General features: G+C 46.6%; 3 protein-coding genes across 6 annotated transcripts in view; 1 reads left to right on the plus strand and 2 right to left on the minus strand.

The window, feature by feature from the left end:
• The window catches only part of CAPN9 (calpain 9), an 18,994-nt gene extending 11,853 nt beyond the window's left edge, over positions 1 to 7,141 (minus strand). Inside the window, exons 1-2 of the mRNA XM_034663574.1 lie at positions 6,847 to 7,141; positions 1,020 to 1,089 (exon numbers count right to left, since the gene is read on the minus strand). Coding sequence (XP_034519465.1) covers positions 1,020 to 1,089; positions 6,847 to 7,059 — 283 coding nt within the window. The 5' untranslated portion in view covers positions 7,060 to 7,141. The remainder of the gene's footprint in view (positions 1 to 1,019; positions 1,090 to 6,846) is intronic.
• A 26,375-nt stretch (positions 7,142 to 33,516) lies between these two features.
• AGT (angiotensinogen) lies at positions 33,517 to 45,974 on the plus strand. Its single transcript, XM_019808322.2, has 5 exons — positions 33,517 to 33,629; positions 38,163 to 39,019; positions 42,416 to 42,683; positions 44,318 to 44,462; positions 45,234 to 45,974. Exons 2-5 carry the CDS (start codon positions 38,191 to 38,193, stop codon positions 45,417 to 45,419), a joined length of 1,428 nt encoding a protein of 475 aa, XP_019663881.1. The 5' UTR covers positions 33,517 to 33,629; positions 38,163 to 38,190; the 3' UTR covers positions 45,420 to 45,974.
• Positions 45,975 to 53,986: 8,012 nt separating this feature from the next.
• On the minus strand, positions 53,987 to 102,144 carry COG2 (component of oligomeric golgi complex 2). Of its 4 annotated transcripts, XM_019808321.2 has the most exons (19): positions 101,927 to 102,130; positions 97,492 to 97,679; positions 86,712 to 86,873; positions 85,497 to 85,562; positions 83,224 to 83,304; positions 81,391 to 81,494; positions 78,685 to 78,793; positions 77,701 to 77,880; positions 75,940 to 76,064; positions 71,406 to 71,532; positions 69,360 to 69,499; positions 64,570 to 64,631; positions 62,835 to 62,986; positions 60,958 to 61,155; positions 59,987 to 60,059; positions 59,558 to 59,703; positions 57,874 to 58,013; positions 56,225 to 56,408; positions 53,987 to 54,673 (listed from the first exon to the last, which is right to left on the minus strand). In XM_019808321.2, the coding sequence occupies exons 3-19, from the start codon at positions 86,766 to 86,768 to the stop codon at positions 54,572 to 54,574; spliced, it is 2,046 nt and encodes a 681-aa protein (XP_019663880.1). In that variant the 5' UTR covers positions 86,769 to 86,873; positions 97,492 to 97,679; positions 101,927 to 102,130; the 3' UTR covers positions 53,987 to 54,571. The 4 variants fall into 4 exon arrangements, with proteins under 4 accessions (XP_019663880.1, XP_011233523.1, XP_002927656.1 ...); XM_011235221.3 differs by lacking the exon at positions 97,492 to 97,679 and having other exon boundaries at positions 101,927 to 102,144; XM_002927610.4 differs by lacking the exon at positions 97,492 to 97,679 and having other exon boundaries at positions 59,558 to 59,700; positions 101,927 to 102,143.
• Between the last annotated feature and the right edge of the window lie 32,931 nt (positions 102,145 to 135,075).

Raw genomic sequence — 135,075 nt, forward strand, 5'->3', positions numbered from 1 at the left:
TAATTCGCTGTAGGCCGGGCCTTGTAAGCTTGTCGCTCCACTGGTGGTTTTTTCTTTTTTAGGAGTTTTTGTTGTTGTTTGTTCATTTTTCATAGATAGAATAAAGGTAAAGCCAGTCCAATTTTGAACTAAATCCTGAAAAGCAATTTAACAGACTTAGGGGTACTCTTAGATCAATTTTTAGGAAGGGGACTGTGAAGCTCCTTGGGGAACCCCACAAAGCCTGAGTCCCTGGGGGGCAGTGTGGCATAATGGTTAAGAGCAAGTTCAGATCCTGACTGCCTCGCCATCCCCTCTGTGAGTTACGTTGCTCAGCCTCCCTCAGCTTCAGTGTCCCATCTGTAAAAAGGGTGACTGGGAAGATGACCCAGGACCGAGTTAATGCTTGCAAGTACTAGCCGTGTCATGTGCAGGGAGTCAGACCAGCGCCGTGGCTCTCTCTGTTCCCTGTGAACTGAGCCCCACACTGGAGGCACATCCGCCCCCAGGGGCACAAGAATACGAGGAGCCTGGGGCGCCTGGGTGGCACAGCGGTTAAGCGTCTGCCTTCAGCTCAGGGCGTGATCCCAGCATTTNGGCGCCTGGGTGGCACAGCGGTTAAGTGTCTGCCTTCGGCTCAGGGCGTAATCCCGGCATTATGGGATCGAGTTCCACATCAGGCTCCTCTGCTGTGAGCCTGCTTCTTCCTCTCCCACTCCCTCTGCTTGTGTTCCCTTTCTCGCTGGCTGTCTCTATCTCTGTCGAATAAATAAATAAAATCTTTAAAAAAAAAAAAAAGAATACGAGGAGCCTGGAGTCCATGAGGCTCCATCTGGGGGAGCAGACTGGCAGACTGGGAGGAAGGAGGGGAGGAAGTAGCAGGTGGTAGCAGAGATGTTCCCCCAGACCCTGTGCCCTTCGGGTTTCCAGGGGTCCCTTGATGCTCTTGCCATGGTGGCAGCTCAGAGACCCTGTCCTGCTGGCCCCCCGGGGTGCTCGCTCCAACCCCCCTCTCTCCGTGCTCCATGCCTCACACTTACCGAGCTCCCCCTGGCAGATATCTGTCCTGGTGGCCCCTCCAAGAATGAATTCTGGGTTTTTCACTATTTCCTGGAAGAACAAAGGCATTACTGGGCCAGTGTGATTGGAGCGGGCTCAGGGTCTCTCTCCTTTCTGGGAGCAGAGGGCTTTTTCCTGTATTTGATTCTTTTCCCATGGAGGGGTGCCACAAACTTGGGCCTGTCTCTGGTAGACGGCAGCCCCTGGGGAGACAGCCTGCCTTCTGGGCAGCCCGTCAGTGCCAAACAAGCAACTCCGGCCATGCTTGGCTGCAAAGCAGGACCATGAATTGAAGATTCCCATTGCCACTCAGGCCCTGGGCTAGCAGTCGGGGCAGGGTGGGGGGGGGACACGAGTTCAAATCCTGACTCTCCACTCACGGGCATTATACCCTCTGTGGGCTTCAAACTCTTCATCTTAAAATGAGGTAATACATACACCACAGACCAGTGCCTGGGATTAAATACAAATTCATGCTCACCCACCCAACTTCTTTCTTTTTTAAAATATGCATCGTGTGTATATATTTATGTATATATATGTCTACACACATATACACTATATAGTGAGAGATACGTGCATATATCTCTCATGTGACTTTACCTCAGTGCATTACATATATTTTATTTTATATTACACATAATTGTATTATTATGTGTACATAATTACTTATATATACATATGTGTAGAAAGAGATATGTATAAAGCATTAACAAAAAGTATTTGAAAGCAGTTATATAAAGTTCATATATTCTTTGCATTTTGCTGAGGCAGTAGTCTCCATTCCTGACAGGGACCATGGCAAAGAACAAGAGAGAGAAAGGTCCTGCCCTCCTCAGCTGCTGAGTGACTGGGGACCAGTCACAAACCCGTGCATGGACATCCACGTTCTGGAGTGGCAAGGACCAGGATGGAAGGTGTTGGTGCGGGATGGGGCTGTGTGAACTGGAACAGTCAGGGAGGGCCTCTCGGGGAACAGACAGTTGAGTAGGGAGTCATGTGAGAGCCCAGGGAGAGGAAACAACAAATCCTCAGATATAGAGGAAAGCTGTGGCACACAGCAGATGCTCGGTCATTTTAACAGGATCTGAATGCAGGCTGAGGAAGGGGTTTTTCCCACCCTTTTCCAGAAACAGGACTGGAGGCAGAAGTCCTGACCAGTACGTGGGTGGATGACCCGGGGGCAGCTCTGCCCTGAACGGTCTTCCGCAAGCTTCCCAGGACCCTACTTCTCCTCTGATCTGTGTCCCTGCTCATAGCAGGAGGATGGCAATTTCTTTGTAGGAAGGGGGATTTCTTAAGACAAAGAGCCAAAGTGTAAAATGACGCACTTGTTGTGCAGCCCCCAGGACGGCCCGCCTCTGGAGGGTTGGACACCCCCAGCATCTGCCCAGAGAGCACCGCGTGGGCTTGTTTTTCCAATATTTCAGTAAACGGGTCAGGAGAATTGATGAACCCTGTGCCGTCGGCTCACCACAAACCCAGGCGTGGCAGAGGTCCCACCGACACCCCAACCCCGCCTTTAGCTCCCGCCTGTGGCCCGGAGACAGGAGACTCGTCACTGGATGACCCTTGTCTCCCGAGTGGCAGGCAGGGCCGTGGACGGGGGTGGGGGCAGCTCCTCCAGGCCAGTCTCCTGGCCCATGCAGACCTTTCACACTCGCTCTCCCTGCTCCTCTGCTCAGGTGTTTGCAGGTGGCTCTGGGCCAGGCCAGTGGGAAGGTGCAAACCAGCCTGGGAAAGCGCGCTCCCCGCCGGAGCCCGCCCCGATCAACACAGGGGCTCTGGGCACACCATCTAGCTTCTCCAGGCTTTGTCTCCCTCTGTCACGTAAGGCACAGACCACCTTCCTCCATCTTGGACGTTCGGGGCCGGGTGCACATGTGTATTGGAGCCCCTGCTCCGAAAGGCAGCCCAGGAGTTCCCATGGCAGCCAACCCCTATGAAGGGAGCAGGGCTCTAGCCAGCCTAACTCCCACCGCCAGGGCCCTCATCCCCATCGCGGATGGAAAATGGACTCTGAAGGCTGGCAGATCCCGCCCCGCAGTCTGTGGCAGACGGTAGGCCTCCCAGAGGCCAGATGGGCTGTGGGCGAGGAGCCCCACCACCTTCTTGCGACCCTCCCCTTGCCCGCCTTCGGCTGGCCCACCCGCCAACTGCGCCAACTGTGCCCGAAGCTGCCACTGCCTCTTGGCTCCATCTTGCAGCTTGTCGTTTTTGTCCAGGAGAGTTTTATCAAATTGCATCAAACTGTGGATGGATGGAGAAAAATACAAAAGGAGAAAACACAGACACTCTCACCAAGTGAACAGAAATTAGCCATCCGGTGTGAAGTGGTGAGGTCCCCAATGTCCCCAGCTGTGTGGCTGATACAGGGGTCTGTCCAGTGCTCCTGGGAGCCAGTGAATCCGCGCGCCACCCCGGGGTTCCCTGAAGGGGCGAGCCGAAGGGGCGGCCGTGCGGCCACGGGCCATGTGGCCATGTATGCTGACAGATGTGGGTCTCACGTGCAAGGCGCGTGTGGCTTGCGTCTGTATGGTCCGTGCGTCCGTCTCACATGCACATTGTTTCTGTGCGTACTCTGAGGTATTGCATTCGTGCCTGGGCAGCCCGCGTGTGTGGACGGCCCAGAGGTACATTTGTTCTTAAGAAATGCTGTTTGGGGGTTGAGGAGGAGGGTTACCTGTCATGGTCTGTGACAGGAAGATCAGAGGAGTCTCGACAAACCTGAAGTGAACCCAGCCTGAGGACCAGGTGTCCTGGAATGTTCCCTCTTGGGGCCTGATCAGTTCACTTTGTGCGTCATCAGGGGCTCAGCCACGCACACAGACGTTACTTAGTCATTAAGTTGAAAGGGGAAAAGCCGCGTTTCTAATGAATTCGGAGAGGCTGGGCCCTGTGATTGACAGCTGTGTGCTACCCAGGGCTGTGAGGGCCCGGGGGTGTCCCTGGAGGCACAGAGGGAGCGGCAGGCCCAGTGTGCAGGGCAGTCGTGGCCACGGGCCGCTGTGTACACAGGCCGCCAGGGGGCCCTCAGCCTGGGCTAGAGGGGTACAAGCATCTTCAGCAAAAGTATCCTGGGTTTAGGCTGTGAAGTTAGGGAGGGCATTGCATAGAAGAAAGCAGAAGGATGCAGACAGACAGGGAGTCAAGGAGAAAAAGGCCAAAGGAAGTGCTTGTGAGCTAAGAAAGTCAGGCTGCGGCCCAGGAAGCCAGGCCCTTGGCTGCCAGGTGGCTCTCTGTACTCCAGACACGCTCCTCCCTTCTCTCCCACACAGCCCTTTCCAAGAGGCTCACTGGAGGGGATTTCACCTTCTCTCCCAGCACAGCCTGTCGCCCCACCCCCACTGCAGGCCCCCAGGTGATCCCCCTCAGTGCTGAGCTCACGCTCTCTGGAGGGCGAGCCCGGATGGCCTCTGCCCTCTGCTGTCCCCTTGACTGCTCTGATCCAGGCTGCGCTGGTGCTCACTCCCCCGCCTGCGAGCACAGCTGTGTTTGACAAGAAGGTGGTACTGGGGAGGGCACCGCGCCCCACGGTCCCATGGGGCAGCTCTGCACTTTCTCCCCGACCACGTACCACTCATGTGCGGAGCAGACATGCAAACCGCGCCCAGGCCACAAAGACCTTCTGGAGGGACATGGGCAACGCTTAGCATTTCCTTCCTGCCACCTGCCCACCCACTTACCAGGGACCCTGGCCCTCCGTCGTGCAAGAGGAATCTCAACCCTCACCCCCACCCAGCCCCTTGCTGCTGATTTCACACTAGTCTGTAAGAAGTCTGCAAAACCCCTGGCCCCTTGGATTGCAAACAGATAGGTGTGTTTCCGGGAATGAGGACAGGAGGGACAGTCTCAGTGTCGCGCAAAGTGAATGGCAGAACAGATGCTGGGAACGAATCCATAGGAAGGACAGCAGCAGTAGACCTGAGTTAGAAATCGGTCTGCCCTTGGCTGGGGGTGGAGGGGCCCGAGGGCACAGCGGTCTCACTCATCCTTGGGGGCAACCCTGAGAGAGATCAGCAGTGAAGAAGACCACCTCCTAGAGCTGAGATCTGGGACTCGACTCCCTCGGGGGTCCCAGTGGCCCTTGCTCCATGCCACGACTGGGAACAAAGGCATCCTCCACGCTGGCCTGTGTGCATCCAGCTTTTATGTTGGAGAAATCCCAACTTCGACAAAGAGAGGGTGAGTTGTACGCGGGAGCAGAATTACACATTAAACCAGGGGGTGGCGGAGCAGACCACAAGCCAAGGCGCCGTCCTCCACTGGGGAGGGGCCGGTGTCTGGTTACAATGACATTAGAGCGACCACAGTCCCGGACACTCATTTATGGGCTCTTTTCTGCCTCCTCTACACGTTAACACGGTAATCCCTGCAACAGGCCTACAGGGCCGGCAGCGTTATGACCCCCCCTTTTGTGGAAGAGGAAAGTGAGGCTCTGTGTGGAGCACAGCTCAGACCCCCCATCAGCGGGGAAGGGTCGGCTCGTTCCCTCTGTTAGGGGTGCTGAGAAAGCTACCTCTTCCAAGGTCATGGCTTTCAAGGGTATCCGTGAGGGGCACAGACACAGGTGACACTGTCACCCCTATACAAGGCAATTCTGAGGGTCCATCCCAGCTCCAGGGTGCCCCATGCAGCTGGCTGAGGCCTTTATGGGGCCATTTATGGGGCCACATCACAGCCCAGAGGCTCGTCTGCCCACTCCTTCTCCCTGTCCTTCCGCAGGGGTTGATCCTGAGAGGGCGTGGGTGATAAACTGATAAACGTCCTGCGGGCACTGTTTGTGTGGGGTCCGGAGAGGAGGTCCTGTAGCCGTCGGTGGCAGTGCTCTGGGGGGACACCCATAATAGCAATCATGGCATCCGCTGTCACTGGCTGCAGACTGTTGGGGGACATCGGATATACACTGCCCGTTCCTGCATCACAGGTGAGGGGACTGAGGCTCGGAGATGTTAAGTGCCAGGACCACAATCGTGGGACAAATCAGTGGGAGGGTGGGACCAGCACTCAGGGTCTCACCTTTTGTCCAGCCCTCTTTGCACTCCCCTTGTCCATAGAAACCTGTCCCCACAGGAGCCGCCCCCAGGCTGGTCCCCACCGGGAAGGAATGACAGCCGGCATCCTTAGGGCGGAGGTCAAGGCCTGACTAATCCAGCACAGCAAATATTGACTCTTTGTTCGAGGCACCAGCTGGCGCCCCTGGGGACCATCCCCTCCAGACTGCTGAGGGTAGGGCAGCTCGGACACTGGCTCCCCTCTGGGAAGGGACATCCGTGGTTTGTGGAGAGAGACCCTGTTTCCCAAGTGTTCCATCCATCACATGTGTGCTGAGCACTTGCTGAGTGAGTGTCCATCCACACTGATCATCCAGGGCTGCAGCCAGAAGCTCCTGGGCACCCCACATGCCTCCCAGCAGCCTCAGCACACCGGGCCACACTGCAGCCCACCCAGCTCTCATGTTTGCCTTTGGGTTCCCATAGAACCTGTCATTTGAGACTTGTCTCCCACTCACCACTTAATGACAAGCCCCTCTCTGTCTCAGGGTCCCAGTCCCGGGCTCACTTCAGTGGGAGTCCGAGAGCTGGGGGCGGGGTGCAGCCAGACACCCTGGGCATGGCCCCGGAGCATCCCTGGCCTGCTGGTGAAGCCCCCTGCATGTCACTCCCTCTGCAAACTGCACAGCATCTCGAGGGTAGACTTGGCAGATGAGTCTGTGTGTAACCCACGTCCCCCACCCTCCTTCTCTTTGCTCGCCTCTGCCTTGCCCACACCCTGCCTGCCACCCCCACCACTTCCTCTTGCACTCACCCCGGGCCGTTTCCACACGAAGGGGATCTGGGGCCTCTCGCTATAGAAGAGAGAGGAGTTGTTGGCTGGGAAGTCTGGATCCTCAAACAGGACGCCCTTCTGTGCGCACTCCTGCCTCAGTTGCTCGAAGCTCTGGCCTGAGGAGTGGGTGACGCGGGCATCCTTGGGAACCGGGTGCTTCTGGGGCCCTGGGGCCCGATAGAGGTAAGGCATGGCCTCTCCCCTGCTGGTGGGCTCGGTCCACAAGATGAGCGTGCTGGTCAAGAAGGAGCCAGCTCAGGGAAACCAGGGCTTGGTGGCCCTTGGCCTCCTCCTGTTTGCCTGGGAACCTCCCTGCAAAGACTGATATGAGGCACACCCTGATGGCAAACTGTAGAGAGAGCTCTCTGCCCTCCCAGGGGCTCCTGCAGACCCAGAGGGAGGAGTGAGCCTGGGCCAGTTCCAGGCAGAGGCAGCAAACTCTGCTCAATGCACTGGGCAGACTCCGTGGGAGAGAGAGGATGGCTTTATGGGAAAAGAGAGCAAGAAAGCAAATCAGTCTGGGAGGTGGCAGGCAGCGTTTGCTTTGCGGGAGGAGCGCGTACTGTGTGGTCTTGAATCACATCTGAAGTCAGAGAGCTGCAGGGTTTTGTAGTTGGAAGGGAGCTTAGTGAACCGTCATGGCACCTATTACATGAACGGAGCTTACCCAGCTCGCTCTCGGACCGCCTCATTTTGATTTAGAGCAGAGGTCCACAGACTTTTTCTGTAAAGAGCCAGTTGGTCAATATTTTCGGCTTTGTGGGCCATACGGTCTGTGTTGCAACTACTCAGCTTTTTGGGTTACAGCACAAGAGTGGCCAGGGACGCTATGTGATGAATCAGCATGGCCGTGTGCCAATAAAACTTTATTTACAAAACAGATGGGGGTGGCGGATGTCGTCCAGCCAGAATTTGGTGACTGACCCCTGATACGGGTGTGCCTATAGAGGACGTCAGCTCCTGCTACAGGGTACAGGCGCCTCTGTTCTCCAACATTCCCGGCAGTAGGTGTTGGGAAACATTTGCAAAAGCAGATATCGTATTAGTAAAATTCCGTGTCCTGTAAAACTTTACAAACAGGATTTCACATTTGAGAAGAAATGAGGTCCAGAGGTTGGAGGCAGTTTAATAGAGTATTAGCCCCCATGTGAAGCCCCTGGTCTTCTAAGCACTTTACAACGATATCGCTGCGATTCTAGAACTAGTCACAGTGGCTGTTGGAGTCATGGGGTCTTTAGTTAGTGGGTGTAGTTAAAAGACATGAGTTTTTATAGGGCCTCCCAGTTCCTGGGAATGTTCTTAGTTTCACACTTCCTGTCGAGTGTATCCTGCACATGGTTTTACAGAGAATGTGTAGACATCGAGGTTGGTGACATCTGGGTTGAACTCCCAGTTTTGCCTGGGGTGACTTTGGGCAAACAGTCCGTGTGTGTTTTCTTCGTGTGAGTCAGGACAGCGGGTCTCCTAGGCCTGCAGGGGGATTATGGGATCAAAAACGCTTGTGGAGTCCAGCATATGCAGGGTCTGGAGCTGAGGACTCCTCCCATCCCTGTCCTCTCTGTCCCCCGCCCCGTCCCACAGACACAGCTCTCATGGCCTTACTGCTAAGCCTCTCTTGTTGTACCTCTTTCTTTGCACAATAAGGGATTCTGGAATGATTCTGTGCTAGAAACAGTGGAGTCCTGTGTCCTGCTGCCCTACAGACAGCTCTATTTACAAATGATTAAGGACAAGAGCCAGGGAGACAGGTGTGACAGCAGGAGGGCCATCCATTTCTGGATCATTTCAAGAAAATGATTAGCAGCCCAGGTTTCTGAGGATTTCCCCCTCAGATGCCCCAGTGAGAGGGAAATGGAACTTGAAGTGAAATTCAACACCGTGGAGAGTCATGAAGGGTCCACTTCATGCCGGACCTTCCCCAAGCTCCAGGAACGTGTGTCCTTATTCTGTTCCCATTACAAACCCCTCTCTGGGTAGGAGTCTCTCCACCTGGTCTCTCCTGTGGACTGGAAGAACTGGCCTTATTCCTGAAAGCGTAGTCTAGTTACCAGGAAATCGGAGACTGCATTGCCATTTGTGACTACTGTGAAAATTCCTCTGAGTGGGAAATGCACTGAAAGCATTCAGCAATCTGCAGCCTACTGGGGTTCACTTTGCACCCTGCTCCCCAGGCCCTGTACAGCTCCCAGGCCCTGTACAGCTCCTCCACAAAGTCCCCCTCATACACCCTAGGAAACGCTCTGAACACCTTGGAGGGGAAGGTCCATGGGTTTGCCCGCGGGAATGGGTGCATTTCTTGTAATGAGGTCTGTCTGCTTGTCACAAGCCTAGAGAGAGACATGGGTGGCTTCAAGCCCTGTGAGCCTCACGGGGACCGTGCATCATTAGAGCTGTATTTCCTTCCCCTTGACAGAACAAAGTGAATTCTAGATTAATTGATCCTTACCAGGGCCTCGTGGGGCCTGCTAGTCCTTCCCCTCCCCACCCTGGCCTGCACAGAATATGTCTTGTTTTCCTTTCTCCGCAGTAAGCCCAGGTGGGTTTGTGCGCAGGGCAGAGGGATGCGAGGATCAAGCCCGGGTGGGTCTGTGACACCTGGGGGCGAAATTCGAGAACCAACCATCTGGACCCTCACCCAGGTGCGGCCACTTTGCCCAAGGACTCCAGTGGGCTTGGATGTCACAGCAGAGCAGATGGACTCTCCCTCAGCAGGACCTGCCAAGCACATACCAGACCCAATCCTGCAAGGGGGATTGTTCTGTGTTCCGTGTCTGGCTCAGCGGTGCTGGGTGCTGCGTGGAGAACGGCTGGGGCAGCTGGAGGAAGAGCCCTGAGGGGAGGGAAGGGGAGCCAGGTCTCAAGCCCAGGTGCCCGGGGGAGAGGGGCCACGGCATACGGCAGGTGTGATAGGAGAGGGGGAGAAAAGGGGCAGATTCTCTTAGCAAAATTACTGTCAGGGCTTCTTTGTGGGGTGCTAGGATGGGGCTTCCTGCTCCCAGACCTGAGTCCAAGGACAGAGGAGGGACAGACCTGCAAGTTCAAAACTCTGGATATGTTGGGATGAAAATGCCTTCCTGGGGCGCCTGGGTGGCTCAGCCATTAAGCGGCTGCCTTCGGCTCAGGTCGTGATCCCCGAGTCCTGGGATCAAGCCCTGCATCAGACTTCCTGCTCAGGGGGAGTCTGCTTCTCTTTCTCCAGCTCCTCCCTGCTTGTGTTCCCTCTCTCACTGTGTCTCCCTGTCAAATAAATAAATAATATCTTAGAAAGAAAGAAAGGAAGGAAGAAAAAGACAATGCCCTCCTCACTGCTGGTGGGAGGACAGAGTGTAAACTCTCATAAACTTTTTGGAGAGCAGTTGATTAAAATCTATTAAAATTACAAATGCCCAGACCCCCCCTCCCAAGCCAGCTCTTTCCTCCTAGCAACTTCTCCTGCAGATAAACCTGCACCCCTGAAAAGTGAACGGTGTGCAAGCTTGTTCACTTCATTGCAACACTATTTATACTTTAGAAAAAAGTTGAGAAGCACTCAGGGCCCACTCTTAGGGGCCAAGATCAAAAATTACGGCCCAGCTAACCGTGACATGGAACACTGTGCGGCCACAGACGGGAACGAGGAGACTCCATGGTGACACGGATGTTTGGCTGAAAGGTCCCCGTGCAGCGTGGCGTGCAGAGTCGGCCACCGTTTGTGAAGTAAGGGGGGAGACGGTATGCATTTCTAGCTGCGTAAGAAGCTCTTAGAAAATACAAAAGGCATTAGCAGGAGGACCCCCTCTTCTGGGAATAGACTGCGTAAGCAGGGGCTAGGGTGTCAGGGAGATGCCTCTGTATGACTTTGATACTATTTTATCCTTGTGACCTTATAGACGGTACTCAGATGAATTTCTTTCTAAGTTTGAGATGCCTGGGAGACAGCCAAGGTTGAGGTCCAGGGGGCGGTTAGCCAGCAAGCCGGGCTGCAGACGTGGAGAATGCCCCTGTCTCCCTCTCCCAGCTACTGAGTCCTTCCGGCCGCAGGAACCTGGCGTGGTGCCTCCCATCAGCACGGGATGCTCTCCACTCTCCCCCTCCCAGCTCTCCTAGTGACTCCCCCCCCACACTTGACCCCTGGTCCCCAACACGTGACACTCACAGTGCGTGCAAAGGGGCTTCTACCGTAAGTGCTGGGGCCGGGACGGGGATCTCGGAATTCACACAGCGCATCCCACGTGTGCAGAAATGGAATTCCCTGTCCTCTGATGCCCATGCCCCCATGGCGCAGGGAGTTCCAGGCCAGTTTTAAGTATTGTTGGCTTAATCACTCTTTCGGCCAAAACCGAGTCTTCTTGAGGTAAGCACTGTCTCCAGTGTCTCTGCCCCCGTCCCCTTTTAACGCCGGGGGGCACAGGGAGATGGGCCTCCAGGGGGCCAGAACTAGACCAGAGGTCCCCAAGTCTCCTGACTTGTGGCAGATCCGTCCTCCACTCCCAGTCCCAGGGAGCTTTCTCTCTAAGGTGGGAATGACCCTTGTGTCACCGTAGACTTTACAAAGTCTAGCTTGAAGCTCAAAGATGTCTTCCTTCTAGAGGGGCTCTGTGTCTCCTCCCTTCCTCTCCCCTCCAAGAAGTCTGCGTGCTTGCAAAGGAAGCTCAGGAGTGGTGGTCACGAGTGCCACGCCCGTTTCCTAGAAGGTGGGGAGCTAGTGCTCCCTCTATCACCCCCAGGTTCACACTGGGAAGCCTGGGGCCCGGGTGTGACTCCCACTTCCTCCCCCAGGACGCGTCCTCCCCAGAACAGCCCTCATTCCACCATCCAGCTACCCTCCCCTCCTCCTCAGTGGGCCACCCACATTGGCACAGCATCACGGGGCGGGAGGTCACCTTCGGGCACCGGCCCGGATCTTCCCCAGGCGCTCTGCCCAGTCTTTGGCCTCAGTTGTCTGGCTGCAGAGAGCTGGAAGCTTGGAGACGCACACTCATCAGCTACTGATGGTTCCCCTCGGTTTCCCGGAGCTGCCCAAGCTGCCTAGGCTTCCCTTGGCTGCAGGCTCGCTTTCTGGCTCGACTGTGGGATACAGTTTCCCCCAAGGCCCAAAATAAGCACTAGGCTCCTGCCCTATGGCCCAAGGTGACAAACTGAAATTGTCTTTATTCCTGAGGGGTTTCACTCTTTAAAAATTTCAGTGTGGGGGCCCCTGGGTGGCGCATTCGGTTAATGATCTAACTTTTGGTTTTGGCTCAGGTCGTGATCTCAGGGTCGTGAGATCGAGCCCCACATGGGGCTCCATGCTCAGCATGGAGTCTGCTTAGGACTCTCTCTCCCTCTCCCTCTGGCCCTCCTCCCCACTCTCTCTCTCTCAAATAAATAAACAAATCTTAAAAAAATAAAACAAAATAAAATTTCAGCGTGGAAGAAAGACCAATATCCCTGGTTTCCTTCTGCTGACCCTCTGGGGCCTTTGTCCCTGCAGTTTGGTCTCATCCCAAGAGGACAGCTTCCCTGGGCTCCCTCGGGGGCTGCAGGTTGACGCTGTGCACAGATCCTAGGATGCCTCGAACCCCAGGCACAGCAGAATGGAAAATCACTCTCTGTGGTTTAGCCTGCAAACGTTCTAACCTGACTTTTTAAAAACTACACATCTTGTTGCCTCTTGCTCTGGAGTCCCCATTCCCACCCAGTAGTAACAATGGGATTTAAATTTTGCCATATGATACCCTCTTTCATTTTAAAATAGTCTCTTGCTCTGTCAACTAGCAGTCCCTTCAGAGCTCAAACACCCTCTGAGTCCGTCCCTCCCCACTGGGCGGTCTTCCTCTCCCTTCTTTCTGACAGTGGCACCTGGAACAGCGGCTCTGACTTATCCAGGGCATCGGGGCCTCTGGGCCTCTGGGAATTCACCTCTTTCCTCACTGTGTTTGCTGCTGAAGGCTCACAGCCAGTGTAACCTGTGTTTCAATTTCTTATGCAGTTCCCTGGGGGGCAGCATGGCTCCAACCTCTTCCCCTGATGGGAGCCCCTCTGCTGGGGTCTCTCCGGGCCCCCTCAACCTCTGGTCCTCGGTTCCCTTCACTGGCTGGGCTCTCAGCTCCGCAGCCTCCCTAGCACATCTCCTGCCTGTTCAGGGCAATGCCTGGGAAAAGTGACTCTTGCTTCTCGGCCACACCCCTGCCCCCAACAGTGGAAATTGTCGTGTTGGGGCTGCGCAGAATCATTTGAAAACCCTTCTTCCAAACTAGAGAGTTTCCCATTTCATAAATTCCATTTTCCCGGGGACGGAAGCAGACCTTATTCCCAGGTCTTCCTGGCTGCCAGGGGCTGCATGACTCAGGCTCTGCTCCTCAGATGCCCCCGTGTGAGACTGATTCAGAGCGAGAGGCAGAGAAGCAGGAGAGCAGGAAATTGGTTTGTGTGTTGTCAGTGCAAGGGGTTGTTGGCCTGCATGCCAAGCTTTTGGTGCCCGCTCGTCGGCATCCTGTGTGAGTCTCTAGCATGTTTGGCCTGNTTGATTCAGAGCGAGAGGCAGAGAAGCAGGAGAGCAGGAAATTGGTTTGTGTGTTGTCAGTGCAAGGGGTTGGCCTGCATGCCAAGCTTTTGGTGCCCGCTCGTCGGCATCCTGTGTGAGTCTCTAGCATGTTTGGCCTGAGGAACAAGATCTCGGCCAGCCAGTGACCGTGAAGATGGCCTTTCTCAAAAGCAGCCTCGGATGGCACTGAGCATCACTGCCGGCTTTGTTCTTTCCCATCCTGAGTCTCTGGCTTCCCTAGAAATGGTCATCTCCCTCCACTTTAGTAAATGTTCTCCTGCTTCAAGTAGCAACTGTGGGCTTGCAGCTAGGAATCCTGGGGCCTGTGGGCACCCTTGGCTTATTTCCAGGTAATGATCTTCATTCAGGTCCTGGGACCTGAGCGGGCTCGCAGGCCTCCCTCTACCTGCACAGCCTTGGTGCCCCTTCTTGTCCGGTACCCACACGAGACCCTGCGAGGCTGTCTGCTCGCACGGATGCACACAGAACCTGGTGCACAGCACACTGTCTTTGGAGTCTCCTGCAAACATCTGGAAGTTTTCCATTGCTCTCCCTCCGCATGTTTAACTAAGAGGAGTGTTGGGGCGGGTGGAGGCAATGACTTCAGACATGGGAGCTCCACTCTCACCTTCAACTTCTCCCCACCCTCACCAGCCTGGCCTGGGCTCCGGACACGTTGGGACTTCTGCTCTGGTCCTGAGAACCCCTCTGGCACCACCTGCATCCACGAGCCTGGCTAGTGTTCTGCTGGTGAGGGGCTGCAGGGAGAGAGGGTCCAGCCATCTCTGCCGTCCAGAGCCATCCCAGCTCCATCGTCTCCTTCTGAGCCGGCTCAGGTGCAAACATCAGAGCCCATCCAGAACAGGACATCCCAGCAGAGCCTGATGGAAAACGCCAACCACAGACTCATGAAAAACACGTGTTCTTCAAAGCCCTTAAGTTGGAGGTGGTTTGTTAAGTAGCAAAAGCTCACTGATAACCTCCCATGAGACAACAACTATGTGGGATTAATGGGACAGTCATCACAAGGCAGCTCAGAAACGAGCATGACTGGAGGTAAAAATACACTGGTTTGGGATTTAGTGTCAAAAATATATCCCTGTTACACATCATTTTCTAAATCAAATTACACTTGGTCTGAGCTTCCAGTCTTCAGAACTGATGAAAATCATCAGTTCAGTTACCTTTGGGGAAGGCTCCACCTGGGGGTGCACAAGCACTCCCCAGGTAGACCCAGGGGAGGTGTGGGGACTGGTACAGGGCCGTCACTGCCATCACTGGGGCCTCCTGGCTTGGATGAGAACGCAGCATGCGAGAGCTAGAGACGCTCCCATTGGCTCTGTGAGGGTATCCTTTGTCCTGACCCTAATTCCTCTGCAGATGATTTCCTGTCCCAGCTACTAATACACCCCTAAATCTTCCCTAGATCACCCAAAGGAACTATGGATTGGGATGAGTCTGGGAGACTCCTTCCCTCCATCCCAAAGATGCTATGGGGAGTTTGCTCTGCATCTGAAGGAACCTTCCATCCTAAGTCCAAGCACCATGTCAGGCTCCCTCTGATACACCAGAGGAATTATCCCAGAAGATACAGGCAGAACACTCAGCTGTCCTGGATCATCCCCAATCCAGAAGTCTTCACAATTACACAACCTGTCCCAGGGTCCTGGGGTGAGTCCAGCCTAGCTTCGAGGAGAGCCCTCAGATTTACTATGACATCAAGCAAGACCCCTGGACCTCGATTTTATTTTGAGCTCACATCTAGGGAGATTGGAGTAAGGGAGACCCGAAGCTCCAGGAAGCCAATTAGCGGGGAGTTTTGCCAACAAGTCACCTGGCTCTGGGTGTGAATAATGCAGAGTAATGTCCTGAAGCAGCTTCCATCATGTAGGAGGAAGGACAGTCACCAGTAGTTTGTAAAATTTTTCCATAGCAAAAAGAGATGGAATAAAAAAAAAATCCTTTCATTGTAGAGATTTTTATATTCTCCATAATGTTGCGGGGCTTATTAAAATAATTAATATATTTACAAATATCTCATTTGAGCTCTCTCCTACATCGTACGGTCCAGCTGCTTATTTAGTAATTGACATAGGCTTAATTCCCGTCTTTTTGTGGTAAAGGTTTATCTTCAGCAACTCTTCACACATCTCATTTTTTGTCACTTCTCATTTCGTCTTTTTGACACATCATTTTCAGACTCTCATAAATTGTCTTCTCCCACGTTAGGAAGGCGCCATCAGGCAGCAAACACATGCTATGTTCGTGCGGATGAATGGCTCAGGAAAAGAATTATTTGTCTCCTCTGAGCTAATGGCTTTCATAAAATCTCATAGCAATCCTTATGCTCCAGCTTTCAAAGGGATTTATTAGCTTAGGCTCCCGTGAAAAGATAATTTATAAAGTCACTGACTGTCAGTCCTAGCTGTGAGGACGTAAAGAAATGTAAGAATCACTCATTTTGGATAGGACTTTTTTTCATCCCAGGACTATGATATGAACTACTACAGTCATGGGTTCGATTACTGTAACTGATGTACAAATATAATTTCCTGTTTAATTTAGGCAATTAAAAACTGTGTGAGCTGGTGGGGATGTAAAGCCTGTAGCATTTTTGGAAAAGAGTCTAGTAGTTCCTCAAATGATTATACATAGTTACCACGTGATCCAGCAATCCCACTCCAAGGCATATCGCTTCAAAATGAGAATGCNGTGATCCAGCAATCCCACTCCAAGGCATATCGCTCCAAAATGAGAATGCGTGTCCACACAAAACCTTGTTCAGGGTCGTGTATAGCAACATTATTCATAACAGCCCAAAAGTAGAAACAACGCGAATCAAATGATGAACAGATAACCAAAATGCAGTTTATCCACGCAGTAGATATGAGCGAGTCATAACAAGGAATGACACACCGACAGATGCTACAACATGGAGGCACCATGAAAACATTACACCAAGTGAAAGAGCCAGTCACAAAAATCCATGTATTGTGTGCTGTAGACTGAATGTCTGGGTCCCCTCCTCACAGCCCCAACTCATAGGTTGTAACCTAACCTCCAGTGCGATGGTATTGGTGGTGGAGCCCTCATGAATGGGATTACTGCCCTAGAAAAGAGGCTCAAGAAAACCTCCTTGTCCCCTTCACCACTGGGGACACAGGGAAAAGACGGCCATCTATGAAGCAGGAAATGAGTTCTCACCAGACACCAGATCTGGCGGGGCTTTGATCTTGGACTTCCCAGCTTCCAGAATTGTGAGAAACAAATGTTGGTTGTTTAAGCCCCACAGTCTGTGGTATCTTTGTTACAGCAACCCAAATGGACTAAGATATTCTATGATTCCATTCAGAGGAAAGTCCAGAACAAGAAAATCTGTAGAGACAGCAACTAGATTAGTGATTGCCAGGGGCGAGGGGAGAGTGGGGGGTGGGGAAGAAGTGGGGTGATAGCTATAGGATCCGGGGTTTCTCTGATGTGATGAAAATGTGCTGAAATGCACGGTGGTGATAGTTGCATATACCTGTGAACATACTAAGTATTGTTGAATCGTATACTTAAAATAGGTGAATTGTGTAATATGTGAATTATATCTCAATAAAGCTGCTTATAAAAGAGAAACCCAGAAAATGGACAATGGATAGGAAAACTAGGAAGCGGGGATGAAGATGAGCAGGACCTGGGGGAGATCCAAGAGCTGCGAACAGGGGGGCAACTGGGTGGCTCAGCCGGTTGCACGTCTGCCTTTGGTTCAGGTCATGATCCCAGAGGGGTCCTGGGATCCAGCCCTGCATCAGGCTCACTGCTCAGCTGGGTGTCCATTTCTCCCTCTCCCTCTGCTCCTCCCCCTTGCTCCTGCTCTTTCTTGCTATCTCTCTCAAATAAAAAGAGAAAATTAAAAAAAAAGAAGAAGAAGATCTGCGAACAGAAACATTCCTGCAGCAGGGTCGGAAGCTGGGGTGACTGGGAGCCAACTGTCCCCACCGTTTATACCTCTGTGCTCTGGACTCAAATGCCAGGCACCTGCCCCTGAGCCCAAGGGGGGCAGAGCTTCTAACTAACAGCCCTTCTAGATTCTACCCGAAACCCACAGGTGCTGAAAAGTGACTCCACTGCAGTCTCCAGGGTCGCTTCTGGTTTTGTCCAGGGCAAACCTGGTGGCCCCTTCAGGAAACAGAGCTTCTGGATTTTCCAGTGTGGTCCCAAAGAGCTGCTCGAAGAATTACATTTGACAGTCTAGCAGCATGTGGCTGACTCAGGAAAAAGAAATCGGGAGTGGAGAACACATTTAATTAAACCCTGAACACCCAAGTAACAGATTTCTTCCTTGCTCAGCCCCCATTTGTTATTCAGCCCAGTGTTCATACTCCACATGTTATGAAAATCCTGGGGAAACAAGGATGTTTGAAATAATTTTTCTGATCTAGACCAAAGTGAGAAGAAATCAATCAAATTAAAAACAACAACAGCAACTTTGTGTTAAACCTTTTATGTAAAGACTGAATTTGTTTCAGGAGCTTGAAAGCAGAGTATTACTGAACAGCACGTGTTATTCTCAGTCGCACCAAAGCAAACACTTTGGATTTAAGGTATCGTCTCTCTTTGAATTTTGATACCCTTTCCCAAGCTCCCCTAAATGTACATGAGACATTTTTCTTTTAAAAAGTAAAGTCANGGTCCCCAGAGAGACTCCTATAGGAAGCTGGGGCTGCGGGAGTGGTGGGCACGATCAATAAGGATCATCTCCCCCACTGGCAGGGACCAACGGAAAGCCATGGGAGCCCTGTGGCACCATTCATGTCAATCAGCCTCCCAGGGGACAGGGCAGGGAGGTGAGGGCAGGAGGGAGCTGGAGGGTGGGAGTCTTGAGCGAGCTGTTTGCAAGGGTGCGGGGGCCAGGCAGGGTACTGGGGGCCAGCAGTGCTGAGCGGGAAGCCCCCAAACAGAGAGCACAGCCCTGAACATCGTTCCTTGAGCCAATGAGTGATCTGGTTATTACCCACCTTTTCCTCCTGCGTGCTTCCGGCTCTGGTCTTTTGTTAAGTTGATAAGCACAGCCAATTATTTAGAGAATTTATGAGTTAAATTCTTTCCTGGGTCTTTTTGTGGTAAAATATGTTAACGTAAAGTGACCATCGTAACCATTTTTAAGTGCGTGGTTCAGGGCATTAAGTACATTCACCATGTGTGTGACCATCACTCCCATCCAGGTCCCGAACTTTCTCATCTTCCCAAACCGAAGCTCTGTCCCCATTAAACAACAGCTTCCCGCTCCCCTCCGCCAGGCCCTGCCACCACCCATCCTCTTTCTGTTATTATGAATATGATCTCCTAGTAGTGGAATCATATGGGTTTGTCCTTCTGCGGGTGACTTATTTCACTCAGCATCATGTCCAGCCACGTCGTAGCCTGGGTCAGGATTCCCTTCCTTTTTGAAACTGAGTAATATTACTTTGTACGTACGTGTACATATGCTGATCCATTCACCCATCAGTGGACACCTGGGTTGCTTCCACCTCCTGGCTACTGTGAACAAAGCATGAGGGATTTAAGTGAAGCAAACATACTGCAAACACACTTGTGCAAACTCCAGTGGAGACTCTGACCTCACTGGCTGCAGGATCGTCCACACAAGAGAAATAGAAAATGCACGTGCCACCTGCAAGAGAGCGTGTGAGAAGCTTTGACAGGCCCGAGCTCAGCTCCTTATGGTATCAGAGAAGTGAAACCGGAGCCGCTGCCTGAGCCCTCCCCTTCCCCTTGCAGATGGCGGTGGTGGTCCCTGAGTGATTGGCAGAACAAGTCTCCAGAACATGGTCTCCCAGTAGAAGAGAGAGAAGAGAGGGCACAGGGGTGGCCCAGGGACAGGCCAGCCAAGGTGAAGACTCTAGTCCCCATCGCCGTGGCTCTCAAGTGGCCCCATCAAACCAGATGTCACCAGTGGGCAGAGCCTGGGGTGAAGCAGTTGTGGAAATCCACAGAATCAGATGATTTCACCCCATCTCAACTGCACTGGCAAGTTTTCCAGAGGAAAAGTCAATCCTTCAGATGCTTCCTATTTTTACACCACAGCGAAGATGCCATTTTGGCCTGCATGGGTTTATTACATTGTAGCAAATGAGACAGCTTTTTGGGTGTACGTAAGTGCAAACAGATCTATTAAGAGAAGCAGCCTTAGGCCAAAAGTGCTGGCTCGGGGTCCCCGATGGTAGTATGCATGGGTACTTGTTTTCACAAGCTTTAGCCTTTTGATTTCTTGTTTGTTGGGGCACCTGGGTGGCTCAGTTGGTTAAGCATCCGACTCTGGATCTTAGCTCAGGGCTTGAACTCAGGGTCGTGAGTTCAAGCCCCTTGTTGGGTTGCATGCTGGGCGTGGAACCTACTCAAAAAAAATAGTAGATTTTTAAATTGTTTGTTTGTTTGAAACCTGGTGAACATGTAAAAGAGTGATTGGAAACACCTAGTAAAGAGCTGAGTTTAGGAGTTGATAGAAATATTCTATCATTTCAAGCAGAAGGAATGTTCACAAAAAGGGGCTGAAGTTTAATAGACCAGCTACTAGTTTGAGCCCGCTCATGCCCAGGATGGTTTTAGGTACCTCTCCAAATTTCTTGTGCTAATTTGCTGCACCCATGGACCAGTTCACCAAGAAAGCCAGGGCCGCTCCACCTTGGTGGACACACAGATTTTTGAGACCCACCTGTGGCCAGACAGGTTCTGAGGTTCTAGATGTGGAATTATCGCCATGAACAAAATCAGCCCTCAGTGAAGCTCATCATCCAGAATTCAATACGTAAACCGTATACTTTCATGCGACGGTCCCCCGTATAAGGAAGGTGAGGAGGAGTCATGGGATAAGGTGTGGGGCAAGGTGCTCCTCTGGGGTGCTCACAGAGGCCTCTGAAGGGTGAGATTCGAACTGACGAGTAATGAGCCACTGCTCACAGATCGAGGAAGAGATCATGCTGGGTGGCGGTTTCTGTGTTCAGAGGACAGGAATGAGGTCAGAGAGGCCAGAGCCCGGAGGACAAGCAGGAGCGTATACTGGGGCTTACCGAGGAAGGCAGTGGTCAGGTTGTGTAAATGGCTCTGATTTTTCACTAACTGCAATGGGCTGCCTTTGGAGAGTCTTGGTCCTAGAAGGAAGTGATGTGATTTACACTGAAGAAAGACCTCACTGCATGCCGTGTGAACAACAGATGAGAGGGAGCTGTGGGGGCAGGAAGCAGGGAGTCTAGTAAGGCGGCCTGTGGGACATGTGGCAGAGCCATGCATGCATTAGACAAGCGGTTATGGGACACTGTTGGGGACATTTAATTAAAAAACAGAGTCTTCTCCCAACTCGGCAATTCTCTCCACAAAGCCGTAGAGAAAGAAAACACTTTTATGAGTGAATAAGCATTAAACCGCATGTGATGGGCATCACAGGGAATCCATGAAAAGATGGCAAGATACCACCATTACACGCATGTTCTCAAGACAGACGACAACTAGTCCCCAAGTAAGAGGACACGATGGCGCTCTGGTCATGCAGAGTCCGTCTAACTTTACCTGGTAATTGGAGTGACCATCTGCTAATTGAAGGAGAGACACACTTCTCACAACTTCATGACACGAGATACCTTGGCAGTGTGGTGCTGGGCCCCCACTCAGCTTAGGCTCCTATGCACGGCCTCAGGGACTGGGAGATAAGGGAGCTCTGGCCCATCCTGTTTTTATTTCAAAAAGAAGAGAATTGTATTGACAACGCAAGTTTTCTTTTCTTTTCTTTTCTTTTTTTAAAGATTTTATTTATTTATTCGACAGAGATAGAGACAGCCAGCGAGAGAGGGAACACAAGCGGGGAATGGGAGAGGAAGAAGCAGGCTCATAGCAGAAGAGCCTGATGTGGGGCTCGATCCCATAACACTGGGATCACGCCGGGAGCCGAAGGCAGACGCTTAACCGCTGTGCCACCCAGGCGCCCCTACAATGCAAGTTTTCTAAGGTAAGTGCTCTGAAAAATTGGATGGGGAAGGGGAGATCCCTTCCCCCACTCTCAACAGGGAGAACAGAACAGTCTCTCTTTTTTTTTAATTTTTAAAAATTTTTTTTATTTTAATGTTTTTTTATTATATTATGTTAGTCACCATACAGTACATCTCCCTGGTTTCTGATGTAAAGTTCGACNATGTAAAGTTCGATGATTCATTAGTTGCGTATAACACCGAGTGCACCATGCAATACGTGCCCTCCTTACTACCCATCACCAGTCTATCCCATTCCCCCACCCCTTCCCCTCTGAAGCCCTCAGTTTGTTTCTCAGAGTCCATAGTCTCTTATTATTTAATTTGAATTTGTCCTTACAGGGCCCTCTGTGTGTTGGAAACACTGCCCAGGAGTGCAGGGGAGCTGGGCTGAAGACTAGTTGGGTGCCACTGGGCTCTTGCTGGCCATGGATGAAAGCCCGGGGAGGCCAAAGGGCAGTGTGGGAGCCCAAGAAGGGAGAGGGTGGACAAAGTGCACAAGATAGTGACCTTCGGCTCCGGGTCGGGCGGAGGGTCAGATTACCATTGATTTCTGCTTGCTGTCAGCCCAACAGTTAGCTCTCTCCCCAGCCACCTGGCTGAAAACCACATCCCCCTCCGACCTTTAATGAGTGACAGCACACTGTGTGCCAAATACCCATCACAACCCTTGAGATACGAATTTTTCTCCTGGGGCTTGCAGAGACTATAACAATGAGCCCGATTTGTTCCCTGACCTTCATTCAAGAGTATATGATACAAGATCAAAAATAATGCCTGTGTCCAAAGAGCTATGGTGCATATAGTACGTTCTACCCTTTCACCACACGCTCTGTTATGGAGAAGGGAAGGGGAGTAGCAGGTGTGAAGTCTTAGAAGGGTGACCTGCACATCAGAAGTGCTTAGGAACGGGCAGCATCTTACAATTTTTGCTGTGATCTCACAGGTAACATCTTCATGTGCATACATAGTACCTCCCTAGGTTGACATAAGACTCTGGAAGGCTGGAGAACTTCCTGTGTTGTGCCTCCCAGGGCTGGGTCAAGACCTGATATAGAATATGTGCTCAGTAATTTTTTCACAAAAGATGAGAATTATCAGTCCCTCAGAAGTGGATAGAACTTGCCATTTCCCCCCTCGGGCATGGTGTCTTTCTGGAGGATAGGACTTCAGCAGAACTTTGATGCGCACTCCTCAATTACTTACTGAAGTTTTCTAGTACTTCCCAAGCTTGTATCGATGATCTGAATTTTGCTGGAGAATTGTCATTGTCACATAGGCTTTGGTATTTCCTGGCATAAGGCTGTATATGGTATTCTCTCTCAGTCTCCTAATCTCCTTTGTAACTGTAGTCTGTTTATGTGTGCTTGGTAAATATTAATTGACAGTCTGATCAATAGTTTTAGCTTATGACGTGGAATAACCCAGAGAGTGTGGTTGGGTATTTGCCTCCTGGGGAAGACCTCTGGGATTCCTAATTTCAGTGCTTGGTGTTATGTGATGGTCTCTCTGCTCTGGCCTGGGAAATCACTTAAATGGGTTCAGGTATGAGAAGCAGTCCCTGGCATAGTGGGTCACTAATGTCTGGAGCAAGGAGCTGAGGAGAACCATATTTTTCCTTTGCCTAGAATCTTTAGGAGGACAGATCATCCTTTTTGGGCAACAGGGTCATACTTGAGCACCACTGGTATGAATTTAAGGCTCTCCAATACTGAGGTGCCAATTTTCTGACCTTGCCAGAAAGTCCCACCATTCATCATCCACAGTGCCACCTTGACTCCAGAAAGTCACCATTAACATTACTACCCAGGGAAGAGGGAGAAGGGAGGACTTTCAGATCCCTTAGCCAAATTCCTTACTCCTTACTCAGATAGCCAAGGTGTCTTCTTAGAAACACTTTGGGATCCAAGGGAATGGCATGCGGTAGAAAAACAAGAACTAGGGAGACACAGCGGCTGGGTTCTCCCAGTAAGGCTCTGCTGAAGAACATACACAGATTGAATTCTTCCCCGAAATAGGGAGCAGGGATGTTTGGACAGGATGTTGGAAGAGATTCATACACCCATCAGACTCCTTACTGTTGGTAAAGTAGTGTAGTGGTCCAACCACCTCAGTGATTTTGTTTGTTTGTTTTTAAATATTGTGAGTGCAAACCAAATAGAGCCCTCTTCCACTTTGGCTCATAACATGACATCTTGGGCCAAGCCCCAATGAACAGACAGCTTGACCACTTGCCATGGAACCATTGATAAGGCAGCTGGTCCCTCTGTTGGTAAGATGGGCAAAGCAACTATGGTGGGCACTTCTCTTCATACCGAAGTTCAGACAGGGCATGTCACCTAGCTCTCTCCACAACGACCAGGGGGGGCCCCAGTGGTGACCCAGGAATCCCGGCCACCACTGTAGGGCTGGCTCTGGCTGGCAGCTTTTGCTGACACCCCTATCGTGGCTGGCCTCCCCACTGCACCCTGACTTCTCCATTCCTTCCTGTTTGAGGCAGGAAGGCACTTCCTCAGATTTCTCGTCCCAAATTTCTTTGCAATGTTTTCCATGGAAGAAGAACTGATTGTTACATAAACAGTATTTCTGGAACTCAGTTTTTGCAAGAGATAAAACTTGGGCCCAGAAGGACAGCATCTCTATCATCATCAGTATGGAGCTTTGGTGGGAAAAGGGTGACAACATTTTCCCATTGGACAGCCTTTCCTTATCTAAACTTATTAAATGGCGAGCAGTACTGTCCCTGGTAGACTTTTCCCAACTACGTGGCTGCCAGAGCAAACATGTGGAGGCTAGCCACCTTGCTGTAGTAATACAGATGCAAGACGGTCTGAGTAGAGAAAATAGATCTGGAAAACAGTATTTTCTATATCTGCTTTCATAGTAACTCCCTCTACAGACACAGAAACAGAACCCAAGGCCTGTCCAGGGCTCTCCCCCAACCAGGGAGGCACCCACAAAACAAACTGAGGACCCCTGAGAATGTGCCATCTTAAACAGGAATGCTGAATTCAAATCTGTGTGACTCCTGATGAATTTTCATTGAAAATATATTTTCTGGGATAAAACCCCTATAGCCAATTTAATTCACTAATTCACTAATTTCAATTATATGGAATAGTTAAATCATTTTTATTTTTCTAAAATTAATGAAACATTTCCATTCTTATTTCTCAAAAGTGATTTTCATCAAGGTAAATTCTTTTCCATTTAAAATTTATCGTGAAGAGCTGATTAATCAGTTAGCTTTTGTCCTCATCGAATTTTCTTGATTATAGCATCTGATGCTCAGAGTTTACTTTTATGGCCAGACCTAAAGTTTCCTCTTGTTTTTCTCCCCCTGCCCCTTTGGTCAAGTCCAATGTCTCAGGCTTAAAGTTGGCAGATCTGAATTTTACCAACAGTGTAGTTTTTTAAACCAGTTTTCTGTTGGTGATGAGTTTGTAATGTAAAATTCTAGCCATCATCTGGATAGGTTATATTAGTTATTTCTACCTGTCCTTTTCATTACAAAGGGGCTAAAATGTGTTATCTAACTTTTTTGTGTGTCACTTTGTTCAGAATTTTCTGGATAGTCATCTCTTCATGTAGGAATAAAATAATAAAATTATACATGAAATCGCTGCTGTAAATAGAGTAGATGTTTCCAAAGCTAATATTTATTTATGTTTTAAAGATTTATTTATTTATTTGAAAAAGTGTACATAGTGAGGGGGAAGCAAAGGGAGAGAGAGAATCTCAAGCAGACTCCCCGCTGAGCGTGAAGCCCAACGCAGGGCTCAACCTCATGAGATCATGACCTGAGCTAAAATCAAGAGTCAGCCAGTTAACCGACTGAGCCACCCAGGCGCCCTCCAAAGTTAATTTTTAAATAGAAGGATGCTGTACAAGTATAGGTCTGTTTTCTTTGTCACTGGCAATCTGAATTAACAGGATAGATTAGGATTCAGCACACCTTTTGTGTGAAGGGCCAGATAATAAATATTTCAGGATCATATCTTCTCAGTTGCAACCACTCAACTCTGCTGTTGTAGCCTGAAAGCAGCCAGAGAAGGTATGGAAGCTAATGAGCATGACTGTGTTCAATTAAGACTTTACTGCCTATAGATTAATATATATCTATATGTGTTATTGAAGTATAATTAAGATACAATGTACAACATATTGATTTAACAATTCTGTACATTACTCAGTGCTCCCTGTAGTGAGTGCAGCCACCATCTGTCACCGTACAATGTTATTACAATATTATTGACTGATTCCCTAGGCTGTACTTTCCATCTCCATGACTTATTTAATTTATAACTGGAAGTCTCCTCTATCTATTTCTCCCATTTCCCCACCCCTCTCTCCTCTGACAACCACCAGTTTGTTCTCTGTATTTCAGAGACTGTTTTTTGTTTGTTTTGTTTTTTACATTCCACGCATGAGTGAAATCATATGGTATTTGTCTTTCTCTGACTGACTTATTTCACTTAGTGTGATACCCTCTAGGTCCATCCGTGTTGGCTCAAATGGCATGATCTCATTCTTGTTTATGGCTGAGTAATATTCCATTATGTGTGTATATTATGTCTTCTATATCCATTCATCTATCAATGAACGCTTGAGTTGCTTCCATATCTTGGCTATTGGAAATAATGTTGCAGTAAACATAGGGGTGTCTATATCTTTTCGAAGGAGTGTTTTCCTTCTCTTTGGGTAAATATCCAGTAGTGGAATCACTGTGTCACATGGTAACTCTATTTTTAATTTTTTGAGGAATGTCCACACTGTTTTCCACAGCGTCTGCATGAATTGACATTCCCACGAACAGTGCATGAGCTTTCTCTTTTCTACATATCCTGGCCAACACTTGTTATTTTTTGCCTTTTTGGTTCTAGCCATTCTGACTGGCATGAGGTGATAGCTCGTTGTCCTCCAATACAACTTTATTTATGGAGTTGTGGTCCAGATTTGGCCTGTGTGCCATAGCTTGCCAATCCCTGGAATAGATGAATGTTATTCTGTTATTTGTTTACTTGCCAGGGTTGACCATAGAAGACTCTGGGTAGGGAGCTCCAGGAATGTACATTAGAAATGGTTCCTCTTCACCCAGCCTCTCAGGATTATAGCTGTTATTAAAGGTCCTGTCCACCAGCCATGGTATGTCAGCAGGGTCATACGTAACCAGGTTTCTTAGAGGAGCTCATCACCCTGTGGACTTAAAATCGAGAACCATGAAACATCCTGGGGAGGGATAAAGGGAAGGTAATCATATTCCCATCTTATTGAAAAAGGAGGCAGAACGTTCCTCCCAACCTTCATCACAGTGTTAATTATGGATGGAGCATATTATATGATCAAATAAAAACTAATTGTAAAGCTCGGCATGACACTAATGTTATTCATTCAGGGTTTAGAGTTTTCATGAACCTCATCGAGACATAAGATTAAGTTCTGAATTTAACTAGGAAATTGTCATACTTTATACTTTGATTACTTCCTTAAAAATCAATAACAATGACACTGTGCGTGTAACATGACATACAGAATTGTCTAATCACTATGTTGTATACCTGAAATGAATCTAACACTGTGTGTCAACTGTACTTAAACTAAAAAAAAAAGGAAAGGAAAAACCAAAAATCCAATTAAAACAAAAGTAAAAGGGAGAATCATTACGAAGAGGCTAAAATTTGACAAGAAATTTAGTGTACTCAATGGAATTGAATTTTTTAAAGATTTTATTTCTTTGGGGGAGGAGGGGCAGAGGGAGAGGAAGGAAGGGCTCTAAGCAGAGTCTGCGCTGAGTGCAGAGACTGACATGACCTGAGCCAAAACCAAGAGTCGGGTCCTTACATGACTACACCACCCACGCTCTCTGGAATTGAATTTTTGAAGATTCTTTCAGTAGTTTGTTGGCCTTTGGTCCTTATGTTTGTTGTTTCATGGTTGCAACATGGCTGCTCTGTTTCCAGGCATTACGTAACATTTGAGGGAGGAAGACGGGGTAGTAACGTCCAAGCCAATAACTCTGCTAATACAAAGAAAGCACAAAGACTCCCAGAGGCCTTCGAATTTCTGTTTATGTCTCACTGGCCAGAACCATCTTACCTGGCCATTAATGGTTACAGGGGAGGCTAGGAAAGGGAAGAGTTACTTTTCTCAATTTCTACGTGGATGTGGACAAAGGAGAAAGGTGCAGGGGGAGAGGGGAGGTCAGCATCCAACAGCATTTGGCATAAAGTTTATTACTACTTTTTACAATCACTGGGAACTGGATTCACTAATTGTATCACCCAATATTGACATTGATAGAAACAAATAATCCACTTCTTACTGATACAACTGTATGTGGTGACCAAGAAAAGCCATCTGTTTGGCTCTAACTTCTGAAATATGCTCCAATCACAAGATTTCCCAGATGACATGATGTCCAACAGGGCTCCCGGGGGAGCAGGTACCTCCTGCTGAGACAGAGGAGCTGCACGACTTTGTTTTATGGACCAGGAGTCTAAAGCCCTTGTGAGTTGAGAACTCGTTCTTTGTATTTGAGTACTCTTCATTGGAAGGAGATGGACTTCTCCCTGATGGGTCCATTTTACCAACTGGGAGAGCCCCAAGAGCTGGTCCAGTCCCCCTGGTGCAGATGAGCAGGGATGAGGACTCAGAAGTGGTGGAACGTGTCCTTGTCATAAAAAGAAAAACTTGGCTGCAGGACGGGGAGCTCCTCCCTGCTGTCTGGTTCCAGGAAATGATGTGTTCTGTACTCGTGTGTCCCAGACCAGGCATGTTCGGGGGACAAGATCCAGGCAGAAGCAAGTCCCCCATGAAATATTGAGTTTTGTCCTAGAAGCAAAAATAGAAACCCGGTACCTGTGTTCATGCCTCATTCTTTCCTTACTTCATTCTACAACCCTCAGAGTCGATTGCATCATATACGTAAACAAAGCATCGTCTACTCTCCCAGTTTGGCTTTGTTTTGCTTTGGAGTAGGAGTTTGTGTGTGTTTGTCCCGTGGATTGCTGGTTGGTCAAGAGGTGGGAAAGCGGGTTTAGTTTAGTTTAGACCAAGCCTCATCTCCATAACCACAGAGTGGACTTGACCTCCAGGAGCGTTAGCCTGAGGAGAAGCCCCCTGCCAATACATCACTGTGGCCCAGTGCTGCCTCCTACCCTTGGCTGTGTTCAAGGACCCCATTCTGAGAGATGGCTTACTCAATTTCCCCAGCCAGTGTGTGCTGTTCATTCCACAGTCTTCATTTAGCCGCAGATAAACTGTCCCTAACTTCCACTTACGGAGCGGACATAAGAAATGGTATCTATTAGAAAGAAAACTGTCCTAAATCTGAACCGGGTCAAAAATCTGTGGCCTGTTTGAGTGGCTGCTTCTTTGGGGAATAATTTACGGTCTTGATCAAATGCTCTAGCAATTTTCTGATTTATTTTAATGAGCTTAAAAGCCCAGCATCGAAAATCCACCCAGCTGATAGTCAGCCTTGGGAGCTGATTAATGGCCTTGAACCAATCTCGCAAGGAATCGAAGCCGACATCCTTTACCGTGTCCCATTTAACGATGATTGCTTCCTTATTTTTTCCCCCAATAACATGTCATTACCAAGAGAGAAATGTCTGCTTAGAGGCCTCTCTCCACCTTGTAACGAGTTTGAAATGAACTTTGACATGTGTTTTAATCCCTGAGAAGCTGCTTTCAAATATACTAAAAGCTATAATTGTGTGACTGGGACTCTCAGGGCTGAAAAAATTGGGACGGGGGGGAATCACTCAAGGGCCTTCAGGGGCATGGTTTGCAGAAGCTCACAGACGGGGTGGAGGTGGCCTGGGCCTAGGGAGTGGAGGGGCACTCAGAGGAGGGACACACTGGATGTTCCCTTGAGGCCAGGCCGCCACTAAGCTGTGTGGGGCCACAGACAAGTAACTTTGAGGGGAACTTGTGCATATGAGCAAAATAATTGTAAAATTCTGTGATAGAATTCATGGGCCCATGTGAGATACAGTGATTTTTTTTAACCGAAGATTTGGAATAGTGGTTAGAGAAGAGGTACTTAAGTCCCTACTGTCTAATCAGGTGAATGTCAAGATTCCTCCTGTTCTTTATTGTCAAATGTGCCATTTCTGGGTAGTTTCCTCTCTGCCACAGCGAATATACTGTGGCTCCTCGAGCCTGTTTGTGTTGAGACGGTACAGACCTTCCTGTCTCCACAGCTTCCTGACACTCCCGAAGCTGTGTCCTCCATTGTACCATCTGGGAATGCTGGCTTCCGATGACTCAGCAAGGTGGCCCTGCCCTGTGTTGACCACAAACCTCAAAGGCAAGTCTTACCTATAGGGAAGTCTGAATGAGACTTCTTTTTCTGGTCATGTTAAATTTACTGTTTGGATTTTTCAGAGCATTAACAGAATAACACGTCTTACGATCATATCCCTGAACTCCATAGGCTGTGCAGGCCTGGGGTGCACTCCTGGAGTGCACTCCTGGAGTATAATCTCTTCCAGTGTTGACCTACCTTCAGCACCCAGCAGGAACAGGGACGACAGGAGACCAGCCATGATCTGAGGGAAAAACTGGAGGGGGATCTCATTGTCCCAGGGAATGTCCGTCTCTCATCTGGCATGGCTGAAGCCCACCCCAGAGAGTACGATGTCACTACATTGATTTGAGGCAAGAGAAGGCATCCATCAAAGGGACCAGTTAATGAATGGCTATTGATTTTGAAAGGCCTTGGGAGGGAAAGGACAGCCACCCTTAGAGGACTTTCTGACACAGAGCCTGTGGAAGGTGTGGGATGAGCCTTCTGAGGACCAGAGGCAGGGGGTCCACAGGAAGAAGGATGCCTGCTGCCGTCCATACCCTGAGGCAGTATAGAGCAGAAAAGATACATGGGACACAGGTGGAAGAGACAGATGTGTGGGCCCACACATGGCTCAAGCCCAAGGGTTTGGCAGTGGCTCTTGGTAGCTCAGAAGTCCCAAAAGAAACACATCAGTACCATCCTGATAGCCCAATCTTATGTGATCCTGCTATTTATTATCAATGAAAGAAATGTTGCTTCAGTCTGCAAGAGTGATCTGATGAGCAGACTGCCCTCCTAAACCTAGGATACTCCATAGGCAAGAGTCCTAGAGCTACTCAGGCAACTGGTCACCCCCTGATGCAACGTGGGGAATGTGTAGAAGGTGAGGGAGTGTCTTAATGGGAGGAAACAGGAACCAGGGACCACACAGGTCATGGTCCTGCTACCCTACCATCCCAGGCACCAGAGAAATTAAAACATTGAAAAGAAGGTGTTCTAGTACCTTTGGGAGGCTCCTTCCAGTTCTGTGGTCCCATGATTCAACTCTTCATGCTTTGGTTTACCCACTGTTTGGGGCCATTTTGAGAGAATATGGTAAAACCTAGAATTATACATATTTGAAGTTCAGGACCTCTCCCCCAAACTTCACTAGTTTAAGAAAAATGTGTGTGGTATGGTTTGTCTAGATAGCAGATGTCATCCTGTCCCTTAATATTGTCATTTCTGTGAAATATTTGCTGTTCTTTGGACAGCTGGGCTCAGACTCATGATGAGACATTGAACTTCAATTCTTGGCCCATAGTAGGCTTTCGATAAATAGTTGTCGGACAAATGCCTGAATGTGCTAGGAAAAGAACAGGTGTGGGTTTCAGACAGATCTGGATTCACCACGGTCTTTCTGGGTGATGTTTAGCAAATTGCTGAACCTCTTGGGGCCTCAGTTCTCTCTCCCTGGATGGCAGCGGGTATGGTAAAATGTGCACTGCCGACATCTAAGAAGATCTACTCACTGGGCATGGAGCCCCATGTTAGAAAGGAAACCACAGGCCCAAAATGGTGTCACTTAGGCTAACTCAACAAACCAAGACTTAATACCTAAATGCAGTTTCAACCCCCCAAGAACATGACCTTTCAGCAGACAACATAGAATTTTCTGGCCGATACCAGGAGATTTACCGATAGACCCCTTCTGCTCCCTTTAGGAGGGCAACGTCGCCTAAACAATGCACTCCTTGCTCTCGCTAATAAATTCCTCTATTTGTTGTTTGCATGACCTCTCTCTGCCTTTAAAAACCTTTCTTTTGTTTTGCTCAGTGGAGCTCCCTTCTACTTGCTAGATGGGGTGCTGCCCGATTCATGAATCATTTAATAAAGCCAATCACATCTTCACATCTGCTTGATAGAATTTTGATTTTTAACAAACTGCTCATTAAATATGAATTCTTTCTTCCTTCTCTCTGGGAGTTGAGAATATGGAGTTTTCCAGTCCCTGCACCCCTACATTACCACATTTTGATAAAAAGGAGTTCACAATTCAATCTTCCATTGGTTTCTCGAATCATCTCAGCTGGACCCCTCCTTCGTCCTTTCCTGGGGCAGCTCTCCAGCTCCCTCGGGACTCCTACCCACCTCCTCATGGTCTCTGATGAGCAATAAAGAGTCAGCAAATGATCCATCAAGAATGCTCTGGGTGGAGACATCTCTGCACCAATGACTTGAAGCCATTCTGACATGTTGCCCAAAGACCTCCTTCAGGCCCTAACTCCTCACTTCTCAGAACTTCCCCCTGGCTTCTGGAACACCACCTTCTGTGTCTTGCACCCCCCACCTCTCCCATCCCCCTCTTGCACTGACTCCCTTTCCATCCCCCAACTCCCTAGGTTTCCCTCTTCTCCCCTCGCCTCATTTCTAACTCTTTTTGGGGTGGGGGGACATCTCCACCCACAGACCTCGAATTCCACCATGATGCATTAGCTCCTCACATCTATGTCTCCAGCCCAGATCTCCATCCTGATGGTGGGAATCGTCTACCCGAGTATTCTCTTCTGGGATCCAATAGAAGCTCAAAAGAAACCCATCTAAGATGAAACTCTTCCCACCGCTTCCCCAAAGCTCTTGTGCTTCCACGGTCCCTTTCTTGGTTATTTGTTTCAGCATTCTCTCTAGGCTGGAGCTTGGAAATTTTATGCCTGTCACAATTAGAGGACATTTGTAAAAGCAGAAATCAGGCTCCATGGCATTCCCCCTCTCAGACATCTTCCATGCCTCCCTCCCGTGGCATTGACGTTGACCTTGGAGCTGGTGTTCAGGCTCCAACCAGCGTCCTTTCTTTCCACATCACTTGGTCCCATGCCACAGATCTGGGGCAGCAAGTGGGTTTCGTCTCCTGTGTCAGCGTGGATCCTGGAAAGTTTGGCCTGAAGCCAAACTGCGTGTCCAGGGAACACGCAGGAAAGACGGGGGGCCGTCATCGGCCACAGGGGCAGGCACAGGGAGCAATGGCCATTTGCTGTGATCCCTGCTCTCCCTCGTAGTATCTTTAGGGGTGCTGCTGTCCCCTAAACAAGCTCCATGCTTTCCCACCCCTTCGTTACTATCCTATAAGCCTCTAAAGATCCCCTCCTCAACATCCAAGCCCCACTTATTTATGCTTCAACCTTTGACTGAAATGACATTTCTTCCTGAAACCTTCCCCAGTTTTAATGATTGTTCCTTCCCAGGATCTGAAAGCATCTTGTTGGTGCCTTTCCATCCGTCTGTACCATTGTTGGCCTCTAGCAGTCTCCCCAGCTACATCACGAGTCTCTAGAAGGTGCTTCTGCTTGGTTGTGTGTCTCTCCCCATGCCCGTCAGAGGGCCTCTCATGGAGCAGGTGCCTAAAGGTTGTTTGGACAACCACTGAGCCACTCAAGACTGCGGGGTCAGAAGTTGTCTCCAGACCGCCCTGCACTGCTTCTTCCCCTGCCCGCTGGGGACTCAAGCACATTCCTGGGGACACTCAGAAGCACGCCTCAAGAGGACTCTGTCAGAAGGCTTGGGTGGCTGGCCCTGGGCTGTCACACCTCAGGGCAGACCCATCACACACCTACACACACGTACGTGGGACATGCCCGTGTCCATCACCGCGGCCCCAGTGCAGGTGAGCTTGGGTAAATGTGTAACTTCACAGCACACTGGCTCATTCTGTTCGGCACTGAAAGTGTGTATCGATCACCCTGACTTCCTGGAAGGAGTCCCAGCCTGAGAGTTGCTCTGGCTCCTGTCTCCCAGTCAGGCCTGGCTGCCTGAGGCCCCCACCCCCATGATCAGGCCAAGTGATGTCACCTCCCTCCTCCCCAGCTTGGGCACAGAATGGTCTGGGAACGGCTCCATCCCCACCCCTCTGTTATAAATAGGGCCTCGGTGGCTCAGCCAGGGGAAGAGGCTGCTTTTGTTTTGGGAACTTGAGCAGAAGGTAAGCGGGGAGTCCCTCTCCATCCACACCCTTGCTTCACTGTTACCCCTCCGCATCTCTCTCAGGGCAGCTGAGTTATCCGTTGGGAGTAGAAGCCAAGGGGTCTCTGGGGGGAGGTGGGAAAAGCTTCTGGGAGCCAGAAGCCAGGGGTCAGGGGTGACGTGTGCTGCAGGGGGATCTCTACTGAAGACGACGCGGAAGACGTCTCTCCCCTCCCGTTCCAGCGGATGTCCTCTCACACGCTGTCCTCCCCCTTGGTCTTAGCAGAGGAACTGCCCCTCCCCATCAGTAGGGCAGGGTGGCCGGGTCCTCCCGCTGCCTCTGAGCCGGGCCGGGTCCTCAGGGGCTGGACGGGAGGAGAGCCACGGTGGCCTAGAGTCCACTGGGTCTCTTCTAGTCGGTGAGACGCACAAGGCTGTTGTGCAGGTGCTGGAGCTGGGAGGGGGGTGGGGGAGCAGACTCAGTTGCCCCGGGGCTGTGTCCCCAGAGGCTCAGGGGAGGAGTGGCCGGCCTCTGTCTCCCTCTGCCTCCCCTGACACAGTGCTGCCTCTGGTCCTGGTTTGAGGTTTGGGTCTGTGCACTCAACTCATCGCTTTGTCTCCCTGAGCCTTGGTTTGCTCATCTATAAAATGGAACAAATAGCAATGCTTAGCCTCCCTTGCTTGTGAACCATGGTATAAATTAAGAGAGCTAGTATAATGTGAAAGTGCTTTCTAAACTCAGGAGAAAATAAAAAAACAGATTCTTATTATTTTGTTCAAGAGGCACTATAGGTGGGTGCTGAAGTCTATGGACTATGGCATCAGGGGTTCTGGGTCTGAATCCTGATTCTGTCTTTCCCTCAGCTGTGTGACCTTGAGCAAGCCGTGAAACTTCTCTGTTCATCTGCAAAAAAGCATTAATTAATCAACTTAACAATTACTTATCAAGTACCGAGTATGTCTCAGGAACATTTCTGGAAATGTGAGATAGATATATATAGATATATATATATATATATATATATATCAGCAAAAAAAAGAGAACAAGGACCCCGCTCTCGTGGGGTTTGCCTTCACGTGGGAAGAGACAGGCAATAAACACTAAACATAAATAAATATATAAGAATTAATTATGTATAAGGTCAGAAGGTGGTCAGTGCCGTGGTAAAAGGAAGTAAAGCAGGGTAAGTGAGTTCAGGGTGGCAGGAGTGGTGGGGGACAGTTGCAGTGTGAAATGGGGTGTCACGGAAGCCTTAGGAGGATGAGACGAGTTGGTTCATGGAAAGCACTAGAACACTGCCTGGCAATGACAGGCATTAGAACAGTGTCGGCTGCCGATGTCACCATTTCACGAAGCCACGGAACCACGAGGGGTAGGGATACCGAGAAGCAGGGAGGTGGAGAGGGAGACTGAGCAGGGGTGGTGGAGGAGGGCAGATCCACAGGGGCCTGGAGCCCCCGTTTATTCGGAGACCCCGCTGTGTGCTGAGTTAGGACCAGCCAGCACAGCAGCCACCCATCCCGGCTGAGAGCAACAGCAGACTCTGTCCTGACAATGATCTGTGAAATTGCTTCACCTGAGTCAGTGCCTGCCCCGCGAGGGACTGACAAAGCAGGGAGGGGACTGTCCTTATCTGCAGGACCCCAACCCGGGACTGGGTGCCATTACTGCATGATTTCTCCAGCCCTCGGCTTCTCCAAGTTTCCCCTGAAAACTCAGCATGATTTGACTTTTTACATGAGCCATGAGCTGGCAACCGAGGCCTGTCTGGACAGGAAGGAGAATTTTCTGTTCCATTTTGTATGTCATGTGGCTTCTCACGAGAACAGCAGATTGAGTCAAATGCACAGGGAAGAGGGTGACGTGGTGGCTGAGGTCAGAAGTCAAAGTTCATCTGGTAGTTGATGACCAGAGCAAAACTAAACACACAATGCTTTTAAGTTGAAAGTGGGTGCAGGTTACCAGACCCAGGAGAGGAGTGCAGAGTGCCGGTAGAAGGGGACAACTGGGTGTGCATAGGTGTGCAGGAAAGACAGAGGTGTCAAGGTGACCTCGAGTTAGTGGAGACATACCTCCGCTCCAGGGATGCCTGGCCTGTGGTGGTAGGGCAGGGGGATGAGTGACGATGAGGAGGGAGTGAGAAGTGAGTTGGTAATACAGTCCACGTCTTCACCAGAAATGAGTGAGATATCGCTGAAATGATTGGAACCGAATGAACCCCTACAACGAACATGGATCTCCTAGAAATGCAAAGAGTTAGACAGTGGAATGAGTTAGCAGACCCAGCCCAAGAACCTTGTCTTCCAGGATCTCAGGCTACTCTGTGTGCTGTTGGCGAGAGCAGACTCCCAGGGCTCTAGAGAAGGGTGCTGGAGCGCCTCCCGCCAACCCCAGAGACCGCGTCAAGGGCAGAAGATTGTCCTGGCTTCGTAGAGTCACCTGGGAAGTCATTACAACAATCTATACCCGGTCCCAGCGCTGACCAGGGCCATCAAGCTGTTGGTGGGGCTGGTGTTGAGCTCCATCGGGGTTCCACCATGCAGGAAATAGCTGCCGGCTGGTTTGGGGTGCTGGGACAGGTAGAAACCCCAGGGCTTCAGGCTGAGCCTCTGGTGCTCGATGCCAGCTGCCTGTTAGGGTCACGGGGAGGCTGAAAATTCCATTCCCAGGCCACACCCCAGGGCCAGTTTGACATCTCTGGGTGTGGGATGGACTTCCACAGTCACTAAAGCTTCCCAGGTGAGACCAGTGGGAACCGGGGCTGGGACTGACCGGCGGGGATAAGCGCAGGTCTGAATTACGTCTGTTACATGCTTGCTGTGTGACCTTGGGAATTTTTCCTCATGCTTCAGAATTCCCCTTTCTGTGTCTGCAGAGAGTTGAAGCCCTTCCCTCCTCGTGTGAATAGCGCAGGGACTAGATAGGGTAATCTCTGGGCAGGGGCTTCTGGGAACTGTCATATACTACCCAGTTATAATATCTGTATTCTTTTTTTTTTAAAGATTTTATTTATTTATTCGACAGAGATAGAGACAGCCAGCGAGAGAGGGAACACAAGCAGGGGGAGTGGGAGAGGAAGAAGCAGGCTCATAGCAGAGGAGCCCGATGTGGGGCTCGATCCCATAACGCCGGGATCACTCCCTGAGCTGAAGGCAGACGCTTAACCGCTGTGCCACCCAGGCGCCCCGAAGATATCTGTATTCTTAAATTATTACCTTGTCTGGGAAATCAGGTACATTTCCTGGTTGCTACTACACGGTGCGATCTTTCTTGCCAGGCCAATTTATAACATGGGCAAAACCTCTGTGTGTGTTAGTCCTATAGTCCAAGCTTGTTTCCCACCTTCCCTGGGTCTAGGGGGCTTCCTGAAGACTTGTGGTCTGCTCCACGGTTGGTTTTCTAGGTGAAAACTCATGGCCAGAGGCCTGTGAATGCATGAGTTTGCTCAGGTGGCCTTATCAAAGTCCCACAGACTGGGTCACTTCAACGACAAAGATCTGTTCTCTCATGATTCGGGAGGCGACAAGAACTGATGTGCTCCTTCTGGGATAACCTTCCTATCACATACAGGCTCCAAGTCCAAGCTTGAGGTGTCGGCAGGGTTGGCTGCTTCTCAGGTCTCTCTCCTTGGCTTGTAGATGGCCGTCTTCTCCCTGTCTTCCCAGGGTCTTCCGTCTGTGTGCGTCTACGTCCTAATCTCCTCTTCTAAGACGGACACCAGTCAGATTGGATGAGGGCCCATCCCAATGACCTCATTGAACCTAAATTACCTCTTTAAAGACTCTATCTCCCAATATAGTACGTTTTGAGGGAGTGGGATTAAGGACATCAACATATGAAGTTGAAAACTTTAAGGCAACAAGGCAAAAAATTTTTTTTAATTTTAAAATTAAAGTTTCTTTAAAAATAAGATTAAATGTTTTCATATTACTCTTTAAAAAAAAGATTTATTTATTTGAGAGAGAGAGTGTGTGAGCACGAGCGTGGTGGGAGGTTGGCAGAGGGACAGGGAGAAGCAGACTCCGGCCAAGCAAGGAGCCCGACACGGGGTGTGATCCCAGGACTCCAGGATCATGACCCAAGCCGAAGGCAGACACTTAAGTGACTGAGCCACCCATATTATTCTTTATTAAACATATAATTGTTGACTAAAGCATAGTATCACTGATTAGCACAAGGTAAAAATAATATCAGCCATTCACATATTCTCGAAGAGAAGCACTTATAATATTTTGTGAAAACATTTGTGTATGTTTTTACTTGGTGTAATGGACAGTTTCATATTTCATAAAATCTACAACTGTCTTAATATCAAAACCGACCCCAAAATAAGCCCTGTAAAGGCACAGCTCAGCCCATAACTGTGTGTAGTGGATCACAGAGGTACTTTCCTCAGAGCTTTGAATCTATTGCTTCTCTTCGAAATGTGTGGACCGGGGTAGATTTCTCCTGGATTCAGGGACCACGGGGAATATGGGAACAGCTAGAAGTCTGGCTGGAGGGCACTTACTCACTTAGTAATCTGTCGCCCTTCATGGAATGATGTTTCAGGTACAGGCAGCGAGTGCCCCTGTCAGAGATGGCTGCTGCGGGGGTGAGCCTGGGGGCCACCGTCCTCTGTCTCCTGTCCTGGGCCGGCCTGGCCGCTGCGGACCGGGTGTACATACACCCTTTCCACCTCCTCGTCTACAGCAAGGGCAGCTGTGAGCAGCTGGAGAAATCCAATGCGGAGATGCCCAAAGCCCTGACCTTCACGCCGGTCCCCATTCAGGCCAAGACGTCCCCTGTGGACGAGGAGGCCCTTCGAGAGCAGCTGGCGCTGGCCACTGAGAAGCTGCAGGAGGACGACAGGATGCGGGCAGCGAAAGTGGGAATGATGCTCAACTTCCTGGGTTTCCACATGTACAGGATGCTGAGCGAGACCTGCAGCACGGCCAGCGGGACCGTCCTGTCCCCAACGACTCTCTTTGGCACCCTGGCCTCTCTCTACCTGGGTGCGCTGGACCCCACGGCCAGCAGACTGCAGGCGTTCCTGGGGGTCCCCGGGGAGGACCAGGGCTGCACCTCCCGGCTGGATGGCCACAAGGTCCTCTCCGCCCTGCACACCATCCAGGGCCTTCTGGTCGCCCAGGGAGGGGCTGACGGCCAGTCCACACTGCTCCTCTCCACGGTGCTGGGCCTGTTCACAGCCCCTGGCCTGCGTCTGAAGCAGCCCTTTGTGCGGGGCCTGGCTCCCTTTGCTCCCGTCACCCTCCCGCGCTCTCTGGACTTGTCCACCGACCCGGATCTTGCTGCTGAGAAGATGAACAGGTTCATGCAGGCAGTGACAGGGTGGAAAATGGACAGACCCCTGTCAGGAGTCAGCCCAGACAGCACCCTGCTTTTCAACACCTACGTCCACTTCCAAGGTAAGGCAAGCCCCGTGGGTGTCCCTGGGCTGGTGCCAGAGGGTCCCAGTTCTTCGTCTGTGGGCTTCATGTCCAGCATTCAGCTCAGCAGGTCCGGGCCTTGGAGATGGGCAGGGTGGCGGACGTGAGGAAGTACCTGGGAGCCACTCTCAAGGAGCCGGAAGTAGCTGCCCAGTGGACTCCTTGGATGAGTACCCGCCTATCTACCTGCTGCTTCTATAGTACATCCTTGCACTCTGATCACTTAACCCCCTTGTGATGTGGGGGAGAGGTCTTACTACCTCTAGAAGAAAACACAGTGACTTCCTCAAGATGGCACAGCCACAAGTGGGGGTCCTAGGATCCAAACCCACCCCTCCCGGCCCTGTGGCCCAGCTCCGCCCTCAGGAGCGAGGGATTCTTGTTTCTTGAGAAGGTCAAAGTTCATGCAAAAATAACCAAATTGTTTGCTTACAGCACTTTCATGTTGGGAGGGGTCATTACCACCCCGCCCCCAACCCCTGCAAAGATAGTTCACTCATTCAACAACTAATCGTTGACGATTTACTACGTGCATGCCCCTGAGCTGGGTGGCTCAGAGGGGCCAGGGAGGAAGGATGCACATGTCCAGACCCCAGGTTGCCTATTCAAGCTCAAGAGGGGAGATAGATCCCACAGGCAAATGCCCCCAGCTACAGAGCTCTAAGTAGAAGTGTCCTGGGGGGACCAAGCACTGAAGGAGGGAGGGTCCCTGGAGAGAGGACAGAGGCCTGGGGGCGGTGAGGGGAGCAGGGCTGCAGGAGAACAAATGCGTGAGCAAAGGCCGGGGAGTTCAGGGACAGGAACCAGAGCAAGGGCGCCTGGGGTTGGCCAGAGCTCGGAGTGGATGTGACCAGTGGAAGGCAGGGCCCTAGAGATGGGTCGGGCCGGATTTTGGAATGTGATGCTGGGAAGGGTGGTGGGTGCTGGAGCAGGCAAAATGTTCTGGTCAGAGGTCATCCGGGCGGCAGGGGCTGTGTGCATTGGAGGCAGGGAGGGTCCTGGGGAAGGTGATGCAACAGGCACACTGACCTGGGGACACGTGCTGAGGTCATGGCTCTGCACACTGATGGGTGGGCCGGGGAGGGTGCGTTCGCGAGCCAAGGGAGCCAGCAGGCCAAAGATGAAACCAGAGACAGCATGACTATTTTCTTACTCTGAAGCCATCCTGGAAGTCTGTAAACCGCCAAGGGGAAGGACCTCCAGCCCGTTTTGGGTGCAGGAGGAAGATGATAGAGACCCAGGACTGCCGACAGGTCGTGGGAGCAGAGCTCAGCACAAGCGGCCTCCAGCTGAGGGTGACCGTACCCCGGGGAGGACTGGGGACTCGTGGGCTCAGCCTGCCATTCCTAAGAGGAGCCCCAGGAGGAGAGCTCCTTGAGAAAGTTGTGCCCCAAAAGGCAAAGCGAGATAGCAAAAGAGCCACAGGTGCTTGGATGCTGGGCCAGCCCTACCATGTACCACTCTCTGATCTTGCTCCCTGACCTTTCTGTGCCTCAGTTTCCACCAGACAGAGCTGCACAGCCCCTCCCTGCCCACCACCGCGTGCCCGCTCGTGAAGCCGCAGGCTGTCTGTGGAGCTCTAAGTTGCCCTTTGGTAATGACGTTCTCGTACCACGACCTCAGCGGACAGCTGGATGTTTCCAACTGGCGAAGACTCGGGGACTGGGAGCCCCTGAGCCGCAGGGCGCCCTTTGCCCAGGCCCTGCGGTCGCCCGAGCTGGTGCTGGCTCTGGCAGCTTCCATACCACCAGTTGACTTAACCCTGAGAGATTTACTTAACCTCTGGACGAGGAGGTGTGCTGTGTTTTCAGCGGAGCGGGTGGGAAGGGGAAGCCACCTCTGTTTCAGATTCTCACATCTTTCTGTTTTGGTGAGAAAAGATTTCGTCCTTTCTTCCCCTAATTAACAAGTCCCTGGCCAGACCTGGTGGGCCAAAGCTGAGGCCCCTCCCCAGGGAGCCTGGGACAAAGGACACTGTGGCTCTGCCCGTCCCTTCTCATCAGACCAGGCCCTGGGAAGGCAGCCCGTCCGCCCCTTCCCCTCCCCTCCTGGAGGACCTGTCCCTCCAGCCCCCACCCTGCCACCTTGGAGACCTCTGCTCCAGGGAAAGGGCACCCTGGGTCTTTAACCTGCCTCTCCTCAGACACCCAGGTGGCCGGCACCCAGGGGCCGCTCTGTGACAGACTCACCCCCACCTTCTCCTCCTAGAAATAGCCCCACCATGGGTGACTAGGCTCTCAAGGTGACTGAGAAGAGCGCAGAGGGAGGGGCTGTGCCAGGGGCTGCAGTCATGGACAGACCCCCAGGGACAGGGTCTTCAGCAGGCGTCTACCCCTCCTCCCGTGACAGCAGAGCCAGCTGGCAGCTCCCCTCCGCCTCCACCTGCACAGCCCCGTGAGGCAGGGCACCAGACAGGGCTCACCCCCTCCCCAAGGGCCCAGGGCGAGCTCGCACGGGGCGCTTTGCTCGGAGCCACTGGCCACACCAGGTTGTATGTCTGTCCTGGGCAGCACGGGGGCCTGAGACGTGGCACCCGCATTGCAAGACAGGCGTGCTGAGCTCTGCGTCCTGACTTGAGAAGGGGAGACTGTCACAGCTCACAGACTGAGAAGCAAGCGTGCCCCGAGGATGCGTAGGGCCGTGAAGCTGCTCCGGGTGACACTGTGGTTGGTGGATACAGGTCACCGCACATCTGTCCAGCCCTATAGATCATACGGCCCCGAGAGTGAGCCCTAATGTCAACCCTGGACTCTGGGTGACAATGATGTGTCCCTGGAGGGCCATCAGTGTTAACAGATGTCCCACTCCGGTGGAGGTGTCGATAGTGCGGGAGGCGGTGCATGTGGGACCAGTGGGCATACGAGAAAGCTCTACACCTTCCTCTAAATTTTGCTGTGAACCTAACTTCTCTAATACAATTAAATTTATTTAAAAAAAGAAGCCAGTGAGTGTGGATCGCAGGTTTTGGGCCAGGACAGATCTGGGGTGAGTTTACCTAGTCACTTCGTAGTGGCCTAAGTTCCCTAAGTGTTCTGGTTTCCTTTGTGGGCCTTAAGGTGACAGGTGTAAAATCTCAGAGTGGCACCTGGTGTGTAAAATGTCTTCAACACGGGCAGTTGGTGTCACCCAAGTGAACTCAAACAGTCAGGTTTTGCAGGGGGAAGACTCGTCCGGCCCTTGGGGTCCTGGGTGGGGCTGTGAAGCTCTGGGGCAGTGCTGGGGTGGGAAAAGGCCCCGTGGCCTGGGACATCGCGGGGCGAGGCTGGGGCACAGGCTGGGCTTCGGCTCTGCTCTGCGGTGTCCCCAGCACTGAGCGCACCCGCCTGCCCCTGCCTCAGCTGCCCGTCCCTCTTTGTCTCCTCTCTGGGTCTCCAGGAAAGCTGAAGGGGTTCTCCCTGCTGCCGGGGCTGCAGGACTTCTGGGTGGACAACGCCACCTCGGTGTCGGTCTCCATGATCTCAGGCACGGGCACCTTCCAGCACTGGAGCGACGCCCAGAACAACCTGTCCCTGACCCGTGTGCCCCTCAGCAAGAACGCCTGCCTGCTGCTGGTCCAGCCCCACGGCGCCTCAGACCTGCAGAAGGTGGAGGCCCTCACCTTCCAGCACAACTTCCTGACGTGGCTGAAGAACCTGTCTCCCCGGTACGGCTCCTGGGACACCACCTGGCCCCTAGGGGGCTGCTCCCCCTGGAAAGTGGGGAGCTGGGCCCATCCTTCCACACAGGGTGGGAGGGGACGGACGTGGGGTGAGCAGATGGGCGGGTGTTGGCTGAGCCCTGGGCACAGGATGGGGAAGGGCCGGGTGGCCCTGCTGTTCCGGGGGCAGAAGGCCGGTGCGTTCACGCATCACCCCTGCATCCATCCATTCACGGACCTAGCTCTCCAGGTACCGTCTCTTTCTGGGCTCAGGAGAGGTAAAGGAGTGGGGAGCGTGCATTGGAGGACTGCATTTCAGCCTGTCCTGAATGGGGACCTTTGTCGTGCCACTCCCCACCGCCCCCGCCAGTGCTCCCTCCCACAGTCTGCTGCATTCCAAGAACTTGTTGGGGACTGGCGTCCCAGAAGGGTTTGGACCCCTCTGAGAGGCCTGGGGGACGGGGAGCTGTCCCTGACTCCAGAACTCCCCACTTTGCTGCCCCAGTGCTTTGCTCCTCTTTCCAGCTATGGCGGTAGGAAAGCCGTTCCCCTCCACTGGGGTGCTACACTTGACCCGCATCCCTGGCCCAGAGCAATGGGGTCCGGAAACCTGCCCCGAGAGGGCACTTAGGGGCACACTGGCCTCAGGAGGGCAACGCTACTTTTAAAATCAGTCTTTGTTGTGGTGGCTGTAAACCCATCACATCGTGTTTACCTCGAACCGTCTGTAAATGCACGGTTCAGTGGCATGAAGCACCCACATGGCTGTGTGTCCCTCGCCACCACCTGTCTCCAGAATGTTGTCGTCTTCCCAAACAGAAACACGAACTCCCCATTCCCCCTCCCCCAGCCCCTGGCCACGGCCATTCAACTTCCAGTCTCTGTGAATGTGTCTGTTCCAGGACCTCAGATGAGGGCACTCAAACAGCATTTGTCCTTTTGTGGCGGGCTTATTTTGCTTAGCATGATGTCTTCAGGGTTCATCCATGTGGCAGCATGGGTCAGGATTTCCTTCCTCTGACAGCTAATACTCCATTACATGGACAGACATGTTTCGTTTATCCACTCATCCATCAATGGACACTTGGGTCACTTCCACCTGTTGGCTATTGTGAATAATGCTGCTGTGGACATGGGTGTACTGTAACTCTTGCGAAGGTTTGGTATGTCCCCGGAAACATCCACGGGCTCTCAGGGATGCCCAAGGAAGGCAGAGGTCCTACAGGAAGGTCAGCTGAATTGATGTAAGCAGCATGGCCGGCACGGAGAGTGATGGGACATTCCTCCCATCGCTCTCCCCTCCACGGGGGTTTCTATGTCAAGAACTCCATTGAAAGGTGGCTAGTAAGACACGATACATTATTTCAGAGAATAGCATCTTACAATTATCCAGGTAATACAGCTTCAATGCAGCCAACCGAAAACCATAGTAGAACAAAGAACAGACAAGTCATTGTCAAACCCCCAGAGAGCGCTGCTCTAAATTACATCCTTCTCACAGTATTCCCAAGGACATGCAAGTTGTTTGTTGTATTTCTTGCTGACGGACTTTTCCCGAGACAGCCTAGCTGGGTGAGGGGGCCCCAGGGCCTCACAGGGGGAGCCACCCAGGACCTTCCTAAGCGTGATCGTCCCCTCAGGGCCATCCGCCTGACCATGCCCCAGCTGACACTGCGAGCCTCCTACGACCTGCAGGACCTGCTTGCCCAGGCCAAGCTGCCCACCCTGCTGGGCACCGAGGCAAACCTGGGCAATATCAGTGAGGACAATCTCAGAGTTGGAAAGGTACCGTGCCGGCGGTGTCTGTCTGGGCCCGAGTGGATTCTGTGTGTTCAGAGGGTGGGAGGCGTAGACAGTTGGGGCATGGAGGCAGCTTCTGGGAGGCAGGCAGGGGAGGAGGAGAGGAGAGCATGGTTAGGTGGGTGTGCACCCAGGGTGGGAAAGAAGTGACCAGAACTTCCGGGGCTTTCCGGGGACAGGTGGAGAGCAGCAAACCCTTCCCCACCATGTGTCCTTGGCTCTGCCTAGACTGGCCTAGCCTTGGGGTCCTTCCCAGAACCCACAGCAGGGTCAGGACTCAGGCCATGGGAGTAAGTGCCCAGTGCCAACCCTGTCGAGAGCTGCGTGCTTCAGGGAACGCCCAGCAGTAGACAGACTGTCCTTCTGCCACGTGGAACAATGCATCCCTGCAGCTGGGGTGCCTGGATGTGCCGGGCACTGCGCTGGGTACTGGGGAGTGGCCACGCACAGTTCTGGACTCGGAGATCACTGTTGGGGGGCATGGGCCCTCTTGCTAAATAAGTGGGATGACCCAGGCACGGGCAGACCACAGCCGAGGGGCCCGGGGTGCTGCCCTGGACAGCAAGGTGGAAAGTGGGGACTGGTGGGTTGGAGGGACACTTTGGGGAGGAACTGTCATGTGAGTTGGGCCGAGTGGGAATCGTCTACACCGAGGGGCATGTGTGGTGCAGGCAGGCTGGAGACACAGCTGTCCTGCAACCTCTCCCTGGGCCCGGAGGGCCTTCGGGAGCCATCCCAACGCTTGCTGCTTTGCAGGTGCTGAATAGCATCCTTTTGGAACTAAAAGCAGACGAGGGAGAGCAGCCCACAGAGTCTGCCCCGCAGCCGGATGGGCCCCTGGAGGTGACCCTGAGCCGCCCGTTCCTGTTCGCCATTTATGAGCAAGACTCCACTGCCCTCCACTTCCTGGGCCGTGTGGTCAACCCGCTGAGCACAGTGTGAGGCCTGGCCCGCCACCGAGACGCAGCTGTCACCGTGCGCAAGGGCAGCAGCCACAGCAATGCTGATTTGTCACCCGTCTTCCACTCTGCCTCCCAGTGAGTCAGCCTGGAGCTGGAAAGAAGCCGGTCTCCTCCATCTAACGAGCAGCAGAACCTGCGGGCAGAAGGCCTCCAGGGTTCTTGGGTTTATCTCGGGCCACGTGGGGGGAGCCAGCAACCAGAGTTTAGCACAGGACAACTGTTCAGGAGAAAGTCTGAACAGACCAACTGGTTGGTGAAACCAAAAATTGTGTCCCTTTTATCAGAGAACAGAAATTGGGTTTACAATTACAGTTTTCACTGCCCTGGGTTTAAGTTCGGTTAGGGAATACGAGCGGACCAGCTGCCGTCCCCCCTGATGCCTTAACTTTGGTTGGTTTTCAGGTCTTCTTTACCAGGATACCGGGATCTCTGAAAAACACAAGTGTCTGAATTTACGTTAGAATATAATACCATGGCTGATTATCCCTGTGTTATTAATACATGTCTTGCAACAATAAACAAAAAAGAAAAATTCTGGGGGCACCTGGGTGGCTCAGTCGGTTGAGCATCTGCCTTCGGCTCAGGTCATGATCTCAGGGTCCTGGGATCGAGTCTCGTGCGGGGCTCCCTGCTCGGTGGGGAGGCTGCTTCTCTCTCTGTGGCTGCCCCCACTCCTGCTCTCGCTTGCGTGCACGCTTTCTCAATAAATAAATAAATCAAATCAATCAAATAAATAGATATATAAATTTAAAAAAAAAAAAGAAAAATTCTATCACTTAGCAGCAAAACAAAACCTACCATTTGGCTGACAGACCATACACACCAAGTCCTTCCTAGGGCTTTGAGCTGTATTTTGGGTGGAATTTCCACAGAAGGTGAGGGCTGGTACTTAGCCATCATTTGGAGAAGTTTGTTTCTGGACATTTCCATCCCTAAGCGGCAGGTGGGTGTGTGGGAGGCGCCCATGCCCCGACACGCAGATGGGAAGGAACTGGGCCGACGGGCATGTCTTCCCTTCCGGGGACACAGGGTCAGATCGCTGTTGCTGATGACAGTGAAGACGTTTCCTGACGTACATAAAGCCCCTTCCCTGGCTCCCTCCATAGACGCTGAAATAACTAGGCAGGCTATGGACCACGGTGCCCACTGACGAGAGCCCAGGGGCACGTGGCAGCCGGACAGTCACCCAGAGGTGAGAGTGGGGATGACCAACGCTGTGTTGAGCCGGTTCTCTCCCGTGTGCGGTTTCCGTGATGTGAGCAGAAGCATCTGTGTTCCACTTGCATGGCTACTGTGCTGCCCAAGGTCCAGAGGGGACAGAGCGTGCTGTGAGGATGAGGCAGGCCTGCGATGCCCTCTGAATCCCAGTGCCCCCCTCACGTTCCCGAGCGCCCAGCTAGTGTGTCTCAACCCCCGCTCCTATGTCCAGGGGGCAGCTGGGCCGGGCGCGTGAGGGGCAGCACAGTGGGCGCTTAGGAGCATGTGTTCCAGGATGGACGGGCTGGAAGCCCATCTCTGACACTTACTGTGACCCGGAGCAGGTGACTTCCCTTCTCTGGGCCTCCCTGCCATTCTGTGCAAAGTGGGAAATACCTGAACGAATAAACATCACCGTTTAATGGCAGTCAGTCCATAAAAATGTCATGACCTCTACCCTGTCTGGAAGTCCCGTTCCATAACCTTCAGCAGGAAAGGAGCCTCCCCCAGAGCCTCCAGAGGGAGCACTGCCTGGGCAACCCCGTGACTTTGATCAGTGAGATCCATCTTTGACTTCTGGCCTCAGAACTGTAAGAGAATCCACGTGTGCTGCTGTAAGCCGCTACCCGTGTGGTCACGTGTTACAGCAACAGGAAACGTGCAACAGCCTTGGCACACGCGCTCAAGCAAGTCTCCTAACGGCATCGCTGGGGGACCCTCAAGGCTGCTCCCCCCAAATTCCAGGCTCTTCAAGAGTCTCCCCTTTGGGATCGTCTTCAAGGGCTCGTGCTCCCCCCATCCATTAAAGAGAACCACTGACCTTACAGGGGCCGGGCTGGGACCTGGGGAGCAGAGCAGGTGAAATGTCCCAGGGGAAGCTTCTGGGAAGGGTCTCGAGTTTGTAACCGTTTTGGGGTGCGGCAGCACCCCGCCCTGTCTTTAAAGCTGCAGGTGAAGCTCTCTGCTGGGGATCATTTCAGTTTCTGGCCACCTCCCTCCGCTCCCCTTTCCTCAGATCAGCTTGTGCTTTCTGGCCGCACAAGAAGGCCCCAGGCATGTCACACGGCTATGGATGGACGCTTGAAAGTTCTAATGCATGAGGCCGGCTGCCTCCTTCAGACAGTGAAGGAGCCTAAGCAAGGCGTGCACATTCCCCGCAAACCCCCAGACCTCCCAGGACACCAGCCTGAGCGATACGGGCCCACGGGGGGATAAACACAACACAGCACCTGTGCTTTGCGTGGTCTCTTTGAAGAGGCAGCAATCCAGACGTCCTGAGCCCTCCCCACCACGCGTTAATGAACCGTGGGCGCTGATCAGGGCCCCCCTTTCCACCGTTGGCAGACACTCTGCTCCCGCAGCAGCCCCGACCCCAGGGCCCGACCCTGCCGGGTTTATCGTCCACCATGCTTTGCGTTCCCTGGGCCCCTCTTCCCTCAGGGGCCCAGTGTGGGGCAGAAGCTGGCACCCAGCTCCTCTCTGGTTTGGGCTTTTTGGAACGGCTACTAGATGCCAAGTCTCTGGGGAGAATTGGACATTAAGGAAGCAGGTGCACTCAGCATGGCCTATGGGTCGTGTTAGAGACGCAGAGCCTCAAGCCCCATCCAGGCCCTGGGGTCAGCATCTGCATTTTCCCAGGGGGCCCGCAAATGCACCCTGGACATTAGGGTTAGGGTTAGAGCCAGCACGGAATCCCCCTCCCGGCAGAGGCTTCTAGAAGGGCTGGGGCCTCAGCCAGTGGCACCAGCTCTTGGATTCCCGCTCTTGGGGGGATGACACATCTTCAATCAGAACTGTAACCATGACAGCTTCTCCTGTGATTTCCTAAAACAACTGCAGACAAGAAGCGGTCTCTATATATGTGTGCACTGTGGGTTCAGAGCTGTTCCCCCGACCCCCAGCACAGCCCTCCCCACACAGGTGCCGGCAGGGAAACTGAGGCACCACTGCTCACGTCATCCTGCCTTGTGAACCATGGTCTTGAAGTCGCTCATAGTGACACGGGACAGCATGGTCACGCTGCAGCCAGAGGACGAGAACACTGGTGTTCTCCACTTCATTTCAGAAAGCAGCTGGAGGGACCAGCGCATGACTCCCACTGAGCCGGCTGCTGGGGCTCGGGCGGCTGCCAGCAGTTGCTAGGAGTGCGATGTTGCCAACCGGCCCACGGCTGTTCTTTGTCCTCCGGCTCCTTTATAAATGGGAAGTGGGTCAGGTTGTTACCAGGATACAAAATACCAACACTTTGCAGATTGCTTAACACAAATAAATCAATTCTGGAGGTCTGTTTCTCTTAAACCATTCTTCCCTAAATTCTAAGTCTTCCTGGGGTTGCAAAGTGCACCTCCCATAGACAAGGGAATGATCCAGCAGCTCTGATCATCTCCAGCCTGGGCATGTGTGGGGCCAGCAGGGACGGTGGCCTGGGCGCCTCCCTGTCCACCGAGAAAGCTCATCAGAGCCCAAATCCTTACCGAGTTTAGACAAAACGAAATGATTTTTGTTTGTTATGCATTTGGCAGCAAACCCCAGCCTGAACAGACATGAGGCTGCTGGAGATGCTTACCTTACGGAAGGTTATAGAAGTGCGAAGAGTCCTGCACTTGCTGCAGGAAGATACATGTGTTTGTTTAGCAGGTGCTGTTCCACGCGGCCCATGGTACCCAGGAGGGAAACCACGTCACCTTTCTAAAATCTGAAAACCTCGGATCTCTGAAAAATGTACTAAAGGCTTTGGACAGATTTTCGATTTGAATATCATTCCATGTGAATTTTTTTTCCTCCTAGAATTTATTTTTTAAGAGTAATTTCAGGCTCACAACAAAATTGAACAGAAAGTACAGAGTTCTCATAGGCTAGTAGGTGTCCTAAAAATCCTCTGTGCTCCCCCTATTGTTTCATCCCCCACACCTCCTGGCGCCACAGATCCTTTTACTGTCTCCACAGACATTCTTTTCCAGAAGGTCACACAGCTGCAGTATGCAGTCTTTTCAGGTCGGCTTCGTTCTCTTAGCCATATGAATTTAGGATCCCTCTGTATCTTTTCATGGCTTGATAGCTCATTTCTTCTTAGTCCCCAGTGACATTCCATTGTCTGGATGTGCCACCCTTTGGTTTGCCCATCCACATGCTGCAGGACAACTTGGTTCCTTCCAATAGTTTTTGGCAATTATGAATAAAAGCTGCTATAAACATCTGTGTACAGGTTTTTGTGTGGACACAGGTTTGCCGTGTGACTTAAAAAAAAGAGATTTTATTTATTTATTTGAGAGAGACACAGAAAGAGTACCAGCAGGGGGAGGGGCGGAGGGAGAGGGACAGACTCTGCTGAGTGGTGAGCCCAATGCAGGGCTCGATCCCAGGACCCTGAGATCATGACCTAAGCCGAAGGCAGACGCTTTACTGACTGAGCCACCCAGGCGCCCTGCCACGTGATTTTTAAAGCTGCAGAATAAGCAGACGTTCAGGGTGCCTCTGAGAGATGCTCAAACACCGTGGGTTTTGAATGTCAGTCACTCCATCACTGCAAGGAAGTCGGGGTCCCGTAGCCCACCTCCCTGCATGCAAGTTGCTCCACACTTCTGTTGAATTACCCAAAAAGTTATCCTCTGAGGCTTGCTTGTAAGCTTTGTTAAGTGGGTGGAGACCAGCCTTTGGTTTAGGCTAATTTGGGGCCGCCCCTGAGGCCATAGCCCCCTGAGGACCCTACTCGTGGCCGCTGTCAGAGCTCTTCCATTCTGGCCCGTGGGAACACCCACTATTCCTGGGCCCGTAGAGCTCCAAGATTGCTCCAAGCGGGATTGTTCTACCCGCTCCTTTCTGGGGACCCTTTCCTCGCCTCGATAGGCTCCTGCCCACACCAGTGGCTCGTCAGCACCCAGCTACACAACGAGAGCCACCTCCTCTCCACACTCTGCCCCCCACGTTCTGGCCTCCTCGGCACCCCCACCTCCAAACTCTATCAAACCAGTCGCCAGGCTCTGGGGCCTCCTGTGCCGGGGCCTGGCCACTGTCCACACAGGGCTCAGTTCCCCTTCTCTCTGGGATCCGACACTGCTGTTGGCCAGTGTCCACACCGTGCCGTTTCCGCACCTGGCCTCGTTCAGTTGTTCAAGGTGGGAGAGTACTTCGGGTCGTGGTTACCACATCAGGCTGGGTTCCTTAACAATCAAAACGCCACCTCGCAGATTAGTGACACACTTCAGTCCCACATTACGGAGAGCGGGGACAAGAGGAGAACCCCGGGTGTTCTGAGACTCGGTGTGTAAGCGAGAACGAAGGCTGGGTGGAGCACGGGCAGGGAGCGCCCACCCAGCCTCCGCTGCCGTCCCACATGACGCCCAGCGGCCAGTCCAGGGAGGCGGGCGCTGCGGGGACATCCGCACGGGTCAGTGACGACGTCTCCTTCAGAGCGGCTGACCCTGAGGCAGGAGGAGACGGACGGGGAGAGTGCCGCTTTCTCCCACGGCGGGCAGCCTCCGTCCGCGCTGTCGGGCGGCCATGGGGAGGGGTCTTGTGTATCGGGACGCCAGGCACTGAGAAAATAAACGGTGCCTGCAGCGAAGAACCCCCCGCAGACCTGGCTGAAGGATCTGCCACACGCTCGTCTGCAGTCCGTCACCGTCCCAAGTTCTGGAACAGAAACTGGAGCGGGAAGGTCTCCGCGGTCTCAGCGGCAGGGTCGGGTCTGCCCGTTACTGCGCCGCCAGGGCTGTTGCTGGCCTGAAGGCAGGGCAACGCCGAGCGCCCCAAGTCCTGCGGCCCCGAGCTGCCCTGCTTTAGCCACCAAGAGAGGCCCGAGGCCCGGGGGCAGCCTTTTCCACACGCACCTTTGTGGCCGAGGGGCTCTCGGAGGGCAACTCCGTGTAGTAGCTCCCGGGAGCCGGAAGACTTAGCGGTGAAGACTCCCAACAGGAGATCGAGGTGCGTCTCCAAAGAAGCCCCCAGATCTACTTCCTTCTTTTCCTCCTGGACACACAGCTAGACCAATTTCCAGCCCCCACGTGGCTGAGCTCCGGACACGGAGTGTGTGGAAGGGTGGTGTGCTCTCCCACTCGGGGCCACAACCACCCCCTGGCGCGGCCCACCACGTGCTTCTCTTTCCCCAGCTGGCTGCAGCAGACGGGGAGACCGAATGGTGGCCCCCAGAAGGGCTGCCCACATCGGAAGGCCCGGAACCGTGCCTGGTGCACAGGGACCTTACTTGGCAAAGGGACCTCTGCAAACACAGTTAGGTTCGGGATCTCATGATGAGACCCTCCCGGATTAAGCAGGTGGATCCTAAGTCCAAGGACAGGGTTCCTGTAAGGGAAGAGCAGAAGGCCGTGGGAAGATGGAGGCAGAGACTGAGTTGTGCTAACATGAGCCGAGGGACCCCTGGAGCCACGACGAGAGGTGGGAAAGGCAAGGAAGACTGTCTCCATAGAGCCCGCGGAGACGGGGCCCCGCGGATACCCGCATCGGGACTTCTGCCTTCAGAACTCTGAGAGAACAGAATTCTGCCGTTTTAAGCCACCACATTTGCGGTAATTTGTTACAACAGCCAGGGAACCGACACAGAAAGTCACCCTCGGCGAACACGGAAGCCACAGGATGGAGGTGGCGGCTGGCAGGCAGCCGGGGTCCCTGAATGACTGCGGGGAGCACCCCCACCAACTCGCGCACGGCCTCCAGACACCACATCACATGGGCCAGAGACACGTCTCCTGTGCTGAGACAGCTTTTTCACTCTCATGTTCTAAAGCAAAAAATAATTCTAGTTTACTGTAAAAATAGATTGTTTCGTCTTTAAACTTTGTTCAATTATGATTCAAGGCAAATCTAACAGAACACATATCAACGGAGACATTCTGGGGAAGCCAGGGATAAGCATTCTGGAACTTTCTGCTTTTAACTAAAGATTGTTTCTTCAGCCTAGAAATCGGTATCTGGACCCCAAGCGTGTAGCTCTCCTGAAATGAGCCCAGAACGCAGTGTTACTGAGCCCAGGCCGAGCCTGGGGCTCCAGACCTGGACTATCAGCTTCTCTGTTCTGATGCTCGTATCTTGGAGGGAGAATCACCCAGTGGTGAACAAACTGGACTCTAGAACTATCTTGCCTGGGTTTAAATTTCACTTGTTAGCTATCTTAACTCCTTGAGTTGTTTCCTCGTCTGCGTAGTGGGGATAACATGGAGCTGGAAGGGCTAATACATTGGATCCCCGTCAACCACATTTTGAAACAAATGAGAAAGGCAAAGCAGCCAGGCAGAGGGGACCCACTCGGAGGATAGTGTTGACTTGTGCTGGGCTGGCCGGAGGTCTCAGCCACGTGGCCACTGAGCAGATTGTCAGCAGGTAGGCAGAGCTCATCAGCCTGGCAGGCTGGGTCTTGGCTCCTAGAAGGTCCCGCTGGGCACAGTGGGAGGGTGGCATTATCCACAAGGGTGTAAGTACACACAGAGGCAAGTGCAGGGCCAGCCACCGTGGCGGCTCACACAGGTCCTGCGGAGCTGCAGGCCTGCCTGCTGGGATGGGGTGGAAGGACCCTGCTGGATCTCCTTCGGCTCCCTCAAATCCTGGCCTGGGGGTGTGTGCAGCTTCGAGAAAACACAATTTCTGCAGAACCCCCTCACGGAACATGGGTCTGGAGACAGCAAGAGACAAACGTGGGTGCCGGTTTATCTCCACTGGTTCCAGGTCAGCTTCGCTCTCTCTCACGTTATGTCCAGCATTCCTTCCCAAGCGCCCCCTGCGGCCTACAGGCCCAGTACCATGCAGAGGGCCCGCTCCAGCCAGGGCAGGGCACTCATGGCTAAAGCCAGCACGCAGTCCTCCACAGGGCACAGGCACAGGTCCTGAACAGAGGGGGAGCCACACGGCCCGGAGCTCGGGCTGCCCTCGCTGCTGCTCTTGCTTTTATTGGGGTTCTTCTCGTGCCCCCTATTTCTCTAACTCTGCCTCATCACTGCACTTAAAACAAAAAACAAAATGATTCCTGCTAGCTCCCAGACCTGCTTTAATTGCCTCTTATCCTCTTCCCTTCTCTCCCCAGAGCTGACCTTTGAACAAAGGAGACTGAGATGCAAGGAAACACAAGCTGGAGGGAGAAGCGCGCCTGCCTTCGTGGGGCTGGTCAGTAGCAGCACACCTCGTGCTCCGACCTCTTCCGGACATCCCTGCAGCCAGCCTCTCCCTCCCGACACAGAGGGCCTCAGGCCTTGTCACCTCCCACACCTGTAGGAGGTCTCCATCGGCAGGCCCCACGGCTGAGGGCTGTGGGAGGCAGATGCCCTGGAGGAAACATGCCCCACAGGGCACTGGGGGGAGCACCATTTAACCTGCCCGGATCCACAAATAAAGGCCACATGCGCTTTTGGAAGACGCGTCTTTTATTCAGGAACTACGTCTTCCCTCCTGGTTCCAGCTCGGGCCAGGAGCGATGCCGTGACCGGAAGCACTCTTGCTGAACACCCAGTGGGAGAATGGAGAAGCGCTGCTTCCCGCCTCTCAGAGCGCCACCTGCACGGTCATGGCCCAGCACGGGAGGCCGAGCCCTTTCGTAGTCACCCCTGCAGGCAGGCGCTTCCCGCTGCGGGGCCAGGTGGCCAACTTTCCGTAGCCACACACCGCTATTTACTAGATCTAATCGTATTTTAGAAATCGGCTCTTCCACGCTAAGATTTACAATAAAAATAAAATAATTTGCTCTGTAAACTATAGTAGAAAGTTTCAAGTGTCTTAAAAACGATCTTCCATACAACGGAAAAAGGCTTCTGTGTTCTGTTCTGGGCGACAGGAGACCCAAGTGTGCGGAGAGGAGCCGTACTGGCCTGTTGCTGGAGACGCCATGGAAGCACTTCTCGGCCACGGAGACCTGGAAAGAGGACAGAGCCACTTTCTTCCCCTCGGGCTCGACGTCCAACTCTCCTCTCCCCGCAGGCTCTTCCAAGATGCTCACGGCTGCTCTGCCGTTGCCTGGTCCTTGGCGGCAGCGACCAGCTCTGTGAGGGCGGGGAAGCTCCTTATGTCCTTTGTTGCCAGGCCCATCTTTTGTATCTGCAAAGGCCATGAAAGCAAATAAAGTCCCTGTGGTTCCAGCTGAACGCGAACAAAAGACCCTTATAAAGGACACAGAGAACAGCCACCCCCTCCCTCCACAAACCCAGAAAAAGAGTGCTCCCCAACGAGTGGCAGGGTATATTTCCCTTCACAGCAAAGGACTGACTCGTGGTCAAGCTTCCCATTTCGGGGCTAAACACTTAGCATTCTAAGAAGCCAGCATGTTCATTTATCTCAGTCCATCACGCCAGGCTCTTACCAGCATAAGAGGCTCTTTTGTGGACCGCAAAAGAAAATTCGCACAAAAAGAATCATCAAGTGAACTATTTTTTAACTGGAGAGTTTTCAAAAAAGCACTGGCCTGAGCTCTTCACTTCTTCACATGCCACCAACAACTTTTTCTCAGAGCCTGATGAATTGCGGACGCTGTGGCAGAGCGAGCACCGTGGATTACTGTGGTAACCGAGTCGTGGCAGACCGTGTTCCTGCTTTTGTTAACAGCAGCAAACACCCCCCCCACACACACACACACACAAATCTGGAAAAATCTACAGCAGATTTAGCTTCTGTTGGCACGCTGCCGCTCATTCTGGGGACTGGGACCAAGGGGTGCCATTTCTTTTCGTCCCCCTGCTGCTACCCTCCCACCCCTCCCTGTCTTGCTTTGGCTTCTCTGTTCTTCATATCGCTGTAACAAATTGTCTTGCTTGTAAAAAGACTTGATAAGTTTCTCTTGTGAAATAAAGAAACAGGGCAATGGACTTCTGCCAGGATATATCTCTAAATTCACCTCAAAGCAGCAAAATTTGGATCTCCAGTGATGACCCTGACGTGCGAGAGTCCTCAGTGAGCTAGAAAGCCAAGCATCTCCTGATGGGGACTTCAGGCTCTCACTTCCTTGCCTCTAGCACAAGACCTTTCTGGAGGACCTGTGCTATACAGCGAACCTAAACAGTTTAGAAAGCCAGTTTCTCAAGGACGAGAAGCTTCCCGATCCTTGAGCAAGTCACCCAGTGTGAACGGAGGCCTTGCACAGAACCCCTATCGGCCTCCTAAGTGACACTGTGTACAGCAATGCTCATCCATCCGCTGTGACTCTAAAACCTGTGTTTGAGGGAAAACCGAAAACTCAGCCAGGGAAGCAGAGAAGTCAGGCTCAGAGATTTCTCAAGGGCCACACTGAGAAATCCATGGGCTAATGTTCTTCTAGTTAGTCTAACCACCTGATTACGTCTTGGGCACTCTGCAGGCGGTGGACAAATAAGACGCCATCTTGTCTATGAGCTCACACTCGAGTGGGACTCATGAACACGAGCGCCCATGAGCCAAGAGGAGGTTGTTGGACCTCAACTGTCAATGTTTACCATTTGGTTATGCACACCCTTTTCCTTCAAGTATTTTGGGGTCCTGACCCACTCTTCCAGCCTCAGGAGTGGATACCCCCTGCCCCCTTGGCAGCAAGTGCGGGCTCGGGGGAGCCACCAAGAGACCACTGGGCCCGCAGAACTCGTGTCAGATGCACCAGGCTGACGATGGCTCGGGGCTTACCTGCTCTCCCAAGTACTCCACATCCAAGGCCAACTGCAGCCTGATCTTGTCATCGTCGCTCATGCCACCGCCACTGGGACCGACGGGGTTGGCAGGAGTGCTTTTCCTGGCTTGTTTCAGCCTTTTCAGGCTCTCTTCCATTTTCCTCACCGAGCTCAGAACGTCTGACACGGTTTCATAGTACCTGGAGCAAAAGACACACTCACTGGTGAGATCAAGGTGTTTGTGTGCACCCCCAAACAGATAAACTGGCTTTGTGGGCCAAAACAAGAGATTTTTAAGACAGAAATTCATTTCCAATAAAAAAACCCAACCACGGTAAATTTGCCAATGTTTCTTAAAACTGAAAAAAATAGGGTTTTGGGGGTTTTTTTTTGGATTTGGATTTTGGATTTTTGGTTTCTCTCAGAGAGAGAGACAGGGCGCACAAGCAGGGGGAGCAGCAGAGGGAGAGGGAGAAGCAGACTCCCTGCTAAGCAGAGAGTCCAATGGGGGTCTCAACCCCAGGACCCGGGGATTATGACCCGAGTCAAAGGCAGATGCTTAACTGACTGAGCCACCCAGGTGCCCCCAAAGAGTGGGTCTTGACTCTGGAGCACTGCATTCCCTCAGAACTGAAGAAACATGTACGTGGACTTTGTGTACAATTTTACTCCCGAACACTAAGAGGAAACTGTGGGCCAAATGGTCTTTCCCACGTGAAGGGTGAGCAGCTGGAGCTCATTCCCCAAGTGCAAGTAACAGACTCATTTATAGTCTGTTCTAGGAACAGTTCATCTTTTAAAGAATGGAAGCATTTCAAATTTTTAAATAAAACTAATTACCTTCACATTACTCTTAATGAAATTTGCAAATAATAAATGAGTTGCGTTTCAAAACTTTGTTTACAAGCTGGTTACTTGACACTTGGAATGTATGTGCCCACAAAAACAATACTGTAACTCATGTTCTAAATTAACCCACACGTTACTTAATTCAGAAGCAAGTGAAATAAATCAAATATTATTGTAAAATAATTAAACAAAATTCAATAATAAAACAGTGATATACTTTTGACATCACTCAATGCTGGCACTTGGGGAAGAGTCGATTAAATGAGGAATGAGGAGACATTCAACCACAAGGACGCCGAAGACCTCCTTATGTTTTCAAGGGCTGCAGGGTTTTAGACACAAAACATTTATTCGTTGTAATGATACTTCAGAGTGTATGTTTTCTAGACAGCAGCGGCCTCACCGGGATGAGCCTTTGATTATGTGGCGGGATCAGAGCCACTGCAGACACAGCTGAGGAGAGAAAGGATCTTCAAAGAGAAAGGTGGCCTGGACTTGCAGAAAGAGGCCTGCATGAGGCGCGTGATGGGCAGCAAAGCCCGGGCGTGCTCAGAGAGGTGCGGGGCCAGTGTGAACCCTGGGGACACCGGGAGGCAGGCGGCCCGATGCTCTCTGGGTGCAGGGCGAGTGGAGTGAGCGCAGCTCAACCATCAACACAGACGGAAGGACTGAGCGCCTGTGCCTGACCTGTCTGGCGACACACTGATTTGATGCGCTCACCGCCTTGTCCACATGCAACCCTACGATGGCTTCAGTGGTCTCTGACTCAGTGCTTGTCTGAGAACGTGTGGCACAGCCGACGTCTCAGGTACTTACTTGTGAGTGCTCTCCGAAAGTGCGCCTTCCAGCCACTGCTGAATCATTGCCCGTTTGAGCTTATCCTTGTGCCCACTCTGAAGCTGGTAGAATGGCTTCAGAGCACTGTCCACGTAAGAGGAGGCTGCTGTTGGCACCTCCTGGAATAATGACAGCAGGGGTTAAAAAATATACACACAAAAACCAGAGTAAGTTACTCAAACTTCAAAGAGATCCTACGGATGTACGAGTTTTGCGACAAGAACGAACTCCCTCCCTCCCCGACAGTTGTCTGCAGAAAGATCCTTGGAGAACACGAGGGGGTCCAGCAGAGTAAGGCAAGGGAAAATCGTGTTTAGAGCCAGAGATGGAGAGAGAACGAGAACAAGCACTGAAGTATGTACCAGGGCGGAGGGGGCGGGGGAGAGCCGTGTTCGAGACTGTGCATTTCTAACGAGCTCCCACTGGGTGATGCCAAGGCTGCCGGTGGACAGACGGAGGAGCAAGGATCTAGGGTGAGTAATTTGACTTTCCTTAGTTTTAGCTTCATCTGAAAACAAGGACACCGGCATTCACTTTATAGAGGAACAAATGAGAGTATGTGACCCACGAGCACCTGGTAAACATATTAACATCGTATTGAACAGACAGGGAAAGTTGGTAGCTTACTAGAAGAAAATTAACGTATTTGGGAATATAAAGTAGGTCTCTCTCTCCCACCTTGAAGTGGGAGCTTCAAGTCAGACCGGAAAGGGAAAATCAGGTGACAAAGTACTCTTGCTGGAAGCGGTAATCCTACCGCACACCCCAGATTTTAAAAGGAGAAGAACAGCCACAAAAGAGATTTGCTCCAGCTCAGTTCAGCCCTTGCTGCCTCCGTGACACCGAGTGGGACGTGAAGGGTGAAACACACGGGACAAGAGGCCCCCGCTCAGCACACGCAGAGGCTGCCCTGAACCAGGGGCGTGTGCAGGAGCACACAGCACAGCATCCTGGGACATTTTCAGAGTTCTTAAAAATAATTTTAGTAGTAAACTGCCTAACATCCAACTCTACAATTGGGAAAAAAGAAAATTCGATGGAAAATTAAGTGACACATAGCAAGAAGGAAACGAGCATATAAATGTCTGAAAGTAAGAGTTCAGGAGGGGAACCTACACCACTGGTCAAAACAAAGTCCCCAAATCGCCATTCTATAAAATGTGACAACAGGAGAATTCGACTTTGAATGCCAGTGTACATGCACGCTTTTTCACCTCAGAAATGCTTTCCATATTCTTAACGCAGCTTTTCAAATCTTATCGAGTTAAAGAAGAGAAGAAAGCAGGTACTTACTAGGATAATATGAAGGGAACAAGGTAAATTCAATATTTTTCAAATATAAGAGACAAAGACCAAAAGAGTATGAGTCAAACATATTTTATAAAAATGCTTTCTTTTGAAATGACTCTCTTTCCTTACGGCCAAAGGAATCCAGAACAAGTCCGTATTGTCTGACTCCAATTCCCAAGGCAGCTGGCCATAACCAACCACCTGTGGGGTCCCCTTCCCGCAAAAAAAGATTCTTTGGCTGAGGCCGATTAGCTCTGCCTCAGGCTTCCCTGGGAACCTACCTCTCTGGGTCTTGCTCAACCACTCCTTCCCTCAGTAGCTTTCCTACTATATATTTCCCACCTCAAAATTCTTTCCAGTGAGTGGTGCTGACCTTATTGGTTCTTCGGTAAAGCCTGGGGACCTCCAGGGCACTTTTCAGGTAACTGAAGCAAGACTCACTTAAGTCTTGGATGATCCTGTTACTCAAGGCAGGGACACAGGCTGCCAGAGACGTCTGGGAGTCCTCCAGGGCTGCTGCTGAGACAGAAAGATTGAATGTAACCACTTACTTAGGCCCAGAAGTGAATCTTAATTTAGACAGTGTCATAGTATTTAGAGAATGTACGACAATAAATCAAATCGAATCATTAGAATTAAACAAAATATCTCAGAGAATTTAAAATCACAGAACAGAATATAGAAACAACCAAGGATTTACAACTAGAGAAGAAAATGGTAAATATATCCTACAATCTCTAAAGTTTCATTTTAAATTATTTCTTATTCAAAGATTTGCTGGGTCTAAAGATTCATTTTTTACCTGAGATAGAAGAAAAATTCTTAAAGCCAATCATTTCAAGTTTTGGCTTGATTGTTTCCAAGAGTTCTGGAAGCTGAAATAAATATGCACTTCATATATTCAGTTACTTTTATAAATCAAAGGAAGAGGCAATTCTATTTGCATCTATAAACCCTAAAATATTATTAATGAACACTGAAACTAAACTTGGGACTTTCTGTCATTTTCATCAGAAGAAAGTAAAACTTTGACAAAACAGAAATTCTGTTTCACAAAAACAGAATCCGACAACATGGGAAACAGCAGTGCACGGCTATTAACTGGCCCAGGGAATATGAAAACATTTTCTATTCTGTGGCTCTCCCCGGTACCAAAACAACCTTGCAACAAAGACCTTGTTTTTGCTCAAAACTTGTATTTGTTCAAGCACCACAATATATTTAAGCCGGAGGAGAGCGGACTTATGTACCAGAGCACTCACACACAAATTCAGCCCACAAGGCCCTCTTAATTAATGATAAAGGCCCCAAACATGGACCCCTATCTGGGAAAACAGAGGGCGACGTTTTAACAGTTGAGCACTTTCAAAGTACAGCTGAAGATTAAACGTTACCAGGAAATATGTGGTCAAGTGGGGTAGAGACAATTAAACTCCAACCCGTTAGTGATCGTGCCTCATGGAGTAAGCAGAGCTAATGAACTGCGGGGCGTGGCTCGCTTGGAGCGCATCGCAGCACCACCAGAAAGGAAGCAAAGGCCCCAGGTTCACCCAGTTCCTGACTAGACTGATAAGCAAGGAGGAACGGAGCCCACCTGGGGGGGGAAAGTTGGAGAAACACCTCGGAGGGCAGATGAACATGTTCTCTTGAGGTACCCTTGGGCCTCACGATTCTAAGCCCCGTGAGGCCAAATGGTGTCAGATCTTTGCACATACTGCTTTCTGTGGCAACATTGAAGTGAGCACCTGGAATTCTTCCGGGACACAGGCCTACCTGCTCCTGAAGCTTGTCCAGGTCTGCGACCACATACACAAGCTGCGTACTGGAAATGGAGACCACGGGCTTGGTCTCCGAAGGGCCACCTCCTTGGTCTTCACCACTTCCTTGGGCAACTGAAGGGTCTTTGCTACCAGTTACCAAAGGCTTTTTAAAATCCTTGGCACTTTCATTAGAGATGGGCCTGAGTAAAAGCTGAAAAACCATTTCAATGATTACTTTTCCACTAGCAACATCTCTGAGCTTTTATTTTTGTGGGTCAACAGCTTACCTAAAGTGATAGCTATCTACAAAGTATTCACTACAAGTTTACTAATGAAAGCAAGACAAGGAGAAATAAGGTCAAGCTACAACCCCACGTACATTTATCCTCCTTAAACCTGTGTCTAATTTCCAGTGATAAAAAGTAACTGGCAAAAATAAAATAGGTCCCTAAACTGAACGAAAATTAATTTCTGGAACATCACAATTAAAAAAAATTCATTAATTCTATTAGGTAAATCATTTACCAAGTGTGCTTGGTAAATTTATCATTGTAATTAGTAAGGATAAGAAAATTGAAATCCAAGCCTCATTATGCTTCAAACAATACAAACAAAAGTGTTATTCACATCACGTATTGTTACGAGGGAAAAACCAGAGTGAAGTACTCTGGCATCAAGAAAAAAATGGAATATTGAATGTTCGAGGCAAAATAATTTATTAGAGACGTAAGAATTGCTGGCTGGTAGGAATGCATGACGCAGCCGACTCAGATCTGACTGAAGACTCGCACCAACCCCTCTGTGTCCCCAGAACCGACTGCACAGTGGTCTTCAGAAACAGCTTGATGGGCAGGGTGGTCTGCTAAGACCCTTCTGAGCAGAGGAAGGCAAAAGGGAAAAAGAAAACTGGCTTCCACTGATCTCCCAGGATCTGCCAGGCACTTCCGTCAACAATCTGTTGGTCAACAAATGATCTCTTTACTTCTCACAACCACATACGGAAGCTGTTTCTCCACTTTACAGATGAAGAATTTGGGACTCCTAGAGCTCATTTTCCCAAAGCCACAAAATATAAAAGTGGCAGAACCTCAGTTTGATTCTGACTAAAACCTGCACTCCTTCCACCGGAACATTCCAACACAACGACGTGCTCATCTCCTACTGCAACCAAGACTGTATTCCTTCCACAGATGAGGCTTCTTCGTGTTGTCCTTCCCGAGAGCTAGCACATGCACGGAAATACACGAGTATTCTCATACCCATCACACTGAACAGGCTGCGTGTCTGTCTGTCGCCTGAGACTGTCCAGGAGGCAGGGTCTCTCTGACACCAAGACACTGGTGTGGGGCCTGCCTGCGTGCTGAGCTATACGAATGCTTTATGCACAAAACCTAAAAAATCTTCATAGGCATGCAGATATTTAATATATTCAACTACCTTGACAAGGAGAAGAGTAGGATATTTTGAAATGAAGAAAAGGTTAGTTTTCCTACCTTTTCATCTCGATGATCGTGTGATTTTTTTTAAGCTTCCAAATACGATTAAAATGTGTGTATTTTTACTTCCACTCTTTCGTTAAAATGAGCATCTTTGTTTTAATTTGGAGGCACCTCAAAGATGCGGGCTTGGAGAAGGGAAAACGAGCTCATCAGCGCAGAGCTTTCCCACAAGACGAAGCACCGAGTATGGGATCGTAAACTCCCATAAAGGCAAGGGTGGCAAGAGTGAAAACACCAGCCACGAAATGAGAAATGCGCCTACTGTCGGCCTCCAGATTAACCTCTCATGACAACCTTGTAAAAGCTAAGCACGTTTAGCGTAAGGTGTGTGGAATCCCCAAGAGCGCTGGCGTTAGCGCCGGTGTCGGGGGGCGGCGCGGCCAGCCCTCACCTCGCTGACAAACACGGAGTACCGAGCCAGGATCTGCAGCGTGAGCCTCCACAGACGAGGCGCCAGCACCGGCAAGAACATCTCGTCTGACCAGCAGCGCTGCAGGCTGCCCCATGTCCTGTGAGAAGCCAAGAGGCAAAACGAGCTGCCAGCTGGAGAAGAAACAGACACATATGGAATCTCAGGCAACTCAGGGCTCAATTCCAATATTTTCAACATATAATTCAGGAGTGCAGAAGGGGGCCGTAATCCATTCACGCCACCACATCTTTCGTGGCAATGCGTTTTCTAATTTTACACAATTCTCCCTCCCAGGTGTTTGATAAATATTAAACACATACAGCATTATGTTAAATCATTTGTTAACAGGTATTTTATACATCAGTAAACACAAGCAGGAGTGGCGGTCACTTGCGAGGGTTTCGACTTTGGTTTTGAATTTGTCCTGTTTCATTTGTCTGCTCTTCTGTTCCTCTACCTGAACGTGCAATTTATATACAGGAAGTCAGTGACATATGACCATGTTTGGCAAAGACGGGTGAAGACCAACTTTGAGGCTAAAACCGTGCAGTCCAGGCTGACTTAGCCACACAGAAATGAGAAGTTTCAGCAGAGCAGCCTAGAGACCTGCGTGGCTATGGAAGGAGCCTACAGCATGTGAGTGGCCACCAGGAAGGACCGCAGGACACGAGATTAATGAGGCTGTGGAGGAAAGCAAGCATGTCTGGAACCTGCCAACCACGGTCACCTGCTCACTACCCCAGGATGGGGGCCAAGGGCTGTAGAGGCCTGGGGCAGGAACCCCAGTTATGAATCATCCTCCAGGAGGGAAGGGCCACCCTGATGTTTACCTCCACCTGGGATGAAAGCAGATGGAAGCCAGTTTGCTATACAAAGAGCTGGTCACCAGGGACTAATCTCCTTGCCATGTTATATTCAGAAACAAAAATGAGGTCTGCTTCCTATATTCTTAAAGGTTTTTTTTTTTTTTTTAATTTTATTTTAGGGATGACTGGGTGGCTCAGTCGGTTAAGAGTCTGCCTTCAGCTCAGGTCATGATCCCAGGGTTCTGGGATCGAGCTCCTCTTCGGGTTCCTTGCTCAGCAGGGAGCGTGCTTCTCCCTCTGTCTGCCTCTCCCCCTGCTTGTGCGCTCTCTCTCTGACAAGTAAATAAAATCTTTAATAAAATAAAATAAAAATTTATTTTAATTCCAGTATAGTTAACATACAGTGTTGTACTGGTTTCAGGTGTACAATATTGTGATTCAACAATTCTGTACATGACTCAATGCTCATCATGGTAAGTGTCCTCTTAATCCCCATCACTTATTCCCCCCTCCCCTTCCCCTCTGGTGACCATCAGTTTGGTGTCTATAGTTAAGAGTCTGTTTCTTGTTTTGTCTCTTTTCTTCCCTTTGCTCGCTTGTTTTGTCTCTTAAATTCCACGTATGAGTGATATTATATGGTATCTGTCTTTCTCTGACTTCATTCCCTTGCCAATGGCAAGATTTCCTTCTTTTTTACTGTTGAAACAATATCCCATTTCTTTTTATAAAGAAAGAAGCTCTATAAACAAAAAAATTTGATTTCTTTTAGCCTCTTTAAAAAACAAAAGAGGTTGAGTTACGTCTTTAAGGTCTAACCTACTGCATGACAGGACAAGGTCGGGGTGACTGGCTGGGCTTCCCTCGCTCACTGAGTGGCGCTCTGCCACTGGTCACTTTCAGGAATTTACCTGGAGCGTCCTCCAGTACATCCGTAAGGGCTGCTTCTAAGGATCCTGCGATTTCTCTAAATCTGAGACAAAAACAAGGGCACAGATTAGGGTTTATGCAGCTGCTGGATGCCTTTCCCTACCTGTTCTCCCTCCTTCCCGAGGACTAGGCACTTCCTCCACCAGCTTGCCCCTCAGTCTGACATTCTTAGCAATGCCCAACCGGCCCTAGAATGCCCAGTCTTGCAAACGTTTTTAACTGAACAAGGAATACCTTTCTCTTGATTCAGCCACTATCATGTAGGGTTCTTCTGTTTCTTTGCAGCTGACTGGAATCACAACTAAAACCATGTTTTTCAAACTAAACAAACTGCCCATTTCAGCTGCCATCAAGAAGCCATGCCCGGCAAGTCCCACCTGCCTGTCCTCGTGCTGTCCCCGCACGGCCATGAGACTGTGGGTATCTCCAATCCATCTTGATTTGCACTATCACAGCAGAATAAATGTACCCAAACTAAGGAATGGGGAGGCTGTATTCTGCACCTTTGTTTGCAAGCTTGAGAAAAGCCACAGCAGGCAGCCAGTTAGCATGACAACGGCTGGCCGCTCATGCTCTGTGCATTTCTGTGGAGCCTCTCGTGCTGTCCGGCGCCCACCCTGTTGGCCTGGCCAGCCGGCGTCTGCGCCACCACTTCTGGTCAGTTCTCCTGTGTCTCAGCTGGCCCACTGGCCACTGAGACATCCTGCCCCCGACTTCTGTTGTAACAACTGATGTGGACACACGTTTAGGACTTTGAGACATGAAAGTGTATATTTTTTAAACTAGCTGCTCAGGTCGCGCTCTGTTTCCCGACTATGTAACGTCCCCCGTCACGCCTTTCCCAGCATGCTCCTGTCACCTGCCAGTTCCCTTGCTGTCAATCAATTCTGACACACGCTCAAGATTAATTTACCTAATTGAGCAGTTTGGTTTTTTTATAGTATATGTGTGCTTTTTAAGAGCAATTCAGAGACGGAGCTGAAGGAAAATGGCTGAAGGGTGAAAAGAACAGCACATCAGACATCCACGAACGTGCAACACGGCTCAGAGCCAGAGACCCCAAGGCCGCCCTGCACCCTGCACCGTTGGAGCTGGCCGGTTTCCTACAGCTTCCTGGAGGCTATGTGGAAGGAACCTATCCTCCTACGGCTCAGGAAGTCCACAGAAGGCTCATCTCCCCGAGCTGCAGATGGGAGACTTGGGAGAGCTGCAGATGGGAGGCACAGGCAGAAAGTGGGGTAAGAGAAGGGAGCCCAAAAATGGCAGCAAAAGGGGGCAGGGTGACCTTGCGCCTAATGAAGAGAAGTGGGAAGGGGTGCTCTGCAGCGGGGAGAGCACACTGGCCCCAGGTCTCAGCTTCAGGCCCCTCACATCACTTTTTCCAAAATCCATACAAAATACAGAGTAAGCTCTGACAGGGAAAGGGCCTGAGAGCTAACCAGGCACTGTGTATGGCTGGGAAAAGCAAGCTACACAGCCCCGAGTAAGGAAATGGTTGCATAACGTGTGGCACATTCATTCTAGAATGTGATACGGAAAGAGGTCGGCTTGAAGCAATACGCAGTAAGAAGAGCAAATATAATTTAGTAGTAAGGAAAGACACTGGACACAAAATTATGTGTACATTTATGCTAACAATGAGAACACACACGAGAAGGTACCAGAACCAAATGCAGCAGGACCCCTGGTATCTCGCTGCCTTCACACAACCCTTTGCCTGTGCGACCAAGTGGGAAGAGCCGTGAAAGTACAACTGCCCAGGTCACTTGACAGAGCTCTGCCTTCCCAGCCAGAAGCCCAGCACCAGCCCGTTGCGTAGCTGTGCTGGGCAGCTAACTTCCAGGATTGAAATGACAGGTTGTAGTCCTTTTTGCAAAACAGCAAAAAGTGAGAAGTGACTTTGGTGAAACTTGAGAAGCCGCGCTATAGTTTGCACATGGACGTGTGATGCCATTCTGCTCTTGCCAGGATATATGCAACAAGGGCAAACCCCAAATAAAAGGTTTCTAAATCCTTAAATTTCGGTTTGGGGAAGGTCTCTACACATATTCCTCCATGCATGCTACAGGTCTGCAAGCATCCAAAAGTGCTTATATAAAAATTCGTATGGCAATGAGACACCCCCTCTGCTCGGCAGGATCAGAAATGTTGCAGGCCGCATCTCTACACGCCTCTTCTCCATGCACATGCACACTTGAGGGTGAAGGGAAAGTGTGTCAATGCTGTAGAGACCCCACATCATTAAGGAGGAGATATACTATCTTCAGCATGTACCGAATATGGTATATACTGTGAATGTTCTGGGAGTATGTAATATTCTAGAAAGAGTTCCATTAAAAAGGACCTACAACTTAGCCTTGGCATTTAAGGGACTAACACCAGTTTCTAGGTAGCCACTGGCTCATGACAATTTGACACAGTTTTGGTCAGAATTGATGGGGCGCCTGGGTGGCACAGCGGTTAAGCGTCTGCCTTCGGCTCAGGGTGTGATCCCGGCGTTGTGGGATCGAGCCCCACATCAGGCTCCTCTGCTGTGAGCCTGCTTCTTCCTCTCCCACTCCCCCTGCTTGTGTTCCCTCTCTCGCTGGCTGTCTCTATCTCTGTCAAATAAATAAATAAAATCTTAAAAAAAAAAAAAAAAGAATTGCATTTATTTTCTTCCTACTAGAAACTAAGTCCTAAAGCTACTTTCCAATACACCTGTAAGAATGAGTGAAATAAAGACCCAGCAGGGTATCAGAAACAGTGTGGGGGTACAAGTGTGCTCCCAGAAGGTGCTGGCTGGGAGTGGGGCCTTGCTTCCTAAGATGATGGGGATACAGGCCTACAGTCAGACCAGAAGCATAAATCTGTTCCCAAGAGTGCAATATGAATATTTCTCCCTATAAACATGTCAAAGCATACCACCCCACTGGCTTTGAGCTTCCGGTGACCCTGAAGTGAATCAGATAACAATACAACTCTGACCCTAGTCATGTTTGTGGAGCTTTCTTTCATCCCTCAGAGTAAACAGTTCGACACCTGGTAAAAATCAACAGAACAGTCCTACAAAGTGTTACTTGAATTTATTTTTAAAATGGAAAAACAAACATATTGAATACAAGTTCTACACTTTGTAACTCAAACGTCATTTTTAAAAATTTCACAAATTTTAAGACAGTTTACAAAAAGTTAACCAATCCCTTTGAATGCTTAATGTTAAAATCTTGTGAAGGTACAAAATCTTTCAGGGAACTGGCTGACTTTGAACATAGTTTAAGGCTCAGTTGCCAGCCCCATGAGAACCAGCTGAAGCGAGGCTGTGCTGTCGTTGTGGGGCCCTGCCTGGCTGAGCCCCGAGCTCGGGCCAAAACAGCCCACTGGAGCTCCAGGAGGGCAGGTCCAGGAGGTGGGGTGACAGTGCAAGATCCCCAGGCGTGGGGTCATGGGATCTGGGGAAACAACTAGCAAGGGGAGTTTGGAGCAGCAGCCAGAACTATGTGATGTGATGGTACTGGGCGTCTAAAGCAATCTAACTCAAACCGCGAACTACAGAAGAAATGGTAGCATGCAGACGTCTCTTCTCTACTGCAGTCTTATACTGTGACATAATGCTTCACTAATTTAAATTCTGCTCCTGAATCCAAAGGGCTTCTTGCCCTGGCTTGATCTCGATTATCCTGTAACAACTACTTCCAATGTGGTCCATGAATACCTTAGATGAACAAATCCTTAGTTTCCTACTCAGAGACAAGCTACGTGGTGATGTGACCTTGGCAAATTAAGCATAAAACACAGTGTCGTATGAGAAAGGGCATTTCCCTAACGTTCTGATAACTGTGATTTCATTATCAGAAGATGATTACGTACATTCTCAATCATGGCAAACAATTATAATCAAGGTACCTAATCCTTAGTATATTTCCCTGTGATCTTTCCTCAGAACTCTGGGGAAAAGGACTACATCATAATGAAAGCACTCAGAGATTTAAACAAAAAGCCCATGACTCTTTACAGACCATTCTACCTAAAGCACTCTAGTTAATGTCATGCTATGAAACAACTTACCATGACCTCATTCAAGACACTCTGCAAAAACACCTGATCTCATCTACCTTTCTAGCAGAACATACGTTGCTAAGAGTTTATCCTAAATTTCCCCAAATAGTTTACAGAAGTACTTATTTACATAAGTGCTATCATCATGACATCTGTTAGAAGCGTCACCATTTTCCAGAAGAGAGAGAACAAAAGTCAAAGATTATAAAGAAAAGCCAGAATAATAACTAGGATTCTCATAAACTGATTGATGGAACCCGACAGAAAGAATACTTAAGGCTGTGCTTCTCCCCACTCCCTCTGAGGGAAAGAACTGTCCAGAGAAGCCAACAACAGATGTGGGCCGTGTCCGCTGTCTGACAGAGGCAGCTGGTGAGAAGGGGAAAGGGGAAAGGTCGTGCTGTTCCACAGCCCCTCCTGTCTGCCTCTGTGGGCTGGATGAGGACATACTAGTCATGCGTGTGGAGCTGGGGGCGATGGAGCTAGGCCCAGTGTCCACCTCAGTCCAAGGCTGGTGTTCTCAGCCTTCTAATTATGAAATCACTTTTCTGTCGTGCAAGCCAGAACTTTGGCAAACAAGACACTTCCTGCATGTTTCCATTTTAGATTTTGCCTCCCAAGGAACAGTAGGATGATCTCAAAGAAAGGGCTGTTAAGCAGAGCAACACCCTGCATTGGTATTCAAATTCCATTTTAGAAGACTGGGGGGGAGGGGAGGAAATAAATTACTGACCTTATTTGGAAATAAACAGGTAAATTCCACTTATTATTGAAGCTGTGATAGGCAGGATGGGCTCTTAATCTTCTCACACTGGCCTGTGATCCACATTGCCGTTCAAATGCTCTCACAAAATCCATACTTATGGTGTATTTCTAAAATAAGAACGAACAGGTGGAATTTTCATTGTAAGCAAATTAACCAGAGACGGGAACATACAGGGAAAGCTGTAATCAAGATAAAGAAGGTGAACACTTTGACTCTGTTTCCAGAGCTGATAAGGATCTGAAGAGCTCCTGCTTCCCAGGTCCTGACTTGAAGATCAGGTAATGCCCAAAGTGGTTCAGTGACCTGCTCAAGGTCCTATGTGGCAAGCCCATCCGGAAACCCAGTGCTCTGTAAACGACAGCTCTCATATTCTAGGGGAGCCCTAACCTAGTCCATTGGAACTGGAAGAGACTGTAAATTAAGTGGTATCATTTTCACTGCCGCTCCAGAAGAAGAAGTAGAACATTTTCAAAAGGATAGAATCAAACCAGGTGAGTAATCACGTCATTTCTATAGGCGAAACAGCACAAAAGCTGACGGGGCGCTCACACCACCAGGAACAGCAGCAGCTGAAACTTACTCAGTGCTCACCACCTGTGCGCTGGGCCTAAAACTGTCCTATTGAATTTCGCCCACAAAACTACCCCATCAGGTAACTACTACTGCTAGAATTTTAAGGATGACATTTCCTCTTCTGTTTAGGCTCAGAGAGAACTTACCCAAAGACAAAGCTAATAGAGGACACAGAACCGTGGTCAGTCAGCAGAGCAAAACCGCAGCTGTTATGAAATGCACATTCCTTTGTGGGTACTCTAGGCCCCAAGTGCCCAAGCTCTACAGGGAATGAGTGTGGACCTTCCATATGCTTCTTAATTAAGAAGCTCCCCAAACCATTGACCTAAATATGGTGAAGTCTGTGCTTAGGCCAGAATTGTAGTGCACTTGATACCACACGTTTTTAATTTCTTTCAATTGGTTCTGAGCAACACTTACGGAATCCCCTGAGTGTGGTCTAGGCGTGTGGAATTGAGGAAAAGGTATTATTCATCCTTTTGGGATAAAACATATCCAACCTCTGCATACGATGGGGCGCTAAAGGAATACAAAAATGTTTCTCTCTTCACAAGAAGCTTGTCATAGCAATGCTGAAAGCTGAAAGCATTTTTTGAAAGAAACTGACAGATGCTATGCTTGCTTGAAATATACCCACCAACATTAAGTACTGGTTTAGAATTCTAAAATAAACCTGCTACGAGAAAGTGTCATTTCTGAGCTGAAACATCTCCCGAGCCTAACATGATCAGTACAATTCTCTAGAGTACAGCAAAACGTAAAGGGTCTTAAACGGTTCACGCCTAAGACCACTATTTCATTCTGCTATAGTATCTATTTTTAAAAGCCCTAATTTTTAAAATCACAAAATCACTGTCATACAATTTACCAAGTGACACCAAGTAATCATATCGTTCAACATACTGTTAACATCACACAATTAGTCAAGAGAATAGGTAAGTGGTATTTCTGTAATAATAAAGCTCCAAATTTGTTGTATTACCTGTTTTTGAAGTCCATTATGCTGCAGGCTCACCACAATTGCTGTGTACCTCTCTACACTTTAAAAATTAATAAGGATTTTATAATCCAATCAATACCTTTTGTTTTCCTTAAAAATTATACAGTACAGATCTGCAAACCTAATTTTTCATGGAAAACAACTGCAAGGAGACTGGTTTTTAATGGTCTTTAGGATCTTTTTTTAAAGTGAGAAAATAATGTACGTATCTAGTCACAATTGTGTTTAGACCGGATTTTAGTATACATTCTCAAATTAAAATATTTATTCCCAAAAGTATCAGAGACTATTACTTGGATTAAACAATTTTGTAAATGCTACTCACAAACTCAAATTTTTATTTTTAAAAAACCACAGAACCAAAACTGTGCAGAAAAGATGATTAGTCTCAAGCCTCTGGTTAGTATCTTCAAGAATCAAGATGGTGGAGGAAAAGGTACCTCGTGAAATGCATCAGGATTCCCAGGATTAAAAAGAGAAGGCAATTTTTCTTCTAATCCTCGTACTATTTCCGGCCAGACAGAGTTCACCAAAAAGTCATATCCGGGAACAGTATTGCCTTTTTCACTGTAGGACAAGAGCGAAACCTCAGTCAGATACACTGTGCTCTTTTACAAAGGGCGAAATTCTACTGTGGTGATTTTACTAGAAGTTCCTCAGCCTAAAACTTATTTCAATCTGTACAAAAAACTCTCTCTGTTAGTTAGCTGGTTTAGAGCCCCACACTTCTATGTTACTCCTTGATCCCAGTCTCACCTTGAAGCTGGTATGTCCTCTGTATCCTGACTCTTCTATTTACCACACAGGAAAGCAAGCTGGTGTCAAACTGCTTTGGCCCGATTCCTCCCCTAATTAGGCCACCATATTTACACTCTACCTTGGAAAAGAAGTAGTCTAGTAACACAAGAAAAGCAATCTTTGCGTTCAATCTTAACACCGTTAAGCCCTGAAGCGTTGTAAATTATGCTAATTTACCAATTACGAACAGCTCTGTGAAGATGAAGCCATCTCCAATATCACCTTTAGTTCTAAAATTCTAGGACTGTTCCATGTAACATCTTGATCACAAATCCTGATACGAAAAACTTGCCACATTAATGTTTTTTTTGTGTGTCCCTGCTTTATTTTGCATTTTTTAGCAAAAGGGCTGGACTTTGGATTTCTAAGTCACAGACGTCAATGAGAGGCAACACAGAGATGAAACATTCACTCAGAGCCAGAGTGCCTGGGTTCAAATCGTGGGCCCTTTAACGTCTATGTTTGGTTGTCTTCATCATTAGATGGACATGACAGGATGTGGATCATAGGACCATCATATGGGTTAATATCTGTAAAGCATTTAGGCTGGGGCCTAGCATACAGTAAGTGCTATGTTAGTAATGGTTACATACATAAGTAAATAAATAAGGCAGATTCCTCAAGTTTCTCTTGAACTTAAAAACACATAAATAAATATCTTCGAGGCAAATACCACCTCAATGACTACCCACTCTGATTACCGTATATTGTGCAATATGCTCTATTTTAAGATAATTTTAACAATGGTGAACAATTCAATATAAGTTCTTATTTCAGCAAAACTGGGAGTTTTGTAGCTTAGTTGTGATAGCAAATTGGGATTTACTATGCTGGTATTAAAAATAAACAGAAAAATGCTTTCACAATTTTCCTGCTTAGCAAAAATTATCAGGAAAGACAGGTTATCAAGGAAGCTATGCCTCACTTCCAGAAAGGGATACCAAATAATCTTACTATAGTTCAATATTGATAAGAAATCACCGGTGGTGTGGAGGAGGGCTGGGGAGGGCAAAGAAGATGCAAGTACTTCCACATACCCAATGCCACACTTCACGGTAGTATATACACTTTCCCTCATACTAAGAACTAGCTCTATTAAGGTATCTAGAGAAGGAAAGAATAACATTAAGGATTTTAAAACGACAGATGCACAAAATATAAGCAATATTAAATGACAAGATCTCCTCATCCCCAAGGTAAATATCTACTTAAAGCCCCAAGAGAAAATTTACATCCTCAAGATTAACAGTTGAACCAGATGGCAAATGAGAAAAGTAAATCCTTATTCTTTGGAAGATAAATCCTACAGGCCACTGGTGTTGCCAGATTATAAAGAGCACATACAGAGGTGACGCAGGGAAAAAGTAAAGAATGCACAAGGGAAGCACTGAGCCAAGCGTGTGGAAACTTGAAGGCAGGAGCTAAGCGGGGGGGGGGGGGGGGGGGGGGGGGGGGGTATCGGGGCAGCATAATGAGGGTGCTTGAGGCAAATGATGACCTACTAAGGTACAATTTAGATTCCTCAATGGGACACCTGGGTGGCTTAGTGGTGAAGCATCTGCCTTTGGCTGAGGTCATGATCTTGGGGTCCTGGGATAGAGCCCTGCGTTGGGCTCCTTGCTCAGTGGGGAGTTGGCTTCTCCCTCTCCCTCTGCCCCACCCACTCATGTTCTCTCCCCCACTCTCTCTCCCCTTCCCTCTCACATAAATCTTTAAAGATTTTATTTATTTATGTGACAGAGGGACAGCCGGCAAGAGGGAACACAGCAGGGGAGAGGGAGAGGAAGAAGCAGGCTCCCAGCTGAGGACCCCGATGTGGGACTCGATCCTGGAACGCCAGGATCACGCCCTGAGCCGAAGGCGGATGCTTAATGACTGCGCTACCCAGGCGCCCCCTCACATAAATCTTTAAATAAAAAAAAAAATTGATTCCTCAAATTTCTGAGGCTTCTACATGAGTTCTGCCACAATGAAAACTGTGGAAGAACTTGGAAAGCTTTGAAACTTGACATTTCAGGACCAAGACTAGCCTTGTCCAATCTAATGACTGGTTTTTTCCTAACTGTGACTTCTTAAATTTTGCATCATGACTTTTTTTTTTTTTTAAGATTTTATTTGAGAGCGAGAGAGCACAAGCCAGGAGTCGGGGCAGAGGGAGAAGCAGACTAAGCTCAGAGCCCAACATGGGGCTCGATCCCAGGACCCAGAGTTCAGGACCTGAGCAGAAGGCAGATACTCAACTGACAGCCACCCACGTGTCCCTACATCATGACTTCTGAATTCTTACATGAAATCCAAATCCAACTAAATCTTCATGATTACTAAACACAAGTGGCAAAACCAGGCTTTCCCTAAAATCACATAGTGGAACCAGGGTACTTCAATGGTCAGGTGGCATATTTAGTACACCAGATTTTTCTTTCCAAAGAATAAAAATTCAAGACCAAACATATTGCTTGCTTATTTCATAAAGTTTAGGGACCTCATTTGCCTTTTTAATGCTGAAAATAGATTAATTCTTTCATTTTGCAGACACTGGGTCGTTGCTATCTTTAGCAGGTGTGAGCAGGAAGGGGTGGGCAGCGCAGAAGGGGAGCACGTGCTAAGCCTATGGACATCAGTCCTCAACAGAGGCAAAAGCCAACCTGTACTGGAATCCAGAGGACGTGCTTAACGCTGAACATTAGGATAAAAGATGGTCTCTTGAAAGAAGTGGTATCTCAGGGATGCCTGGGTGGCTCAGTCGGTAAAGCGCCTGCCCTCGGCTCAGGTCATGACACCAGAGTCCTGGGATTAAGCCTCATATTGGGCTCCCTGCTCAGTGGGGACCCTGCCTCTCCCTCTGCCCCTCCCTCTGCTTGTGCTTTCTCTCAAATAAATAAATAAAATTATTTATTAAATATTTACCTTGGGGATGAGATCTTGTCATTTAATAAATAATAATATTATTAATAAATAATCTTAAAAAAAGTGGTATCTGAGCTGGGGCTTTATGTGGAGTAAGAAGGGGTCAACAGAAAGACAAAGGGAATGGGAAGGGCAGGAGACAATGAGGGAAAACACAGAAGCACACAGTACAGTTGTTCCTTGACTTACGACAGAGTTAGCTCCCAAAAAACCCATCGTTCAGTTGGAAATCTCATAAGGTGAAAATGCATTTAATACACCTAACCGACCAAACATCAGAGCTCAGCCCAGCCTGCCTGAAATATGCTCAGAACACTTACAGTATCATACACTTGGGCAACACCATCAAACACAAAGCCTATTTCACGATGAAGAGTCTGATATCTCATGTAATTTACTGAACACTGCACTGAAAGCAAGAAACAGGATGGTTTAAGTGTGCTGGCTGCTGACCCTTGTGATCGCATGGCTGCCTGGGAGCTGTGCTCGCTGCCCTTGCCCAGCACCACAGGAGTGGATCCTACTACAGACCGCCAGCCCAGGAAAAGACCTGAGTCGAAATGTCAAGTATGTTTTTTACTGAATGTACATCACTTCTGCACCATCGTAAAGTCAAAAAACCGTAAGCTGAACCAACGTGAAGTCAGGGACCTTCTGTACAAGGTGCGTTAGAGAAGGTCAAGTGCTACCGTCTGGCCGGGAGCCACAGTGGTATGGGGGAAAGTTCTACAGTGGAGAACAACCGGGACCAGAGCCGAGGAGACCAGATGGGGAGAGCCTGCTATCCTGGACAAAAGGCAACAAAGGTCTGGACTGGGACGATGGCAACGGTGGAAGGAAACGGGATATTCATGAAACAGAACTGGAAAGCCACGGAAATGAACTAAGAGAGGGAGGGAAAATTGAACACGACTTTAATCACAATCAGTATAAAACTTGTTGAATTAAACTGAATTGATATTTCTAGACAGATGATGACAACAGAATAATGGAAGGAAACCAATTTTGAATTCAAACCTGATTAAGGAGAAAGTGTGAGAAGGGAACAGTAGAGGCTCTGGAGTCAGAGAAATATAACCTTTAAGATTCGTTCCCACTATTCGTTTCCTTCCCTGTAAACCCAGGCTAGCGATACCCGCACCTCACGGCACTGGTAACAAATAGGAAAGTGCACACATTCCCAGGTCAGACAAGACGCCAATGATCAGCAGCGCGCCGGGAGGTAACAGGTGGTCTGAGCTGAGGGGCAAGCACAGCAGTTTACGTCACCTGGAAATGGCTCCTCCTGTGACTTCTCGAAGGAGGCGGCAGTGGTGAGGAACGAACTCCAGGAGCTTATCGTACATGATGTGAAGGCCATCTGGGTGAGACTCAGCAATCTGCTCTACAATCACCTACCAGAAGGAAGAGCATTTTTTTTTTAAAGAACCTGAAAGAGAAGCATGAACTGTACACTACAGAGAAAAGAATAAAGAAAACCTTAAAAATACGCTTCCTCATTCCTCCTCCCCACGTGACATGTTTCTAAACTGGAGGTGAGTAACAGCTGCACTAAAAACTAGGTCCTGGGATTAGGGGACACAGTTCTGACCCTGGGGGACACAAAGGCTGGGTGACAGAGACTGGCCTGAAGCTGAAACATCACACACACTCATCTGCTTCCCTTCTGAGCTTGAAAGAAAATACCACGTTCCCAGACAACGGCTCTGTACCCTCTTCACCTTGGCCTTGTCATCTACCATCACCAGATTAGGGAAAGAGTTGAGACAGAGAGTGATGGAAGAACACACATCTTATTTTGCTTTGGTATTTTATTTTTTGTGGTAAGGTTGAGTTTCAGGAGGTGAATCACAAGCAAACAAAATACAAACGTGGCCATAGTTCATTTAACATGCCACTGAAACTTAAAGTACTTCCCTAATTTAGCATATTAGATTCAGCTCAATGAAAAAAGCATAAATTAGTAACTAAAATATTTTCACTTACTGATAAAGAATAACATAATCTTTTTCATCCCCCCCAAGAGATAGCTACAAAATACAATAGGATACACACAGAGAACTGACAAATCATTTAGTTTTAGTAATCCTAATGAAGCTGAGAGGATTACTGAAATTAATCCTTCAATTTCACTTATATCAATGCGATTCACTGTCCTATTTAAACTGGAAGACTTTCATCCTGAAGTCATGGTGGGTAGCTTTGTACTTACTGGACAGAAAGAGCATGCACACTGGCAAGTGACTGGAAGCAAGCCCTCAAACACTGAGGACGGGCTTCATGACTTCTATCAGCTTGAACCAGATGAAACTGACACTTTCTAAGTCGGAAACTGCTGAGGGCTGACACCTCATACGGCGCAGCCTACCCCTGGCTGCTCAGAGGCAGGATGTACTTACTTCCTATATTAACTACAGCCTCATAGGTCAAGGACCTGGGCAACCAAGTGCCAGAGTTAAGGTACTACCCTGCTAACTTGCCCATAAAAGCCCTTCATCTTTGAATATTCCCTCCCTCCCACCTTCCTGGCCTGGCAAACTCCACACTTTCTAAGACTTAGGCTAAATCTATTCTGTGAAGACATCTCCCCTCACGGACTTTCCACGCTCACGGGATTGTCTTCCAGCTCCTCTAACAGGCACGTGCGCCGTGTGGGGTCATCTGCCTACCTGTTCTATTCGACCCCCGCACTGCAAACATCCTTCACGGCAACTTCACTGACGTATAATTTACAGAACTTAAAACTGACCTGAAAATGTTCTGATCCATACCTTCTTCCTAGGCAAGACCCCCTAGGAAATTAAGATGATCCCCCAAGCTATGGCATCGCGAGAAGATACCAGAGCACATGCCTGACTCCTGCCGCACTGGCGGTAGCTGACGGGGACTAACCCTTTCTTACACCCGAAGTGCAATAACTAGGAGAATCTTCACAGAAAGATCCCTGCTCTCTCTCTCACATCCAGTGAAGAACTGATGTCAGAGCAGATGCTCTGTGTTTGCTGAATGGAGAACAGGAGGTGCACAAACCTCATCCATGTATGGCTTCACCAGGACTTGACCAACTAAGGCCTCCGCGTCCCGCGTCTTGTCGATTGTGGCGTAGGTCCGTAAGCAGTGCCGTATTATATCCACATTAGATGTCTGAAGACCTTCTAACAGCAGGCCTTCCAGGGACTGCTGCAACATGGCCGTAATGCCAGCTATCCGCTGCAAGAAGAAACAGACAAGTAAAGAAAGCTCCAGGTAGAACAGTTTCTAAAAATTCAAATACATACATATATATGTATATATATGTATGTATTTGAATTTTTAGAAAGATGTTCATTTTTATATATATATATGAATATATATATTCATTTTATATATATATGTGAATATATATTCATTTTTTATATATATGTTCATTTATATATATATTCATTTTATATATATATATGAATATATATATTCATTTTTTATATATATATTTATATATATATGTTCATTTATATATATATATATATATAAAATGAACATCTTATCCTACCAGAATACATATAAGATTAAAATATTAATATTTCCTGCAGAGTAACAACACATATCTCTTCTCCTCCTGATTTCTTTGTAAGTAAATCTTTGCTTCATCGAAGGAAAGTTTAGACAGAATTACAGAATGACAAGAAGTTATTTTCCTCTTAAGCTACAGAGTAAACCTGACAAATGTGCATTTAAACCCAGTCAAGGGCTTTGGATAAACGAATTCTGACTACATCATATAATGTGTCAAGTTACATGAAATCAGAATTAATTTTATTACTCGTATAGTTTGGAGGATATGCTTGTGTCATTCCACAAAACCTACACAGCGTGACACATAGGAAGCAGGGGCCCAAGCAACAAAAACTGAAAGAAAAAATTCAAAGAGAGCTTCAAAATCCTGTAGAGCAGCAATTATCAGGGGTGATGCTAGGTTAAGCCCAATCGGCTGGGAAATTCACAAACAGCAAAATGAACATCTAAATCAATACTTACCGGTCTTACTTTGTCCAGAAGAGGCATGCCTTTGCTCTGAACAGCATGAAACTGTAACTGGTTAAATTCTGTGGCAATTCTCTCCAAAATCTGTCCAGTCCAAAGTGGGCTAGTAGAGACCATTGTAGAAATGTAATTCCCAAAGTCATTTAATTTCTGAGACCACATCACCCGGTTAGCAACGGTGAGGCTTTCACACCCCCTCTGTTATAACTTTCTTCACAGCGTGTCCCCACGCCCCGCTGTGACACAGCTAGTGCACCTGCACCTGCGTGCCATCAATTTTCACGACAAACTGTATGTGCAGCAGGTTCCAGGTGTGGGGGGGTTGGGGGGGGGGGAGAGGTCATTCCGTAGAGGCCACTGATGCTGCCCGGGCTCCAGCCACAGGGCCCAGACAGGTAGCAGGAGCTGTTCTAGGTCAGTCTGGGTACAACTGCATCTTTGCACCACGTTCCTCAGGCTCTCCCACTCATGACCTTCCTCCTATCTAACCTCCTTCTCTCTCTCGCCCTATCCTATCACTCACACATGAATCTTCTTCTTCTCCGCCTGCCTCATTCTCCCTCCCTCTAAAACACCTCTAATACTTCTAAAGTACCAGCTACTGTTGTCTCCTCAATCAAACAAAACTGGCCCTCTAGCAGCAACAAATGAAATGCCTCAAAATAGCTGATTTTAAGTTTACATTTACTGAACAGTGGAAAGAGCAAGCTCCATGCTCTGGGTCCTAGTGAGAAAACACTCATTGTGAATCTGCCACCAAGTGTAATGAATGCACTTCCCTCCCGCCCCCCAAACACATGATAAAGCATCAACACCACTCAAAAGGAAGCTGAATAAAAAAAAAAAAGAAAAAAAAACTATAAAGGCCCTGAAGCACCTGCTGGGCTTTTCTGAGGCATCCTACATCTGATGACGAGCAGTCAGGTGGTGAGGAGAGCCCACAGCATAAGGAAACACAAGATGTATGGAGACTGGCAGCAGTGCCCCGTCCTACGGCATCCAAACTAGTGTGCAGGGAAACCAAGTGCCCAGCACGACCAACCCCGAAGCCTAATCCCTGACTCTACTGATTAAGCTCGTGTGCATTTCACATTTATCCTTATCTCAACGTCTCTTGGCCTGGCAAGCACGCTGTATTTACTATGCACCGAACCTGCTCCAGCTTTCCTTCCCCTACAGCTCAGAGCTGCTCTTCTCAAGAAAAAAATCCTCAAAGGTAATTCTGAGCAAGAAAGAGCAGAATGTCTACTTATCAAAGACAGCACTGCAAAGGGACAGGATTATAGAAACAGAGATCACTGAGGTGTTTCTATCAGAAGAGCACAGCGGAATGACAAAGATGGGAAGAACACTGGAAGGCAGGCTTCCCAGAGGCCAAACGAGGACATGGCTGGAGGGGCCGTGAGAGCTGCTGAGGGCCGCAGAGAAGCGGAGCCGCTGGAGACACACAGGCCCCACCAGACTGGTCAGAACGGACGCTCACGGAGTCTCTGCTAAGTGCGGACAAACGGTGGCAGAAGCACAAGCGCTACGGGCTGAAGACACAAACACGGCAGGGACTGACCACTTAGTTACACGTTTTGATATGAAAGGAGGCAGCGACCTTGGATCCTAGAATCGCTTCCTTTGGGATGTCTCCGTTCTTCATCTACATCATTAGAGATGCGGAGCATATGGTCTCTAAAGTCCCTTCCAAATCTAAAACCTTAACTCCTAAAATTAAGAAATCCAACATACCTTTAAAGGATGACCAAGCCTCTGAACTATGGGTGCATTCAACCTGGATTTGGTTGGTTGGTTTTGCAGGTTATCCAATATGACTCATGGAAAAATATTACAGCTATCAATGTGATTTTAAGAAAAGCTCATGTGAGACTGAAATTTGACCCATATGAGGGCCTGTGTATGCCCAGTATGGCTGAGCGTATCTCAGCAGTCGAGATAACCCTGCAGATGGAGCGACTGTTAGCCTGACATGACAGAGGACACAAGGCACCGGACGACCTTGACTCACAAGGCACCAGACGACCTTGACTCACGAGGCCCAACTGGTACATGCAGGACAAGCCTGTGCTCTTCCCATTGCACCACCATGCATCCCACTGGTGTGGGTAGGACCTAACAACTCATTTTCTGAGTCACTCATCTACCTGGCTGACTGAAAGTTCACACCAGGGAAGGAATAAGACAGTTACAGTATAACGAAGAGAGCCATCATTTTTTTCTTATCTCATAAGCTTTTTCTTTCCTGTTTATACATTTCAACTAAATGTGTCCTATACAGTTTCGTAATGATATAATGTTGGTGCAAAATACATTGATGGTAATACTCTGGGCATGTGTAGAAAAAAAAATCTAAGAAAGATGAATGGTACACCTTGAAGATCAACAGGATTTTGTTAGTCCTCAGGGAAGGTGATTCCAAATATAAAAATTTTCCACTGGAAGCACACTGCCTCGGACCCCCTGAAAGGTGACATGTCAGAACTGTGGCCTATAGCCAAAGGGTGTATAGGGACGTATTAGAAACTTTGCCATTTTGTGCGCTCCACTCTCCTGGAGCTACATCCAAAAACACTCAGCCACAGACCTGGATTTTCTTCTTGTTCAGAAATGAATTCTAGCTAAAAAAAAAACAAACCCCAAATTAGACTGGATATGACGTATTAATTAACGTGCTATTTATAAAAAAATGCTTACCTGCTTGCTTCTAGTGCAGATGTTTCTTTAGAACTTTGAGAATTTAAGATTTTTTCAATTTTTTCAACTGATCGAATAACTTGTATAAGCCTCAACACACACATCTATAAAAATAAAAATTAAGCAAACAAAAAGTTATGATCTTTATTCTTAATCATCTTTATTTCCCATGCTAAATGCAAAAAATATAAAACCAAAAGTCAACTTCAAATATACAGAGCATCCTACATTTTAAATATTTCTAAAAACACAGAGCTCCCAAGAATGCAAATCTTAATTTTGGCTTTCTAAAACAAGCATATTTCAATATTCTATTCCAAGTTTATAGAAAAAAAAGAAACACCCTAGACTTTTGCCTTCTCATATGCTGTACTCTTATTTCTTCTTTTTCCCATCCCGAACCTATGGGCACTCCATTTCTTTCTTATTTTTTAAGGATTTATTTATTTATTTGAGAGAGAGAGTGCATGTGCGGGGGAGGGGCAGAGGGAGAGAGAGACTCTCAAGCAGACATCCTGCTGAGCATGGAGCCCGATCCAGGGCTCGATCTCATGACCCTGAGATCATGACCTGAGTCGAAATCAAGAGTCGGACGCCTAACAGTCTGAGCCATCCAGGCGCCCCTCCATTTATTTTCTTATGGCCCTTTATTCATGTTTTAATTTTAGTTTCTGATCATATTTACCCTCTCAGTTTACATATGCATGATATATCTATATACCCAAGTGTCAATTCATTAAAGACCTTCTGCACTACAAATATTATCACAGAGGTTGAGGGACATTATGAGAACTCTCATCCTTAAAAGAACAAAAAAATACAAAGTCATCCATTCAATGAATAGTTACTGAACACCCCCTGGGAGCTTACATTCTTCCTGACAGTGGGGACACGAGTGAATTAAACAAGAAAAATGCCCTGCTTTCATGAAGCTTATCATTTTGTTTGGAAATGCACTACATGAATTCTTTGGACAAAAGCTGAGAGGAGATCTAAAGGAGAATTAAACAGAAGGTCTCTCAAATAGGCTTCTCCCCCCTGAGATTTTAACAAAGATGCTAATAAATACACATAGGGAAACACTGTATAGAGCAGCAGGCTGGAGTGAGAAGTCTGCAATCCCAATGCCCACTGTGCCCGTACATCTTTATGATCGTGAATAAAATCGGGCATGCGTTAAATAGGTGATGGGCACTAAGGAGCGCACTCCCAGGGGTGAGCGCCACGGATGCACAGAGCCGCTGCCTGTCTTGCACACCCGAAACTAATTCAACACTGCATGTTAACTACTGGGAATTAAAAAAATAAAAGTTAAAACCAGAACATAAAGAAAACAAAATCAGAAAATAAAATTAAAACCCAGGAACGCTAAACAGTAAAGGCAGTGCATACAGAGGTCTACTTAAGGGAGGGAAACAAAAGAAGAAATACACATGGCAGAATGAGAGCGCAACATACTGTTTCTTCTAAAACAAAAACCTGCAGCAGGATACCAAGTTTGCTTTAGAAAGCCCACTTCTACCCTAACCTCTAAGCAGGCATGTTTTCTTTTCAGGGGTGCTGAAAATTCATATGGCGGTTAAACTGTCAAGTGCTTCGCCAACATCAGTTATTACTGTTTCTTGTTCTGGAAAAAGTAAGTGATCTTGAGACCATGTGCGTACCTCTAAAACTCTGTCTTATTATTTCAAGTAGATAACGTGACATTATAATGTGTAATACGCACATACATGAGAGTTTTGGAAAAAAAGTTGAATAGTGCTGACAAGTATGAGGAGACAAGATGAGAGGGCTTTAACGGGCATGCAGCATAAGAATTGTAATGGAGGATACCTTTTTCTTCCTTATGTCCTCTTGTTTACACATTCGTTCATCTACTGCCCGAATTCCTTCACTGACAGATGACCTGAGACTCTTTAAAAGAACAACAGAGAAAATGTGTTGTAGAAACTGTTTTGTCACATATCGTTTATACGTCTCACTGAATTCCACACAAGTTAATACCTGCACACCAGTACTACCCAGATATTGACAAAACCACGAAATACTAGACACAGTTGCTGTTGAGGGTACTCATGATTTGGGGGCAAAATGACACAAAGGCAGGGTCGCACAGCCAGAAGAAGAATAATACATATACAGAGAAAGTCACGGGGGTCAGGGCAGAGAATGGCTAATCTGAAGCAAAGTATAGGACAGTCTGGAAAAGATGTGGGGCTCGAATCTGACTCTGGAAGCCTGTGTGTTGCTGAGGTGGGGAGGGGATGTCGAGAAGATGTAAGTGCGTTCGCACTCGGGGTTAGGGTTGGACGGACACACAGCCGTGTGCACTGCAGGCTTCCTTCTGGAGAGAAGTAGAAATAGGAAGGGAGGGTCAACTTAGGAGGACTTCACTCAGATGAGGTCTTTAGATTCTGCACATTTTGGAGAACTAGAGAATGTCGAAGCACTGATGCATCATGATGAAATGCTGTTTTGGAAATACCAGGAATCAAGAAATAAGAACAGGAGGCCAGAAAAAGGGAGAGTGCATAGGTGGAGAAACATGTCCAGAAGCTAATGAATGAAGGCAAGTATAAGGTAATTAGGAATTAGGGCCAAAACAAAGCTAATGGAAACAACTAGAATAAAGTGGACATACCACAAAAATTCTACGGGAAGGTGAATTCACTCCATCACCACTATGAAATACCTCCTGGACGTCAGTATTGTGGTAGCCCATGGGGATACAATGATGAAGAAGACAGAAACAGTTGTATCCCTCAGTGATCTTAGGATCTCACAGAGCAGCTTCATGAGTTGGGACCAGAAAGGCAGGTCAGGCCTGTGGCTGGGCAGGACAAAAGTGGCTATAAAGATAGGCCATGGAAAAGGGAGGGGCTATGGTGCTCGCAGGGGGCGAGGTGGGACGGCAGCCTGTGGAAGCAGAGCAAATCTGCTTCCAGGGAGGGGGTTTTGAGAGAAGAGTGGGAGGCCAAAGGAAGGCTGGGCTCAGAAAACAGCACCACTACAAGGCTGGGGGAGGAAGAGGCACACCAAAAAGGTGGCGGGAGAGCCACATAGTGGCTGGTGTGGAATCCAGCAGCACACCACAAAAATCACTTCCACTCCAAGGAAAAGTACCTTAACAAGATATGTAAAATTCAAACAAGACATAAACAACGGAAAGTATTGGCTAACTCAAGGCACAGTTCAAGATTTACCTCTTTCACACATTCTTCCCTGCCTAGCCCTCCCCTGGGCTTCTCAGCACTGACATTTCTGTTACTCTCCATTTTTCTTGGTTCTAACCATGCATTGTATCTTCCCTTAAATTATCTTTTACTTATAGTCTCTTAGGTTGCAGGCACTGTCTTAGGGGCTAGGTGCACGAGGCCACTCAAGCTAGAGGAAACACACAAGGAAGGATGGTGTCGTGCACCAAGTTTATGACAGTGCATCAGAACAGACGAAGGCTGGAAGTCAGGGCACCAGACACGGACTGGGGGAGGTGAGGAGGACAGGTCAGCACAGTTTTCTGTTGGAAGTGATGCCAAGCTCCCCCTCTACTGTTCACCCAGGTGGAGTTCCTATTCCCAATGGCTTAGAGGTGGAAAGTCCCATTCCTACAGTAGAGATTTTTCTGAGTTAAACATTAAAATGTAACATTTATTAGGTATTATATTATATTTATATTAGACTTGAGTTACATTAGGATTACATAGCTTTTGCAGACCAGTCTAAGAATCTAACCACATGTAAATTACGGAGGGGGGGATTACAAATTGTTAAAATACAAGTCATCCATAAGTTGGAAACCACTTACATATGAGCAAAGTGGCATTAATAAGTTGAATTTGGAAATACACTTCCTCTCCCCTGACATTTTAAGGCTGTCTACTCTGAGAATCTGTCTTCTTCAAATCGAACATGTTTTTTAGGTTGTAATAGCATACGCCAAAATAGAAAACCATTTACAACTTTCTGAAGGTGAATACTATAATCATGAACCATTAAAAAACAACCACCACCACCACCAACCCAACGGATAGAAGGAATTCTTGGAGAAAAGCCAACGAGGACAACATGCTTCACGGTAGACTGTTTTATATCATTTGGAGACTTACCAGAACTTCTTCTCGTAATTGTCCCAAAGGCACAGAAAGCTGATTGAGGGCTTTGTCCATGCCAACCTAAAGGCAAAATCAGGTTGGCACAGACACATCACAATCAGGAGTTAACAGTGACGTATCTGTTTAATGATCAAAGCAGTACCAGGCTTAAGTTATTTTTTTGGCACAACCATATTTTGCTAAGTCACTAGCTAAACAACAGAAATGTTATTTTGCCATTAATGTTGCTCACAGAATATGAAAAAAATCTGTTGATATACATGAAACTATAAAAATAAGGGAAGTCATGATAAATGAAAGCTTCTTTATGAACAATTTGCCTTTAGATGACATTTTAAATGAATGTGAAAAATTTTCACAAAAGGTGAACAGCTCTCTGTCTGTAATATACGATACTCAGCCAGCTGATGTGAAAGTCTGATGGGCTATGTTTCTCCCAAACATTATTATAACCCTTGAGAAAAATCCAAATTAAATAGAACAGAAATAAAATTTTTTAGGTTTCTAATCCTTTTGGAACATTTATCTTAGTGGTGTATTTCCCAAAAGCAAATATGCCTCATAATGCTTCCTGAAATTCCCATGGAGCTGCTACTTTCTGTACTTCTCTGGACAAACAGATTTAAAACAAAATGAAACATCAACAAGGAGACTTTTTTGCCAAGTAATAAAACTCAACATTTCTAAATGGCTTTTACAAACAACTGATATACTCATTACAAATCACTCTTAACATTTTTATAAAACCAAACCTTCTAAATATCAATACTGGCCAATGTTCCCTCAACCTAGCTCTGGCTAACACATACACCTGGGAGTAAATTAAACATTTCCTTAAGAGTAGTTATTTGCTCCTGTAAATTAGTCTAAACCAAGTAAGACTTCAGGGGTAATCACTTAGCAACTAACAAAACAACAACTCAGGTATTATTATCCTTTACTTTTCAGTACTAATGAATTCAAAACATAATCAAGTTAGAGCAGCCTTAAATGAATAAAAACTAAAACCAAAAAGGTGTATTCCAAGAAGTTTAGTTCTTTTATTAATGAGATTGGTAATCTCTTCAAGTTCCTGGAAGGGGGAAAAAATCAACTGAAAGGTTTCTAAAAACACCGTGCACTTTTAAAAATAAATATGAATGAGAGAGAAAGTGTGTGTGTGTGTGTGTGTGTGTGTGTGTGTGTAGGACTTGTGAATCTCAGGTTTACCAAGTTTGTGGAAAGGTTGACAAAATCTGCATAATCCTTGTTGATGAGCTCAACCATGGCTGTTTTAAGAAGTTTATAGTAGAGTTCCAGATCTCCTCTCAGTTCCTCCAGCTGGACACGCTTCCTACAGTCAGACACAAAATGATCGACATCGAAATCTTCCTGAAAGTCAAACCAGAAAGAAAAAATGAGTGTACTGATATCATACTTTACATATAAAAGTAAAATCAGAGGAAGAATAAGAGAGAAATGCCATTCTATTCATTTAAGAGACTACGTTACTGCAGGGGAAAAGTGCCTCTGAGTACACACAGGGACAGCAGGGGTCTGCTCACTTCATAAAGGGGCAGGAAAGGGGGCCCCTAATCAAGAGCATTCTCTCCTGTTGCCTAGATTATACAAGGCATTTTATTTTTTTTAATTATACATTTCAAAGAGGCTCCTTTCAAAATAGAAACAGCTTTGTCTTCTTAATTTTAAAAGTAACAAATGTTTATTGACAAACTTTCAACCAACCAAGAAGTAATTACATAAAAATCACCCACTCTCTGATGCTCTACAGTTAAGCACTATTAATGGTTTTTTTTTTTTTCACTATTTAACATTATGATTCACATTCTTCCAGACTTTATTTTGGTCTTTCTCTTTTTTATTTTTTAAGATTTTATTTATTTGAGAGAGAGAGAGAGAGAGATTGAGAGAATGAGTGGGAAGAGGGGCAGAGGGGGAAGTAGTCTCCCCGTGGAGCAGGGAGCCTGATGTGGGACTCAATCCCAGTATCCTGAAATCATGACCTTAACCGAAGGCAGTCATTTAACCGACTGAGCCACCCAGGTGCCTTGGACTTTTTTAAAATATAAATTACTTTTTAAAAAATTGAGATATAATGGACACATGTTAGTTTCAGGTGTACAACATAACAATTCTGTATTTTTATCTACTGTGAAATGATCACCACAAGACTAGTTAACATCCATCACCACACACACACGTTTTTCTTGTGCTAAGAACTCCTAAGATTTAGCAACTTTCAAATATACAATAATATACAGTATTATTTACTCAGTCACCATGATGTACATTATATCCCCAGAACTTATCTTATTAACTGGAAGTTTATACCATTTGACCACATCATCCATCCCTCCACACCCCCATCGCCTCTGGCAACCACCAATTTGTTCTTGATGACTTCATTCTGTTCTGTTTTTTAGATTCCACATATAAGGGAGATCATATAGTATTTGTCTTTCTCGGTCTCACTTATTTCACTTAGCATAATATCCTCAAGGTCCATCCGCGTTGTTATAAATGGCAAGACTTCCTTCTTTTTATGGTTGAATAATATTCCATTGTAGACACACACATTTTCTTTACCCACTCACCCATTGGTGGACACTTATTTCCAAGTCTTGGCTCTTGTAAATACTGCAATACTCACTACTGTGAGTGTAAGTCTTGCTGACCACTGGAGCCAGGTGATCTAGAGGTTCTCACCAGGTAGCAACTACAAAACCTAGGGAATCATATGAGCATATAAGCTCCCTTCCAGGAGATACCAGGAGCGAGGCAGAGGACAGTGCAAAGATGGCACCTGCCGGCTCCACCTTTGGAGAAAACCTTACTAGGCCCCCGGGATGCGTGTTTAATGAGATACCTGCCCTTCAGGGCTTTAAGATAAGCAAATGAGCCTCTTTTACAGAAAGTCTGAACACTGCTCAGTCTGCTGCTTCTGTGCTGAGTTCTGGGGTGGGTGAGTCCATTCACACAACTGCTTTAAGAACGGTTTCTCAGTTCACTACAGGCTTGTGGGTCTCACGGATGCAAGCCCTGATGGCTTTCAAAGCTAGATGTTTTGGGGTCTTGTCTCTCAGATGCAGGTCTTAAAAGCTGGGGTGCCAGATGTGGGGTTCAAACCCTTTGCTCCTCAGGGAGAAGCCTGGGGTTGTAAGTACTCTCCCAATCATGGGTCGCTATGCCAGGGGTGGGGTTTATGGCAAGATTGAAACTCACGTCAATGTAGGTTTTCTTCTTATTCATCTAATGTGTAGGAGTCACTCAGCTAGTTTTATGGATTTTTCCAGAGGAAATTTTTCATATGGAGCCGTAGATTCAGTGTATCCAACGGAAGAGATGAGTTCAAGATCCTCCTACAGCACCCTCTTGAACGGAAACCCCAGATCTTCTCTGCGTGTACACACACACACACACACGCGCGCGCACGCACACACGGAAGCTTAATACTCAGGCTCTTCTAAACTATTTCCCATCTAAAAATATAACTTCATTGTCTTTTCATAAAACACATACATTTCTATTCATATTTTATGTGGATGTTGAGTGTTCCATTGAACAGATGTTCCACATCTTTCATAATCAATTTCCAAGTATTGATCTCACAGGATTAGCTATGCACCGTTTCCCCTCTATAACACTGTGATGCCCCTGGTAGGCTAACATGCTTCGAGGCAGCAAATCACTATGTACTTCACCTGTGACTTTCCTGCTCACTGAGCTGTGTAGTCAGCAACAATCAGATGATTGTTATCATCATTAGTGATGATTCCCAAACCAGTTAAGGCCACTTACACTTACTTCATAACTATGTAATTTTATTAAACACTGTGTAACCCAACAAAATATGAGTGCAAAAAGAGCACTGTTCTTATGAAAACTAAGGCAGATACTCTGGAAAGACTTGATACAATGAAATCACTAAGAACATTTTTGCCAAATTAGGTATGGATGAGATGACCATGTACCAGGTAGGGAGGGGGTGATCATTGGATTCTCATTCAATTCAGTTAAAGAAACTGAAACTGAATGCAAAAAAGACAGCATAGGAATCTTTTTTTAAAAAGATTTTATTTACTTAATTGAGACAGAGAGGGACAGCATGAGCAGGAGAAGAGGCAGAGGGAGAAGCAGACTGCCTGCTGAGCAAGGAGCCTGATGTGGGACTTGATCCGAAGACCGCGGGATCATGACCTGAGCTGAAGGCTGACACTCACCGACTGAAACATCCAGGTGCCCCAACAACTTAGAAATCTAATCAGCAGACCAGTTTTCAAAGAAAAGAGCCTGGCACTACCCCAACGGAGAATAAATGTATGTGTGTGTGTATATATATATATGTATATATATATATTTTTTTCAAATAAAATTCTAAGAACTACACGCACCATTCCTTAAGAGTACCTGTTTAAACTGACTTTCTTAGTTAATCAACCAAACACCAACCTTGAGAGTGTTAGAGAAGAGGACTTCAAACCAAACCATAACTTCACAGTCATCGACTGAAAACCACCTGCTTCTTAAACTGGGGCCAGAAATTGCCTGGACTTTCGTCTCTTGAGACCCTCCCAGACAACACCTTACACCACAGTTATGCAGCACATCAGAGAAAGAACAAGGGAGCAGGACTCAGCTCCTAACCCTGGCTGTGCTACTCACCAGCTATACGCCTTCAGGCCGATCACTTTGCCTGCCTCAGTTATATGTTCCTTGAAGTTCTGGACTTCCTGATGGCATTCTAATTGTATAACTCAGCCCTACTGAAAAAATTCTATTAGGTAATATTAGTACTCAACTTACCATTGATGTATTTGTTCTCAGATAAACAAATGTTGCGTAACACAAGACTAAATAACTTGGAACATCTGTGAGTACTGGGTTAGGCAGCTTTTGCTGTGACAACGAGCAAGTCCAAACTCACAGTGGCATAATACAGACACATTTCACTTACCAGGAATGGGTTTTTATAGTGTAGGTTTACCAAGTATTTGAAAAGAGAGTATTCACAACACATATATTTATGGTCAACTGATTTTTCACAAGGATGCCAAGACCATTTAATGTGGAAAAAAACCCAGTCTTTTCAAGTGCCTACTACTGAGACAAGTGAATATCTACACGCAAAGAACGAATTTGGAACACCAATCTCACACATGCACAAAAATGTAATTAAAAATGGATCAGAGATTTAAATATAAAAGCAAAAACTATAACACTCTTAGAGAAAACGGAGGTGAAAATCTGTGTGACTTTGGATTGGGGAACGCTCTCTTAGATATGCTACAAAAAGCATTAAGAAATAATAGATAGGGGCGCCTGGGTGGCACAGCGGTTAAGCGTCTGCCTTCGGCTCAGGGCGTGATCCTGGTGTTGTGGGATCGAGCCACATCAGGCTCCTCTGCTGTGAGCCTGCTTCTTCCTCTCCCACTCCCCCTGCTTGTGTTCCCTCTCTCGCTGGCTGTCCTCTATCTCTGTCAAAAAAAAAAAAAAGAAAAAAAAGAAAAAATAGATAAACTGAACTTGATCAAAATAAAAACTTTTGTGTGTCAAAGGACACTATGGAGAAAGCGAAAAGACAACGCACAGAATGGGAGAAAGTATTTGCAAATCGTATATCTGACAAGGGTCTAATAACCAGAATATGCAAAGAACTCTTACAACTCAACAACAACAAAAAATAACCTAATTTAAAAACAAGCAAAAGACTTCTGAATAGACATTTCTCCAAAGAAGATACACAGATGGTCAACAGCACATGTAAAGATGTTCAACATCATTAGTCATTGGGGAAATGCAAATCAAAACCACACTGAGATACCACTTCACACACACTAGGATGGCTACAATAAAATAAGAAAAAAAAAAAAAAGAAGGTAAGTGTTGGCAAGAAGGCAGAGAAGTTGGAATCCTCCTATATCACCGGTGAGAATGTAAAACGGTGCGGCTAATGTGGAAACAGTTCAGTACTTCCTCAAGAAGTCACACATACCCAGCAATTCTACATCTAGGGGTATAATACCTGAAAGAACTGACGACAGATGTTCACACCACAACCCGTACGTGAATGTTCACAGCAGCATTGTTCATAACAGCCAAAAAGTATAAACCCAACGTCCATCAACTGAAGAATGGATACTTAAAGTGTGGAAGAGCCTCTTACACAGCCATAAAAACAAATAAAGTACTGGTACATGCTACAACATGAGGGAACTCTGAACACATTCTACTCTAAGGTTACAGGAAGCCAGACACAAAAGGTCATGTATTATGATTCCATTTATATGAAATGTTCCAGAATAGGTAAATCCATAAAAATAGAAAATAGATTTGTGATTGCCAGGGGATAAGAGGAGGGGAGAACTGGAATTAATAGGTTTATTTTTCGGGTGATGGAAGTGTTCTGGAATTAAGACAGTGGTGACATATGCGCCACACACATAGTAAATATACTAAAAACCAGTGAAGAATACACTTTAAAATGGTAAATGTTATACTTTGTGAATTATATCTCAATGAAAAATGAAACAACTTAAATATCAAATTAAATGTTCAGATACATTAAAAAATTTAAAGTAACAGTAATCACAAAAACACTGGAGTACCTATATGAATTTCAGACCAAGCAGATTTCAGAGCAAGGAAAATTATCAGTCATAAAGAGGAGCATTACATAATGATAAAGAAATTAATTGACCAAGAAGACACAATAATCCTTAATGTGTATGTGCCTAATCAACAAAGGTGAGATAAGACCTAACAGAACTGCAGGGAGAAATAAACAAATCCATTATCATTATAAGCTGGTGACTTCAACGCTTGCCATCAGTAATGGACAGATCTAGCAGTAGGGCAATAAGGATCTGACAGATCAGATATTCAGTCAAGACATAGCTCACTCAACACCACCATCAATTAACATACAACGGACATCCACAGACAACTTCATCCAGTAACAGTGGAATACACACTCTTTTCAGGCTCATATGGAACATTCATCAAGACAGAATAATTCTTGGCCACAGAACACAACAACTTTTTAAAAATAAAAATTATACAAAGTATGTTCTCAGACCACAATGGAATTAAAAATCAGTAACAGAAAGATAGCTGAAAAAGTCCAAAATACATGGAGATTAAATTACACACTTCTAAATAACACATGAGACAAGTCTCAAGAGAAGGAAGAAGGTATTCTGAACTAAGTAAATGTGTGGGATGCTGCTTAAAGGGAAACTATAGAATTGAATGCAAATATAAGAAAAGAAAAAAGATATAAAGTCAATAATCTAAGCTTCCATTTCAGGCAACAAAAAACCAAATCTAAAACCAAAAATCTAAAAACAAAAAACCAAATCTAAAGTAGAAAAAAATAAAAAACAGAGCAGAAATCAATGTAATTAAAACCAGGAAATTTTTTAAAGTATCAATAAACCCAAAGTCTGGTTCTTTGAAAACATCAATGAAATAGACAAACCCTTAGCCAGGCGAACAAAGAAAAAATGGTCGAAGACATAAATTACTAATATCAGATGAAAGGAGGGCTACCAATCTCAATCACTGGTAAATTCAACCAAAAATTACCATAATACCAAAACCAATACTGCAAGGAAAGAAACCACAAACTAGTATCTGTCATGAACACAGATATAAAAATCTTCAACAAAAATTAGTAAATAAAAGCAAACAGTATATTAAAAAATTATACACCAGGATCATGTAGGATTTATTCCAGATATGCAAGTCTGGTTCAACATTAGAAAATCAATGTGATCCATCACATCATCAGAAAAATCACATGATCATATCAATGGAGGGAGAAAAAACATTTAACAAAATCCACACCTCTTCATTATAAACCCTCAGGAACTAGGTATAGAAGGAGGACTTCCTCAACCTGATAAAGAATTTCTACAAAAACCCACAGCTAACATCATAGTAATACTGAGAAAATGTAAGATGGGGAACAAGGCAAGGATGTCCCTCTTAATACTACTATTCAGCATTGTACGAGAAGTCCAAACCAATGAAATAAGGTAGGAAAAAGAAATAAAAGGCGCACAACTTGGGAAAGAATAAAACTTTGTTCACAGATGACATGAATCTCTACAGAAATACAAAGACTTCACACACACACACCCTCCTGAAACCAGTCAAGTGATTATAGCAAGGTTGCAGGATACACAGTTAATACACAAAAGTCAATTGCTTTCCAATGACATATCAGATAAAGGGCTAATATCTAAAATTTATAAAGAACTTATCAAACCCAACATCCCAAACCCCAAAAATCCAGTCAAGAAATGGGCAGAGGACATGAACAGACAAAAGAAGACATACAAATGGCCAACAGACACATGAAAAAATGCTCAACATCACTCGGCATCAGGGAAATACAAATCAAAAAATAATAGGAGATACTGAAATTAGACGAAAAATAGCTTCTCTTTGTACTCAGGGGTATCTCCTACTTGAACCCAGGTAAAGTACAAATCCCCCAAAAGGCCAGAGGTTGTGAAATCACAAGAGGTGTTCGAATACAGGAAAGAACTCAGCAAACCAGATGAGTTGGAGGGAATTTAAGAACCATCAACCATCAGAGAAGCAGTGATATCACTCAAAATTAAAACCATATAAAGTTCAAAAGTTTAGCTACTTTACTGGGGCGCCTGGGTGGCACAGCGGTTAAGCTTCTGCCTTCGGCTCAGGACGTGATCCCGGCGTTATGGGATCGAGCCCCACATCAGGCTCCTCCGCTATGAGCCTGCTTCTTCCTCTCCCACTCCCCCTGCTTGTGTTCCCTCTCTCGCTGGCTGTCTCTATCTCTGTCAACTAAATAAATAAAATCTTAAAAAAAAAAAAAAAGTTTAGCTACTTTACTAACTAGTTGCTTTCAGGGATGGCAAACAAAGGCTAATTCAAAACAATTTGGGAATTAATCATTTAAAACTTACCAAAAATCCAAATATTAGTATCTTTAACACTATGAAAATTACATAGAACTTAAGGGGTGCCTGGGTGGCTCAGCCATTAAGCGTCTGCCTTCGGCTCAGGTCATGATCCCAGGGTCCTCGGATCGAGCCCTGGATTGGACTCCCTGCTCGGTGGGAAGCCTGCTTCTTCCTCTCACACTCCCCTTGCTTGTGTTCCCTCTCTCGCTGTCTCTCTCTCTGTTAAATAAATAAATAAAATCTTAAAAAAGAGAAAAAGAAAATTACATAGAACTTTGGAAAAGATCAAAGTTCTCTAAGCCACCAAGAAGTAAAACACCCCCCCCCGCCAATACACAGACTTATAAAATCACTACCTCCTATCTCCACAACAGAACCAGAATCCCCCTGGCACCATCGGTCTGTATCTGTAATTATGAGAAGTACTAAAAGGGCACATGAAATTTATGATCTCTGCCCTGAAACGTGTTCCACTTCACTGAGACAAAAAAAACCAAAATAGTTAAGCACTAACCTGCACACTACATAGGGGGTGAAAGACATAACAAGCTAGCATATGTTTCCAAACATTCTTGAAGACCAGTGGGCAACACAGATGAATAAGTGCCCCTATATATCCCCAAAATATTACTTAAATATTTATCATGCCACTCTAGCTCTGCTCTCAGACCTGGGGACACAGCCACAAAAGGGAAAGATAAGGTCTCTGCTCTTAAGGAGCATATATTCTGATGCAGAAATGAAAAAATAAACATGTAAACAAACATGATACGAATGAATAGTGATCAAAGCTAAAAAGAAAACAGGACACCATAAAAGTAACAAAGGGGATGTACTTTAACTTGGATGATCAGGAAGGACGCTTACAGAACAATGACCATCTGAGCTGAGATCCAAATGACACAAACGAGCTAGCCACAGCAAGTGTGGGAAGAGTGCTCTTGCCTGAGGGATCAGCATGTGTGCAAAATGTCCCTGGAGCTCTTCCCTCTTGCCCCTGCCCTCAAATCTCTCACCCAGGTAGGGTGACAGGCACGTCACACAGTCTAGGACTTGTGTCTCCCCAAACTCACTCTAAATCTTTATTTGGTAACTAAATTATTCAAGCTTGAGGAATTAAAACCTTTTGCTAATGAGTTCTTCCCACTGTCTACAGAGAAATCATCTTAAAAGTATCATGAAATAGTAACACTGAAATTCTAAAGGAACTTCTGTTCTAACATTTTAATCAATTTTATATCTAACTCCTTTGTTCAATTTATATAGCTGTTTGACATACTTATGAAAAGACAAAGAGAACCTGTAAATTTTTTCATCCATCTAACAAATATTTGAGTACCTAATTACACTCTGTTCCAGTGGATTTCTTCTCTTTACCTCTCCTTTTCCCAATTGAACACCAATCATAACAATGTAGGGTTTTAGTTTGCCTTTCCAACTTAATTTCTTGAGGTATGTAGCAGAATTATCTAGTTCCAGAGGTCTCAACACTGGTTGCACATTGGAATCACCTGAGGAACTTTAAAACAAAAAGCCCAAGGGGCAACTGGCTGGTTCAGTCAGTGTGACTCTTGATCTCGGAGTTGTGAGTTCAAGCCCTACATTGGGTGTAGCAATTACTTAAAAATAAAATCTTGAAAAAAAAGAAAAGAAAAAGAAAAAGCCCAAGCTCCAGTTTGTGATTAATTTGTTTAAATGTTTAAAGAAATTTGATGCTAAATGCTATAAGACTAGTTAAATAACAAAAAGATATATTTACATAATGCTTCTTGCTCTCAAATTTTGAAAAAAAATTACTAATAATCAATAAGTCAGTAGGCCAACATTTTATTTGAATGGTAAGTTTTATAATATTACAAAGAATGAATTAGAAAATCAAAAGCAAGGAGAAAAGAGTGTGGCGAGAATATGGGGAAGGAAAAGAAAGCAAGAAGTATGTGACCAATGAAGCAAATGTTTAGCTCCAAGATCAGAGGCTTAAAGAGGACAGATTAAAACCTAAAAAGAAAGATCGATCCCAGCACACTCAAGGAAAAAGAAGTCCCCCAACACCCTTCCTGCTTCTTCTTCCAATATACACACACAGCTGGGCCAGCTTACCACATCCTGGTTGATACCGACTTTATCAACTTTTCCAATAAAGCCAAACTTGACCTGGTAGTCAATGATGGACTGTATGCAAGTGTATCCATTGTATAACTGACTGTGTAATGGCTGAAACTGAGAAAGTGGGGTAAAAGTATCGAGGGGCTCTAAGGATTGCCAAGGATCCAAGATTCAAACGATTACCATGTACACACAAGGAAACCTATGCAGATGACCGCTTAGTAGAGACAGTAACTCAGAGTGTTACATTGTGTTCATCAGTTGACCCAGATGCAAAAGATCCGTGGAGTTCACACCATGGACATTTCTAAACTGTGGATACAACACTGAGCGAATGCCAGATGATGATGGAACCCCTCGGTTCTAATTCTTAAAAGACAGAGTCCCTCAGCCTTCCTTTACCCACTTTTTCTGTCGGCAGTTCATACAAGCAATACGCTATCGCATGAATTATTCTACTTACTCATTTCCTCTGTTATGTGCTCACTTCTTGGTGTTTTGAAACTGATATTTTGTTGTCACTTTAAATTTTGTTGCATCTTTTTATAAATGATTGCTCACACAAAAAAAAAAAAGAAGAAAAGAAAATCAAAAGCTAGGACAACAAAAAAACACTTCTTTTTCCCAGAACCTCTTCTTACCAAGTGCCAATCTGATAAACTTTGTCTGATGTTACAAATCCTCCGTCATCAAGGAAAGTATTTCACATAAGAAAATTTCTCTATAAAATGAGATGTAGCCTTATGTTCCATATTTGGCGAATGCAAATTTTATTATGATGTCTGTCTCAAACTGATGTGGAAGGGAATGGAATCTTGCCATCAAGACGTGACATCAAACTAAGAACCCTCAGGGTAAGCGCTCAGGTCCTGTGACAGGAAAGCGACTCCCAGGAATGGGAGACGGTGGGCAACAGTGGCTGACATGCTTACCCGCTGCTGTCTGCCATTTGTGACTATTCCCTCTTCCTTCTCCGTTGGCCGCTATCTCTTGCTGCCATCAACAAAGTCCACCTCAAACAGCCGTCTTTTCCTTCTGGTCCCATTTGCTGTAGCTAAGCTACATGCCGAGAGTCCAGATCGCCAGCCCTGTCGAATTTCTTCTAAAGCAAGATGTGGCCCTATTGGTGAAATGCAGGCATTTCAGCGTACGGATGCTGTGCCATCCTTGGGCTATTCTTAATATTCTGATCATCCCACTGCACAAAGTTCCCACCTGTGGCCTCCGGAAAGGAATCTGCTACAGTATGATTTCCAAGGACTGATGCATGGGGGGGTCAGGAGAAGGCCTGTGATTTGCCCCAGCTAGCTGTGTGACTTTAGGGCAAGTCATGACACCTCAGGCCTCAGATTCCTTATCTGCAAACCAAAAAAATGGACTACTGTCCTTTTTTCACAGAAGCACAAAATGTCAAGAGCTGGAAGAGACTGCAAAGACCATGTAGATATGCACATCTCATTATACTAACAAGCAAATGGAAGCCCAGAAGCAAGTGACTTGCCAAGTCACACACAAGCGGACAGCAGAGCTGAAGCGGGACCCACACCTCCACGTCACAGCTACTCAAACCCTCACAATACCAAGAGATCTGAGCACCTGGTCATTTTTCCCTTTTCCATTTTGTCCATTAGAATGCATGCTCCTTGAGAACAGGGACACTCCGGACACGCTTCCTGTTTCAATATTCCCAATTCACCCAATTAGAACAGGGAGGAGCCTCGATGACTTACCCCCACTGGTTCTTTAACCTACGGTCCATGCTTACAGTCACCATAAGGAGGGCTCCTGATTTTGCTTCTCATGAAAAAAGTATTGTGTGCCTACCCACTGGGGTGCCAACGAAGCCACTACAAGCTGGGGCTTTGGGAGAGGAACTGATGCAGAGAAGTTCAAAGGAGGCAGACTGGCTCAGCACAGAAACAAACTGTTCACCAATAAAAACTACCCCACGGGGAATGGAGTCTCTTTGAACTATGTTCAAATGTATTGGAAAATGTTTTTTCAAGGGCCAGTGGACTGACTAGTCACCTGTTACATACAAGATCACATATGCATTCTGAAAAGAGTGCCCTGCTTGCAGTGTCGACCACGGGCCAGAAAAAGACAAGGAAGGTGCAAGGAGACGGGGTTAGAAGCCTCTACGGCGCGATGACGAGAGAGCACTGTGAAGGTATGAGAAGAGATGGAGAGAAGTAGACGGAATCAAGGGGTATTTAGGAAGTGAAATCCACAGGACTTGGTAACAGACTAGCTTTTGGAAAGGAGACAGATGGAGGAGCTGACTTCCGGTTTTCTGACTCCGAACTAGACGGATGGTGGGACGTTTACTGAGAGAGGCAAGAGGATGAGAAAGCTGGTGTTCAGGGCAGGAGGTGGTTACGAATTCAGTCTTGAACATGATGAGTTTGAGGGGCCACAGACATAGCCAAGAAGAGATGTCAGCAAGTTCAGTATATAGGATTGGCGCTCAGGAGGCATTTGGGTCAGAGACAGGAATCTGCCTCACCTGCCTATGGGTGGTCATGAAGCTCCAAGAAGGTCATCTAGGGAAAGGAGAGAACACGTGGCTGAGCCCACAACCAGCCATTTAGTGGCGACCAGGAGGAGCATGATTATGCACAGGAGACACACCAGAGAGGTACGAAGAAAATCAGAAGGCAACGCAGAGCATTTGGTCAGCTGAAAGGTCAAGTAAGGAGACAGAAAAGGTGTGCTGGACTAACTTACACCTAGTTACCTTTGGTAAGAACTTTTTCGTGGAACGATGGGGCCTTAAGAGTGGAAGGTGAGAAAGTAAAGTCAACCCTTGAGCGCTGGCTGTGATGCACAAGAATGACAGGGCAACACCTAGAGGCCAGAGGGTTAAGTGGAAGAGGCTAGAAGAGGAGCACGTGCGCAGGGGATGGGAAGGAGCACAGGGGAGAGGACCCTCACGGGGTCCTTGAAAGTCAGGAGGGGGCAGACTCTGAGCGAGGGTGGACACTTAACCTGAGGAGGAAGGAGAGCGCCTCCACATACCAGGCGAGGAGGAGAAGGGTACAAATACAAAAATGGGACTGTGATTGGCAGGATGAAGGAGCTCCCATATGAGGGATGCTATTTTTTCTGCACAACTGGAGATGAAGTCATATGCTGCGACGGAAGGGGCTATGATGTCAACAGCACACCCATGTAAATGGGTCTAATTTATCTGTTATGCCACTTCCTCTTCCCCACTACCAATACCTTATACCCTATTCATCTATTAGTTGGCTGTCAACCCTAAGGACTTTTGTATTTCTAAGCTGACAAAGTATGATGTTGCCACCGCCTCTGCCCCAGGTGATTCTTCCCCATCTGCCACTCCTGCATTTTGATCACCTACGTCTTTCACATACATTTCCCCTCCTCTGTGTTTCTCATTAGATCTCATAAAAGCCATTAATATGACTTTTTAAGGAGTCTCCTGTAGTCAGCTGCAATGCAACAGACATTCAATTTCCCGCTTTAAACCTGACTGTAACTCCACAATGAATACTGCATCAACGTAGACCCCTCACTGTACTGTCCAAGGTACAACTGGCAGCCCCACCCCATCTACCTTTCTGTCTTCCCAGTCACATTCCAAAATGTGCTGAATGAGACATGTATGTAGAAATATAACCCTGATGGCAAGCTCTCCACTCATCACTTCTGCCATGGAACTGTAACTTCTAAAATGTCTCTCTGAAGGAAACACACATTGCAAATCACCTTTATCTCCAGGCCCCACCTAGAAAATCAACAACACTTTACACAGAACAGCTGTTCTCTGTATTTTTCTTCTACGTATGACATGGTCATGTTCATTAGCACTACAAATTGTATGCTACATTCAGAAGTTTAAGAGCCATGAAAGAACACAGAGTTGCTGGCATTCTAGCCAGTTTCCCAGTTTGCTCTCTCCCTACCTCTGAGTCCTACTTTAGAACTTCTATTTTGAGATTTCTATTTTCCAAAGCTGCTTTGACCAAAGGCATTCTGTCAGCTCAAAGTGAGAAAGATGGCGGGGCTAGTAAGTCTGAGAAAATGCTGGTGTTAGGCCCAAAAGAAGCCTGAAGAAGTCCAAAGATGGACAAAGATTTCTGTGCTTTGAGATTCTTTAAGTCTCTGTGTGTGCCTTTTCTTCTTCCAGTGACCTCCCCTCATCATGTACCCTTAGTTAACAAAAGGTTTCTTGGATCAGTGAATTCACTCTGTACCCTCTTTCAGACATTCCGTTCAAGTCACACCTTTTATTACAGTGGTTTAATAGAAACATCACTGTGCAAGAACAAGAGTACAATATTCCTTCGTCCAGACAGCCCTTCATATTAAAAATGATACAGCCACACTGCAGAAGATCCAAACACTTTTTAAAGGCAAAGTTTGGGAGATGTGATCTGAATGCAAATATCAAAAAGGGACTAGCTGGTTAACCCAAAAAAGAAAAAAACAATAGTACGACCTCAAGTCATCAAAAAATAAGAAATTTAAACTCCCTCTTTCAAAATTTTAGGTGCCTACAGAGCCAAAACATTTTAACTTTCTAACACTGAAACCAGCTAATAAATCCCAATCCTTAGGAATTAAACATATATTTTTTGATAGTTTAAGTACAGACCCCAGGGATACACAAAATAAAGTTCCTCCTAGCTCTGATTCAAATCTTGGACATTTTCAAGACTATGCCTGATGAACCTTTATTGTCAGTAAAATGTTTTCAGTTTAAATTTCTATTCCATAAGTTTATGTCCTACAGTTATCTGCAGACCAGCTTCGAGTTGACCTTATGAACAGAAGTAGGGCAACTTTAGAACAGGAGCTTGGTTTGCTTTGTAGTACTGCAACAGAATCAGTAAGGGCAGTACGGTCTTACAAATTTCTCATTCCAGGAGCTTTAGACAAAAGTTAGGCAAAAACTTTAGGAAAATGCCTTTTTCACCCGACCCGATTCCTGGGTAAGAACGCGCGTTCAGAGATGTGTTCAACACACACTCGCTGAGCTTCTAGGTGCAAGGAACTGTGAGGCTTCTGTCAGGCCAGGGGACCGGCGGTCTGACTGTGCCGCATGGTAACAGAGTCGGGTCCTAATAGGGGCTTTTACGTTTAGCTCAAAACCACTGGCCCTGAACTTTCAAGCCTTTTCACTCAATGTGCACGATTTCACAGAAGAGCTTTCTCCAGGCTGCACCTACCAAACCTGAAGCCAAGAGACTCACTGCGAAGTGCAGCGAGGTCCCCGCCGAGGGCCCGTCCGGGGAGGACGCGGCCCAGGAAGCGCGCAGAAGACCGAGGAGAGGCCCCGGAGGGCAAAGGAGGGCAGGCCACCCACGGCCCGGCTCCGGGGAGCGGAGCCCCGGGGCGCACCTTCATAAACTCGTCCTTGTCGAAGCAGAGCGTGTCTGGCCCCTTGGGCAGGTTCATCCTACTTTTCTCCATCCCGCCGGCCGCCGTCTCTCAGCGCCGCGACTCGAGCGAGGAGGAAAGGTAGGAGGGTGCTCTCCCTGACGCCGTGGCCGCAGCCACCACCAGATTCCACGGCACAGAACGCACCGCTTCCGCCAACATGGCAGCGCCCGCACCGCGGCCAATGAGCGAGGACGCCGCGGGCTCGCCTCCGTCTGCTGCCGCCAAGAGAGGCGCACGGACCGCCGCCGCTGAGCAGGCAGGTCGTGCTGCCCCCGTGCGTCGGAGGGCGACACTACGGCCTCGCGCACTTTTCTGCGGGGCAGCCCACCCACTGGCTAGGCCGGGTGAGCCCGGGAGGAGACGGGCGGGGAGGGTCAGGGGCGCTCCCTCCCCACCCCACCATTTCCATTGGAAAATCGGCCTGCTAGGCTCTTCCAGTGTCTTCTCCCCGAGATTGTTCCGCGGGAAGCATAACCGTGGCGGGATGCTGGCCCTTTGGCTCTGAGGCCGGTCTTCCAGAGTTGGGCACATCATCCTGTCATTCCTCCGGTCCCAGTGCGCCGCCCCTGCTGCCGCCTGGGCGCCAAGGCCGCTGTGGGAGCCTGGCCTCCGCCCTTAGCCCAGGTCCCCACGGGCGAGCATAGCTTCTCCTCCCCTGGGCTCGGTTCCAGCGATCTGCAGGGAGGAAGGTGGTCAGCTGGGCCTTGGGTCATCTGGGCAGCTCCCTGCTCCCCTTCGGGCTCAGCTCCAGGGTGGCCAGCCTCTGAGCACAACTTCGGGTCCTCAGGGCTCTTAAAGGAGCGCGTCGCTATCAGCTGACAAAACACAGCCGACAAATAGATGTGCATGCATGTTTACTTCTAATCTAAGCCAGGAACGGGCGAAACTGTGCGTTTGTGGCCAGCACTGGTGCAATCGCCACACCTCCCCCCAACTTCTGAGACTCCCACCTCCTCCCCCCATCCATCCCACATTTATTTTGAGATTTTTCTTTCTTCTTCCCTTGCCCTTTCTCCCATTGTCGTCTCCTTTAGTGTGAATGCCATGGTCAAATGATGATGATTCATTTCTCTTTTTTTTTCTCCTTGAGACTCTGATACCTCAAACTACACATCTTACCTCACACTCTACTCTGCAGCCTTGCTGTGATGGACCAGGCCCAGGCTGCTCCTCCCAGTGCTGTGTTCTCCTAGAGATAACATTAACCCTTAATCGTCCTTATGAAGGGATGGAACAGTGGAAGACAATATCTTGTAATGAGAATCTTATATTCAAGTCACTCCAAACTAGAAACTGGTCACTTTTTAAAAACGTGGGTTATAGAATCTGAAACAATAGGGGCACCTGGGTGGCACAGCGGTTAAGCGTCTGCCTTCGGCTCAGGGCGTGATCCTGGTGTTGTGGGATCGAGCCCCACATCAGGCTCCTCTGCTGTGAGCCTGCTTCTTCCTCTCCCACTCCCCCTGCTTGGGTTCCCTCTCTTGCTGGCTGTCTCTATCTCTGTCAAATAAACAACAACAACAAAAAATCTTAAAAAAAAAAAAAAAAGAATCTGAAACAATATATTCCCTAGCAGTGGGCCTCGCAAGCCTTGTTGAAGAAAATATTCCCAGCCAATACCCAGAGAATATGATAGATAGGATGAGAGCTGGAATCTTATCTGGAGAATCAGAATAAATTGCCAGAGGAACAATTATGAAAAGTGCACTCTATGTTCCTGTTATGTTTGTTTGGATTATAGGGAATGAAAGCCTTGTTACTTGGTCTTTGTTTGTTTACTGTTATTATGAAAATTTTCAGACGTACACAAAAGTGTGGAGAGCAGAAGGGTCCCCGCCTCCCATGTACTCATCACTCTGCTTCCCCAGTCGTCTGTTTCATATGCCGTCCTCCTACCATGGCCCCTGCAGCACCACCCTATTTTTTTGGAGGGGGGAGATCTAGAATATATTTTAAAGCAAATCCCAAACAGCACATCATTCCCTGCTCCCCAAATACCTTGGTTTACACATCAAAGATGAAGAAGGAGGAAGAGGAGGAAGAGGGGAAGAAGATGGAGAAGAAGAAGGGATGAAGAAGAAATAATATTTCCGTACAGGCCCACAGTGCCAACATTAATAGGTCTAATAAGCTATTTAGATTGCCTCTGAGAGGCATGACTTTTAGCCCAGGGCCACACTGCTAATAAGTGACAAGTATAGGCAGCACGAACTGCAAAGCCCACAGTCTTCACCAAGCACCAAGAGGAGGGGCGAGGATGCTGGGCAGACCAACCAAAGACATCTGGGAACCACTGCCTGCCCTAGAAGTCTAGATGAGCTAGTAATTGATCTCCTTCTTACCCTTCTGAAATTATTGCCGGGCCTTTGGTAAAGACATGAGCCTGAACTTGTGCAGCTTGGGGCGCTAATCTTGGGGATGCCGAAGAGATTAGGTGCCAACAAAGAATGAAAATCCCTGCTGCCTGCTCTCCTCCCAAGAGTCAGTAGGGAACAGCCAAGACCCCATACAGTGGGCTGCCACTTGGAGCCACAGGCTGTGGCAGTGGTACAGCCCACCAAAGCCAGGAGCAACAGGAAAGACCCCAGATGCCAGTGGAACACCCTGGAGAGGACAAAGGAAAGGCAGAGAGTAAGCTGAAACCTGCCCAAAGGACATTGTCCTCAGTTTCCACTCGGAGCGGATATTCAGTTGGTACACACCATTTCAGCCACGCAAAGTTTGGTGACTAGCCTCTGGCCAGAGCCTGCTGTGTGTCCCCCTGCTACCCTGACCCCTTCCTGAGATCCCTACCATGGCCTGGAGATCCAGCCATTGGAAGGGTAACACGTGGCTCAGCAGGGGTCCTCTGGCTAGCTTTTGTTTGGTTAGTTATCTGTGCTGTTAAACATTTGTCTACTGTTAGATGTTTGCTGTCATCTTATTTCCATAGGAGCTGGAATCCAGGAAACAGGAGCTGGAAGATTAAATTAAAAAGTAGATACAAAGCTGCTCATCAGTGCCAGGTGTAACTGGCACTCAGTATATCCTAATCTCTCCCCTCTTCTCTGATCTGTACTTTCCTTAATGAGGAATGAGCCTTTAAGTTGACATTTTTTATCTTCAGGTCTCTCTCTCTCTATTGCCTAATTTGTCTTTCTTGCCTTCATTTCATCCTAAAGCTTGTGCCCACGACTGACTTCATTTCTAAGTAAATATTAACCCCCTTTGACTTTGAATCTCTGGAAAATTCTCGGTTCCCTATTTTCGCTGGCACTGTGACAGGTCCTCATTTCTCCTTCCCACTCTTCTCTATTTATAGTTGTCACATTTTTGGCAGGTTTGCTACAGAACACTCAAAAATTGCAAAGAGAAATATTGTGCTCCGGAAATTCGTTCGAGCATTTTCTCCAATATCATCCTTATGTTCTCCTGATCCTCTCTTGAACTGTTGGACTAAAGCAGCTGACTCTTCCACCAGCAGCCAGAGTCCTCCTTGTTCACTACTGTGGGAACGGAGGGTTTCCATTTTGAACTGCAGGCTGAGCCTATAGTCTGCAGTCCTTCAGCGTCAGGATAGCAGGCGTGGGGCAGGTGGGACAGGAGGACAAGCATCATGGTGGAGGGCTCCATTCGACCAGGAAAGCTCACAATGAGCCAACAGGGCCATTTCAACATTTTCTGTATTTTCGTTATACCCTGTTTCATTCCAGAGTGGATTCGAGGTCATTTGGTTTGATTCTTAAATATTTCCCCTTCCAACTAGAAAACAGATTTAACCTAGGGGCTCCCAAATTCTGCCTCATCTCCCTAATCAGTTAGTACCCCAGATCGGGTATGATAGTGCCAGAACATTCTTCCATGTGTATTTTATAACAGACTAATATTTTATTAGTGTTTTTTCAAACTAATAAGAATGATAGGGATAACTTTTTTTTTAAGCATTATAAGGAAAATCATGAAAGACTTTGAAATGAACCTAAAAGATTATAGTGTCTTCAAAGGGAAAACAGGTGTTGTCCTCACATACCATTCGGGACTAACTGATTCTATGGGATAATCTGTGCCTTTCTTGTCTTTGAGCTATTTTGCAACTCTATAGATCGTACATAATTGACATGGAGGCAGATGATCTTGTCTACAGGCATGCAAATGAATTTTGTCCACTGGAAGTACCGTTGACCCCCTTTCCTTTGGTAGAAGCCACTTTTGCATCCATTTGCATTCTATTTGCATATCTATTTGCATCTATCAAAGCAAATTCATTTAAGTGTTACCGATTGTATATGTGTCTGCTCTTGAGATTCTCCCTTGAAGTGGTGGTAACATCTTCGTTGTTCCCTTGTTAACGAATGAATTAATAAAATCTCTACAAGCATTCAGCTTATATTTATAAAAAGGTCATTATTTAATCTTTTTAAGAAAATGATGCGCTAGCAGCATGTCCAATACTAAACTGTGATAGGATTCTGGTAAATGAAAAGTGCAGAGAAATCAAATCCGAGTGAATTGTAGAATTACCTTCTGTGTGGCCAGAGCTATGGCAGAGGGGGTGAATGAATGAGGCTTGAAGACCTCCCTGGCGCCTGGCCCTGAGGGGTTACGGTAGTCTGTGTCGACATTGGCATGCCTGACAAATGTACATGTCCTTCCCATCAGTGTTTCTCAGGGTTCAGTTAGCCTTTCTCTTCCATGCTACCCTCTCCTGTAGAGATATCAACTGTGCCCTTGGTTTCAGCTCCCATTCCCTAGCCAACAACTCTCCCATTGTATCACTACCATCTGTTTCTTTCCTCCCCACCAGACCCGTGTGACCGACCACCTACTTGTGCTAATTCACTGTGATGTCCCACCGGTGCCTCAAAAGTCAGCATGTTCGAAGACTTGATTCATCGTCTTTTCTTTTCTTTTTTTTTTTTAAGATTTTATTTATTTATTTGACAGAGATAGAGCCAGCCAGCGAGAGAGGGAACACAAGCAGGGGGAGTGGGAGAGGAAGAAGCAGGCTCCTAGCGGAGGAGCCTGATGTGGGGGCTCGATCCCATCACGCCGGGATCACGCCCTGAGCCGAAGGCAGACGCTTAACCGCTGTGCCACCCAGGCGCCCCCATCGTCTTTTCTGAAAGACTTGCTTATCCTCTTTCATTTTGTTTCTTTAGAAATGGCTCCACCAATGCCAATGGCCTGTACCAGAAACCCAGGAAACAATCATGAAGCAGAGCCAACCTGCTGTACTTTAAAACACTTGACCACAAGCCTCTCCAGTGGATACTCAACACTGATTTCAAACTCTGTTGTTTCTCCAGTGGGTTTGCTTTCCCTCTAATGGATGACTATCTCATAGCTTCGAGACTTGCCTCAACAACCCCCACCCCCACCTCTTCTGAACAATGTCCCCTCACTCTCAGCTCCTGCCCTAGTGTCACACTTCAAGAAAATAAAACCACTTATGCAGGAATTCCCTTATCTTACCACCATCAAATCAAATCTCTACCTGCATTTGTATCCATTTTTATTTGTTTTTAAACATTTACTCAACAAATATTTAGTAAATACCTACTATGTGCTACACACTGCCCCGAATATTCGTAAATCTGTGGAGAACAACACAGAAAAGTTCCTGGCATCATGGGAGAAATGTATAAGAAACACAGAAAGAGCTGAAGATAGAGCAGGGTTATTGAAAAGAGCAGGGAAACACTATCCCAGGGAAGTGTGTGCCCCTGCTCTAACCCACCCAGCTGGGTTCCCTTCCTTGTACTTGGGATTCATTCCCTCCAACCCTCGCCAGGACTCCACTCCCAGGGTTCACATCCAGGTCTCTTTCCAATGGATCCTTCCAGTCAGCATACAAATGACCTTTGTCTTAAAAATAAAACAAAAACAAAAACAAAGACTTCCCTTAACCTTCTATCTTCCTACAGCAACCTCTATATTTCTTTCCTTACCTCATCCCCAGCATAACTTGTAAAATATTTCTTTACACTTGCGGGTGCCCTATGAGGGTACCGTGTCCCCGAGGATACTTGAAAAATCTCTGAAGAATCCTCGCGTGCAGGTCATTTTAAGGGCGTCCATGTCTAGATCCAAACTCCGTGTATGCTCTTACTATAACTGATATGCCCCAAAATGGGTCTGATGCCACAAAACTGCTCTCACTTCCTGGCACACTCCTCCCAAATCTTATTAGAGCAGAGGACTTGGGCTGATACCAAAGTTGAAATGCCAGTTTTGTTTCAAATAACGTCCTTCTGTGGGTAATCCTGGGGCTCCAACTTTAGGGCTTCCTCTCCTTACTAAGGGTGAAGGTTAGTATTGGAAAGAGCGTGTTTGGGCAGATGTTGAAGTGCTCTGAAATAAAAAAACCAATCATTTTGGGTTAGTGATGCTGATTCCTTTATATTTAAATTAAACGATATATTTTTAGGGACATAATAGGAAAAAACACAAATAAGCATTTTAATGATTTTGTTCCATTCCAGTGTGGTTTGGTAAATAAAATAACAGAAAACTAGGTTGTCCTGCTTTTTAAAAAATCAAATTGTAGCAAGAAAATGTTATTCCAATGAAGTCAATCCTTTCCTATCTCATTTTTTAAATGAATATTTTAATATTCATTTAATATTTTCAATGTCTAGATAATAAAATATACACAAACTGCAATGAATAGTTTATGATTAAAAATTTCAGAGGTCCACTTCAAAATGTGCAGGGTGCGTGAATTCTCGTAGGCAGGTCTGCGCACCGTACACGCCTACTACTAGCAAACATGGACAAACACTCTGCATCTCTAGGCTCCCACTTCCTTAGTGCCCTCTTAATCATATGGTTTCACTTCCTATCATCCTGGACCTGTCTTTTCAACCTGCTTTTCTAACTCCTCTCTGCACCATTGACAAGCCTGATTCTGGGTCTTCCGTAGCCATGCTCTCACAACCTGGTACTATTGACACTTGGGCGGATTATTCTCTGCTGTGGGGCTGTCCTGTGTCCTGCAGGATGTTTAAGTTAGCAGCATCTCTGGTCTCTAGCCACGCGATGCCAGTAGCACCCCAGACTCATTTGTGACCACCAAAAATGTCTCCAATTATTGTTCAATCTGCCCTGGGAGCAAAACCCCCTGCTTCCCAGTCCCAGTTTGAGAACCACTGCTCTAGATGATTCCATCCAGCATCATTGATTTAAGTGCTTTGTGTAAGCTGAGGGCTCTGAAGTAAGCGTCTCTAATCCTAACCTGCCTTTGGAGCTGAGACTCAACTGTCCCACTGCCTGCGGCATTTCTCCATGAATATGTAACAGGAGTCTTATTTTCACCGTGATTTCTAACCTGCTCCCTCCTGAACCTGCTCCTGTCCCAGTCACCCCATCTTAGTAAATAGCATCCCCATCTACTTAATTAAGTCTCGGTTGGGTGACATGGGGCTTAGCATAAGTAACTCCATTTTGGGCCTCTTGTCTTGTTTATCATAATTACTTCATAACAAATAATAGCAAGTTTAGTAGCTTTAAATGACTCAGTTTATTTTCTTACCATTTCTGTCTGTTAGGAGGCCAAGCATAGGTTAATTGGGGTCCTCTGCTAGGTGTCTCACTCTAAGGAGAAGTGTAGGTGTCACCCAGGCTGTGCTCTCACCTGCAGGCTCCACTAGGGAAGACTCTGTTTCCAAACTCACTCAGGTTGTTGGCAGAACTCATTTCCTTGCACCTGTGTGGTTTGGTGGGAGGTCAGGGGGAGATTCTCCAGACCATCCTCAACTCCCAGAGGCCGCCTGCAGTTTCCTGCCATATGACTCTCTCCACGGGTGGTTCAAAACATGGCTCTTTGCTTCTTCAAGACCAGCAGGAAAACCTCTCACTCCAATCAGTAAAAACAGAGTCTGATTTCATATAATGTGATCATAATGGTGACATCCTCTTACTTTGCCAAATTCTGCTGGTTAAAAGCAAGTCCGAGGTCCCATCCACACTCCTGCCCACACTCACAGGACAAACACAAGGGGACAGATATCGTGAAGCTGCCTTAGAATGCTGCCGAACACCCCTCTGTCCATACTCCCTGTGTAGGTAAGTCCACTCCTTCTCAAGGCTTAAGATAGCACCTGTATCCTAATGACGCTCGTATTTATGTCTCCAGCCTGGACCTCATCCCTGAACTCTGAACTCATGTATTCAACTGCCTGCTTGGCATAACCATGTGGATTCAACCGCCATCTCAAATGTAACTTCTCCAAAACCAAACACCTGTTTCCCATCAGACTTGCTTCTTCTGTAGTCTTTTTCATCTTAGTAAATGGCAACTTCATTGTTCCAGTGCCTCAGGCCAAAAAAATCGTAAAATCATCCCAACTCTTATCTTTTTCACAGGCTCCGCGCTTAATATATCTACAAATCCTGTGTGTTTTACCTTCAAAATACACCCAGACTCTCACCGCTTCTCCCCACCCCCACATCTACCACTCTGGTCCAGGCCAATACCACTTCTCACCCAGATTGTGGTCCTCCACCAGGAGAGTTTTGTGCACCTGCCCCACAGGGGACTTTGACAAGGTCTGGAGACACTTTTGGTTGTCACAACTGGGGGAAAGGGTGCTACTGGCATCTAGTGGTCAGCGGCCAGGAGCCCTGCTAGATATCGTGCAGTGCACAGGACAGCCCCCCACAACAAAAATTAATGTGATCCCCAAATGTCAACGGTACAGAGGTCATGAAATATCAATCTACCTTAATGCAAATAGCCTCCTAACTGATCTCCTGCCTCCACCCTTCTCCCCACCCCACAAGTCTGTTCTGCACACAGCAGCCTGAGTAATTCTTTTCTCATCTAAGTCAAGTCAAGCCTCTTCAAAACCATCCAAGGGCTTCTCATCTGGCACAAAGTTAAAGGCCAATCTTTACAATGGCCTTCAAGACCTTATGTGATCTGACCCCAATGCCCTCCTTACCTATCTCTTACCACTTGCCCCCTTGCTCATTTTTTGTCCAGCACTATTGGTCAGCATATCATTCTTTAAACACACGAGATGTGCTCCCACCTTGAGCTTGCTGTTTGCTTTGTTAGGAATGCTCTTCTCCAAATAGCACAATTGCCCGTTTCTTAATTTCCTCCAGGTCTTGGATCAAATGAGAGAGACTTCCCTGACACAATCCTATAGAAAAAACCAACCTGCTCCCTTAAACCCCCACCCTCCATGTCCCCTTACTCAGCTTAGTTTTCTTTCTAGCCCATGTCAACACCTGACATATACGTATATTTATTTGTTTATGTTCTCACTCAACAACTAAAATGAAAGCCCCACAGGGGCAGCAAATTTATTTGGTCTCTTGTTAACTATTCTATCTTTAGGGACTAGAACAGTACCTGACACATAGTAGGTGTTCCATAAATGCTGAAGAATGATTTGTTTCTATTTTTGCCTTCATTCTACCCATTCTCTACACAGCAGCCAACATGACCTTTTAAAAATGCAAAAGGCATCCCATGACCATCCTCCACCTACCAGTGTAAAACCCTTCAGTGGCTTTTTATTGTGCTCAAGGCCCAGTTGACAATATATAGACCAGGCCAGATAAAGATTTCAGAGTTCTTAATCACCGAAAAGATCGTGGTGCCATCACCCCCAGAGATCATTTGAAATTTTTAAAATATTTGATCCCAAAATAAACGTGTTAAAACTCTAACACAATTTTGGATTTCACAAAGTCTCATTAATCTTCTCACTTGTGTATGTTTAATCTTTCCACTGCCCCTTTTTCTCTTCCTCTTCAGGCACTCACCATACTCTGCCGGAATTACTCTAACAGTCTTCCAATTTGTCGTCTCATCTCCAGCCATATGCCCCCCCACACACACACCAATTAATCCTCTAAACTTATTCCAAGGTGATCACTCTAAAATGCACATCTCATTATTTCCTTCTCTTATTGAAAATGAGTATCTCCTAAGGACGTGTAAATTTCCTTGGTGTGGAATTTTTGCAAGACCCTTTGGTTGCAACTGACAGCAATCCAAAGAAAATCGGATTGAACACAAGGGAAAAAGCAAGCAAAAAAACAAAACGAAGGAATGTTCAGGTTCATGTAGGGAAGGATACCGTGGTCGTTCATAAAATCAAAAGAAGAGCTGCAGAACTAAAATTTCAGAATCAAGAGCTAGGGATTGGAAATTTTCCTCTTTGTCCCTGTCTCATGTTTACTTGTCTCCATGTGGCTGGTTTCGTGTCTGGGCAGAGTCTCTTCAAGTGTAAGGGAAGATGGCCATTGCCAGTTCCTGAATCCCATCCGGCAAAGCCCACAACTTGGCTAAAAAGAGAACCTCTCCTTCCCGTCATTTACATATCAATCCCAGCGAGACTCTGATTGGTCCTATTGATGTCAGGCGGACCAATCACTGTGTGTGTTTATATGTGTGCCCCCCCCCCAAGACTGCATAAAGCATGGGAGAAATTACCCTGAGGGAATGGCATCCTGTCCCCAGACCAGAAAGCACGGTGGTCAGGCTCAACACAGAGCCAGCAGTTTCCACCATTTACACGATCTCTTCAATGCCACTTTTATCCACTCCTTCCTCCTGTTCTGTGCTCTAGCCACAGTAACTACCGTGAATTCTTGGATGGCTTGGGCTTTCTCTTACCTGCAGGTGGCCATGCGTACTGCTCTCTGTGCCTAAAACACTATTTTCTGGCTTGTGATACAAAGATAATACTACCAGGCATTCTTCACACATCGTATACCTCATACATCACCTCCTCCAGGAAGTCTTTGTTTGGACTTATGGGTTTTACTATTATTTAGCGATAGTATGGCCAACAGACCAGGAGACCACTGCTATTGAAAAGACAGTTGGTTACTCACAGATCCCAGAAGGAGGGGGCACGACAAGCCACCAGGGAAAGGTGGGAGTGGGGGGACACAGAGAAGCACCATTCTGTCAGGATGGGACTGAGGGTAAGGGCCTTTATTGTGGTTTCTGCAGGAAGGAATGGGGGAAGCAGGGACAGCAGGTTAGGACTGGCTGGTTTGAACACTTTCAGCAGGAGCTGGGGTACAGGGGCTGTCCCTGCTTGTCTGGTACCTGGCCCTGGGGTGATTAGGGCCCTGAATGTGAGTTCCACAGAGGAGGTGTTCAGGGATTCAGACTCTTGATTCGTTGCTTTGCATTAAAAGCACACTCCCAGGTGAGTTGGTAACTCTCTCTAGGAGTTGACCAACCCTGGGCGGGGCAGTCCTTCCAGCGTGGGCAAGGCCTCTGATTGTCAAAGCATCAGAATACAGAAAAAAAAAAATAACACTTGGTTACTCGTCTTCCCTGATATTTTTTCTTATGTTATTAACATTTAATTAGTTAACATATAGTGTATCAATAGTTTCTGATGCAGAGTTCAGTTATTCCCTCATATTTTTTTCACCCTCTTCCCCTAAATCAGCTTTCTGTGTCTCTTCTTTATGATCCCGTAATAACTTGTGCATGTTTCTGTCATTGCAAGGTGGCAGTGCCAACAATGGCATCCCAAGCAACAGCTCCAGCAATGCTTGATGTTCAGATCCTTCTAGGGAAGGGGCTGAGAATTTTAAGCCAGTGTAATTTCAATGAAATTGATATGTGACCTCATTTTATGCGGATAGCCTATAAGGCTGCACATTTAGTCTTCACTCATGTATCTTAAAAATATTTTTATTAATGTTTTTTATTAAAATAATGACAACACTCGAGGTGTACTAGATTCTTTTTTTTTTTAAGATTTTATTTATTTATTTGACAGAGAGAGAGACAGCCAGCGAGAGAGGGAAAACAAGCAGGGGGAGTGGGAGAGGAGGAAGCAGGCTTCCAGCGGAGGAGCCTGATGTGGGGCTCAATCCCAGAACCCCAGGATCACGCCCTGAGCAGAAGGCAGACGCTTAACGACTGAGCCACTGAGGTGCCCCGAGATGTGCTATATTCTGAATTTCCACCACCACATTTACTTATGCAGCCATTGTTCATTTATCCTCATACAGACTGCTGAATACATTTTTTTCTCCGAAGTATTGTGCATATGTTCGACCTTCCAAATACACCATTGACTAGGAAAATTTAAACTCTGAATTCTCTCTTAAAAAATTCAGGCCTGTGAATATCTGTGCATATAAAATCAAAACTGTATGTGTGAATACATAACTACCCCTCACACTGCTGACTCTATGGTGCCTTATTACCTTTATATGATGCCTGTGTGTGGATTAGGAAAAGAAGCTCCTTCTTTTGGGCACATGCTGTGCAGACTGCTTGGGGAGCAAAGCACAGGTTGGTTTTTAGCCAAAAATGCCTTTTTCTGTTAACCTATAAAACCTTAGGCAAAGATGCTAAATGTGCACTTGCTCTGCTCCAATGGGCATAGCTTGATTCGTGTTCTTCCCTGGGATTTTCATGCTGTCTACATATGGGACATGAGAACCGTTCTACAACAGCAAGAGAGGGACCAACACATGACAGCGTAAATTTCAGTTGCTTTAATAAAATGTTCGTGTTTCTGTTTAGGAAATGTTCTTAGTCATTCAACTTTGAAGCAAAGATTTCGTCATCTTTTCTTCAAGACTTCGGGCTAAATTACAGAGTGCCCTGAGGTTTTAAGGCAAATTGTCATGAGTCAGCATTTATCTACAATCACTTATCTCTATAATCAGATTTTTCTCAAGAAACAAAACACAAGTAAACACAAAATAAAACAGAAATATAGTTTAGATGCTGACTCAAATTGTCAACCGTAACTGCTGATTCCACATTTTTTATCACCCCAGGTGATTGACTATATTAAGTAAATATTATATATTTGCAGTTACAAAATGAATCTATAGTAATAGAATGTACTTTTCTTGTTCTTTTACATTAATGGGTTTTAGTTAATTTTTTAGTATTTTTTAAAAAAGACTCTGGGAAACAAACTGAGGGCTTCGGCAGGGGGGAATGGGATAGGCTGGTGATGGGTACTAAGGAGGGCACGTATTGCATGGTGCACTGGGTGTTATACACAAGTAATGAATCATTGAACTTTACATCGGAAACTGGGGATGTACTGTATGGTGACTAACATAATATAATAAAAAATATTATTATCAAAAATAAAATAAAATAAAATTCTCAATGTTTGAAGTGAAAAAAAAATAAAAAAATAGAAAAGAGTTTATTTAGGTTCTGCTATGGACCAAATGTTTGTGTCCCTCCTCAAAATTCATATGTTGGGACCCTAATGCCCTGTGCAATGACATTTACAGATAGGGCCTTTGGGAGGTTAGTAGGTCATGAAGTTGAGGCCCTAATAATGGGATTAGTGCCCTTGTGGGAAGAGACAGGAGAGAGCCAAATTCCTCCATCTCTGATCTCCACCATTAGTGTTGAATTATATTCCATTGTATGGATGTACTGTAGTTTATTTATCCATTCACCTACTGAAAGACATCTTGCATTTTCCCAAGTTTTAGCAATTATGAATAAAGCTGTTATATATATTTTTGTTGGGGGCGCCTGGGTGGCTCAATCAGTTAAGCGTCTGCCTTCGGCTCAGGTCATGATCTCAGGGTCCTGGGCTCGAGCCCCGCATGGGTCTCCCTGCTCAGTGGGGGACCTGCTTCTCTCTCTCCACTCCCCCTGCTTGTGTTCTTTTTCTTTCTCAAATAAATAAATAAAATCTTAAAAAAAGTATTTTTGTGTAGGTTCCTGTGTGGACATAAGTTTTCAGCTCATCTGGGCAAATACTAAGAAGCGTGATTGCTGGATCTTACGATAAGAGTATGTTTAGTTTTACAAGAGACTGCAAAATTGCCTTTCAAAGTGGCCGCACCATTTTGCATTCCCACCAGCAATGAATGAGGGCCCCTGTTGCTCCACAACCTCGCGGGAATTTGGGGTTGTCAGTGTTTTGGATTTTTGCCATTCTGATATGTGTGCAGTGGTGGTGTTAATTGCACTTCCCTAATGTCATGAGGTTGAACATCTTTTCATTTGCTATTTGCCATCTGTAGATCTTCTGTAATAAAGGGTCTGTTCAGTTCTTTTGCTCATTTTCTAATCGTGTTGTTTTCTTATTGTCGAGTTTTAAGAGTTCTTTGTATATTTCAGATATCAATCCTTTATCAGATATGTGTTTTGCAAATACTTTCTCCCAGTCTGTGGGTTATCTTCCCATTCTCTTGATTAGCTGGTAATTTTGCTTAAAAAAAAAAAAAGGATGCCATTGATTTAAATGTTGAAAAGTGCTGTTTTGATAGTTTCTCAAGAATAAGCAAATCTCCTTATTTTATTGATAAAGTTTCATTAGAAGTTAAATGTTCACAAAAGACACACAGCAAATATGGCAAAACCATGGCTAGGACTTATGTCCCTAACCACCATGTGATGATTTTTTCTTCTGTTTTCTTCTATTAAACACTTTCTTGGTTCTTCTTTCTCACAAGATGATGAGACACAATCAGGAATGCCAGGATTCATCCTTAAATTAATTGATGGCCTTCCCTTTGCATAATCCTCTAGCTATTGGGAATTCTGCTTAATAGAATTCAAGGTGACAGAGACTCAAGCAGGCTTAGGACTTCTATCACTTTAATAAAAACTTTTTACAAAGTATTTGTTGAAATTGACATTGGCATACTGATGTGTGAGTCTAAAGTTATTGTTTCTGAACCCTTAATTATTCAACCAATGTTTATTGGAGTCTTCCTCAATAAATATTTAATATTTGATATGAATACCAATTATTACATAAAATATTAATATATGCATTAATATATAATATAATGCAGAATTATAAAATAATAATATAAAATATGATATACTAAATATCATATATGAAATATAATCATAATATTATATTATTATATCAATAACTAAAATGCAATAAATAAATAAACAGGTAGGTACCGTACAAGACACAAGAGATAAGCAGTAACAAAGAGAAAGTTCTCCCTGCCCTTCTGACATTATATATTTTTTCCTATGATATTAAAGAAAGTTAGCTTGTGAACTGGTGGGTTAAAACAACTGACTTGTATGTAAGCCCCTCCTAAAAATGTTCTTAATCTGTCATTTATTTTAAACACTGTACATTTGATTCAAAATAATAAAAAAAATAAAGATTAATTCTAGTATATACACAAAATCAAATTAAATGGAATGACAGATACCTACAGAAATTTATTGGGAGATTGGGCACCCGAGAGACAGCAGGTACAAAAGGAAGACACTGAGGGTATTTGTGGGTATTTTCAAGGAATTTCTGTGTCCATTCAAGGACTTTGGTTCAGCATATTACTGTGCCTTTCAGACTTTCAAAAAGCAGAGACTGGGAATGAATTGGGTCAATTACAAGTGTGGGTGAAAAGACGTCAGACTTCATCAGTGATTCAGGATGCTGGGTCAGAGGTGCCGATGTCAGCGTGGCAGAGAGCTGAGGGAAGAGGGAGTTGATTTTATGTATCTGGGATGAGCCATTTGGGAGATACTGGCAAGTTTTGGTTTCTGAAGATGGAAACGTTATTTACATTTAATTCCTTAAAAAGGAACAAAAAGTTAAGCAAATATTCACCCATTCTTTGATGGTGGGAGTATAACCACATTGTTCGTCTAAGTAGAGCTCCCACCTCACCTTCTTTGGGAAATGGACCCATGTCCACCTTCCCCTGTGATCATTGAGATTTGCTGGGATTCTGTGGGGAAATTGGCTGCAGCAGAACAGAGTCTCCAAAGGGAAGGGAACAACAACTCTGCTTGTTCTAAGATTGAAATCAAGTAAAGGACATTATCTTTTTCAAAAATGAAGTCAATATAATCTCATTTGGGCCCGAAATTACATTCCCACGTGGACTTCCATCCCCACAGCAGAGCCAGAAGTCTCAGGAAGGACCTCGGGTACCACCCAAATCGAAGAGGTCATTCATCATCTGAGTCTCAAAGTTGAGTTTTTTTTGAATCCCCAGCTGGTAAAACCTTCTTCCTTTCAACCTTCTAGGAGCCAGACCTGAGGAACTCCACATTCTTCTTTCCTAGTGTGTTGAGAACACTCTTCCCGTCATTAAAGTTCAGTCAAGAAGCTTAGTGCTTGGGTGGAGGGAGATGTGGGGGTGCAGACAGAAGAGGCTGAGTCGAGCTCTTGGCTCCACACAGTCTGTGTGTTGTGCAGATGGCCCAGAGTCTCCCCCACCCCCAGCTCCTGCTGGAGAGCAGATAGAAGACCAAGAGGAATGGGGTTGGGATGAACAGGCCACAGTATTCAGGGAATTCATGATAGGAGCCAGCCTCCAGCAGTGGGAGCCCACGAGATGTGCACAGGGCCATCTACAGGCCAGCATCCTGCAGCAAAGACCTCCAGTGCCACGAGACATAGCACAAATCCAAGGGCTTTGTGTCCCACAGCCTCCAGTCCCTACCCACCCTACGCCCAGACCCATGGTAGGGAGGAAGGTGAACAGAGAGAGAATGCCTTTACGTGAAAAAGACTGCATGGTGCAATTGAGTGTTTAACCCCACCTAGTGAGGGAGGTGGATTTTGAATGCACTCTACTTAAACGAGAAGAGGCTGCGATACTGGAAATCCCCGCCACTCACTCTCCCTACAATGTGGAGCTCCATGAGCAAGAATGGATAAGACAATGAAGAAGCCATATTTTCCTTCTCCCATTGATGGTAGTGTGCACTCTGCCCCTCCATCAAGTGGGGGCAAGTTCAAAAATGTGCCAGAGTAACTCTGATAATCAAGTCCCCAAATCAAAGTAGGGCAATGAGGCTATGAGTGAAAAATCACTGTGGGAATAAGGAAGCAGATTTGGTGCTGGGTCACATGGCAGCTGACACAGAAGAGCTCTGTCTGCCATCCCAGCGGGCTGTGTCCGAGGGAAGGGCTGTGCGAAATGAATTGAAAGGTCCATGTCAGAAAGAGCAGCCGAAGTGTCCATCACCAGATGAACAGACACACAAAATGTGGTAAATCCATAAAATGGAAGATTTTCCAGCCTTACAAAGGAAGGAGCATGGGTGACGTGCCTGGTGGTTCATGCTGGCTCTCAGCTGAGACCTCAATCAAGGCTAGACTGAAACCCTGCACAGCCCCACCAACTTGGGGTTTCCTGCTGTCTGCCCCCCTCAAAGGACAAGTGTCCAATGTCAGAGCATGGGTGCAGGAATAGCCTCAGTTAGTTCCTACACTAAGAGTAGCTTTGGAAAACTTCCGAAAACCCAACTCGTCATCCTGGTGAGACTTCCTGCCATGTGGCTATAAAGGAACATCTACGACATTTATCCTGTGACCCACATTTTACTCTGCAGAATGCCAAAAATTCAGCAAGCTCGTGAGTGGTCTATTTATTCACAAGCTTGGGTTGATGCTTCTTGCCTTTAAAATCCAAGTACTGTAATTGGTACCATAGATCGGTACAGCCTTTTATAGTTTTCAGAGCACTTAACGAGTTTTTCTCCTATTATTTAGCTTCTGAAAAGCAATGTGTATCAGTCAATGTTCTAACAAATTTGAGCAGAAAAGGACTTTATTAAACATTATTAGGGGTCTTGAAGAACCCCCAGAGAGCCAATGCCAGGTTCTGGGGCTATACCCCCACAGGACTGCCCAGGGGAGATACTGCAGTGACAGCCCAACGGTGGGCCCTGGATGGAACCATGACCACGGCTGCTCAGAGAACTGCAGTCCTTTGCCTCCATCGTTAGAAACAGATCCTACCTACTTGGTGCTTGCTGCTTCTTCTCCCGTCAAAGCCTCGTGTGGATGCATCTTATCGGCAGAACTTAAGTCACATCCTTATATCATTTGCAAGGTAAAATGAGAAAGTACTTTACTGGCTTCTCTTTTGGGGTAGAAAGGTAAAATGGGAAAATTCCTCAAAGGTAGGAAGAGTGTCCAAAGGATGCTGGCAGTTGCAAATTAGGACAAACATGAGTATGAGTAAATATCACTGACCACCAGAAGTGGGGTTTTACTGTTTTGACATGGTTCTTATCAGGTTTTTGATGATTACAGAGAATCAGTTACTGTAGATTCCCAAGAGATCTGATAAGAGAGCACCTTTTAGATTTCTCTAACCAATAATGTCTGCATACAGATCCTGCGAAAAAGTTCTCTAGAAGAGCCGGCCAGCTTTGATTGCAATACAATTTCTCAGTTGATTCTTTTCATATCCCTTTTGAAGCAGAGCTCAAAGCTCTATTCTCAGTGGGTGGCCGTATAATTGTTTAAATTCATTTGTTAAACATAATTGTCTTTCCTCAGTCCTGCCCTGTTCCTTTGATATTTGCTCTGCCACTGGGTCCTTAACGGATGTGATTAGAGCTTCCCACGGTGTGTGGTGTGTGAGGGATGGGTGTTACATCGTTAAGCTGAGGGGCACATCTTCATTTCACGTTTCAGGGACTTAGGCTGTTTCTTCTGACACCTGGGGGCTAAGTTAACAAGAGAGTTCTTTGCTTTATGTGAGCTAATTCTGCTTGTCAGATGCTATAGGGGAGCTGGAGAAGAAGGAGGAAGACAGAGGGAATAGGTGGGGTACTTTGTGATCAATGCTCATCCCCTCACCCCTACCACCAACCCAGTCATTAACTGTGTGCATTTAAACACAGACATTCCAAGACAGATCAAAGACAGATCCTTGGGAACAAGTCTGAACATATTCTTGGGGGTGCCTGGGTGGCTCAGTCATTAAACGTCTGCCTTTGGCCCAGGACCTGATCCCAGGTTCCTGGGATCGAGCCCCACATCAGGCTGGGAGCCTGCTTCTTCCTCTCCCACTCCCCCTGCTTGTGTTCCTTCTCTCGCTGGCTGTCTCTCTCTCTGTGTCAAATAAATAAATAAATAAATAAATAAATAAGTAAATAAATAAATAAAATCTTAAAAAAAAATAACGTATTCTTGGGAAGCATAGTTACACTAGTGGTCCCCTGCAAATCTTAGGTGCCTTTCTTCTAAAGATCTGAGCATTTTATAGATCCTCTNGGCTTGTGTTCCTTCTCTCGCTGGCTGTCTCTCTCTCTGTGTCAAATAAATAAATAAATAAATAAATAAATAAATAAATAAATAAAATCTTAAAAAAAAAATAACGTATTCTTGGGAAGCATAGTTACACTAGTGGTCCCCTGCAAATCTTAGGTGCCTTTCTTCTAAAGATCTGAGCATTTTATAGACATCCTCTCATATACCCTTTTGCAATGCTTCCACAAGACAGCCATTCCCAAGTTTGGGAAAACTGAAGAACATTAGACCCACGTGCTCTTAGAGATGAGGGAAGGTGCCAACGAATCATCTGGCCGGGTTCTAACCTAGACTGACAGTAGATACAAACTGAGTTCAATCAAATGTGATAGGTATTCAAGACTAGATGGGGCAACAGTGCTTAGATTCAAGACCAAAATAGGACTTCTCCCTTCTTGCGCCCTGAATTGAAAAGTGGTGCCTGGGGAATAGTCTACCTGGTCCAATCCACCCTTGCTTACCCCAAGGATATGAAGATTTTGCCCTACATTTTCTTTTGGAAGTTTTATGGTTTTAGCTTTTTTGTTTAAGTCTATGATCTATTTCTAGTTAATTTTTTTATATGGTGTAAGGTAAGAGTGATGAGTTGTTTTCCCATATATACACCCAATGATAGAAATGCTTTCCAGTCTATCCCCAAGAAGAACGAGCCTGGGTCTTTCCAAATGTGTTCCTGGCAATGGTCCAGCACAGCTTTCTCTCTGAGCAGGCAAGTAACTGAAGGAAAATCCTCAAATTTAACAATCTGCTCTCTTGGGTTTTAATTGCAGTTCATGCATTTTATCTGCTCCCCCTTTTCTACCTACTCTCTATAGATCACATCAATTCACCTGTTTGAATTAAACCTGAAGAAAATGACAAGGCAACAAATTAAACCACTCATGAGAGTGTCATTAAATACCAAACTTTAATTCTTAACCCCATGGCTGGACAAAACCCCTGTTTTTTGTGAGTAAAATTGACCAGGCATCTCTTTCCCATCCTATGTGATGGTGTGCATTGAAGCCCTGTCCAAGTAAATCTCAAAATTTAAATGTTGTGGAGAACAGAACAATCATGAGTTTGACAAGCCGTTGGAAATAGGGATCTTTGCAGCTTTGGCTCACATAACAGTGGGCTTGTGCACTCTTGGATAGCTGTCCAAGATTGATGTGGATCCCAGATTATACAGTTTCACCTGAGGAACAGAGGTTTGTTGTGGTTGTTTTATGAAGAGTCCAGAAATCCTGTTATTAAAAAAAAAAAACCAGGCCTTTAAGTGCATACAGCAACATTTATTGCACACTGAAATGTCTACACTGAAAACTCAGCAAGTCTACAAGGCACAGAAGCATGAGCGCCGATGAATGGCTGGCAACAGTAGCTATAGGAATATCGAGGAGTGAGAAGACGGTGATGCTTTTGGGTAGTCGGGAGAAGCTTTGGGAAGATTCAGTACCTGACATGATCATTTCATCATGAAGCAGGCGCGTCGGAAGGAGTGGTGTGGCGAGCAAGGGCACAGAAGAGGAGCCGAGTGCACCTGGTGGGTGGCAACTGAACTATCAGGTGGGGCCATGAGAGACTGTGGTCAAGGCAAGCAGCCAGGAGCCAGGAAGCTTCCTTAAAGCCTGAACGTCCATATACCATATATCCCAGAACAGCATACCCTCAAATCACGATGATAAGGCATATGATGATTTTATATATTGCTAAATGGGAATTTTGCCTTTTAAACCATGCTACGCCTTTGACTGTAAGCTGTATCCAAATTTCAAAGATGTTAGAATGCGTGAGGGTAAAAGCGTAAGTCAGTGTGGTAGCCAGCCTCCAGCAGGAGCACAAACATTTCCATATTCTGGTATCAGCACCCTGTGTTGTACCCCCACATTCGGTGTGACTGACACGATATAGCAGAAATGGGGGTAAATCAATTTCAGAATTAGGTTATAATAGACACTGAGGCTTTTGTTTTGTTCTCTCTCTCTATCCCATCCTCTTTCTCTTCCTCTATCTCTCTTTCTCTCTCTCTCTCTCTTTCTCCCTCTCTTCCCCTTCCCTCCTTCCCTCTCTCTCTCTCTCTCTCTCACTCACCATTAGCTCTTGTGGACACTCAGGCAGCCCTGTAGATATGTGGCAAGGAACCGAAGCCCTCCACACCTGTCACCTGCACAGAATTGAGGTCTCCCAATCATCACATGAGTGGATTTGTCCTTCAGACAGCTGCGGCCAGCTGACAGTCTGATGGCAACCTCATGAGACAGCTCAAGGCAGAAACACCCAGCTTCTGGATGCCTGGCCCTCAGAAACCGCGTGAGATCTTAACTCCTTAAATATGTATTGTTTTAGACTGCTAAGTTTGGGGGTAAGTTATTACACAGCCATAGAGGAGTGATTCTACACTCAGAATCAACGAATGCCATATACCGTATGCGTACTCAGTGTCGGTCTAATGTTCAGAAACAGATACGCCTGCCTGAGTCCATTTAGACCTTGCAATGCCTCAGAACAGGTGGAGAGATTAAAGAGAGGTTATCATGGGGGACTCCAGTGGTGGCTCACATGGTCATGAATGAGAATGGTTTACAGAAGCAAGACTGGGAGGTCCTGAGCCAAATCTTAGTGCCTTGCAAGCTGAGACAGCTGCCTGCTTCTGTCCCGGAACATTCTATCTTCTTCCTACCCAAGTAGAAGCCAACTCCAGAACAAAGTCCCACCATATTTCACAGAAAGAATTAAGTGGAATACTTCTACAAAGTAAGAAGCTCAAGGGTGGGTGTGGATCCAGGCATTTCTAGGACGCTAGAATTGTAGAATTTCAGAATGTTATAAGCCAGTGATAGATTTTAGCAGACCCTGCCGGCCAGGCTAAGGTATTTTGACGTTATTGTGCAAGCCGAAGGCAACTGCAATGATTTGGGGCATGAAAGCTAGGCGATAATAACAGTCTTTAGGAAGATTACACCGAGCATGACGTGCAATATGAACTTGAGTCGGAGAAGCTATAAAAGCCACGGCTGATTTCCAGCATGAGGATGTCAGTTTCGACTTAGCACAATCCTTATTTTTCTTATCCCTCAGGGCACCTGCCCGGCCCAGCATCGAAGTGAGCCTAACTTCTCCATTCCCAGTGCCTTGCTATCACCTCACCCCAGTTAGAAATCTCTCTTCCCATGGCCACTCACTCCCTCATAAAAGCCCTTCCATAGGACCATTCTAGCAGCTGAAGTCCATCTGAGGCAGGCCTGCTGAGCCCAGGGCCAAAGCAGGACTGCGCTCTGGGAGAGGTTAGGGTGGGTGCGCAGTCCTCGCAGAGGGAGGACAGGGCAGCCTCCCCTGGGGTATGGAAGGAGCTTCAGAAGCAAGATTCAAACAGCTGGCTCTAGATCAGAGTCTATAAGAACAGAGGCTTCCCACAAATTGTTTTCATGTGCTGGAGGGATCTGAGACATATTCCAATCCAGTTCACGGTTTTGTTAATAAGGCACTGAGCCTAGGCTCATACACCCAGTCTGTGGAAAGGTCTCGACTCCTGGTCCACAGTTCCCCAGGCCAGTCTAGTAGCACCCGCAGACCCCAACTGCCTCCATAAAGGAAGAAGACTCAGTGTCTACCTGCACTGAGGGCAAGCATCCACGAAGGGGGATGACAGCACATGGTTCCTTAGGAAGCAGACTCCCTCTGGGGTGTTTGTGCTCATTTTTTCATGAGTTAAAATAGGAGAACTTGGGGCTGGTGCCTCCCACTTTCACCCAGACAAAAATCATTTTTATACATGGGTGAAGGAGAAAAGAATTCACATCTAGTTTACTTTCTGTGACTCTTCTTAGGGGGAAGTTAGCAGGTAAACTCCATATATTTTTATAAGTCTGATTTAAGAATGTCAAAAGATTAATGTGATTTATTCCAGAGTATTTGTTTATACTCCTATAATTAGTCTGCACTGGTACAGATTCATTTCCCTTCACTTGGGAATGTCACAGTCCTAAACAAGGGGAGGAAATCCTCCCACTCCATTTTATCATCCACTTCCTTTTTCACATGTCTTTTCTCTCTTCCTGAGAAAGTCACCCAGTTGACTTGTAGCACTTCATACCACCCAGGACAGAAGCAAAAATCATGTTGTGTGTTAGTCCCACAAGAGGATTGGAATACCTGCTTACAAAATTAGTAGCAGAGTTCTATTTACCAACCTGTGCATTTTATTAAGCAATGTTTTCTTCGCTTTATGTTTCATACAAACAAGCCCTGCAGGGTTCTCTTTCTGGGAATATGGCAACCTAATTACCCAAATCATCCCTCTTGCTGAAAATAACTAAAAGGGTTGAAAATCAAAGGCTTCTTCAAAGCGCTGATGAGCTGGCAAGAAATCCAGGCATACGCAGGGCAGAATTCAAGGGAACATGGAAACAGAGGGAAGTGGCGGAGTCAGCTCTCAGCCTGGGGCATTTGCCAACCTTGCTGACCCTGAGCTCCAGTTGTCACTGCTTCATGGAGCCGAGGGGACAGAGACACAGCACGGGACAGCCCAAGTGGCACATCCCAGAAGACCCTCTTCCCCCAAAGCTGGGACCCCAGAGAACCACACCTTTCAGTGTCAGCTTGATCTGGAAATATACCCAGCTCTGCCCTCACCACACCACTGCACTACAAGGAAGATCGCCCAGCTCCTTGGTGCACAGTAGAAGGGGAAACCACACCCATGGGACGTTGAGGCCACAAGCTAGACCTTACACACCTTTGCAGCACAGATTCTCACTGCCTGGGTAAAACAACAACACTCAAGGTACAATGTAGCTTGGAGGGACACTGCGCTAACGGTCTCCTAAGGCATCTGGCAAAATAACAGCAACTCCCCTATAGAGAGCTCTGCTTTAATTCCAGAAGAATTAGGAATTCTTTTTCTTTTTTTAATTTAAATTTTAGGTGTTAACATACAGTGCAATACTGGTTTCTGGAGTAGAATTCAGTGATTCATCACTTACATACAACACCCAGTGCTCATCACAATGAGTGCCCTCCTTAATGCCCATCCCCCATCTAGCCTATCCTCCACCCACCTCCCTCCATCAACCCTCAGTTTGTTCTCTATCATTAAGGGTGTCATATGACTTGTTTCCCTCTCTCCTTTTCCTTTTCCCCTTCACATATGTTCATCTGTTCTCTTTCTTAAATTCCAATATGAGTGAGATCATATGGTATTTGTCTTTCTCTGTCTGACTTATTTCACTTAGTGTAATATACTCCAGCTCCATCCACGTCATTGCAAGTGGCAAGATTTCATTCTTTCTGATGGCTGGGTAATATTCCATTATAGATATATACCANTACTCCAGCTCCATCCACGTCATTGCAAGTGGCAAGATTTCATTCTTTCTGATGGCTGGGTAATATTCCATTGTAGATATATACCACATCTTCTTTTTTTTTTAAAGATTTTATTTATTTATTCGACAGAGATAGAGACAGCCAGCGAGAGAGGGAACACAAGCAGGGGGAGTGGGAGAAGAAGAAGCAGGCTCATAGCGGAGGAGCCCGACGTGGGGCTCGATCCCATAACACCGGGATCACGCCCTGAGCCGAAGGCAGACGCTCAACCGCTGTGCCACCCAGGCGCCCCAACCACATCTTCTTGATCTATTCATCATTCAATGGACTTTTGGGCTCTCTCGATACTTCAGCTGTTGCTGATAATGCTGCTATAAACATCGGGGTGCATGTATTCCTTCAAACCTGTATTTTTGTATCCTTTGGGTAAATACCTATTAGTGTAATTGCTGGATTGTAGGGTATTTCTACTGTTAACATTTTGAGGAAACTCCATACTGTTCTCTGGAGTGGCTGTACAAGTTTGCATTCCCACCAACAGTGTAAGGGGGTTCCCCTTTCACCATATCCTTGCCAACACCTGTTATATCTTGTGTTGTTGATTTTAGCCATCCTGACAGGCTTGAGATAGTATTTCATTGTGGTTTTGATTTGTATTCCCCTGAGGATGTTTGTATTTGAGCACCTTTTCATGTGTCTGTTAGCCATCTGGATGTCTCTTTGGAAAAGTGTGTATTCATGTCCTCTGCCCATTTCTTAATTGGGTTATTTGTTTTTTGGGTGTTGATTTTGATAAGTTCTTTGTAGATTTGGGGTACTAACCCTTTATCAGATATGTTGTTTGCAAATATCTTCTCCAATTCCATAGACTGCCTTTTAGTTTTGTTGATTGTTTTCTTTGTTATGCAGAAGCTTTTTGATGAAGTCCCAATAGTTCATTTTTGCTTTTGTTTCCCTTGCCTGTGGTGACCTGTCTAGTAAGAAGTTGCTATGGCCGAGGTCAAAGAGGTTTCTGCCTGTGTTCTCTTCTAGGATTTTGATAATTTCCTATTTCACATTAAGGTCTTTCATCCATTTTGAATTTATTTTTGTGTGTGGTATAAGAAAGTGGTCTAGTTTCATTCTTCTGCATGTTGCTGTCCAGCTTTCCCAATACCATTGGTTGAAGAGACTGTGTTTTTTCCAGTGGATAGTCTTTTCTGCTTTGTCGAAGATCAGTTGACCATATAGTTGTGGGTCCATTCCTGGGTTCTCTATTTTGTTCCATTGATCCATGTTTCTCCTTTCTTGCCAATACCATACTGTCTTTTTTTTCTTTAAGATTTGTTTCTTTATCTGGGGGAGGGGGGAGAGGGAGAGAGAGAATCCAAGCAGACTCCCCAGTGAGCATGCAGCCTGATGTGGGGTTTGAACTCAAGACCCTGAGATCATGACCTGAGCCAAAATCAAGGGTCAGATGCTAAACTGACTGAGCCACCCAGGCACCACAGTACCATGTTTGTCTNCCCAGTGAGCATGCAGCCTGATGTGGGGTTTGAACTCAAGACCCTGAGATCATGACCTGAGCCAAAATCAAGAGTCAGATGCTAAACTGACTGAGCCACCCAGGCACCACAGTACCATGTTGTCCTGATGATTGTAGCTTTGTAATATAGTTTGAAATCCAGACTCATGATGCCTCCGATTTTGTTTTCCTTTTTCAGAATTGCTTTAGCTATTTGGCTTTTNTTTGTTTTCCTTTTTCAGAATTACTTTAGCTATTTGGCTTTGTGTGTGTGTGTGTGTGTGTTTCCATACAAATTTTAGGATTATTTATTCTAGCTCTGTGAAAAATGCTGGTGGTATTAAAATACATTAATAAATGTGTAGATTGCTTTAGGTAGTAGAGACATTTTAACAATGTTTATTCTCCCAATCTGTAAGCATAGAAAGCCTTTCCATTTCTTTGTGTCCTCTTCAATTTCTTTCATAAGTGATCTATAGTTTTCAGAGTATAGATCTTTTACCTCTTTGGTTAGACTTACTACTAAGTATCCTATTGTTTTTGGTGCAATTGCAAATGGGATCCATTCCTTGATTTCTTTTTCTGCTGCTTTGTTATTGGTGTATAGAAATGCAACAGATTTCTGCACATTGATTTTATATCCTGCAACTTTGCTGAATTCATGTATGAGTTCTAGCAATTTTTTGGTGGAGTCTTTCAGGTTTTCTACAGAGTATCATGTCATCTGCAAATAGTGTAAGTTTGACTTCTTCCTTGCCAATGTGTATGCCTTTTATTTCTTTTTCTTGTCTGATTGTTGAGGCTAAGACTTCCAGGACCATGTTAAATAGTAATGGTGAAAGTGGACATTCTTGTCCTGTTCCTGACTGTAGGGGAAAGGCTCTCAGTTTTTCCCCACTGAGAATAATATTAGCTATGGGTCTTTCATATATGGCCTTCATGATATTGAGGTATGTTCCATCTATCCCTACTTTGTTGAGCATTTTTTATCAAGAAAGGATGCTGTATTTTGTCAGATGCTTTTTCTGCCTCTATTTACAAGATCATATGATTCTTATCCTTTCTTTTATTAATATGGCATAACACATTGATTGATTTGTGAATACTGAACCACCCCTGCAGCCCAGGAATAAACCCCTCTTGATCACGGTGAATAATTCTTTAAATGTACTATTGAATTAGATTTGCTAGTATTTTGTTGAGAATTTTTTTGCATCCATCAGGGATATTGGCTTATAATTCTCTTTTTTAGTGGGTTCTTCACCTGGTTTTGGAATCAAGGTAATGCTGGTTTCATGGAATGAGTTTGGAAGATATCCTTCCATTTCTATTTTTTTGGAACAGCTTAAGAAGAATAGGTATTAACTCTTCTTAAAATGTCAGGTAAAATTCCCCTGGGAAGCCACCTGGCCCAGGACTTTTGTTTGTTGGGAGATTTTTTATTTCTGATTCAATTTCTTTGCTGGTTTTGGATCTGTTCATATTTTCTATTTCTTCCTGTTTCAGTTTTGGTAGTTTGTAAGTTTCTAGGAATTTGTCCATTTCTTCTAGGTTGCCCAGTTTGTTGGCATATAATTTTTCATAGTATTCTCTTATAATTGTTTGTATTTCTGTAGTATTGGTTGTGATTTCTCCTCNATTCTGTTCATATTTTCTATTTCTTCCTGTTTCAGTTTTGGTAGTTTGTAAGTTTCTAGGAATTTGTCCATTTCTTCTAGGTTGCCCAGTTTGTTGGCATATAATTTTTCATAGTATTCTCTTATAATTGTTTGTATTTCTGTAGTATTGGTTGTGATTTCTCCTCTATCATTCATGATTTTATCTATTTGGGCCCTTTCTTTTTTCTTTTTGATAAGTCTGACTAGGGATTTGTCAATTTTATTAATTCTTTTGAAGAACCAGATCTTCATTTCATTAATCTATTCTACTGGTTTTCTTTTTGTTTGTTTCTATATAATTTATTTCTGCTCTAATCCTTATTATATTCCTTCTTCTGTTGGCTTTAGGCTTAATTTTCTGTTCCTTTTCTAGCTCCTTCAGGTTAGGTCATGTATTTGAGACTTTTCTTGCTCCTTGACGTAGGCCTGTACTTCAATATGCTTCCCTCTTAGGACTGCCTTGGTGCATCCAAGGTTTTGGGCTGTTGTGTTTCATTTTCATTTGCTTCATGTATTTTAAAAATTCTTCTTTAATTTCCTGGTTAACCCATTCATTCTTTAGAAGGATGTTCTTTAACCTCCATCTGAGGTCTTCCCAAATTTTTTCTTATGGTTGACTTCCAGTTTCATAGTGCTGTGGTCTGAAAATATGCATGGTATGATCTCGATCTTTCTGTACTTGTTGAGGGCTTATTTGTGATCTATTCTGGAGAATGTCCCATGTGTACTTGAGAAGAATGTGTATTCTGCTGCTTTAGGATGATATTCTGAATATATCTGTTAAGTCCGACCAGTCCAGTGTGTCATTCAAAGCCATCGTTTCCTTGTTGATTTTCTGCTTAGATGATCTGTCCATTGCTGTAAGTGGGGTGTTAAAGTCCCCTACTATTATCGTATTATTACCCATGAGTTTCTCTATGTTTGTTATTAACTGATGTATATTTTTGGGTGCTCCCAAGTTGGGAGCATAAATATTTACAACTGTTATATCTTCTCTCTTTTTCTTTTCTTTTTTTTTTTTTAAAGACAATTCATTTACTTGAGAGAGAGAGAGAGAGGAGCATGAGCAGGAGGATAGGTGGGCTGAGGGGTAGGGGGAGCGGCAGAGGGAGACGGAGAATCAGACACCCCACTGAGCAGGGAGCCCAATGCAGGGCTTGATCCCAGAGTCCTGGGATCATGACCTGAGCCAAAGGCAGATGCTTAACTGCCTGAGCCACCCAGGCACCCCCAATTGTTAGATCTTCTTGATGGTTAGACCACTTAATTGTGACACAGTGCCCTTCTTCATCCTTGTTACAGTCTTTGGTTTAAAATCCAATTTGTCTGATATAAGTATGGCTACTCTGGCTTTCTTTTGACACACATTAGCACAACAGATGGTTCTCCATCACCTCACTTTCAATCTGTGGGGGTCTTTAGGTGTAAAATGAGTCTCTCGTAGGCAGCATATAGACAGATACTGATTTTTTAATCCATTCTAATACCCTATGTCTTTTGTTTGGAGCATTTAGTCCATTTATGTTCAGAGTGATTATTGAGAGAGATGAATCTAGTGCCATTGTGTTACCTGTAGGGGTGGTGTTTCTGGTGATGTTCTCTGTCCCTTTCTAGTCTTTGTTGCCTTTGGTCTTTTTTTCTTCACTCAAAGAATTCCCCTTAATATTTCTTGCAGGGCTGGTTTAGTGGTCATGAACTCCTTTCATTTTTGTTTGTCTGGGAAACTCTTTATTTCTCCTTCTATTCTGAATGACAGCCTTGTTGGATAAAGTATTATTGGCTGCAGATTTTTCCCATTCAGCACATTGAATATTTCCTGCCACTTTTTTCTGGCCTGCCAGGTCTCTGTGGACAGATCTGCTGTGAACCCAATCTATCTTCCCTTGTAGGTTAAGGACTTTTTTTCCTTGCTGTTTTCAGGATTCTTTCCTTGGCTGTGTATTTTGTGAATTTTACTCTGATATGCTTTGACAATAGCTGGCTTTTGTTCAATTAATGACAGTCTCTGTGCTTCTTGGATTTTGATGTCTGCATCCTTCCCCAGATTAGGGAAGTTTTCAGCTATAATTTGTTCAAATAAACCTTCTGCCCCTTTATTTCTCTCTTCATCTTCTGGGACTCCTATGACACGAATGTTATTATGTTTTACTAAGTTGCTGAGTTCTCTAAATCTACCTTTGTGGTCCATTACCTTTCTTTCCCTCTTCTTTTTGGCTTCATTATTTTCCATAATTTTATCTTCTATACAACTGCTTCATCCATCCTCATTGTTATGGCATCCATTTGAGTTTGCATCTCGGGTATAGCATTTTTAATTTTGGCATGACTGGATTTTATTTCTCTTATCTCTATACTAAAGGATTCTCTAGTGTCTTCTATGTTTTTTTCAAGACCAGCTAGTATCCTCATAATTGTTTTAAATTCTGGTTCAGACATCTTACTTATGTCTGTATTGATTAAATCCCTGGCTGTGAGTTTTACCTCATTTTCTTTCTTTTGGGGTGAATTCCTCCATCTCATCATTTTGTCCAGAAAAGGGAAGAAGAGAGAGAGAAAAAAAAAAGAAAAATAACAAACAAAATCAAAGAAAGAGAAAAAAAAAAGCCAAAACACAAAACAAGCCCCCCCCCCACACACAAAAAAAACCCTAGATCCGGAGCACCTGGGTGGTTCAGTTGGTTAAGCTTCTGCCTTCAGCTCAGGTCACAATTCTGGGGTCCTGGGATCAAGCCCAGAGGCAGGGTCCCTGCTCAGCAGGGAGTCTGCTTGTCTTTCTCCCTCTGCTCTCTCTCTCTCTTGGCGCCCCCTCAAATAAATAAATAAATAAAGCTTTAAAAAAACCCAACTAGATCCGAGGTGTGTTTTGGTATGCTTGTTAAAAGAATCTAGATCCCAAAATAAAAATAAAATAAAATAAAAGTAGGAAAAAAATAAAAAATACATATGAAAAGTATGTATACAAATTTTAAAAATTAATAATAAAAAATTTAAAAAGGAATTGGAAAATATAAGAAAATAAATGAAAAAATAATAAGAATAAAAGAAATAAAGACTAAAAGTAAAAAGGAAGCTCTATCTTATTTCCCTTAGATCTGAAGCTTTGCAGCACTCTATGATCAGTAAACTTGGTGTGAGCGAGTTGTTTGTGCTGGTGTTCTGGAGAGGGGACTGCTGTGCTGACTCTCAGGGAGACTTGTTTAGCTGGAAATGCACCTCCAGGGTGCAGGGGGGCAGGACTAGGTGTATATGCCTTCACCAGGTGGTGCTGTTTTGCTCCCTGAAGGCTTTCAGCACTAATGGGCAGAATGAATATGGCTGCTCCGTGCTCTGTAGCCTTGAGCTGAAAGTTTGCACCCCTTACTCCTCAGTGAGCCCTCAAGAAAAGCAATCACCCTATTTGTTTCTCTGGTTTCTGTCTGAACCCTGTATTCATCCTCCCTGTGTCCGAGCCTTCTTATCTCAGGTGCAGGATTGAGTTTCAAAACTCCAAATTTCAGGGACACCCACACTGGCACCAGCACTGTTCCTCTGGGGAAGGGTTTCCCCACCGTTTGGAGCCCATCAGAAAAGCAGTCCCACAACCAAACGGCAGTTCGCAGTTTATAGCAGAAAGCCGGCACCAAGACCACCGCTCTCTGCTGGCTGCCCAACTCCTGTGCCTGGAAACAGTGTAGCACCTTGGCACCATCCATTCTTCCTGTGACCCAGGGGATCCTTAGGCCATCCTGTCACTCCTGGGATTCTGCCCCTCTTCACCATCTGAGCGCCTTTAATCCAGGCACGTCCCCCACGGTAGCAAACTTAAAAATTCAGATTTGCGCTCTGCCTCTAATACTTTGTCGTAACCCCTGTAAGCCGATTCCCTACCCACTGCTGCATCCACAGCTATGTCTCCCCCGAGGGAACGTCCTATCTTCCAAAAGGTGGTTGCATTTCTACTTGTAGACTTGCAGTTTTTGTTCTCTCAGACCTCTGATTGACTTCGTGGGTGTTCAGAATAATTTGATACCTATCTAGCTGTGTTCGAGGGACAAAGCGAGTTCAGGATCCTCCTACTGTCTCCAGAATTAGGGATCCTTAATCATCGAAGAACTTTCTCAGATACATTTCCAAGGAAAACAAGCAGCTCACAGAAAAATAACATAAACATTCAAGGAAACGAGGTAGCATGAGTGAGAACCATTGCAAACGACAAACAATAGAAACAGACCTGCAAAGATCTCAGATACTGGAGTTATGAAACACAGAATTAAAATGACCATGTTTTCTATGTTAAAATGAAACAAACTTCAATGGCCGAGGAGATTCGAAAAAGAATGAAGTAGGATGTCTAGAAAGAAATGTAGTAAGTGAAATAAATATCTGAATGGACGAGTTTAACACCACATTAGACATGACTAGAGAGAGAATTAGATCTTAAGATAGAATATGGATCTTAAGAACTGACTAAATGTCCCATAGAAAGAGGAAGAGATGGGGCATTTGAAAGCAAAGTTATGAGGCAAGAAATGTAAAGTGAGAAACTCTAACATGAGTGTAATAAGATGTTCAGAAGGAAAGAAAAAAGATAAGGCAAAAGAGATGAGGTGGAGATGATATTTAATGACGTAATGGATAAAAATTTTCAAGAACTTTCAAAAGACACAAATCCACATACAGAGGTCCAACCAATACGTCGCATAATGAAACTGCGGAAAAACAGTGACAGGGAGGAGATCTTACGAGGAATCGGAGAGCAGAGAGAGGGTACCTTCAAAGGAGCGATGATTAGCTCAATAAATCTCAATAACAACTGTAGAAGTCAGACAGAAACAAAATATTTCAGTGTGCTGAGAGAAGATAAGTGTGCACACGCACAGACACACACCTCCAGCCAAAGTCTATTTCAAAGGTGAAGGCTAAATGAAGCCATTTTTAGGCTAATACAAACTGAGTTTGTCGCCGGCAGACATCAGAGAGTTTTTTTTCTTAAGATTGATTAATTGATTGGTTGATTGATTGATTGATTGATTTGAGAGAGAGAATGAGAGAGAGCGTGCGAGCGTGCGAGTGCAGTGAGGGGGCAGAGGGAGAAGGAGAGAGAGAATCTTGAGCAGACTCCCCAGTGAGCATGGAGCCTGACGTGGAGCTCGATCCCATGACCCTGAGATCATGACCTGAGCTGAAATCAAGAGTTGGACACTTAACCAACTGAGCCAGCTGGGTGCCCCAGAAATTGGAGAGTTTAGGGAAATTTAAAGGATATTCCTGTAGTAGGAGGAAGGTGATACTAGATACAAGGAATAAAAAGCAAGGGAAGTGATAACTATATGGGAAAATGTATTTTTAAATGGCAGTATAAACAGTAACAGTAATGTTTTATAGGTCTAAATATGACATAGAATTAAAATACATAAAAACAGCATAAAATTCAGTTTGTGACAAGTGGAGTTTAAGTATTTTTAAATCCTTGAAATGATTAGGAGAAGATAAAAATATTTATTAACTCTGGGCTTTGATAAATTAAATGAGCATTAATAAAACAACAAAGGAATAAAAAGAATGTATTACTTCTACGGTCAAAGGGAAACTTAGAGGAAAAAATTCATAGAAAAACAAAGTTAGGAGCACCTGGCTGGCTCAGCAGTAGAGCATGGGTTTCTTGATCTAGGGGTTGTG

Source organism: Ailuropoda melanoleuca, chromosome 6 (assembly GCF_002007445.2).
Source record: "Ailuropoda melanoleuca isolate Jingjing chromosome 6, ASM200744v2, whole genome shotgun sequence".
Lineage (NCBI taxonomy): Eukaryota > Metazoa > Chordata > Mammalia > Carnivora > Ursidae > Ailuropoda > Ailuropoda melanoleuca.

Bases quoted from the DNA above. Each gene is read 5' to 3' on its own strand.
- AGT (XM_019808322.2), top strand. From the start codon at position 38,191: ATGGCTGCTGCGGGGGTGAGCCTGGGGGCCACCGTCCTCTGTCTCCTG. The intron at 39,020-42,415 runs GTAAGGCAAGCC...CTGGGTCTCCAG, and splicing joins CACCTACGTCCACTTCCAAG to GAAAGCTGAAGGGGTTCTCC. The intron at 44,463-45,233 runs GTACCGTGCCGG...GCTGCTTTGCAG, and splicing joins ACAATCTCAGAGTTGGAAAG to GTGCTGAATAGCATCCTTTT.
- COG2 (XM_011235221.3), bottom strand. From the start codon at position 101,998: ATGGAGAAAAGTAGGATGAACCTGCCCAAGGGGCCAGACACGCTCTGC. The intron at 81,495-83,223 runs GTATCCTCCATT...TTATTTTTATAG, and splicing joins AGGACATAAGGAAGAAAAAG to ATGTGTGTGTTGAGGCTTAT. The intron at 61,156-62,834 runs GTGAGGGCTGGC...ATGGTTTTTCAG, and splicing joins ACTCCGTGTTTGTCAGCGAG to CTTTTACTCAGGCCCATCTC.